Here is a 144,179-nt window from a genome sequence, read left to right on the forward strand (position 1 = left end):
ACAAAAATGGATGTTGGACATCACTAGGTTGGCGAGGTTTAAAATAATGACCTTGCCGCTCCTGGTATATCAGTTAAGGCTTCACTTTTGAAATACCCTGCACATTTCTCCATTTTAAGTAGTTTTCTCTGGTAACAGAATTTCCCTAGAACAGATTTAGCAAAATATTTGAAATCCACATAGGTTGGTCTTTTGGCAGTGGCTTACATTACATCTCATCACAGAGCTGCCCATTTAGTGACATTCACCAAGTGGTAGTATGACACACAAAGTGACCCAGCTTTTGCATCTGGACTTCAATAACACCCACACTATGGTGGAGGAATTAATCACTCACTGCCACAGCCATCCAATTGATATTCAAAATTTAGAAAGATACAAGCACTAATTTGGTACAGAGGCAAAAAGTTTACAAAACCTCCACTGTCGTTCGAAGACAGACACTACCATGAGACAAAATAGCCATCACCAGGCTGTGAGATGTAGTGTCAGGTAGTGATGAAATAATTTGTAGATTTGCAAGAATAATGGCCTTCATTGGAGTCCATTCTTCTGCTACCATCAACTCTGCCAGGCGTTTACACCTTATGCAACCGAGCTGGCGAACTCGCACATTTATCACTTCCTAGTTATAAATAAAGCTCTCTGTTGTGCGTTTTTACAGGAAAATAGAAAATCTATTTCCCACCTGTATTTATTTCTAAAAGCGGAAAAACAGACTATTGTGTTTGTGAGAGACTCTCCATGATGTCATTCACAAACTCCAGACCAACTGCTAAGCAGCTAGACACCTTGGGGAGTTAAAAACAGCATGAAATTCTCTTAAACGCAAACATGTTAATATATATCTGTATATAATGCTAATATTTACCTGTGGATGTAGTGTAAAACGTGACAGGCAAAGTACAAGTGCACGTTGATCAATTAAATAAATGTGGAAATCTATCATTTTACAACTGCCTTTAGTCTCAAGCCGCAAAATAAATATGGATAAATGCCAAATAAATGACTAAAAAGTAAATAGGGATAAATACAGACAAATGTTAAGAATAATATAAATACCATAGAACCAGGAGCCTTAGTTATAAAGACCCCAGACTCTTCTGAGCAGCTGTGATGCAATTGTGAACATGAACTGAATGGAGGCACTGGCCTCCTCAGAGATGACCACTGCATCACAATTTTGAAATATACAATTAAAGTATTTGCAGTGCACTTAATTCACTCAAGACAGGCTGTGGAAGTTTGGTGCAATAATCATCTCCATTATAAGTTGCAAATCACACACTGGGAATCCAATCCACTTAGTACTGAGTTGCTGGTTAATTGAACTATTCGGGAAGGCAGGAGGATTTCTCTTTGAGAAGAGTGTTGAGTTGGAGACTGCCTTCAGACCTCAAGATTACCATAATACAAATTAATGTTGATCTAGACCAAAAATGAAAGACAAAATTACATTTATGTGGCTGAACTCCTCACTGGCAAAAAAAGAAACTGGAAGGAGATGGTCCCTCTCCCGCCAACACACACCTAGCCGATGTTATGGCAATGAGACTGTCTTTAATGTCAGAAGTCTCATGGGACAACTGCAGAGGCTCAAAAGGATGCACATCAAGAATACAAGGACTAAATTTAAGCCCCACTACGGCATCAAAAGGGTTTTGGACACCTTTCAAGAACTCAGTCACAACTGATGAAAAGATTGAGCTAGGGTTCACTGCATTGCTGGAAGAAGGTCTGTGCCACCTCCGGGTATAAATGGCATTCGTGATTTGCTAGGCACTGGCAGCTGGGTCCATCCGCCCTTGTATTTAAAAATCTTGCCAGATGGTTCACTACCATGGAACTCCCTTGGTGGAGTTGCAGCTTCAAGAAGAGCAAGGCTGTCTGGCATACGTTCCAAAACCAGATTTTCTCTGATGGTGGGTAAGAAAGCATTAAATGCCAAGGGAAGCACTCAATTCCAACAAGTAGATGTGGAGTCTAACTTCCCCCAAAGACAAATCCTCGGATCTCCAATCTCCCATATGGCCTCTTCAACACAGTAGAGATGCACCTTGTGACCAGTATCAGCTCTGGGCAGGATAACAAGAGTGACATGTCACTAACTCAATTGCTGTGGAGTAAGTGCACATTTTCCCTGCTGACCTCATGGTGTCTGGGAACTGCAGCCTCCGTGACAAAACAAAAGGGCTGAAAAGGTAGGGTGGAGGAGTCTGGTGTGGACCGACCGAAAAACCTCTACTGTAGCAATGAAGAGGTTGAAATTACTGGTGGAATTACCTAGTGGGAGCAGACTGACACAAGGAATACACCATAGCTCTGCTCTTTATAGCACCCCAGTCAGCCTTATTCCCAAAAAGGCAGCATTAGTCGAAGGGCATATTGATTAAGTATTCCTGGATGTCCCCAGAGTAACCTGTGGATCTCAAATACATGACGAAAGCAAGCCTCGCTGGTGCCAAAGCATTCAGTTATGTGCGAGAGAAGTCCTAAGGTAGCCTGGAACAGGCGGTAAAACCTAAGCCACCATATACCAAAATGAGAATAATGGCCAAGAAGACAGCTGTTTGAGCAATTTAAGAGCAAGGGTGGCGGTGAATATCTTTTTGCCAGAAGTCTTATTTGTTTAGACTGAAGGAGTGAAAGGGATTGCGTTTGGATTAACCAATGGTAGAAACGTGTCCACCGGGCTCTCAAGAATGGGATGTTGCGTTAGGAAGGCAGGGTCATCAGGTGCTGGTGCAGGGCTATGGTGACAGCCGGCACAGAGCTTGGCACAAAACAGGTGTCAGTAAGTGCTTAGTTGACAGCAACAGTGGTTTAATGGGAGCGTGACCAAGTTACAGTTCTTCAGTTAATATATTACCTTGAACTTCCACGGTTGGCAGTTGTATGGCTGGTACATCAGATGCCCTTTGCATCACAGAGAAAGAAGCACTTTCTTCTGTAGCAAGACCTAGGGGGAGATACAGAGGGAGTGATATCTCCCTTGCACACTGGATAATTTGTGAGGAAAACTCTGGTCAAAAGACCATGGAGAAGGTCCAGACCCATGCCTAAAACTGTGGAAAGAAATGAACTGACCGTGCACATTGGTGGTGCTTTTCTGCACCTCAGCTTGTCACTTCCATTAAAACAAAGCATCAGTGCAATATCACCGACCAGCATGCAGAGCTACTGCTGAAAGGTTTCCGGATCCAGCCTCTCACCTGGGAGAGTATGCACAAGATGAAGAATCTGTAGTTAGTATCCATAAGAAATTGTATTTAAAGTTGGTCCTAAAAATTGCACTATAATTTAGATTGTTCAGGCACATGGTTTACATTCAAAATAAAAATTACCAAACCTGCTTCCATTCTTCTGCGTGTATTTGCATAAAAAGCAATATTCTGGGAGCATTATAAAATGCTACAAAGTAAGACTTGCCAAAAAAGTGTAATTGTCTTTTTAAATCAGAACCAGTGTAAGATAATTAACTTCTTATAATGCACTCCCTAATATTAAAAGACTCTGTATTAATTAATGATAAATACATATATATACACACACAGATATATAGATAGAGATATATATATATATATAGAGAGAGCGATATCTATCTATCTATCTGTTTTCAACACCTACATGTGGCTGAATAGCTTGCCTTTACGTAATCTATGCAGGCTACTTGTCCTTGACCCAGGGTTGTAACATGGGTCCTTTACAGAGGGATTGTGCTGTAACCTGCAAGATGTTGCATTGTCCCATTGAGGGGCATTCTAATGGAGGGAGATCAGAGCGACCTCATGCACACAATGCCAATGCTTCCTAAATGCTCGTAATGTACTCTCCGTTAACAACAATTCATGAACTTGGGCTGATGAAATCATGTTTTACTGAATATTTTGCTTCATGTTTCATTGAAACGGACATTTGTTATAAAACCAATCTAGTACCCCGTCAGCGTTAAACGGCTGAAATTAGAATGGGGGCTTTGGGAAATCTTTGGTACCAAAACACAATCATAAGGGCCCCAACAGGACTGAAACTAAACAGAATTCCCAGGAGAGAGACTGGCTCAACCTCCAAATGGAAGGCCAATCAACCTAACCAACATTTGGCCCAAGGAGTCTATCAAACTCCATGTTAAATACACATTTGTTTGCAACCATGTTCCGAAAATCAGTAACTTACCTCGAAATGAAGACCCATCATTAAAAAGTTTATTAATAATCTCAATTATATAAATGAGATTTAACATAAGATCTTTATATTACAAATGGACTAACGTCTACACAAAACAGACACCTGACAACGAATATAGGAAGTTAAATATTGGTTTAAAAAAATAAGGCATCCGCTTATTTACAAATCCTGCCAACAAAAGGCCTGGCTCGTCCTTAAGGCTTGGCAGTGTACACGGGAGGTAGCACACGGCGGGAATTTGCTTTGACCCACGGGTGTTCAAGAACACTTTTCAATGGTAATCGCTGGGCAGGATTGTGGCGCAACAGTCTGGATATCAAATCTTTAGCACCTTCTGAAACGAAGGATGGGAAATTAAGATCCACCTGTGAAAATATAGAAGGGTGAGAAAATTAAGCAATGATTACAGTCATCTACTACTAATATTTGTACAGCAAGTAAGATGGGTAGTCCACAGTCCTTACAATAGTGCTAGCGGCATAATACGCTTTACATTTGACCAGCACAATATAGGCAATAACTATGTATAATCTATGCAGACAAAAACTGGCATCTAATCTTCCACACTAATTTTTTTCCTTAAAATAAAAAAATAAAAAATGACTACAGCAGTACAGCACACCACTGCCCCTCCAAAAAAACCTTTTGTTTTGGTCTTTCTTTGCTTAAGAAGGGGCTTCCATACCATCTGTGTCCACTTTGGCTTTATAATCAATGATTGCACTGCCTGTGCATTTCTCCCACATACACCTGCCATTCTGGTACTGACCACCTTGGGTTGCCTGTTCACCAATACACCTCCAATTCTGTATTGACTCTGCATTTGTTCCTTGATTGTTTTCTGCTCCACTCTGTGTGCTTTCCTTCAATCCCTGCTGCTACATCACCCCCACCCCTCCAATAACCAGCCTCTCAATTTACTCCACATTTCAACGTGCAAGGCTAGGAAGCATGCAAAACAAAAACCACAAATTTAGCCCCTGCTTTTCAGTACATTTTTAAATTGGACAGCACATTAGCAGAAGCACAATTCCAACCTTTTGATAACACAAATGCAGGATCCCTATAATTTTAAAGGCAGGTTTATTACCATGAACTGGAAAAGAACGTTGGCCAAAAATGTTATAAATCACTACCGTACAAAGCCAAAAAAAAAAAAGAAAGAAACCGGCAAGGTGAAGAAGTATTGCTCAATTGTAAAGCATGAATGCTTGCAGAAAAGTGGTGTCATAAATTCAAATGTATCAAGCATGGAGAAAGGATAGATATGAATGGGAACAAAGGTAAATGGAAAGGGGCATTTTTAATGCACAAGGATGCACAACCCCCATAAAAAAAAATATATTTATATATTATTTTAATAACACGCTGGCCATACTCATTTTGAATTTTTTAGAATTCTTTTGAGCTGGTAAGGCCCACGGAGCACTTTGTTTGTCAATTTATTTTTAGAATTATTTAGGGAGAAGAGGAACTCTCCACACTGGACTGTTCTTGTAGGGGGACTTTAATGTGCACCTCTGTGACAGTGGGTGTAGGGTGTGAAATGATCTGGACGTGGTCCGTGTTGGAGGAGGGCATTTTGAACACTCCCCCACAGAGGATGTTGCTAGGTGAACTCTGACAGCTCATGTAATATTGGTGAGGAGGGTTATTTCTGTCACTTAACGGGTTTTGGGAGGGGGGGGAAGGAGAGGTCAGTTTTAGAGCCCTCAAACTGAGACACTGCCCCCCATGACCAAGCCCGCAGGCTAAAGTGGGCTAAGACTGTTCTTGAGCAGTTACTTAAGAGCCTATTCACCACATGTGGTGTAAAGGTATCTGTCTGTCTAGATAAAGATAAAGACGCTTTAGGGGTAGATCTTATGAGTACTTTTTTAGCGATTTATCTGCATGTTGCAGCTAGCCTTACAAGGCCATCAGGCAGTTCACAAAAAGGAGAGGAAAGATGGTTTGATTGAGTGTGTTCTGCACCGCACAGATTGCTGTTGGGAGCCCAGAGAGATAAATATTGTAGCCCAGAGATAATGAGCTCACCATGGCAGCCCGTAACAAGGAAATAAAAAAATAAATAAAAAAAAACACAACAAAAAAAAAAAAAAAGTACCTGGTCGGAGCTTTTGGATAAGGAAGAAGAAGAAAAAAAAAAAAAATAAGCTCGACTTTAGGAAGTTGTGAATTGACCTCTTTTCAGGGGTGTCCAACTCCCCATTGTTTGCACTATTTCTTATAAGACCTGGGTGACTCATTTTAAGGGTAAGTATGACTCTCCAGTAGCTGATCAAACTGGTCAGTCTTACACAAGATTGAAAGGTTACGCAGACCTAACTTTCATGGGGTGGGGCGTTGAGTCCTTCTCGCTAGTTTATCACTGTCTAAAGGCAAGGTGCCTAGCCAAGGTAGGGTTTCGGAGGACCTGTATAGATCTAATCCCCAGAGCCTCCTTGGGCAAACATTTTAATTTACGTTTTTAATGAAGTCTCCAAAACTGGGTTTCCTTCATCCTGGGTGCAATTTATTATTCTGTCAGTATTTAACATTTAGGTGCTACAGGTCTCTTTCCCTTACTGACTCAACAGTGAAGGTGCTTGAGAGAGTAGTTTTAGCTAGACTGACTGGGCAGAGCAACATAATATAATCTGAAATCTCCAATATGGATTCGGGGCAGGGAAAGGAACCACTGGTCAGTGTTTTATCCTCCACTTCCTGATTGAAATATGTACAGTAGTGAAGGGTAGGACCCTGCACCTAGCCTTTATGGATCTAATGGCCACGTTTGAATGAGTTAAAAGGCCTAAACTGTGGTCCCTTATTGCTATGTGGGTGGAGCACTGCCTAGTTAACTTTCTCAATGACCTACATCTGAACCAGAGTGCAATGGTAAGATAGAATTCTAACGGGCGTCTATCCTCAGCATTCAGTGTTGAGCTGGGATTAAGGCAAGGCTGAATTCTATGCCCCTTATTATTTACTCTTTATGTCAATGTGGGTCTCATACGGAGTACTACGTGCAGGGATGTCCCAAGGGTAGGTGATCAGTACATACCAGTGCTCCTGTATGCAGACAACGCTGTCCTGCTGGCTAGGACTGCTGTCGGTCTGCAATGCTTAGTCAAGGGGTACATAGAGTTTATGGAATTGCTGGACCTGAGTACTAAGTTTGTTAAGTCTCACACAATGGCCCTGGGCACTAGACAAAGAACTTGGGGAAAAAAAAAAACACAACGAGAAAGTGGGAGTTCCAAGTTTTTCTTACCTGGGTGTCATGTTCGGTGAGAAGGGGTCTTGGGTTCCTCTTCAGAAAGAGAAAGGGTATGTCCTGACTAGAGCTGAAGGGGCAGTTTTTGATTTAGCAAAAAGGTTGGGGACAAAACCAATGCAGGCATTGTTAAAAGTATATAAAGCTAAGTGTGTTACCATTGCATGTTACGGCAGTGAGATATGGGGATATAAGGACTGCAGGGCCATATGAACTGTTGAAAACTAATTTCTGCGCCAGCTATTATCCATACCTTAATCTGTAGCTGCATACAAAGTGCACGAGGAGCTCAGGAAGGGGTATCTCTCAGATCAGGTGGCTATAGCTCCTTTGGCGCTCTGGATTAGGATCTGGACAAATCTTGCGCTTGATTTAAATCATAAGATTGGGGAGGATTGTTTGGCCCTGGAGAAGGTGAACAGTATTGGCTGGTTGAAATATATAAAACTGCTGTAACTGAAGTTGGGACACTCAGATGTTAGAGTCTCCGACTGAGCTCACAAAAAAGGATCTTAAATAAGTGCAATGGCAATTCACGCTAGTTGCAAACATGGACCGTGAAGCCAGGGAGTTAGCCAATCCCTCTGTGCGGACTTATATCTCGCTTAAAACTGTTTTTACAATTGAGCCTTACCTAGTTGAGACAGAAAACTCTATCATAGATTTCTCTCGACTAGGTTCAGGTTAGATGTTCTGCACTGGCTGACAGCCAGCCCTCCGGGGATTTACAATTTGGTGGAGGTGGGTCCATGCTTGTGCGACAACCAGTCGGTGCAAGACACCCTTCATTTTGTTTTGTAGGCAATTTTGGGCTCTATGCCAACAGTCTGGTGCCACTCTAAAAGGGGAAGGGGGTTGCTCAGGCAAGACCAGCACTGATTTATACTACCTAGGAGTTGTAGGTATGGGAAATTTGGCACAATGCCAGTTATTTAGTGGCCATGATAAGATGCATGAGGGGGCCAGGTTTTCAGTAATATCCTCAAGAGAGTTGTTGTGGGTACCATTATTTTAACCCAATTATTTTTTTGGCATGGTACAGGCTGTTGCTCTATTTATTTGAAGGATAATGCAGTTTTTTTTTTTTAATGTATTTTAACTTTTTCTTTGTATTAATGTGTATTGGTTTTTCGCTTGTATGGATTCAAGTAATCGAATAAAGCTGATATGACTGACTGATTACGGAAAAAGGTGGTAGATGTGGAAAAAAAAAAAGGTTTTAGACCAATGAAGCAACTTGCATTTTTACGTCTCAAACTGAACAGTCAACAATTCTACAACAGTTGATTGGGCAGGGAGAAGAACTTCCAAATATGTACTGGAACAAATGAGCCCCAGCATATGGCTGTATAAACAAGAAAGGTTCTAAGATTAATTTAAAATATATGTTTTGGCCATCTATTCAAAATGGTAGTATGGTGAAACTCATCTGTACCACTTTATACCTAGAGCCTCTGACCCCTGGACAACAAGGAGCTTGAAGAGCTTGGTGTGTGGCCAGGGAGCTGCAGGAAGTTAGTATGGTGGCTTCTAAAGCCAGGGGCCAATATGGCAGCCATGATCCTCTGGGGCCTTGTGACATGGCAGCATTTAGAGGCCTGAAAAGGCTGGAAGATTGGGAACACTTGGTAAAGGATCAGTGGGACGAGCAGGCCCAAGATATTCGCCCTACCCACAGGCAGAACCATAGCTAAAGAAATGGATACTATAAGAAGGGGGACAGAAGGGAACCACAGCAGAGGGGGCAGAACCGGGCCCTGTGGCTTGAAAAGTCCAGATGTAGTGGGAAGATCTAGATTCCTCTTGGTTAAACATCCGATGCATGTTGCAGCAAGAATATGCCAGGGAAAACAGCAACTGTATGGGGTTGGCTCTTCCTCATACACAACAATCAGGAGACCTCTGACTTGGAACCAGGATTGCTGCAGCATAGGATCTTCGCCCGAGTGTTTAGGTAAGACTGCCCATACATAGGGAGTAAATAGGCTCTGGACCACTGAAGCAATACTGGTAAAAAGGTGGAGCAGGGAGCCTCACAGGAGGACCCCATTGTTGGGGATGGGGAATGCCAGGGACATCAACTGAAAGGAAAAATGACTCCCTTTAAAGTAACTAGCACTCAAGTGATTTTTAAAGAGCAGCCAAGTAGTACAGTTTAAGGGTCTGTTCCAGATATGGAAATGGCATGCTGCCTTGCAACCTGTGGGGACAAAAGTATTACTGTATGAGCATTGAGCTGTATGAACAGGGCCACTCTAATTAGGAGATTCTGGAGCTGCCACGTTTTCTGCATAATTATGGATCTGCTGCAACTGCCCAATAACCCATCAGCTAGTACATTGTTTGCAGATTTTAACAAAACTATTCTAGCACAAACAATTTGCCTTTTCTAGCCACAACAGTGAACCTTCCACATGATTCCTGGGGCCCTGGGTATGAGAGGGTCCCTGGATACTGATATGCATCATATTCAAGGGATGCACCAGCAGGAGTGAAGTATGCCCCCATTTCTTGAATGGAGGGGCAGGGTCTAAAAGAAGAGGCCAGGTATGCTTAAATCTTGCAAAAAGAAAGCAGTGACGTAAAAAGCATCCACAAACACAGTGAGGACAGGCAAGACAATGTGTACTTGCATGAAAGAAGACTTGAGAGCATGTCTGGCCAAGTGCAAGTTAGGTTTTAAAAAGTAGCTGGCTCAGGGACCGGCCTCACTGTGGAAGACTTGTAACGAGATATGGCAGACATCAAATTGAACATGCCATCACTCATCCAACGAACAAAATCAGACGAAATCCAGTTATAGCTTATTCACATCTCCGTCTGCCATGTCCAATCCTAAACTAAGCACAAACGAACAAAAGTGAAGACTTAGAAAATAGGTCAGGCAGGGATAACGTTTGACCCCGTAATCTAAAAAGGGCCATTAATTACAACCTAGGTGAGAGTTTCAGAAGTATTATAAATTGGGAACCAGATCTACAAATAGTAACTGTTGCAGTGCAGACTCACCACTCAGTGAAACTAAGAGACATTGTCTGAAAGTGGTTTGATTATACACTGAAGGAGAAACTCATGTGACACCTCAAACAGATGGAATGTCCAACATGGGGACAGCTGAAAACCGCTCCTTCAACATGTTTCTTCAGCTACCGTACAATGCTAGACAGTCCCCCACCAGATAACTTAGGAGTTGGTTAAACAGATTCCACTGAGGTGGATTATTCCTACTGAATTACTATTCCTGTGGCAAGGAAAAGAACTAACATTTCTGACTTGGACGAAAGACAAGTTGGTGAGCGCACCCCTCCCATGGAAGAGATATAGTAACACAGGCATCTGAGAAACAGAGGGGATGGGGTGGGGCAAAGGACTAAAGCAGACAAAGGGGCAGGCTCAACAGGGGAAGGAAGACCACTCAGCAGAAAACTCACTCGGGAAAATGATCAAGGGATCATGGAAGAGTTTGACTGTAAGGAAATGCCTCCTAGGCATGGTTACCCCCAGACTTTTTGCTTTTGCTGATGCTATGTTTTGAATTGAAAGTGTGCTGAGGCCTGCTAACCAGGCCCCAGCACCAGTGTTCTTTCCCTAACCTGTACTTTTGTTTTCACAATTGGCACACCCTGGCATCCAGGTAAGTCCCTTGCAACTGGTACCCCTGGTACCAACGGCCCTGATGCCAGGGAAGGTCTCTAAGGGCTGCAGCATATCTTATGCCACCCTGGGGACCCCTCACTCAGCACAGAGACACTGCTTGCCAGCTTGTGTGTGCTGGTGAGGACAAAACAAGTAAGGCGACATGGCACGCCCCTCAGGGTGCCATGCCAGCCTCACACTGCCTATGCAGTATAGATAAGTCACCCCTCTAGCAGGCCTTACAGCCCTAAGGCAGGGTGCACTATACCATAGGTGAGGGCATCAGTGCATGAGCACTGTGCCCCTACAGTGTCTAAGCCAAACCTTAGACATTGTAAGTGCAGGGAAGCCATAAGAGTAAATGGTCTGGGAGTCTGTCAAACACGAACTCCACAGCACCATAATGGCTACACTGAAAACTGGGAAGTTTGGTATCAAACTTCTCAGCACAATAAATGCACACTGATGCCAGTGTACATTTTATTGTAAAATACACCCCAGAGGGCACCTTAGAGGTGCCCCCTGAAACCTTAACCAACTACCTGTGTAGGCTGACTGGTTTTAGCAGCCTGCCACACTCGAGACATGTTGCTGGCCACATGGGGAGAGTGCCTTTGTCACTCTGTGGCCAGTAACAAAGCCTGCACTGGGTGGAGGTGCTATCACCTACCCCAGGCAGGAGCTGTAACACCTGGCGGTGAGCCTCAAAGGCTCACCCCCTTTGTTCCAGCACCACAGGGCACTCCAGCTAGTGGAGTTGCCCGCCCCCTCCGGCCACGGCCCCACTTTTGGCGGCAAGGCCGAGGGAGATAATGAGAACAACAAGGAGGAGTCACTGGCCAGTCAGGACAGCCCCTAAGGTGTCCTGAGCTGAGGTGACTAACTTTTAGAAATCCTCTATCTTGCTGATGGAGGATTCCCCCAATAGGGATAGGACTGTGACCTATCCAGGTGTAACCACCCTCAGGGCTAGTAGCCATTGGCTACTAACCCCCCAGACCTAAACACGCCCTTAAATTGAGTATTTAAGGGCTCCCCTGAACCTCAGAATTTAGATTCCTGCAACTTACGAAGAAGAGGACTGCTGAGCTTGAAAAACCCCTGCAGAGAAGACGGAGACACCAACTGCTTTGGCCCCAGCCCTACCGGCCTGTCTCCCTCCTTCAGAAGAAAACTGCTCCAGCGACGCTTTCCCCAGGACCAGCGACCTCTGAATCCTCAGAGGACTGCCCTGCTTCCAAAAGACCAAGAAACTCCCGAGAACAGCGGCCCTGTTCAACAAAGACTGCAACTTTGTTTCCAGAGGAGCAGATTTAAAGACCCCTGCAATCCCCGCAAGAAGCGTGAGACTTGCAACACTGCACCCGGCAACCCCGACTCGACTGGTGGAGAAACAACGCTACAGGGAGGACCCCCCGGCGACTCCGAGACTGAGTAACCAAAGTTGTCCCCCCTGAGCCCCCACAGCGACGCCTGCAGAGGGAATCCCGAGGCTCCCCCGGACCACGACTGTCTGAATCCAAAATCCCGATGCCTGGAAAAGACCCTGCACCCGCAGCCCCCAGGACCTGAAGGATCGGAACTCCAGTGCAGGAGTGACCCCCAGGAGGCCCTCTCCCTTGCCCAGGTGGTGGCTACCCCGAGGAGCCCCCCCTCACCCCCCCTTGCCTGCATCGCTGAAGAGACCCCTTGGTCTCCCATTGAAACCTATTGAAAACCAGACGCGTGTTTGCACACTGCACCCGGCCGCCCCAGTGCTGCTGAGGGTGTACTTTCTGTGCTGACTTGTGTCCCCCCCAGGTGCCCTACAAAACCCCCCTGCTCTGCCCTCCGAAGACGCGGGTACTTACCTGCTGGCAGACTGGAACCGGGGCACCCCCTTCTCCATTGAAGCCTGTGTGTTTTGGGCACCACTTTGAACTCTGCACCTGACCGGCCCTGAGCTGCTGGTGTGGTGACTTTGGGGTTGCTCTGAACCCCCAACGGTGGGCTACCTTGGACCCCAATCTGAACCCCGTAGGTGGTTTACTTACCTGCAAGAACTAACAATAACTTACCTCCCCAGGAACTGTTGAAAATTGCACTGTGTCCACTTTTAAAATAGCTATATGTGTTTTATGTAAAAAGTATATATGCTATTGTGATTATTCAAAGTTCCTAAAGTACTTACCTGCAATACCTTTTAAATGAGATATTACATGTAGAATTTGAACCTGTGGTTCTTAAAATAAACTAAGAAAATATATTTTTCTATACAAAAACCTATTGGCCTGAAATTGTCTCTGAGTGTGTGTTCCTCATTTATTGCCTGTGTGTATGTACAACAAATGCTTAACACTACTCCTTTGATAAGCCTACTGCTCGACCACACTACCACAAAATAGAGCATTAGTATTATCTCTTTTTGCCACTATCTTACCTCTAAGGGGAACCCTTGGACTCTGTGCATGCTATTCCTTACTTTGAAATAGCACATACAGAGCCAACTTCCTACATTGACCAATATGGAATTCTCAACTAACAGGCTCACGGCAGGGGCTCTAAACAAAATCAGTTTCAAAGAGGTTGTCTGGGTCTGGGGAATACTTGGTGTACACTATTACGAGGGATATAAGATTAGTTCCAACTCACACTTCGATTATGTACTCATGGCACAGAGGTTACTCTACTCACTCAATCTGCAACGGCAGATTTAATATTTCACATCATAATCTAGTTGTTAAATGTGAGATCCCACTGGGTTGCTGGCAGCTCAATATCCTGGTGGAGGCCATTGTGAGACACTGCGAAAATGCGCATTGGCACACGAGGGGGGATTGTTTATAATCAATAGAGATTTTAATTCTTTTTACCCATCAAAACTGGAATGGCATGTGTTGCTGCAGATACCACAGCTAAAAGGAGATTTGATAGAAAAATAGCTAACAATGGAATTAAAAGGCCTAAACATTGTGGACAAACAGGTCAGCGTACAGCTCCAATCCCAAGATTACAATATTCAAAGGATAATTACATGCCCTACAAACTAACAGCACAGCTGACTTTGCTGAAACAGAGGAAAACCTTTTGTGAGGAAAGGGGGGGGTGAAAACTGCAATTTCTGCAAGCCACAGTACACAGGTTGGATGGGAACTGCTACATGGGCAACAAAGGAAAGTGAGCTGTAGAAGACTTTCCCTGAGTGTTTAACAATTATTTTGGCCCATGGACTAAGAGGGAGCAGCAGCTCATGTGACAGATACGGATAGGCCAACCGTCCCTTCTAGTAACCGAGAGCAATCAGAGAACCCCATTGAGGTTTCTGAAGACTGAAGAACAGAAATAGATAAATGTTAAAACTCGGGGCTCACTACTGCTCACTAAGTTGTTTTAAAAGACCATCCACCTTCAGTTGGAGAAGAATTCCCTGTTCATCACTTTTACACAGCCAGGTGTCCTTTTCTGCTCTATGCAGGAAGAGGGCATCGCCTTGATACACACTAGGGAAGAACGCAGACAACTGCACCTCATGCAGGCAGGCGGCACTCCTGAGCAACATTTCGTTTTTTACGAAGTCCTGGCAAACAGACTACAAAGCCTGAAGCCCTACTTGGTGGATGCAGCACAGGAACTCCTAAAGCAAATAAGATAATCTGAGGAGGGTAATTTTTTTTGTATATTTTTGCGCAGGCTGAGTGGACAGGCAGTAAGTGCAAAGGGTGTGTGTGTGTGGGGGGGGGGGGGGGGGGGGGGAGAGACACTATGGAAGTTTTTTTTTTTTTTTTAAAGGAAGGGTTTTTTTGGGGGGGGGGGGGGGGGGGGGGGAGGGGGGGTGTTGGGGGGTGACTGAGGGAGTAGGTTCACTTGCCCCAACATTGTAAAGTACCACAAAGCGGTACACCCTCCACGTTGCAGTACAATGGGCAATGACAAAGTTTGAAAAAAAATGGCTCATCAGAAGGTGCTGAGGATTGTAGGAGGCAGGAGAGTTATGCCATTGAAGGACTTGGTGTGGCTGGCAAAATCCCCAGAAACATATACAGGAGCCCTCCCTAGAGAGCCAACTAACCAAAAAAAAAAAAATTAATGGCATATCAAGCTTGAGAGGATGCACCTTAACCATCCCATGTGATCAGATATTTGCTAGCAAAGTGAAAATACAAGCGGCACATATGGTGGTGCCTATGTGATTAAAGACTTCATTCCAGAAGTCAGATATCGAAAGGGTTTTGGGACACTTATCATTCAGTTGTTGGGAGTTGGTACAGCAGTCTTTGGAATGAATTAGTGTCACAAAGACACCGGTTTGACAAATGGCAGGAGATGCATAGATACTCATCGCCTTGCACTCGAAGGAAAACAGCCATCTGTGCATAGCAGAGCTGTTTCATAAACTGAAGCAACTAGTTGTAAAAGGTAAGAATGCGTGATCTGAGAAGAAATGAATGAGGATCTGGAGCGCCTTCACACGTCACGCACCAAGTACCAAGTACCTAACTTTCACTGCCTAGAATGCGAACAAAGACGAATCCTACAATGAAGTTGGCATATACAAGGCATCCCAGACAAGTTCACTTAATTTCAGAACAAGTTATATGAATGTTTGCTGAAGTTCGTGACTGATTGACTATTGGCATAAATTACTGAAACTTGGAGCCAGCTATTCAAATTCCATTTATAAATTAATGACATCTTTAAGTGTACATTACGTAATCCCCTAATACTACAAATATTTAAAATTGTAAGGAGAAAAAAACTGCTTTGCTAGACCTTTGATCAATATTGTAATTTCTGTTCATTTGATTTGCTTTAACTATTAAGCCACTATCAACTAACATTTTAGGCAAACATTCCTGGTTTGACTCATTTGACAATGACCACGCAGAACACTTTGTCACAAAGTTTTTCTTTTAGTTTGGGAAAACAAGGCTCAGAACACCCAGCCTCAGTTGGCTGATTGATATTCACACACACGATCTAACAGGCAACATGCCTACAGGCCTGTAATGCCCTCTGGTAGACTTATGAAGTGTAACAAACTGAATAGTTTTACATATTACGTTTAAGAAAACTAAATTGGGATATTTGATTAAGGATACAATAAAGAACAAGCACTTTTGGTTTGCAGATGAACACGTGCGATTGTGAAGGAGTAGAATTACAGAGGGGGGGTCAAAATAAAATCCCCACTCACCTGTAATTCAGTTGCAAAATGTAAAGGGGACAAAACTGCACTATACATACTTTCAAAATCGCTTTAAACCAGTTTCAGGTTTATGGCCAATGAAATGTATTTAAGATGAAAATTAATTCTGTCTTCATCACGCACAGATTTTTGGTGGTAAGGATGAACAAGCAGTAGACTGCTTGGAATATAATTAACTTCGGATGAGGTCTTGCATTAGACTTTTCTCTGCAACCCATTCCAAAGCTTAAAGTGGGAAATATACCAATAAGCAAACCAATTGCCCATTTTTTTTTTGCCCCCCCACCTTTCCCCAAAAAACTATAGTGTGCCTCCAACTGTAATCAGTCTGTTACGTATGTTTGTATAGGAGAGCACTAAAATTTCATTTGGGAGAGTGTAAAGTATGCCAATAATCTCCAGTAGATTCCAAAAGAAACGGATCTTAATAATTTTGAGAGTTTAGTGCATCATGGACCACAGTAGTTTTTTGTGGATGTATTTGTGCTGGTAGCAAAAAGAATTGTGGGTAAGAGACTATCAATGTATTCTCAATTGAAGCATCAACGGTACTTGTTTACACTACATGGCCAAGGCTAAAGAAAAATGTTTAACCTGGTTGCCTTTTTGAGGTCCAGGATATTAACTAGACAAAAATATCCAGCAACCCAACAAATTGTGTGTTTTGGATAAATTAACCTAAGAACATTTGCTCTTATGTCCTGTTTATGTTATTAAAAATACCGGCCAGTTAGTTCTGGGTTTTAAGGCAACTGTGTTCTCTTAAGCATGCAGTACTTTAACACATGCATCATTATTGATTTCAGTTTTAACAAGCGTCCTCAATTTATTGACTTGCATTACGATTTGTTAAAAAGATAATATTGACAGTTTATATTTGTGTACCTTATGAGTAACTGTGCTTAAAGTAATTGTCAGACACACTCCTAATATGTTTAGTTTTTGTATTCAAGGACCCCCCCCCCCCCCCCCCGAGTGTTTATTTGTTGCATGTTTCAATAACAATATTGTATGCAATTTAACTCATTTTCTGTCCAGGTGAACTATTTGCAATACAAGTCCTGGATGATCGTTAGCTGATAAAAAGATAGACATAACATCATTTCCAGCCACATACAGTAGAATGTTGAGGCTCAAAAAATGGCTAATCTCTCCACCAGAACAAATGTAGCACTAACAGAGGCCTGAACTTTACATTCTAAAACTTCAAGCTTATTACAGACAGGATAATTTGCTTGAATTACCTGCTGTTTGGCACAATTGACACACTAAAGTTAATGAGTGTGTCTGTTTACATCCTTTGAGCCAGTCACAATTTTTCGTTTCAATTTTTTTTTCTTTTTTACACGAAGAATGTACTTTAGTTATACTTAAATAGCCCATCATACACCTAAAAAGGCTCCAAAGTGCTTATGGTGGACAAGTAGACTAGTGCACAGGATGTGCTTGGTTGCCACAGTGCTTACAGTGTAGTAGTTGTGGACAGTACATTTCTCACATCCCAAAGCAATTGTCAGCATCTGCTACTGCTACTCAGCATTTTGGACCACTAAAGAGAAGCAATCAAACAATCTGTGACCTGCAACTGGTAACACAGAGCAGAAAAGAAATACAAACTTTTTGAAAGACCCTGCCTATGTACATGGTAATAGGTCAGCTGACTCAGTCATTGCAGCCACCATGAAGAGGGCCAACTTTCTAGGGCAGAGGTCTTCAAATGGTGGGGCGTAAGTGGCTCTGCAATTACAAATGAGAGTCTGGAAGTGTAAAAGACACGTTTCTAGGCTGTATTCATTACATACAGCATTTAGAGTCCATAAAAAGTGTGAGGATGGTACTACTGAGTGGCATGGTCTGACTGTTAAAGACATAGCTTAAAGGAAGGAAAAAAATTAATGAATTGTATCGCTTTTTCCCCCCACCTTTGGGTAACTGCATATAAAATCACGTCAAATGAAAAATAAATTCAAGTTAAACTAATCAAAAGGGAAGTATACCATTTTACCTTATGAAACCTCAGTTCGCTAACGTGATCACTACAGATGCCTTCATGTGTGACCAAAGAGCAGGGCCACTGGAATTATGGAACATCCGAGGGCCAAAAAATGTTGAAGAGTTGAGTAAATTATTTGGCAAGGAAAGGCAAATAATGCAGCATAATGCGGCACATTTTGTCATAGTATTGCTTCATTTTTTCAGCATTTTCAAACTTGGCAACACGGAGCATGAATTACATGTCATTAGCACCATTGTAAAACCCAAATGTAGCAATAAGCAACAACAAGGTGACAAGTTCAACTTTGCTAAGGGTGTTTCACTGCATGGCACAATGCACTGCTGCATTTTCTATTAACTTTTGAACTGTTTGAGCTAGAAACAATTTTTTGTTAACATCTGCAGATTACGCAGCAGATGGATTCTGTGGCAGATACAGCAAATCTATAATTATGAAAAAATTACAGTGGCTGCACAATTGCACAATTTCAGTGGCCCTGCCAAAGAGTCACAGAATAAAATTTAGATTTTGGTGCAGGGAAAATAGTGCTATGAGAGCCCCAGTCTGAAAGAAAGCACTGCTACTGACATTATTTTAAAATTGCACCACACTGTACGAAACCAGCTTCTGCAAAATATTGCTTCAGATAAAAGCTTTAAAAGTATACCTTTTGGCAATAACCACTCAGACTACATCTAGTGTAAATATATGTATATCTGCCCATGTAAAGGGGTGCACTGCTTTTAATAGACACATTCCCTCTAAAAAAATAATGAATATTAGTCATCTTGAAGACGAGTGACTCCAATTAACACCCACTCTGGCTCCAAAGCAGCCTTTATATTTGGTGATTAACCATTGCACAGGATTACATTTCTTTCAGGTAGCGGGCACTTTAGTGATAAGGTGTATTTCTTCTTTAGTTCTCTATCTGCTTTACAGCACAGCAGCCCAACCCCACCCTCTGCGAGTAGGAAATGGACCCCAGTTATGGTGTTTTTACTATGAAAAACAAACATGGGGTGCATTTTCCTTCCTAGCATTAGGGCCCAGGTCACCATTGTTGCACACAGAACATGGTCCAAGCAACAGAGGAAGGGGGAGCGCTAAATGTGCTTTTAAAAAACAATTTTAACACACAAAGCAACAGAATGCCTGCTTTGGGCATTGGGCCTAGAAGTAATGGCACTGTTGAGTGGGCAGAATAGACAGCCTGCTTTGCAGAGCTTTAGGTATCATTGGTGATGTAGCTGCATTAGATGCATAGGGCATTCTTCCTGTGCAGTGTTTCTGCAAGCCTTGGAGCAACGGCCCAACGGAAGGGAAAATGAAGTAAATGAGACAACTTGATTTGGGCATCAGAGGGATGAGAGAATAGACGGTTGATGCAAGATGGGAGGCCATGTTGTTAATGGTCAGAGGCGACAGCAAGGCAGTAGCTATCAGTGAAACAGGAGCAGGCACACGTTTGCTTAGGAGCCCACTGTATCCAATTAGGAATGTTTTACAATAAAAAGTGGGCATTAGGGCTCATCTTCCTGGCTAACATTAGGACAGATGTCGCCTTAGGTGCCAAAAAAAAAAAAACACAAAGGAAAAAATAAGAATAAAAAGGGGGGATGATCAGCATGCAGGTCACCCGTCACACCCCCCCCCCCCCCCCACAGCCCCCCCACCTCCCTCCCCAATCATTTTGGTTAGGGGGGCTTGGAGCACAAATGTTTGAAGACCTCTGATCTGGCATCACCAGGAAGGCCCTGGAAAAGGAGAGCAAAAGAATTGAAATGGTGAGATGAAACTTTAAAAGATGAACTGCAATAGAATGGCGTATCACCAACATTTTGAACAGAGATGCCCATCAGCATTGCAAAGAAGGGAGTTATAAAATACCTCCCAAAGCAAAAACACACACATATATATATATATATATATATATATATATATATATATATATATATATATATATATATATATATATATATATATATATATATATATATATATATATAAAAATAAAAAAAATAGCTAGGTAGCTAGTACAGGGGAGAAAAATAGCCAACATGTGCCGAAAGTCTGCACTACAAGCCACAGACATAGCAAGTAGACATGTGATGACGTGGACAACCCTAAAAGGGTGGCTGCGAGTCTTAGGGCTTAAAGACAAGGTGCAGACTAACAAACATCGCCTTCAGTGGAGAACAACTATTCGGCACTGCAATGGATGACACGGCAACAATTAATAAAAAAAGACAACCCTGTTAAACCATACGGCTGGAGCTGCTTCTGTACCCACACTGAAAAAGTATAAATATGGGCCTTAGTGTCTTTCTGGGGAACTCTGCACACCTTGCAGCTTTCAGTGCTATATCTCTCAGCAAGCAGAGATTGTAGCCCTGGTGGTTTTCTTTCTGGACAAACTTATGGTGGCACTTGGGACAGAATCTGAAGGGCGTGTTCTACATTTCCCCTCAATGGATTCTGCTCTCTATGGGTCGATCTGCTGACTGCGTGGTCGCCCTCCCACGTGGGGGGGCCTACTTTTCGGTGAGCTGCTTTTCTCTCCACAGATGTCCTTCGAGGTGTGTATTTCTGCACATCTTCGTGCAAGCCAACATCAGCCCTCCTCTTTTCTGGTGTTCGTGGAGCTTTGGCTGATGCTTTCAGACCCAACAGTGGAAAAAATAATCTGAACAATTTGGGCATCTAGGTTTTCTTTCCACACCACAGGCAACAATGAAAAGTAGACACTGTCTGGTTATGTCTTGTGTGGTGCTGGGGTTCTTCCCCTCGTAATGGATGTTAACTATCTCCTGAAAGTCTCCATCACCCCAAAGCCAGAGTCTTCCAGCAGGACTACTGCTGAGTCTGGTCATTCTTCATGTTGGTACTGATCCTATCACTGTAGGATTCCAGAATGTTGAACTGTTATTCCCGCATTTGGGGCAAATAAATGGGACACAATGTGGCATTCTGGGGATTCCATAGGGCTGATGGTTCTGTGGCTGGAAATGTGTGTGTGGAGTCTTGGGAAATGTAGTGAGCATTTAATGTTTTTTGATTGGCTGCTGAAAATAAGTGAAGAAAGAAGCATAATCCTAGTCTGTGTCCTTAACAGAATTCAAAATTATTATTGCAAAAGCTAGAAAATATTTTATTCTGGACACAACCACTAGAGGACTAATTAATGCACAGCTTGTGATCCAGAAATACTTCAAGATGCAAAGCTAATCCTACCAGTAAGTAACCCTTTCTTTATGCTCTTGGATCTTTTTCCTGATACAAGGGATGTGATTAAGACTTTAGCAATTGCATGTTTGATATAAATGATTGGATTTTTTTGCTTTTTTTCCTAGTTCATAATGTTAACTTAGTGTTAGAAGTGTTTTTTTGTTGAAATTGTGTATCTTGTTTTATAGATTTTTACTACCAAGTCTTAACTAGTTATCTTTCAACTAGGCCAGTATTCTGAAGTGGCTGCAAGAAGAAATAGGGCATTCAGTACCTTTGTTATACGCTTGTAGGTCTCAGTGTGGTTTGCACTTTCAAATGGCGGATGTCCCACAAGGAACTCATAACAGAGTACGCCGATGCACCAAAGGTCCACTTTCTCATCGTGCGTCTTCCCTTCAATCATCTCAGGGGGCAGATAGTCCAATGTTCCACACATAGTCTTCCTCCTAAGTAAACAATTAAAAAGTAGCGTGAGGCAAAGTTGGGTACATATTGCCCAAAAAGATTGTTTAGCATCTAAGAATAATAAAACCCAATGAAATACAAATTGCCATCTAGCCCATACTACAATCTAAAACACTAGTAAGAGACAGATGTGCAACCACAACTTAAATAAGACTGCGTAAGGTAAATGATGGATTTTTAATTAAGCCTAATAGAAGGAAGAGTCCTATCTGTAAAAAGGATTCAGTGGAGTGCATCCAACTTTAATTATAACTAATGAAACTGTATGTAAACCCTTAATATTCATTAAAGTAAATCCTCCATTTAGATTCACAATCCAAGGCAAACTAAAACGAGCACCACTATGACTAAACTTAAAAAAAAAAAAATCCAAGTGGGACTCGGGCGCTTCCTGCGACTTACATTCTCCTGAGAAGGCACAGGAGTGTTGTGACGGCTCAATGTTGGTCAACACCAGAGCCCATTCCGCAACTTGTTCCAGCACAACCTGAATTTCCAGAGTAGTCTATGACAGAAAGGCAGATTAACGAGTTCAGCAAGGCCATCTTCCAACTCTTTGCATCTTTACCAACTACCTCCTAGGTGCCTCTTGGCCCAAGGAGTCAAGAGGCCCTCCATCTGGAAAACTGCTGGTGGGTTTGCCGTCAGCTCCAGTTAGACCCTCCAAATCCATCACTGGGCCTCCCTCAACTCCTTTATAGACTCCAGTACCAGGCTGGCTCCTAAAGCCTATTCGCTGACGTAGACTCCATAGATGCCGAAGGATTGGCACTGCCATGGCACCCAGGCCCCACCACCAGCTGGGGCATACATCTGAGCCCTCTTACCTTTCAATGAAGCACTTACTCTTAGCAGTGCAGGCCAGATCTTGCTCTGGCCTCTGTCAGATGTCAAATTGAAAGATGCCACTGCATTTTAGTCTCCGCACCCCTCCTCTGAAAACCTGATGGTGCAGCTGTCTACCAGTCGTACAAACCTGAATACCTTTCCGACTACTCTCCATGATAGGCAATCCATACAATGGGAGACCTCTGGAAAGAGGGTATTTTCTTCCACAAATTTGGCCCTCCGGTGTGAATTCCAGCTGGTTGCTGGGCCACTATTCTCATGTGTGGGAAAGTTGCTCTTTTGGCATGGTTACCCCCCACTTTTCGCCTATCAATGTGTTTGACTGTGTTCACTGTGATCCTGCTAACCAGGACCCCATCGATTGTACTCGCTCATCTAAATTTGGTTGCCTTGGTACCCTTTTTACACCCCACAACTGGCATACTAGTGTACCCCGCAAATCCCTAGAATATGGTATAGGTACCCAGGGCTTTGGGTAAACCAGTTCTCACCCCCCTCCCCCCAAAAAATGGTCTGCAGCATATATTATGCCACCCATGGGAGCCCATGCTAACTATGTCTGCAGGCCTGCCATGCAGCCTACGTGAAAAGGTGCGTGCATCCTGGAAAGATAACTTGGAAACGCTCAGCAGTTTTTTTTTTTTTTTTTTTAAATCAGTCAGTTTACATGCGCATATGAGGGCATGTGAATACGAATTAAAAAAATGTCCTAGGTGTCCAGTTTTCAGGTCTAATTCTGGAAATTCTGCAAAGATGTAAATTTGCATCAGCGTACAAACAGCCAGACAACCACATGGGATGCACTTTTGCAATGTTAAGACTTAGGCCCTTAATCTAGGTCTATTGTTAGTTAAACCTTGGATTTTGTCACACACACACAGACCCCACTCTCCACCCCCCTCTCTTTTAGGTCAGCCCCCTCTGCAGTTGGTCTGAGCACACTGGAGAAGGTATTGGTTCAAAGGCTCTCTGAATGAAGGTCTTTTCTGAGCATAGGTGCATATACATAAGACAAACAGTGCGCTTCACTGTCAGGATTGGTTGGCCAGCCAGCCCTTTCTTTTATCACTCAACTTTCAGTTGTTTGGCCTATTTTAGTTTTATTTTTACATGAGAATACTACAGCTCCCCAAGCAGAGTCTAACTGGTATCTTGCTTGCCACTCATTTCATTTATAGTAAACCGTATCCCATGTGGCCACTTCCTATAAACCAAGCAACCGTCACAGAGTCCTAATTTTAATGAGCACTTAGTCAGTGAAGACCATATCATGAAGAAGAACAGAGCAGAATGGAGTTCCAGTGGTCCATTAATTTGAGGTGTTTTTTATATTCAGAGAAGCAGTCATGGGATTGAATGTTCACACCATAGCTTGTTGATCCCAAGGGCATGCTTCTGTTTTGTGCTTAGCCCACAGCTGTATGCCTCTAAAGACACTGAGTATCCACGACTGCGAAAAGACTTAGCGGGACTGTTTTTTGAGCAGAGGGTTGGTAGTTTTTTTTTGTTGGGGGGGGGGTGTTTAATTCTCTGTTGTATTTCGGTACACCTGAAAGTAGCCCCTTATAAACACTGTCCAGAATTATATTGTAATGGCATGCCTGTCTCTACAACTCCACTTTCGGGTCTGGATCACCACCCTCCACTCACAGGACTGCATGCAATACATTTTCATCCCTCATCTTGTTGTGCGCATTGCTAATTGCTAAAGAAGGGGCATCCACGTGGATTCCATTTAATGCTCGGAGCCAAACTTTAAGGGAGAACATTAAAAAATATGCATATGCTGATTGTCATTTCAATGTTTGCATTATTTACTCTTTTTTTTTTTACACATGTTACAAAATCATGAGGCTACTGCTTTTTCAAGCAATGCCTAAAATCTTGATATTTCCCACTATATGAAAACAGTCATAACTTTAAACTAACCACTACGCTTGCTGAAGCGGTAGTGCAGTGGTGTTTGAGCAATGAACAGTGTTCATTTGACTCCAGTGCCAAATCAAAAGTATCAAACAGAGTGCCTATGTCACACAAACAATTTATTTCTACAGTGCTGCATCGTCCAATTGTATGCTATCTGAAAAACACTTCTACATTCCTAAAACCGCACATGAAAACCGACCTTTACTCTAAACTTCTGTTTGTCACCTTTTTTCATTCCCTCAGTAACACTTTCCTGCTTACATATTTGCACACCTTCTTTCACTGAACACAGCCTACTCTGTCTCGTGTTGGACTTAATCTCCAATATTGCATTTCTACAATTTATTGCCACCTTTCAAAAATCAAAGTAATGCCCCTAAATCCCTTCTATCCCATTTATTAATCCCACCAACCATCTACATTAGCTGACATTGCCCCTACTAATGAACACAGTCAAGGAATTAATTTCATTTGTCACAAAGAAACATAAGAAAATGCATGGAATGGATTCCTTGAAAGTACAATATAAATTCTAGTAACACAAAATAACCAACACTGGACTAACCACCAACCTTGGGTTCCAGAACAGTGTGCTGCTTGGTGTAAAGCATTTCAACATCTCGAAAGGGGGAGGAAATGCTATATAAAAATACAAGCACAATTATCTAGTTATGGTGACCTACAAAACTAGAACTACAGGTCTTTTGAAGAACATTTGAAATGAAAAGACCGACAAATTATCTGAAAAATCATTAGACTTTTAATTTAGCAACCAAAGCAGGGGCATTTACAAAAGTAATATTTAAAGGATAGTTAGACTGACCATTAACAGGTGTTCTTGCACATACAAAGTTGTCAAGAAATAAAGCATGTGGTGTCTCCACAAGGTGGCCTAGTAGTTGAAGGCCCCAAAGTTATTAGTTAATGAAGGCTTTAAAACCATATAAAAAAAATGTAAAAAAATAAATAAATACGAGGAGTTTCTCCAAAAGATTGATAATAAAATTTCTGAAATGCCATCATATGCCCAGCACTTAAAAAATTGCAAACTATCTTCAAAAAAGTAAAACGGCTACTGCAGATTCATTCCCATTTCAAATCAAAATTCCAATTAAGTCATCCTACCACTGATTAAGAAGCAATATTAATAGAGGGAGTTCTTGTGCTACTGTAGCTCATTCCAAACATGCTTCAATTGCGAACAGACAAGCAGTTATGGTTGTGTAGCCTATCGTGACTGACAAATGTCTCCATTTTGTATATTCAGGCTAGTATCTATTTTGGCCTTTCAATTGAAGTTTTTCCAGATGATCCTTTCTGCATCATTGGGAGCTTCAGCATACTAGTATTTACCTCGCCAAGTTTTTTAATGCTGTAATGATATCTAGTTTACTACTCTTTAGTACCTGCCCCTTCCTTAGCAGCAGTACGTACCTTCATCAATGTCTTTTACTTGCTGCCCGCTTCGGCATAGCACACCAAGTACTGGCCACAGAGTGTGGCCTTCCATTATGTGATTTGTCCTTTCATAGCTGTGGGTAATAGCCACTGGACGCAACCAAGACCACCCCTAAGACTCACCTCCACCACAGTAGTGGTGGACCACTGTACTGTGCAATTATTTTGTGCTCACTTGTTACTAACTCCCTAAGGAAACGTTAACAAAAAACAAATTCACCATTTGGGACTCTTTCCAGCTCTTTATGTTCCTCCATACTTATCCTGTGTGCATTTAACTTTAAGATCAACACTACTACAAGCCACCCACTCCCAAGAATTTCATGCAGATGTGTGTCACACTGCCAAAGCTATAAACAGATTTGTTTTTCTATAGCTATATGCAATATCAACAAGTGCCAACCAATGCAAAATACATATTTCTATATAAAATTCACATACCTGAAGGATTCAGGTCTTGAGTAAAGCTTAACCGCAGGAACAAATATTTAATTAACCAGCAGACAGCCAGGTCTTCAATTTATTTTGAAAGGCTAGGTAGCCAGGATGCAGCAAAGAGGAGCAGAACATTTCAGGTTTTCCTGCCTGTATGCAGAACGCCCAACCAAAGTTTAAACCATGGAAGACCGACCTTAAGAGATTCAATTCTGTACAGGACAGCTGTGTCAATATTTACAGTTCAAAAAGCATGGAATTTGCACCCTGGCCTTGTATCCTACACTAAGCCTTGGCTTGAGTGTTATTCTGAAATAGTAGCACATAAAGCTAGACAAGCATAAATGATCATAAAAAAAGTTTAGGACTAGTTCACTAGCTGCAAACTATGATGGTAGCGTAGCATGGTCTTAGCTAAGCCCAGAGGAAATGCTGCAGTTAAACTTATAGGGCCATGAGCCCAGAAGGGTACATCAAAGCATAAAATATAGATGAACCATTGTTCAACCATTTTTTGTAATTGGTACACCATTTATATGTCCACCTAAAGAATTGTTTTTGCAATATGCTCGCTTGGAACAGCCTTGGTGACTGAATTTTTCCAAGTTTCAACTCCTCTCCCACAAACTGAGAGAACTAGGTACAACATGCGGGCAAGGCATGGGCTCAGTTCAGAAAGGCAGAGTTCTACAGAAATAATGATCTGTTTTAACTAGTATCTTGGAGACTACATGAAAGAGTGCTAAAAGTAGGAGTGAACTGTTGTTTGAACTTCTTTAGACTGACCCTTATCTACTTATGGTTGTTTTCCAATCTGTTCATTAGGCAGAAACTTGGAACTTTCTACCCCAGGATACAGACTCGAAAAATGCAGGGTGGTCTTGGGCCTCGGAAAATTAGAAAACTAAATTAGCTACAAGTAACAGGTTTATTGGAAAGACGCATAACTGTTAAAACTGATGCTTTGAAGCGATGGACCTTGCAGCTGGATGTAGTAGATGATTCAGTCCTTTTTATACATGAGTTTCTACATTACAATACATTAAAAGATAGGATGCAACCCCACTGAAATGAAACTCTTGGCAGTTAGTCACTGCATATTGCAGCTCGAGCAAATAAACTCTGCTCTTTAATTTTGCATACCATATCCGCATGCTGACAATGCTCACAAAGTGTGTATGTACAAAGTGGTGCCGAAACTTAGGAGACACGAGTGGAGATCCTTAAAAAATTGTGTTCTGCAGTCCAGGGCCTAGGGAAAATGGCTGTCTCAGGAACCTCCCTGTTTGACTGGACAGGTTTCTAGCAGTTCAGACAAAGGAATTCCCCGGGAACAACCAGACACGAGATTCCACCAACAGCAAATGACGGGGTTCACGAAGGGGAACTGGGCTCTGCTTTGAATGTTTTTCAAACTGACTTTACAGAGGAGACTGAAGATTAAAGTCCCCAGTCTGTGGTGGGGTTTAAGTCCCTACCTCGAATAGGGTTAGAGTCCCTATTCGTTTCCTGGGAGGGGTTGAAGTCCCCCAGGTATTAAAGGGTGAATCTAGTTCCAACACCCCAGAAACAGGCACAGGCTGCCAACTAGATCTAGCTAAACTTGAAACTGCAGTATCAAACAATTGTTGTTACACTACAATGGGTTATTTTTGTAAAATGTTTATTATATGTTTAAGTGTTTTAACAAGAGTAAATGATTTGAGGAGACTGTACTACCACCAGAGCCAGATACCCCAGCATGGTACGTAGTCAAAAAGAAGTTACCACATGACTATGTTTTTAGACAATTGGGTTTATATCCCATGCAAAGACCCACATAGACAATGGCCAAACTGCGGGTCACTTGAGGAAATTAGAATAGACTATTTAGAAGATTGTTTGAGTGAATGTGACAAGAAAGGGAAGAAGATAAAGTTATTACAGTGGGAGGCTATACGTAGAAAGAATATGCAAGAGGGAGACAGTGGACGGAATGAAGAGATACTATCGGGAAAGCAATGAAATATAAATGGGAGACGATGGAAGGGGGACATGATACAGCCTGTCGAAAAGAGGACCTGGCAGTAGAGAGATTTTTGTTAAAAAAGGGACACAATACAAAGGCAATAGTACCCCCTGTTAGAAGATACAAGAGGAGAATTCAAGGAACAGGTATTACTACACTGCCCAAGTCCACCACCTCACTCAGAAATTTAAGTAGTACATTTGTCGAAACAACAAGAACAGTTAACAGAAAGACAGGGAGAACAAGATACTAATCAGAATGCAGAAGGTGCAGACATATTTTTCCAATGCACCAGACAACAGGATTGGATAAGAACTGATGTTGAGATCAGCTAAGCAATTATTGCTTCACATAGGTTCCTTAGAGGTAAATTAACAGTTTGGAAGGGAAAAGGGGGGGGGAGCAAAAAAAAACAAAAAAAACAACAACAAAAAACGTACATGTTAATGAGGCATGCACTGATGCAGTACATAAAATAAATGATTTGTTATTGCCCATCATTAAAGAACGGTGCACAGATGCTGTAAGTGTACTGAATTTCTTTGCTGTCAAGGGACACATGGAGTGTCCTGTTCAGATACAATTTGTTCAACAAGAGTTTCTACTTGGGACACCTTTCGTCAATGGGGCAGAGACAATGAGACACAGAACATAAAAAATGTATTTTTGCTATGCCACCTCTAAATAGACCAACAGGTTCGCACATTTTAGGAATGGCTGGCTACTGCAACCATTGGATTTCAAATTTTCACTACTGGCAAAGCCATTATTGGACTTTACCCACAAAGGCACACTTAAGCCATTGTCTTGGACAGCAGACCATGAACGTAGCTTCACTGCCATCTGGCAAGTTTTAAGTGAATCTCTTGCTTCAGGATTTGACAATGTAGGAAGTTGGCTCTGTATGTGCTATTTCAAAGTAAGGAATAGCATGCACAGAGTCCAAGGGTTCCCCTTAGAGGTAAAATAGTGGTAAAAATAGATAATACTAATGCTCTATTTTGTGGTAGTGTGGTCGAGCAGTAGGCTTATCCAAGGAGTAGTGTTAAGCATTTGTTGTACCTACACATAGACAATAAATGAGGTACACACACTCAGAGACAAATCCAGCCAATAGGTTTTTATATAGAAAAATATCTTTTCTTAGTTTATTTTAAGAACCACAGGTTCAAATTCTACATGTAATATCTCATTCGAAAGGTATTGCAGGTAAGTACTTTAGGAACTTCAAATCATCAAAATTGCATGTATACTTTTCAAGTTATTCACAAATAGCTGTTTTAAAAGTGGACACTTAGTGCAATTTTCACAGTTCCTAGGGGAGGTAAGTATTTGTTAGTTTTACCAGGTAAGTAAGACACTTACAGGGTTCAGTTCTTGGTCCAAGGTAGCCCACCGTTGGGGGTTCGGAGCAACCCCAAAGTCACCACACCAGCAGCTCAGGGCCGGTCAGGTGCAGAGTTCAAAGTGGTGCCCAAAACACATAGGCTAGAATGGAGAGAAGGGGGTGCCCCGGTTCCGGTCTGCTTGCAGGTAAGTACCCGCGTCTTCGGAGGACAGACCAGGGGGGTTTTGTAGGGCACCGGGGGGGACACAAGTCCACACAGAAATTTCACCCTCAGCAGCGCGGGGGCGGCCGGGTGCAGTGTAGAAACGAGCGTCGGGTTCGCAATGTTAGTCTATGAGAGATCTCGGGATCTCTTCAGCGCTGCAGGCAGGCAAGGGGGGGATTCCTCGGGGAAACCTCCACTTGGGCGAGGGAGAGGGACTCCTGGGGGTCGCTTCTCCAGTGAAAGTCCGGTCCTTCAGGTCCTGGGGGCTGCGGGTGCAGGGTCTCTCCCAGGCGTCGGGACTTTAGGTTCAAAGAGTCGCGGTCAGGGGAAGCCTCGGGATTCCCTCTGCAGGCGGCGCTGTGGGGGCTCAGGGGGGACAGGTTTTGGTACTCACAGTATCAGAGTAGTCCTGGGGTCCCTCCTGAGGCGTCGGATCTCCACCAGCCGAGTCGGGGTCGCCGGGTGCAGTGTTGCAAGTCTCACGCTTCTTGCGGGGAGCTTGCAGGGTTCTTTAAAGCTGCTGGAAACAAAGTTGCAGCTTTTCTTGGAGCAGGTCCGCTGTCCTCGGGAGTTTCTTGTCTTTTCGAAGCAGGGGCAGTCCTCAGAGGATGTCGAGGTCGCTGGTCCCTTTGGAAGGCGTCGCTGGAGCAGGATCTTTGGAAGGCAGGAGACAGGCCGGTGAGTTTCTGGAGCCAAGGCAGTTGTCGTCTTCTGGTCTTCCTCTGCAGGGGTTTTTCAGCTAGGCAGTCCTTCTTCTTGTAGTTGCAGGAATCTACTTTTCTAGGGTTCAGGGTAGCCCTTAAATACTAAATTTAAGGGCGTGTTTAGGTCTGGGGGGTTAGTAGCCAATGGCTACTAGCCCTGAGGGTGGGTACACCCTCTTTGTGCCTCCTCCCAAGGGGAGGGGGTCACAATCCTAACCCTATTGGGGGAATCCTCCATCTGCAAGATGGAGGATTTCTAAAAGTTAGAGTCACCTCAGCTCAGGACACCTTAGGGGCTGTCCTGACTGGCCAGTGACTCCTCCTTGTTATTCTCATTATTTTCTCCGGCCTTGCCGCCAAAAGTGGGGCCTGGCCGGAGGGGGCGGGCAACTCCACTAGCTGGAGTGTCCTGCTGGGTTGGCACAAAGGAGGTGAGCCTTTGAGGCTCACCGCCAGGTGTGACAATTCCTGCCTGGGAGAGGTGTTAGCATCTCCACCCAGTGCAGGCTTTGTTACTGGCCTCAGAGTGACAAAGGCACTCTCCCCATGGGGCCAGCAACATGTCTCGGTTTGTGGCAGGCTGCTAAAACTAGTCAGCCTACACAGATAGTCGGTTAAGTTTCAGGGGGCACCTCTAAGGTGCCCTCTGTGGTGTATTTTACAATAAAATGTACACTGGCATCAGTGTGCATTTATTGTGCTGAGAAGTTTGATACCAAACTTCCCAGTTTTCAGTGTAGCCATTATGGTGCTGTGGGGTTCGTGTTTGACAGACTCCCAGACCATATACTCTTATGGCTACCCTGCACTTACAATGTCTAAGGTTTTATTTAGACACTGTAGGGGTATCATGCTCATGCACTGGTACCCTCACCTATGGTATAGTGCACCCTGCCTTAGGGCTGTAAGGCCTGCTAGAGGGGTGTCTTACCTATACTGCATAGGCAGTGAGAGGCTGGCATGGCACCCTGAGGGGAGTGCCATGTCGACTTACTCGTTTTGTCCTCACTAGCACACACAAGCTGGCAAGCAGTGTGTCTGTGCTGAGTGAGAGGTCTCCAGGGTGGCATAAGACATGCTGCAGCCCTTAGAGACCTTCCTTGGCATCAGGGCCCTTGGTACTTGAAGTACCAGTTACAAGGGACTTATCTGGATGCCAGGGTCTGCCAATTGTGGATACAAAAGTACAGGTTAGGGAAAGAACACTGGTGCTGGGGCCTGGTTAGCAGGCCTCAGCACACTTTCAATTGTAAACATAGCATCAGCAAAGGCAAAAAGTCAGGGGGCAACCATGCCAAGGAGGCATTTCCTTACACAACCCCCCCCCAAACGAAAGAGGATGAGACTAACCTTTCCCAAGAGAGTCTTCATTTTCTAAGTGGAAGAACCTGGAAAGGCCATCTGCATTGGCATGGGCAGTCCCAGGTCTGTGTTCCACTATAAAGTCCATTCCCTGTAGGGAGATGGACCACCTCAACAGTTTAGGATTTTCACCTTTCATTTGCATCAGCCATTTGAGAGGTCTGTGGTCAGTTTGAACTAGGAAGTGAGTCCCAAAGAGGTATGGTCTCAGCTTCTTCAGGGACCAGACCACAGCAAAGGCCTCCCTCTCAATGGCACTCCAACGCTGCTCCCTGGGGAGTAACCTCCTGCTAATGAAAGCAACAGGCTGGTCAAGGCCATCATCATTTGTTTGGGACAAAACTGCCCCTATCCCATGTTCAGAGGCATCAGTCTGCACAATGAACTGCTTAGAATAATCTGGAGCTTTGAGAACTGGTGCTGAGCACATTGCCTGTTTCAGGGTGTCAAAGGCCTGTTGGCAGTCCACAGTCCAGTTCACTTTCTTGGGCATTTTCTTGGAGGTGAGCTCAGTGAGGGCTGTCACAATGGATCCATACCCCTTCACAAACCTCCTGTAGTACCCAGTCAAGCCAAGGAATGCCCTGACTTGAGTCTGGGTTTTTGGAGCTACCCAGTCTAGAATAGTCTGGATCTTGGGTTGGAGTGGCTGAACTTGGCCTCCACCTACAAGGTGTCCCAAGTAAACCACAGTTCCCTGCCCTATCTGGCATTTGGATGCCTTGATAGAGAGGCCTGCAGATTGCAGAGCCTTCAAAACCTTCCTCAGGTGGACCAGGTGATCCTGCCAGGTGGAGCTAAAGACAGCAATATCATCAAGATAAGCTGTGCTAAAGGACTCCAAGCCAGCAAGGACTTGATTCACCAACCTTTGGAAGGTGGCAGGGGCATTCTTTAAACCAAAGGGCATAACAGTAAACTGATAATGCCCATCAGGTGTGGAGAATGCTGTCTTTTCTTTTGCTCCAGGTGCCATTTTTATTTGCCAGTACCCTGCTGTCAAGTCAAAGGTACTTAGAAATTTGGCAGCACCTAATTTATCAATGAGCTCATCAGCTCTTGGAATTGGATGAGCATCTGTCTTGGTGACAGAATTGAGCCCTCTGTAGTCCACACAAAACCTCATCTCTTTCTTTCCATCTGTGGTGTGAGGTTTGGGGACTAAGACCACTGGGCTAGCCCAGGGGCTGTCAGAGCGCTCAATGACTCCCAATTCCAGCATCTTGTGGACTTCCACCTTGATGCTTTCCTTAACATGGTCAGACTGTCTAAAGATTTTGTTTTTGACAGGCATGCTGTCTCCTGTGTCCACATCATGGGTACACAGGTGTGTCTGACCAGGGGTTAAGGAGAAGAGTTCAGGAAACTGTTGTAGGACTCTCCTACAATCAGCTTGCTGTTGGCCAGAGAGGGTGTCTGAGTAGATCACTCCATCTACTGTACCATCTTTTGGGTCTGATGACAGAAGATCAGGGAGAGGTTCACTCTCTGCCTCCTGATCCTCATCTGTTACCATCAACAGATTGACATCAGCCCTGTCGTGGAAGAGCTTAAGGCGGTTTACATGGATCACCCTCTTGGGGCTCCTGCTTGTGCCCAGGTCCACCAGGTAGGTGACCTGACTCTTCCTCTCTAGCACTGGGTAAGGGCCACTCCATTTGTCCTGGAGTGCCCTGGGAGCCACAGGCTCCAGAACCCAGACTTTCTGCCCTGGTTGGAACTCAACCAGTGCAGCCTTTTGGTCATACCAAAACTTCTGGAGCTGTTGGCTGGCCTCAAGGTTTTTGGTTGCCTTTTCCATGTACTCTGCCATTCTAGAGCGAAGGCCAAGTACATAGTCCACTATGTCCTGTTTAGGCTCATGGAGAGGTCTCTCCCAGCCTTCTTTAACAAGGGCAAGTGGTCCCCTTACAGGATGACCAAACAGAAGTTCAAAGGGTGAGAACCCTACTCCCTTCTGTGGTACCTCCCTGTAAGCGAAAAGCAGACATGGCAGGAGGACATCCCATCTCCTTTTGAGTTTTTCTGGGAGCCCCATGATCATGCCCTTTAATGTCTTGTTGAATCTCTCAACTAAGCCATTAGTTTGGGGATGGTAAGGTGTAGTGAATTTATAAGTCACTCCACACTCATTCCACATGTGCTTTAGGTATGCTGACATGAAGTTGGTACCTCTGTCAGACACCACCTCCTTAGGGAAACCCACTCTGGTAAAGATACCAATGAGGGCCTTGGCTACTGCAGGGGCAGTAGTCGACCTAAGGGGAATAGCTTCAGGATACCTGGTAGCATGATCCACTACTACCAGGATATACATATTTCCTGAGGCTGTGGGAGGTTCCAGTGGACCAACTATGTCCACACCCACTCTTTCAAAGGGCACCCCCACCACTGGAAGTGGAATGAGGGGGGCCTTTGGGTGCCCACCTGTCTTACCACTGGCTTGACAGGTGGGGCAGGAGAGGCAAAACTCCTTAACCATGTTGGACATATTGGGCCAGTAGAAGTGGTTGACTAACCTCTCCCACGTCTTGGTTTGTCCCAAATGTCCAGCAAGGGGAATGTCATGGGCCAATGTTAGGATGAACTCTCTGAACAGCTGAGGCACTACCATTCTCCTAGTGGCACCAGGTTTGGGGTCTCTGGCCTCAGTGTACAGGAGCCCATCTTCCCAATAGACCCTATGTGTTCCATTTTTCTTGCCTTTGGACTCTTCAGCAGCTTGCTGCCTAAGGCCTTCAAGAGAGGGACAGGTTTCTTGTCCCTTACACAGCTCCTCCCTTGAGGGTCCCCCTGGGCCTAAGAGCTCAACCTGATAAGGTTCAAGCTCCAAAGGCTCAGTTCCCTCAGAGGGCAGAACTTCTTCCTGAGAAGAGAGGTTCCCTTTCTTTTGCTGTGTTGCAGTTGGTTTCCCAACTGACTTTCCTGTTCTCTTGGTAGGCTGGGCCATTTTTCCAGACTCCAGCTCTACTTTTTCACCCTGTGCCTTGCACTGTGCTCTTGTTTTCACACACACCAGTTCAGGGATACCCAGCATTGCTGCATGGGTTTTTAGCTCTACCTCAGCCCATGCTGAGGACTCCAGGTCATTTCCAAGCAGACAGTCCACTGGGATATTTGAGGAGACCACCACCTGCTTCAGGCCATTGACCCCTCCCCATTCTAAAGTAACCATTGCCATGGGATGTACTTTTCTCTGATTGTCAGCGTTGGTGACTGTGTAAGTTTTTCCAGTCAGGTATTGGCCAGGGGAAACCAGTTTCTCTGTCACCATGGTGACACTGGCACCTGTATCCCTCAGGCCCTCTATTCTAGTCCCATTAATTAAGAGTTGCTGTCTGTATTTTTGCATGTTAGGCGGCCAGACAGCTAGTGTGGCTAAATCCACCCCACCCTCAGAAACTAGAGTAGCTTCAGTGTGGACCCTGATTTGCTCTGGGCACACTGTTGATCCCACTTGGAGACTAGCCATACCAGTGTTACCTGGATGGGAGTTTGGAGTGGAACCTTTCTTGGGACAGGCCTTGTCTCCAGTTTGGTGTCCATGCTGTTTACAGCTATGACACCAGGCCTTTTTGGGATCAAAGTTTTTACCCTTGTACCCATTGTTTTGTGAAGAGGCTCTGGGCCCACCCTCCTGTGCAGGTTTTTGGGGGCCTGTAGAAGACTCTTTACTATTTTTAGTTTTGGTTGTCTCATCACCCTTCTGCTGGGGAGTCTTTGTGACCCCTTTCTTTTGGTCACCCCCTGTTGAAGTCTTGGACACCCTTGTCTTGACCCAATGGTCCGCCTTCTTTCCCAATTCTTGGGGAGAAATTGGTCCTAGGTCTACCAGATGCTGATGCAGTTTATCATTGAAACAATTACTTAACAGGTGTTCTTTCACAAATAAATTGTACAGCCCATCATAATTACTTACACCACTGCCTTGAATCCAACCATCTAGTGTTTTCACTGAGTAGTCAACAAAGTCAACCCAGGTCTGGCTCGAGGATTTTTGAGCCCCCCTGAACCTAATCCTGTACTCCTCAGTGGAGAATCCAAAGCCCTCAATCAGGGTACCCTTCATGAGGTCATAAGATTCTGCATCTTGTCCAGAGAGTGTGAGGAGTCTATCCCTACACTTTCCTGTGAACATTTCCCAAAGGAGAGCACCCCAGTGAGATCTGTTCACTTTTCTGGTTACACAAGCCCTCTCAAAAGCTGTGAACCATTTGGTGATGTCATCACCATCTTCATATTTAGTTACAATCCCTTTGGGGATTTTCAACATGTCAGGAGAATCTCTGACCCTATTTATGTTGCTGCCACCATTGATGGGTCCTAGGCCCATCTCTTGTCTTTCCCTCTCTATGGCTAGGATCTGTCTTTCCAAAGCCAATCTTTTGGCCATCCTGGCTAACTGGATGTCCTCTTCACTGGAGTTATCCTCAGTGATTTCAGAGTTGTTGGTCCCTCCTGTGAGGGAACCAGCATCTCTGACTATTATTTGTGGAGTCAGGGCTTGAGAAGCCCTGCTCTCCCTAAGTAGGACTGGAGGGGGGGAATTTCCCTCCAAGTCACTATCTTCATCCTCTGAGTTGCCATCCTCAGAGGGGTTGGCCTTTTCAAACTCTGCCAAAAGCTCCTGGAGCTGTACTTTGGTAGGTTTGGGGCCCATTGCTATTTTCTTTAGTTTACAGAGTGACCTTAGCTCTCTCATCTGTAGATGGAGGTAAGGTGTGGTGTCGAGTTCCACCACATTCACATCTGTGCTAGACATTATGCTTCTAAAAGTTGGAATACTTTTTAAGAAACTAAAACTGGTTCTAGAATCTAATTCACTTTTACCAAACTTTTAAACTCTAAAAGAAATGCTAAACAGGATCTAACACAAGGCCCTAGCAGGTCTTTTAAGAATTTAGAAAACTTTTCAAATTGCAAAAATCAATTTCTAATGACAATTTTGGAATTTGTCGTGTGATCAGGTATTGGCTGAGTAGTCCAGCAAATGCAAAGTCTTGTACCCCACCGCTGATCCACCAATGTAGGAAGTTGGCTCTGTATGTGCTATTTCAAAGTAAGGAATAGCATGCACAGAGTCCAAGGGTTCCCCTTAGAGGTAAAATAGTGGTAAAAATAGATAATACTAATGCTCTATTTTGTGGTAGTGTGGTCGAGCAGTAGGCTTATCCAAGGAGTAGTGTTAAGCATTTGTTGTACCTACACATAGACAATAAATGAGGTACACACACTCAGAGACAAATCCAGCCAATAGGTTTTTATATAGAAAAATATCTTTTCTTAGTTTATTTTAAGAACCACAGGTTCAAATTCTACATGTAATATCTCATTCGAAAGGTATTGCAGGTAAGTACTTTAGGAACTTCAAATCATCAAAATTGCATGTATACTTTTCAAGTTATTCACAAATAGCTGTTTTAAAAGTGGACACTTAGTGCAATTTTCACAGTTCCTAGGGGAGGTAAGTATTTGTTAGTTTTACCAGGTAAGTAAGACACTTACAGGGTTCAGTTCTTGGTCCAAGGTAGCCCACCGTTGGGGGTTCGGAGCAACCCCAAAGTCACCACACCAGCAGCTCAGGGCCGGTCAGGTGCAGAGTTCAAAGTGGTGCCCAAAACACATAGGCTAGAATGGAGAGAAGGGGGTGCCCCGGTTCCGGTCTGCTTGCAGGTAAGTACCCGCGTCTTCGGAGGACAGACCAGGGGGGTTTTGTAGGGCACCGGGGGGGACACAAGTCCACACAGAAATTTCACCCTCAGCAGCGCGGGGGCGGCCGGGTGCAGTGTAGAAACGAGCGTCGGGTTCGCAATGTTAGTCTATGAGAGATCTCGGGATCTCTTCAGCGCTGCAGGCAGGCAAGGGGGGGATTCCTCGGGGAAACCTCCACTTGGGCGAGGGAGAGGGACTCCTGGGGGTCGCTTCTCCAGTGAAAGTCCGGTCCTTCAGGTCCTGGGGGCTGCGGGTGCAGGGTCTCTCCCAGGCGTCGGGACTTTAGGTTCAAAGAGTCGCGGTCAGGGGAAGCCTCGGGATTCCCTCTGCAGGCGGCGCTGTGGGGGCTCAGGGGGGACAGGTTTTGGTACTCACAGTATCAGAGTAGTCCTGGGGTCCCTCCTGAGGCGTCGGATCTCCACCAGCCGAGTCGGGGTCGCCGGGTGCAGTGTTGCAAGTCTCACGCTTCTTGCGGGGAGCTTGCAGGGTTCTTTAAAGCTGCTGGAAACAAAGTTGCAGCTTTTCTTGGAGCAGGTCCGCTGTCCTCGGGAGTTTCTTGTCTTTTCGAAGCAGGGGCAGTCCTCAGAGGATGTCGAGGTCGCTGGTCCCTTTGGAAGGCGTCGCTGGAGCAGGATCTTTGGAAGGCAGGAGACAGGCCGGTGAGTTTCTGGAGCCAAGGCAGTTGTCGTCTTCTGGTCTTCCTCTGCAGGGGTTTTTCAGCTAGGCAGTCCTTCTTCTTGTAGTTGCAGGAATCTACTTTTCTAGGGTTCAGGGTAGCCCTTAAATACTAAATTTAAGGGCGTGTTTAGGTCTGGGGGGTTAGTAGCCAATGGCTACTAGCCCTGAGGGTGGGTACACCCTCTTTGTGCCTCCTCCCAAGGGGAGGGGGTCACAATCCTAACCCTATTGGGGGAATCCTCCATCTGCAAGATGGAGGATTTCTAAAAGTTAGAGTCACCTCAGCTCAGGACACCTTAGGGGCTGTCCTGACTGGCCAGTGACTCCTCCTTGTTATTCTCATTATTTTCTCCGGCCTTGCCGCCAAAAGTGGGGCCTGGCCGGAGGGGGCGGGCAACTCCACTAGCTGGAGTGTCCTGCTGGGTTGGCACAAAGGAGGTGAGCCTTTGAGGCTCACCGCCAGGTGTGACAATTCCTGCCTGGGAGAGGTGTTAGCATCTCCACCCAGTGCAGGCTTTGTTACTGGCCTCAGAGTGACAAAGGCACTCTCCCCATGGGGCCAGCAACATGTCTCGGTTTGTGGCAGGCTGCTAAAACTAGTCAGCCTACACAGATAGTCGGTTAAGTTTCAGGGGGCACCTCTAAGGTGCCCTCTGTGGTGTATTTTACAATAAAATGTACACTGGCATCAGTGTGCATTTATTGTGCTGAGAAGTTTGATACCAAACTTCCCAGTTTTCAGTGTAGCCATTATGGTGCTGTGGGGTTCGTGTTTGACAGACTCCCAGACCATATACTCTTATGGCTACCCTGCACTTACAATGTCTAAGGTTTTATTTAGACACTGTAGGGGTATCATGCTCATGCACTGGTACCCTCACCTATGGTATAGTGCACCCTGCCTTAGGGCTGTAAGGCCTGCTAGAGGGGTGTCTTACCTATACTGCATAGGCAGTGAGAGGCTGGCATGGCACCCTGAGGGGAGTGCCATGTCGACTTACTCGTTTTGTCCTCACTAGCACACACAAGCTGGCAAGCAGTGTGTCTGTGCTGAGTGAGAGGTCTCCAGGGTGGCATAAGACATGCTGCAGCCCTTAGAGACCTTCCTTGGCATCAGGGCCCTTGGTACTTGAAGTACCAGTTACAAGGGACTTATCTGGATGCCAGGGTCTGCCAATTGTGGATACAAAAGTACAGGTTAGGGAAAGAACACTGGTGCTGGGGCCTGGTTAGCAGGCCTCAGCACACTTTCAATTGTAAACATAGCATCAGCAAAGGCAAAAAGTCAGGGGGCAACCATGCCAAGGAGGCATTTCCTTACACACAATTATCTGCAGGACTACTCTAAAGACTAATTTTTGTTCAGGAGTCCGAAAGGGTGTGCTCTTGTGGTAGTCATCCATCAGCAGGATGCAGTTACACTACTACCTTCTGTTGAATGTGCAAAGCAACCTTTTGATAAATCAGAACAGAGATGTACAGAAAGGGCAGAATAGATGTGAAGGATACGCTATCCGATGATGCTGAAGGGGAGTTATGTCATGGATGGATGGATGAATGCTTGTGCATGTAAAACACTGGAATGGTTTAAATAGTGTGCACAGAGACCATATTTCTCAAATCATAAAAAAGGTAAATTTCAGGGACTGGTATGTAATGTGCAGGTCTGGATAACATATAATCATCAAATAGTTCAGGTCAGAGTACATTCCAGCTTGGAAAGGGAAGACAACTGACATGTTTCACAGGGCTGATATTACAGAGTTGTGTTTGAGAAATACTCTGTGCTACCGGAAACTACATAATGTATTACTTTTTGTAGGTCTTTACTCAATTTACTTATATGAATTTGTAGGCAATGCAGATTTATTTTTCCTAACATTTTCTACCATGAACAATTGGGTATTTATGAGATAGGAATGTATAACAGACAGTTTTTGGTAGGCTTTTTATTCCTTTCAGATCACAATTTCCTGAAACAAGCCAAGAGAATGCTTCTTAATTATGAACACATGCAAAATGTTTCTTGCTCACAAAAATAAAATTTAACGCTTTCATCATTTACATCTATGTGTCTGCCAGTTTTTTTTTTATAAATGTAATTGTGATAAGATCTAAATTTGCACTCAGGGTGGCAAAGTTAAAACAGATGCATTTACAGTGGTACAGTATCTGCCATGAGCATAGAGGAAGAGCCATCAGAAGATGAAAGGAGGTGTCTGAATTCTTAGGTGCAGATTTCTGAACTTTTATATGTGACTTCATAAAGTGAAAACTGGTTTTGAAACGAATTCAAACAGTAACCTAAATGACCCAAGGTGTAAACATAACCGATTGCAAGTTCATTTAGAGGAATAAACTTGCTGGTAATGTATCCTAATTCATAGGTTTCCCATTCCACGATTTACCAGACTCATCAAGCAACAGAAAATAGTGGTGTCATATTTGCATTGATTCAAGGATCTCATTACATGGAGGAGGGAAGAGTCTGTTGAAAGGGTTAGGGAGATCATAGTAGCAGGAGGGGTTTTGGATGAGTAAAAAGGTGAGATAAATGAGGCAGAATTTAGTAGAGTTGTTTGGGAAATCATGGTAGTAAACGGAGTTGTGGGTGAGTTAGATGTGGAAGAGGATGGAAGAGCTTAGGCAGTGTTATTTAGGAGATGAATAGTAGAATGGATTTGGGATGAGTCAGAGTGACAATGGTGGCTACATTAATAGACATGACATGGTGATGGGTAGACAAAGTAAAGCTTACAAGAGTAAAAATATAATATTTTTTATTTATAATTATACATAAAAAATGTGTGTATCATTATTTTTGTTTAATTTATTCTTTATTATGGTTTCTTTTGGTAGATTTATTTATAATTTTAATATTTATAGATTTTATTTTATTTAATTTTTTTCTCTAGTACTGTAGGACTAGAATAATAGATATGTAAATACATAGAAAGGGAATGCATGTCCAAGGACTGTAATAATGGGTATAATATGAGAAGAAAAGTAGTATTGTTTAAACACAGACTTTCAAGATTTGTAATATTTGAAGTTAATTAATAAGTGTACTTTTCTAACATGTATTTATCTTTACTAAATGTTTGAATAGCCACATGCCTAAGATAATAAACATTTGAGCAGTGTGAAATAAAATGTGAGCAGGGATTCATAAGTATCTAACATAACTTATCATTGGAAGGTATACAAGAAATATACGACTGAAGAAGGACTAAAATAATGGTCTGTGCTGGCACATTTTAATGGGAGCTGGATGGAGAAAACAGGAATAAGGTACAGGCTGGCAGACCGGTATCTTTATCCAAACACAGCAACATGGCACATCCCTGCACACATAAGTAGAAATGACTGAACTGTATGACCACGTTATGAGTTAATAAGAACATTAAGAGATATGCAAAGGTATGCCACAGTTGTATGGTGTGTAAAGCTCTAAAGATGAGCTAACATTACACTGGGTTTATCACCCAGAAGCGGTGGGAAGGAAGACTGACATGATCAAAATTGAAACATTGCAAAGTATGTGCAGAAACTTAACATTGATGAACACTCTGCTGGTTGCACTTATGAGCATGAGAAACTTCCCTGATGCAAAACCAAAACTGAGCCCTATGGAATAGTTACTGGAAGACCAGTGACAGCTTGGGGGAGTTCCAGAACGAGAGGACAGCTGACATGTCACAAACTGGTGAGACACTTGTTTTGCGAGAGACTAAATGCTTTGCTTTTATTAGGGCCTTGCTAGAGCCTTGGCAATTTAGTGGGTACCCCTTCCAGAGATCCAACTGTCTCCAGCCCCAGTGGAAGAGACAACTATGTCCTGTTGGCCACATAAACTGCTGTCAAATGTACCAACAACAAGAATAAGATTCATGTACGTTACCTGAAGAGTGAGTCATCGCAAGCAGCACTGCCACTATTTACCACTACCGCAGCAGACGAATTTCAGGAACACTCCAAACCCCTCAGCACCATAACAGCACATACAACCTGAGAACGACTAAAAGGCTTTGGGGCAATATTTGGGCTGACAAGGGGAAGAACAATCAGCAGAAGGCGCAGCCACAACCAAGCCAACACCGAAGGCGCAGCCCCAACCAAGCCAACACTGGAAATAACAATCTACTCCTACAACAGACCGGTCTGTACCTGTTTTACAATTACTGCTACTGGAATAAAGACAGTAAACATTGAGGAACACGACCAACGGGCACAGAGTGATACTGGACACACTAGAGATAAGCACAGACCCCCCCCCCCCCACCCCCCAGTACAAGACAAAATAAGAGTGAATGCTGCTGAAAGTCCATCTTCGTTGTTCAATCAACGGTGTGGTATTGCCCCGAACTACAAGTTGGTAAGTGCTTGAACCTCTGCCAACCATGGTGACAGTGAAGAAAATGTAGTCTCTTTCTGACCCCTTCAAACCAGTCATTTACAGATGTCTTAGCTGCTAAAAGTCACTTGTTAAAGATGTGTGAGAAATGATACTTTGTTACTCTGTCCATATTTCTGATTGATTTGTCGGCATTCTGTGCTCTGTAAATAGCTGAAATAACACTGGTGAAAGGGAAGCTTGTATATGATATAGAAAAACTGGTAACAGAATAGCAATGGCCCACGTAACATTAATAGATTAGAATGCCCATCTTCATGAGCACAATGATTTTGAGAAAGTACTGCATGTATGCATGCCTGCTTGAGTAAATGTGCCCCTGTGATGTATAGTTCCACTACTAGACATTACAAGTTAACAGGGAAGCCATCTTAAGGTACGTACTGGGCACTGTCATTACGACTCAACCAGCTAGATAATGCCTTTACTGAAACCTATGGTGTTTGGTATCCAATACCTAAACTCAATAAATCCATACTAATGCCAGTGTCTGATTTATTGTAACATGCACCCAGATAACACCTTAGAGGTGCCCCCTGAATCTTACTAGTCCTGTAGTAGGCTGTATGAGTGGTATTGATGAGCCTGCCATCACAGTCACGTTTCTGACCTTCCTGGAGATGAGAGCCCAAGCTCCGTGACCAGAAACAATGCCTGCTCCGGAGTAAGGTGTTCACAACTTCAGCAGGAAAGCTAGTGCAGCCCCTGCCGCTTTTGATATGTGACCCCAGCTTCCCCCAGACCTGGGAGATGCCACCCCCTGCCCGGAGGCCCTTTTGGCACCAGGACAGGCAGGAAATTAGCTATGCAAGTAGGCGTGTTGAACTACCAGAATATTCGCACACCTAAGGTGAACTGTCTTATGTGCTCCATGAAAGAAGGGTTGCAGTGTCTTGTTTTTGGTGGAACTAGAACTCTTTCACAGCGTTATGCCCACTACCCCACAGTAAATAGACATATAGAGTTTGTAGTCATCCCTTTGTAAGTAGCTCATCAGCTACTACCCTATAGGGCCCTCAACACCCCTAAATTCTGTATTTAGTTGGCCCCCAGGTACCACAAACTCAGATTAGGCTGACCAAAGAAGAAGGACAAAGGAGTGTCGGCCAACGCAAAACTATGGACTGGCTGTGGACTCTGGTGCCAAATGCTGCCTACATGTTCCTGTACCAAAAAAAAAAAAAAAAAAAAATATATAGATCACAAAGACCTAACTCTTCCTGCAGATGTGCATCCTACAAAAGCCTTGGAGGGCTACCAACACTTTGCCAACCGGCCAGCATCTCCCTTGGAGTGCAGTAGTCACTTCCCTGCAGCCACCAACTGCAACTGTCTGGTTCTCTGCTTTTGCGGACCATCGGGTATACCGAGGAACCAACTGGCCAGGAAGAAGATCCCAAGTGCCCAGGAGTGCAGCACTGTTGACCTATCCAGTTTTCGTAACAAGCCTCCGTGCATCAATACCTGGTGTACCACCAAGGCATGTTTGTGTTCAGTCAGAGTACTATCGCCACCAAAACTTAACTGCACGTCAAGAAACGTCAGAGACCAGCTCCATGCCAGAAGTTGTTCTGCTACATTTTACACTCTTCTGCCGGCACGGTCTAGGAAATGTGAAAGCCTCTATCACCAAGTGGCCCACCAGCACCTGAGCCCCTTAGCCCAGGCACGTTGTCTGCCTGTGTCCCCTTGGCCCAGGGGTGTACCCCCCCCCCCACCCCTTTTTGGGCTCCTCCAGACTTATCCCCAAGTCCCCCTTGCAGACCTTGTTTGACAGGTCCATTTAAAAACTTTGACAGCTCAACCACAGAGAGTATGAACCAAAGCAACCAGCACCTCTGCACCACGACTTCCCAGGATCCTGACTACCCGAACTCCTGGTGGTTTCTTTAACCCTTGGACCTAAGCACCTTAGACCATCTACAACGGTATGCAAGTATACCTATGGTGTGACTATTTCTCCCATAGAATAACATTACCTCGTTTGATGTCCATGCCTTCAAATCCGATAAATTTTCTACTGTTTAACTATACAAGCCTAAAAACATCTAAAGTATTTTCCTGATTCAGAGGATCTGGTGTCTCAAACATAAAATATGGTATTTTTCCAAATTATCTCAGCTGTCCTTAATGACTAACAGTGAAAATCACTTCGAGAAAAAACAAAAAAATAATAATCTTTTCACTCTCCTCAGTGTCAAATGAACTCCGGCAAGAGTGGCAAAAATCAAGGCGCAGAGAAAACAAATAACCTAAGTGTTGTGGTAACGATGCAGATGATCTGCATATGTTTTTCAACTGCCTGACGATCCACACATACTTGCAAAATGTTGGTAAGACGGTATCAGAACTTCTGGAGCAGAAGATAGTGAGAAGGCCGAATCTTATAATCTTTGGGCTACTCAGTAAAGCAAAGAAAGAGGGCATGAACTTGTCACTGATTAAAGGTAAACTTCTGTTCACATATTTCTTCCTGAAGAGAAATCTGTAAGAACTGGGTTAAGGCAAAGGCACTTTAACATATTCGAGCCATTCTTTATGTAAAATATATAGGCACACTGGGCAGGCAATGATCTAACAAACAGGACACAAATGTGGTCACTCATGAATAACTGGTTAAACAATTCATAAAAATAAATGAACATCCGAATCCAATGAGAACACCAAAAGCAAGGAGCTCAATATGCATCGCTACCCAGGTAAAAGTTAATTTCTGAATGAATTTAGATATGTGGCTGACTTGGGCTGTTCTTATTTAAGTACTAAACCAGGCAAAACTAACTGCCACTGGATGTACAATAGTGTGTTATTAGGACTTTTAAATAAAATAAATAAAAAGATCCCACTAACATTTACCTCACCAAACATTGTTGAGCATATTACAGTCAATCTGTGGATAACAAAAGTAAGAAGTACTAGACTCCAAGAATTCAGGTTACCTAAGTGAAGGTGCATGGACCGACCAGCCAAAATCTGCAATCTTCAACTCGCCCTTGTAACCCATCAGAAGGTTTTCTGGTTTTATGTCTCTGTGAATGACTTTCTTGTTGTGACAGTATATTAGGGCATCTGCAAGTTCCTCCATGTACTTAAAAAAATAAAAAATAAAAGACAAGTAGAAAGCACCGCCTTAACAGGTTTCTGATATCACATTCTACTATAAAACATTGCTTTACTTCCACACGAACACAGCCATTTCGAATCTAAACTCTATACAAATTGCTCTACTAAACTACACACCATCCGAAACTTACAAAACAAAGTCCCTTCAATCAGGTGCATGGCTTTCCCAGACCCACACAAAAAGATGTTCAAAATAAACAAGCAAGCATCCATTACTAAAGCAAAAGGACCTGGTCAGATTCTGCCATACATTGATGAATTATATCTTTCAGTCAACAAATTGATTTCTTTGTACTTTTGCGAAATTATATTAAATAATGCGCCAATCTACATTATACTCTGGATCATTCATCAAATGTTCTGATTTTCTGTTATAATAATGTACTCCTTTTCTGTCCAGCAAAGATCTGAGTTCCTGGTATCACAGGGTCCCCTAAATACTCAATTTAGGGGGCATTAAATGGAGCGAAGGGCAGTAGCCAATGGGCTACTTATGCTGAGGGGGGGGGGGGGGGGGGGGGTGTCATGTAAACCCCCCCCCTTAGAGAGCACTTCTTTTGGGGAGTGGGCACCACCCTGTCCCAGAATTCCTAACCCCAACACACAAGATGCCAGCATTCCTGAGGCTGTGTTCAATTCAGGCTTGTCACCATAGGGATGTGTCCAGCTTGGAAAAGCAACACACCTCCTGCATAGCTAATCATGTTTGTCCAGGTGCCAGATTGGGGAAGGGGCTCCTGCACCTCCCTTTGAGGGAGGCCAGTTCTGCATACCAAAGGCATTGAACTTCTTTGACGCTTCCTGCTTTGGAACACAGATTTGCAGGTCATCCTGTTGGGAGGGGTGCGTAAACACCTCTCCCAGAGCAGGCACCAGGCCTGCTCTGCACTATGGAGCAGACCTCCAGAGAGCATAGGCTCTCATCCTTTTTTGAGACCTCGAAGGTGCATGGATTAATAAATCCATCACTGGATTCAGTGAGGGTTCATTAACACAAAATGTTCGGAGCCATCATGTAGCTGGGAAACTCGTATTGACCAGTGCCCAGCACATGTACTTAAACTGGCTGCCCTGTTCACTATGTCTAAGAATTGACATAAACATAGCAGGGGCATATCTGCTCTTCCAGATAGGTCTACACGTATAATATAATGCACCATGCAATAGGACTGTAAAGACTGCTGTAGGGGTGAGACTTACAAATATTACATGCAGTATTCAGGGGCCATGCTGTGTTTTCACTTTTAGGGAGCACCTTGTCGCTCAGCCTGCAATGACAGTCTGCATGAGGTTGGGTCTGGGTCCCTTAGAGTGGCACAAGTTGTACCGCAGATCTTAGGGGCCCCTCTTTAGTACCTATGCCCCAGGTACCATTTACTAAGGACTTACAGCGGTGCTAAGGGGCCTGGCCACTGGGGAAGAGGGGGGGAAATTTAGCAAATGACCAGGTGACTTGTTTTGTGGAACAAACACTGCCACCAACAACCTGGTTAGCAGGAAGAAAGTGCACTTCAAAGTTGCATAAAAAAAAAAAAGTGGGGGATACTGCAACCAGGAGGAGAATTTTGTTATTGATCTTCCATATCTTGTGCCAGTCTGAAGATGTACATTTAAGATTCGGACCATTAATGTGAATATTCTTTCCATTGCTCTTTTGTCAGTACTTAAAAGGGTCTACCCTTCCAACAACCACCTCTGTATAAACATACACTCACTCACACATAAGGACAGATTGCGATTCCCACCTAAAAACAAGACTTCAAAATTCCAATAAGCAGGAGAAAACTAAATAGGTTAAGAAGGAAACGAATCCAGCACAAGACAGTATCCGGAATCTCATGCAAAGCAGACTAATTTACAACACTTACTGTGGCACTCCTTTGTTCATCAAACCGGCCACACCTCTGTAGCTCTTTGTACAGCTCACCCCGGGCCGCAAACTCCAACATCAAGTAGATACGCTTCTTGTCATGGAAATAATTATAGAACTGAAGAATATTTGGGTGTCTGTAAAGTTAGTTTGCAGAATGTTAATTCATCTTGAATTAAAAAGGCTTGCACTTATAAACAAGAGTAGAGCCATCAACATTTTGATGTAGTATTACTTTAGGAGAGGACGAATATTTAAGAACTATCCCACGGCCAACACAAAGGCAAACTTGAAATGGCTTGGCACAACATGGTGCGCAATGGTAAGGTAAAGGGTGTGAATAGTGCTTTTTAAACTGTTTGCACAGGGACCCACGCTTTAATCCTTTCATCTGACTACTTTAACCTACCTACTTCTTTGCAGATGTGTCAATAAGGGGATGACGACAAGTAGAGGCATGGACTCCCCCACCCAACCCCCCCCATCTCAAAATTGATACCACTCCATAGTTTATTTGTACCCCCGGACTTGTGGTAACATACCGGAGGTGCGACTGAATTTCTATCTCACGCCGAAGCTGGTGCTCCACACCTTCCTTTTCCAGCTGAGACTTGAAGAGCACTTTTAGAGCCAGGATGTAATGGTTCTCTCGAAGACGTGCCAGGTAAACATTCCCGAACTTCCCTTTTCCTAGAGGGCGGCCAATGTCAAAGTCCTCAATTTTAAATTTTTTGCTGATTTAAAAAAAATAAATAAAAAAAAAAAAAAAAAAATTTGTATTAGCATTATGATTCTTCCAACAAAAATTTTACAAAATAGCAACAGTGATAAGGCATTTTCACACATGCAACGTTATGCCACACAATTATTTTGAAGCTGTTTATGACAATCGGAGCTAAAGTTAATATCCCCATAAATGTGCCTTTAGATTGGCCACCCCTTGATTGAGAAATGCATTTGAACCCATATTAAGTTCTTCATGTATCTCAGCAACCCTTAAACCCAGTCCCCCTCTGCCCTATAAGACAAGACTTAAACATAATAAAATTACATAAAAACCTGAAAGCACATTCCCCTCTCTTTGGGGGAAAGAGTACCTTGGTAAAGGTTCTGCCTCTAGAGTGTTGCAACTGGGATCCACTGGAACCCTTCCTGGAACCGCTAAATGGAACGGAGGGGTTAAAAAAAAAAAAAAAAAAAAAAAAAAAAAAAAAACACATTAAAAGGGTGGAAAAAACCTCTAAGCCACAGAGAACACACTCAGTTTAAAAAAATAAATTAAACAAATACACTGAGAGAGATTTTTTGGACATGCAAGCTCAATGACTACACCAGGGAATTGGCACTGTCTGGTACTCTCACTGGAGCATGGAGAACAACTGACATATCCCAACCATTCTTGTTATCTCATTTATTTTTGCAACTCTTGACTCATTCAGAGAAAATAAATGGTGTATTTCAGATTAATATTGGGGAGTGTGCTTTTTCAGTCCTGGACCGTGGAATTGCTTCCGCATTCATTACCTGTTCCTTTCACAGCCTTCAGCCAAGGTTTGCAGTCACTCTTCCAATGTGTTCTGAATAGGGCATTGTGGGTAGTAAAGTGGTGAAGGGTGCATGTGAAGCACACCACCCTGGACTCACCCAGATGTCTTGTTTTCAGATAGGTCTCGTAGATTTTTCTACATGGCAACGTCCCAAAGTCCAAAAAGTGCAGCCCTCACCATTTCAAGTGGGACGATTGAGAGTACTCAAGGCCCAAATGTAAAAGCAAAACACAAAAACATCAAATGTCCTCATGCTTGCCATGGGGATAAGACCTTTTAGTGTATTGGGGGGGGGGGGTTTTAAAGACTGTTACCCCTTTAGTTGGGGTGGGAGTATAACCGTGTCCATACTGGTTGGTAGCCAACACCCCACTTTTTTATTTTTGTATTTATTCATTCATTCCCTGGCACCTGCCCCCCACCCCCGGGGAGTGGAATGGAGGATAATTGCCCCCATCTGCACACCAGTGGGAAGAACAACTTTTTCCCCATTTGAGGTGGGGGGTATGGCCATACTCCCCCACCCTGTTTTGGAAAGAAAATCTTCCCTGGTCTCTGCTGGGCTTTCGGTCCCCCTTGGGGGCAGATGGGCCTTACACAAACAGGCCGATCTGCCCCAATTGGCGGCAGAAATGGCCAACAGTAATGTGCCCACCAGGGGAGCAACCCTTGTCTAGGGGGTCACTCCCCATATGAAAAACACAAAAAAGTCCTGGTGGTTTCTGACCCATTTGGGAGCAGATCAGCCTCCAAGGGGTGCAGAAATGGCCCAAAATAAATTTGTCCCCCCAGTGGAGCAACCGTTGCCTAAGGGTTCGCTTCCCTTACGTGAAATTGGCGGGAAAAGAAAAAAAAAAAAAAAAGAAGAAGCCTGGTGTCTAGTGGTTTCTGCCCCTCTGGGGGCTGATTGGCCTAAGAAAAATAGGCCAATCTGCCCCCCGAACCCCCACAAGGTGGGCAGAAATGGCCTAAAATATAATTGCCCCCATGGGGAGAGGCTCTTGCCTAAGGGGTCGCTATATATATATATTTTCCTGGTGCTTAGTGGTTTCTGCCTTCCTTGGGGGTAGATCGGCCTAAGAAAAATAGGCCAATCTGCCCTAAAGGTGGGCAGAAATGGACTTAAATTTTAAAAGACCTTTAAAAAAACAAAAACATTTTTTTTAAATGCCCCCCCCCCCCCCCCCTCTCTCCTTCCAGGGAAGCAACCCTTGCTCAAGGGGCCGCTCCCCTTCATATAATAAAAAAATAAACTCTGGTGTCCAATGTCCTCTACCTCCGCCCACCCCCCAATCGTTAGAGAAATGTGGGGGGTGGAAGGTTGGGAAAGAGAAGAGCGATTCCCCTTCCTTCCCTGCCGATGGGCCGGGTGCAGAATGAGCTGGTCTCGTCCTCGGCACACGGCAAGCATGGCTGAGGGCTAGAACAGCTCGTCCAGGGCACTTGAGGGGTTAATATTAATGTATAGGGGGATATGACTAGTGGGGGCAGTACCCAGATATATTTAGGAAACCCCGCCTCCCGCCAAAAAAACACAAAAATTAAAGCACTATACGGCTAGAGGGGTCAATAACAGAAAGCCCCCAGATTGGGCACTCAGGGACACCTTGCCCCCTTGCCTTCAACGAGAAAAACAGCAGCACGTCGTATCCCAGAGGCAGGTCAAAAAACAGCAGATTATAGACGGAACGGGTGTCAGGACTCGCTTTATCTGCCCACTCACACAGTCAGCAACGCAAGAGAAAATGGGTACAGTAAAGTGTGGTACACCCCGTCATATAGTACAACTCCTGTTTGTTAAGGGCTGCCGAATGCGAGTCAGGAAATACGCACAGTGCCCCATAGCATCCGGTAGACCTCTCTGCGCAGCATGCAGTGAAATTAACAGGGGAAAGCGGCTGCGGCAGAGGGAATGAGCGCTCCCGATGCAGTGTTTAAAAATAAATAAAAAGGGGGGGGGGGGGGGGGGGGGGGGGTCTGGATAGAAATCTGCATTAACCATCAAAAGCACCACAGTAATCCCTGCACAAGACAATACAAAGAAGTATGTCAAAAACAGTTAGACCCAAATTGACAAAGAAAAGGACCCAACGGTCAGACGAAATTTAACTGAGCTGCCGCACCTTATACCAACATTTATAAAGCCAACTGGTTAAACTGTTTTGCTCTTTTTCACAGTGTCTCCTGGGAAATGTAGTTAGTGTTATACTGTTTATGATAATGGTTGCTGGCAATAAAAGTGAATAAAAGAACAGACTAATCCTCACCTCTGTGTCTTTAACAGAACTGAAGCTTTTTCATTGTAGCTAAAAAGTTATTTTATTCCTCTGAAAGCATTATAGCCCCCCTTCCATTTTTACGAAGTGGTTTAGATCCCAGTCCCACTTTCTTTGCACGGTTCATAACATCTCATTTACTGGCCCAGGTCCAGTAACGGTCTGCAGTTTTTGTATCAGTCCTCTAGCAATCTCAATTTCTTTTGTTCCTCTCGCTACTCCTCAGCCTTCTTTTGTGCCTTGCTTGAGCTGTATTTCCACTTCTGAAGATTGTAGCATGTATTCAGTGGCAGTACATCAGATGCCTTTATTGAAATTGTGACATGGATTTGAATTATCTTATTGATTCACAAACGTATTCTGTTGTAGCTTTTCAACTATAAGATGTAATAAATGTATTTGTCTTGTGCAGCGTGGTGAATAGACCATCTTTAGAAATAGAAAAATAGCATTTGGTACAAAAAGGTGAGGGAAAAAAAAAAAAAACTGATGGTTCCACCTCAAAGTTCTGACAATTTTCTTTCTGAGATGCAAAATCATGAAGCAGCAGTTGTTACATACAAATTGCAAAATGACAATTTTTAAAATAGGAAGAAAAAAGAAAAAAAGAACACAGGTGGCGTGCTGTTCGAAGCCTTTAACCCTAAAAGGGAATAATAAACTTTTGAGCACTAGACAAGATTTTGATTTTTCTACAGGTGTATTTCATGGAGAAACGATACCAGGAAGTGATCAGACTCATCAATAGGTATTGGTCTTTAAAATTGAGAAATTCTCTTCTGGGGAGGACCAAACCAAGTTGTAGAGCTTGTGGTCAAAAAGGCAAGATAAGCAACTTGACTATTAAGCATAGTTCGCTGTAACATGAGCGGGTGTTGGCACATGGCCTCTCTAGCGAGCGCACACATACACTTGCAAAGTACGCACATCACCAAGAGACCATTCCTCAGCCACATAACATGATAAGCAGTGCAAAAACGGACTATCAGTTTCTTGGTGAAGTGAGAGGAGCACTGGCAGCACTTTTGCAAGGCAGGGAATAAGCAGCTATAGTTCTACAGCGATGCTGGCTATGAGGCAGATTACAGAGCTCGCAGCTTCTGTATCTGCCACTTGCTCTTAACATCAGGGTCCTACTAAGGTTTTACAGAGGCAGAGCAGTGATGTGGTCTCTGGAACAGGGAAACTGTTAGACGCCTTGAAAAGCTTCAAAATTGCCTTCATATCATCAACTGATTTCCATTTAATAATGGAGCAATTGGTCCAGCTTGTCTGTATTTAACCTGATGGCTCTGGCTGGGTGAGGGTAATCTGAAAGACTTGAAATATAAAAACCTAACCCAAACTCTCAAACTGCACTGTGCATAAACAACTTTCCCTACTCTACTAGTAAGACTGGTGGGGGGCGGTGGGTTAAACCAGGAGATTTAACGCTTAATGGAAACTGTTGCCACATACATACTGTGATTCTGGTCAAATCACTTAATCACTCTGTGCCTTAGAGAAATACACACATTATATATATATTTTTTTTTTTTAAGTTGTTTGTGTATTAAGTGTTTTGTGTAATACAACTGGTACTCATCTAAAGTGCTCCAATGCCCTTGGGACGCATTTGGCTATATAAAACTGAAAAGAAAAAAAATTAGAAGGAGCATTTGGGGCACTACATAGGAATGACTATTGTACACAAAACTTATGTACTGATTGATTGTAAGGGAATTGGCCTGCATTTCATCCACAGTATGAATAGCTGTTTCTGTTATGTGATTGGCTATTTCTCAGTTCATGTTTAAAACCACCCACTTTTAATAATTTCCAAATATTCTCAGGTATTAATGGAATTTATTCTGCATGTTAAAGAACTACATTTTCTTGAAGATTGAAGGCAACCTTATACTCTAACATGGTTGTTCAAGAATTTACTTTACAAATATTTTCAAGGCTCACTTCTAATAAATAAAAATACGACCCTTTGTAAGTCACACAGTTTACATATGGATCTGTTAGAAATTGGGGAGGCATATGAGTGAATGGCTTCGTAAAGCTGTTATACTGTGGGTGCAGATTTTAAAACTAAATGCATTTTTTTAGCCAATTCACCTTGCACCCACTTCAAAGATGTGGCCTCAGAAAGGGTGCGCAGTCATTAAGAAAGAAGTAATGAAAACCTGGTTGTCAACTTAAAATATACTTTTTTTTTTAATTCTGTTGCACAGAAATGGGCAACAAGGACAAATGTGACTGTAAATAAAGAGAGTAAATAGGTTGCATAGAGGGTTAAACTATATCATGCCTATCACAAATTTTAATTTTTTGGGAGATAGGTAAGCAAGTTTTTGATTTTGACACTGATCCTTTATTACCTGGAAGTCATAAATTACTATTATTACAGTATAGCACGGTGAGCTATCAACCAGCATCATCAGGTTACTCGCAAACTGCAAGGCATCAGTTTATATCCCTATTGCTTTCTTTCTCAATTTGTCGTATAAGGCTGCTAAAAAAGGTTCCTTTGCACAGTGGTAGAGTCTTATAAATACGGACAACGTCACCACTGAACTACTTTTTAAATCCTGACTTTTTTTTTTTACTCCCAGCTATGCACTGTTAGTATGCCTTCATTTTTGCAGTACATGCATACAGCTTATATACAAGAGGTAAACAAAGTCAAGAACCCGCCTCAAGTGTTACATGGGGTCAAATTTCTGCACACTTGACTGGGTCCAGTCTGGATCCCAGGTTCCATCTCAAAAGTAGCTGCTTTATTCTTCTGACTGCTTACATCAAGCCTACTGGTCAGTAAACTCTTATAATGGTACAACCTTCTGAGTCATGTTCTTTGGCACGGTAATTGGCACAGATTTGTATTGGTGAGCACAACACCTGCACGCATGATCAGTTCCTTGGTGCACATAGCCTTGGTCTCGTGCACAGAGATATTGCCACTTCTTCACACAGAGGGAAAGAAGTAGAAGGAACACTGCCAAAGAGTCCTAAGATTCTCCCTGAGCATTAAAGTCACATGTGAAAAACAGAGCTGAATACTATGCCGATTCACCCCTATCATTATTGAGCTCAGCAAAATAAAAGTTGAGCTGCCCCCTGTAGACGACCCCTGCCCTTACAAGGGTGAATTTACGGTTTGATTTCCAGAAGCAAGCACTGGAAGAACGAATGTCAACTAGTAGGTTTTTGAAGTGAACCAAACGTGTGTAAATGCCTCCAGTGCCACAACCAGTCCTGCCGACCTGATCTCGCCAAAACGTAAATCAGTAAGAACGGATCAGTAAGAAGGGATCAGTGAAGCCATAGTACTGTATGATGTATAATTCAAAACAAGTTTCAGTGAAGACTAGGAGTTAAAAGATTAAGAAAACCAAATTTTAGCAACTTCCAATCAGTTTTGTGGGCAATCTCCAGTTCTGTTAAAATGAAAATTAAAACAAATTCACACACTGAAATGAGGTTGGCTGACTTAGTAAATAAGGGAATAACAGGCTCAGCAGAATAAGATTACAGATTTTGTAAAACTAACAGGCAAGTTGTTAGCGATGTTCTATTTACAGAAACAGTAGTGATGGATGCAGTATAATAGGGACTGGTGAATTTACCTACAGAGGAGGGGTTTTAGTAGGCATAACCATCAAGGCGGTTACTTATGCCATCAATGGAAAGATGGAAACTCATTCAGCACAGCTAAGGGAGTTGGTGCTAGTAGGGTGCAACATCCACAGAAAGCACTTCATCACTCTGGATTCCTCTTCCTGAAAGTGAATCCAGCATTCCGTATTAAGTCATCCACGCTGTATACTGGACCCCAGTATAAGGTCTATTTATTCGGCAGTGAACCAGAAACCTATTTATTTCATGCACAATCCCACATGCAACTTGCCCAATTTCCCGAATTAAAGCCCCTAGAAACTCCTTCAGTATGCACTCTTCACATCCTCTAACACAAAAGAATGATGGACGGAGTGCTGAAACTTTTCAAACACTCAGCCCAAGTAAACGATCTAGGGTTAATCCATTGACCTTTTGCTCACCACCCCACCCCAGTTCGGGTCCAGCCATATGCAAATCAGTCTTGACACCTGCTCCTCATGGGAACAGTCCAGCTCAAACTGCAAGGCCAGGCCCTCCCTTGACTGGAAACAAGCAGCCTGGGACAGGTGTCAGGGTATCACCCCTCATCAGCCAGGCTAGCTCGAATATAGTAACACAGTGAGCACAGGACCCACGTCTGGGAATACCCTTCCCACTTAGGGAAACTTTATCAACTGATCCTGTGCATTTAGCAGTGATTGCTTTTTCCCAATCTGTAAAGTCCATCTACCTTAAACTGGGACAAATTGAAACATTCTCCAATATTCAACCACGCTATATATTTAGATGGTTTATCTTAAACCACTTACATTCACAAATGCCTTGCACTGAAAACCATTACCAATTCTCTTTTTTCAGCCAGTTCAAACATATGAGCCAATTCTACAACTACCACCCACAAATTGTTAATTTTCTGCAAAACTAAGTTTTCTTTCATACTCAAGTAAAATGATCATTTCCTGACACAATTTGTACACTTTCTTGGCTGTAGACTCTAAAACGTGTCAAAATAGCATACTGCTACCACAATCAGACCATTTTCCTGTCAATACTTTCACTACTCATGCCACCATTTCTCTTTCAATATGCCGCCACTACTACCAGGCTGCACCTTTTACACATTCTTTGGCAATAAACAGACTACCCATTTTAGTGACTGGAATTAGAAGTCGTCTGTTCAAATTTAGATCCTGCCATAACCCACATTTCCCCTCTCATACATTAAGCTAGAAACGTGACAATAAAAAAAATGCACCAAGCACACAAGGACCAGCAGTAAATTTAACGAATGCCTGCCTCTCCCAAAACAGGGTAGCCTATCAAAAGTGTACACACGCACAGGTTGACGGTGCATGTACACTGTGCCAGTCCTGTCTTTCAAGTACAGCCCAAGTCTGAAACTAGGTAGAGCCAATTATCCAAATGATGTTCACACACTCCACCTGAATCAATAGGTTCTTACTACAAACACTATAAATTATGCCTCGCTTTATTCATCTCAATAGCATTTGCCGCTTTTCTGTCCAAGACATAAGAAGGAAAAAAAAAAAGAAAAGAAAAAAAACTGTTTATGTTTTAGACATGTCTGTTATGGGGGCAACAGCAGGGACACAAAGGCTTTGCATAACCTTCCACCTTGGTGCACCTCTTTTTAGGTGAGTCTTGAGCTTCCAGGGATCTAAATTGCGTTACTGTGCCTCATCTAAAAAATATTAAGGAATGACCTGTGACTGAGAAAACAGAAAAAAAAAATAAAGTACTTCGCCCATCTACTTAGCCAAAAGCAGATGCTCTTAGCGTGCACAGTCTGAGCAGAGCCAGAGTGTCAACTATTCTCTGTCTTCCTTTCTTTACCACCAGCTCTCAGAATTTAGTGTGTCCGGAATTAGCTAAGAGCAGGGCTTAGTAGATGAAAATGCAGCATACTGGTCAAAGTGCACTGCACGAACCGTGAACACCAATAACCGACTAAAGACCAAAAGGGTCATGTTCGTTAAAGCTTACAAAGTAGTTCCATTTAGAGGTACCAACGCCCCCTGCGTGCCTTAATATTTCCTTTCATTCTACACACCATAAGATGCCCTTCCCAAATCAAGTTGATGTTTCCATAAAAAATTAAGACCCACAGAAAAGTCTTCGCTAGTTCATCACCACTGTGAAGATAACCGGAGAACATCAAGAACTGAAGAGGCTATGAAGACCGTCATACACCACTGCTTTCCAAACTTATACGAGATTCGACCCTTTGTCAAGGTTTAATGTCGCAAACATCTCCTCAATCATGTTCCTTTGTAAATATGTATATTTATGATAAATAGAATGCAATGCGTCGTTCTGGTGCTCAATCACCATTCTACAAGTCCAGTCCTCTCTATCCTAACCACCCAGACAAAATCACGACTTGCATCCCTTTCTCAGACATTGGCAATAACATTTTGATTGAACAGTAATCACCGAAGCTGAAAGAGCCCACGTTTTGACCACTTAAACAAAAGCATACATATATAAATAAGTGAGCAAGTAAAAAGGGGGTCGGCTCCAAATGTCCTTACCTACAAATTTAAAAGAACATGTTATAGCGCCCGCACATCAGAAGTATCCAAAAGAGCAGCATATTACTTAAAACAGTACTTCGAAAAGGGGTTCCTCACCAGAAATCTGACTTCCTGCGGTTGCAACTCTGCTTGCACTGGCCATTGCTCTCTGCGCCAGGATGGGCTCCGAGGGAGTTGAGAACATAGAAACGAAAGGCTCCTTACGAAGGACGCGTTGGGGACCCGATTGACTCAGGGGGGTGCAAGACGCTAGGATCTAATCAGAAAAGTAAATAAAAATAGAGTACAAATACTAAATGAACTCAGGATCAACAACTGATGTACCTCTGCTATAAACAGCCATTCCATGACAAGATTTGCGACCCTTTGAAATAATTATTTTCCAGATGTCCATACCTGGAAGCAATTAACTGGAGTCACACTCCTGTTTAATTTACCTGTATATTACCTGTAAGGCAGAGTTTCAAACTTGGAGGTTTGTCCCACGTGGGGAAAGGTAGTTATTTAGAGAAAAAACAGGAGCAGCAACAAGCCAGTCCGTAATGGGCTATCACCAAAGTAATTTATATCCTGCCTCGGAGTAAGTTGGAGCGTGGAAGGAACTGCAAATATTCTCCAACATCCCTTCCCCCCCCCCCCCCCCCCCCGGCACGATCATCACACTATGGACGCTTTTACACAATAAGAAGCCCTGGCTGACTAGAAAAGTATGTTTGGCAATCTTGTATATGCCTGCATTTTTAAAAAGGAGTACCAGAATGCAAATGCAACGTTTAATATTGCCAATTCAACATAAAAAAAAAAACACACACACACACAAGGGGATCACTGCATTAAGAACCTTCAAGACCACTGCTGTAAGCTATACTTCCATTTGAGGCTTACCTTGGAACTGTTGCTAGGAATAGCGGGGTTCAAGTTCTCCTTTGAAGACATACTGTGAAATAGATACAATAAAAGGTATTTACAATGAGGACTCCCTGCGGCTGGTCACTGTGACCATGCAAGGAAAATAAATCAGAAACAGGCAACCAGCTGGTGCACCATACTACAGTAGAGCAAAGGAGGATCATACTTTCACTGCTGGAAACACGACCACAGTTCTAAGTCACATAGTCCCTCAGCCGCAATTTAGCCGTCACCCACTTTATATTTCATGCGCCCAACTGCCAAAACCTAAAGCACTGTACCGCATCGATATGCTTATCCAAAACGTCCTTACGCTTCCTACCGCCACCCCCCTCAACAAGAATGAATTATCACTGCCCACAAAGGGGGGGCAACAACTTAAGGGAGAAACCACAGCTCGAATACCATAAAAGCGTCGCAGAACATAGAACAATGTCTCGGCACACCCTCCCTAAGCGACTCCAGCGCCCGCAAAGAGACGAGTTAATCCGGGACCGCGGCCCACAAATTTTTCACCAAAGGCAGAACGAAGGATCGAGCTGGATTCCTTCCATGAAGTGAATCTAGATAGTATAACACACACGATGTACACTTCTTACCCGATATTCACACGTTTTCTGTTTTTTTAATACGACCAGCAGTGGATGACCTAAGAAGCTAAAATCCGCTCCCCACTGAAGCACTGTTTTCAAACTTCGCTGATTTGAGACCCGATTGGCCAAGGCAAAGAAAGCGCAACTCAGCTCTACGTGGTGACGTCATGTCGGCGGTGCCCGTTTACGCCTAAAAAAAAAAAAAAACAATAAACACAGACGAAAGATTGTAAAATTGTTTAGCGGCCGTATCGGAATACACGTTTGATTACCAGAATCAGATCAGTTCGCGAAAGGACGGGGCAAATTCGCGTGTATTATAAATTTGACCGACTTCGTTGTGATCTCATGACACTCTTCGTATTTTTTTATTAAATATTTTAACTCTCACTGCTTATGTGCCTCTTTCTGAAAGCTGTAAAGCAAACTTTAGTACCACTGAGGTGGATGGACTCAGCTGCGGGCTGGTACACAAAGGAGGGCTCCGAGAAATCCCAACTATATTCACCAGCAATCAACGTCTCAAATATGAAGCATCAAGCGGGCTCCGTGCTTTCTCTTTGCAAGTTTCCTGTCTGTGCAGGTTCCCTGTAGAGTTCAGCTGGACTCGTTCTAGTGTTTCTGCCAACCACTCTGCTGAGGGCTGGTCTTACATGTGCACCCCACACCCACCCAACACAGGAGTCACCAGTCAGGTGACCCTGCCAATAAAAGGGGCTGGGCGCAGGTGCCTGAGGCCAGTTTGTAGTACCACAATACTGTGTCTGCGCCTATGGTTTCCGTAGCATGAGGGCCTAGGCCCCCAACACTACAGTTCCCTACCACTCAAGAGCTTCGCTCTGTCAGGCAGTGGGTCAAGAAAAGCATTTTACTTAAGCGCCCAAGGTGCCGGTATTTTTTCTATATTCCCAGAGAGAAAACAGTTCCAAAATGAAAACTTTCCCCTGATACTTTATGGTAAATTATGTTTTTCTTGAATACTTCCAATTTTAGCAGAAGCACAGACGTGCACGAGCTTTCGGGAGGCAAGTCCAGACAGACAACTTGGAGGCTGGGCTCTAGGTTAACTTCTCTTCGCCATTCTGATTCCTCGCATAGGCACGGGAAAGTGCCAGGTCGTCTAGTGTCAAGCTGCCTATGCAGTATTACAGTTTCTTTCTTTGCTGTCAAACTGTCTTGCTTTAGAATGACATATTATTCGGTCTGACTAGACAGAGCAGCTGTGTGTTGGGGCTCGTGTAATGCCTAAAAATTGTTTGGAATAAGTAGGCCGAAACCAAGCTTGTGCTCACATCTGGGGTGGCTTGGCTGGCACTGGCAGGTCGACTGTGCCTGTTGGCTCAGGACCAAAATTGATTTGTATATGGCTGTTCTTTATCTAGAGTGGTATAATGGGGTAAAAATTATAGACAACGGAGCCTGACTCATATTCAGTGGATGAGATTATTGAAGCATTACCTTCATCACTTTGTTGTTGGTTGCCGTAGCCTCCCTTCTGTGTTGAAATGTGTTATGTCTTTTAGTTCGTCTCACTTACAATATAGCCCTATAGCCCACCATAGTGGGCTTTACCAGCCAAAAACCCACTGCAGCTTTGAAGGCCTGTGCTGAATGCAAAGGAAAGGGATCGGGCCATTAATGGCCGTTATAGCCTAGCTATGGCAGGCTATAAGGCTATTACAAAATTCCATCCCTAAAGGGCAGAATGTTCTAATTAGTAAAACAAAGCCCTCATGGAGCCCTAGGGCATTTAAACCCCTCAGGCTCCATGAGGCCTTTGTTCTTAACAACAGCTGTGAAAGACACACATTGGAGTTTTGGAGCTTCAGGTTTCTAGCAGTAAAAGCCTGGAGCTACTCCATTGTCTCCAGTGAAGTGCTCAACATTCCAGTGTTCTAATCTGTTTTCTGTGCTGTGCTGAAATGTTGACTCTTTTGACGACAGACTTTGCAGGAGAGAGTGCGGCTCGAGGGCTGTGTTTTACAAGATCAGCCTTTGTATTACTTGCTTAGTTGTCCTTTTATTCCTGTTGCTTAAATAAACATATTTTGCCAGAAGCAGGAGGATTTCTTGGGCTTTCATTAATGCCTGCAACAGTAGCAACAAAGGATGGGATTCTTTTCCGTAGTGATAAAGTGATTGCCGCATTCATACTCCAAACAAGATTGGTTGAAATAAATCATGAGGGATGTTTGGGTATGACTATCAATAGGAAGAGGTTGCGTGAGAGTTATTGGGGGCCTGCAATGGATTGAGAGGTGGAAAGGTGGGTCGAGAGGTGTGATATGTTTGTAAATAATAAGAGTTTATGATCCAGGTTTCGTCAGTGGCTGAGACTGGATGTCCTGAAGCTGTACGGAATAGAATGTATATAGATTTCTTGGGTCCCTTTCATGCCCTACCTCAGTGTCCAAATTATACAATTGTTCTGGTCAACTACATGTCAAAATGGGTGGAGGTAAGATTTGTCATGGAACTTGACACTTGCAATGTATTGCATTTTCTTACTGATGTGTTTACTACAGAAGGTTCTCCTGCTGAACTTTATTCAGATAATGGAGTACAATTTGTTTCAGGAGAGTTGAAGGAGTTTTTGGATGGTGCAGGAATCAAGCACAAGAGGTTCAGTCTGTACCATCCCAAGAGTAATGAATTGGTGAAAAGACTGAGTAGAGTGGTGAAGGAATGTTTCATGGGTGCTGTTGCTGTGAGACTTAGGCCCTCATTATGACATTGGCAGTAAGTCCCGCTGACCGCCATGCCGACTGCCGCAAAACCTACCGCATCGGTATACCGCTACCCATATTATGACCCACACATAGCAATCCGTCACTATACGGACACAAACACAAGTCCGCCATCCCAAAGATCAGTGAAAAAATGGCAGTAGCAAAACCCACACCGTTACGCCAACAGAACTACGCCCACAGCATTATGACCCACGAATCACCTCAGCGGACATTCAACCGCAGTAAACCATTGGCAGTACATACCGCCGCGCTCAAAATACACATACACATACAAAACAACACTATGTTGGACAATTCAAACTACACACACGTGAGACTCATACACACACCACACCCACACCGCTATAAAACACACACCCACACTACCCACATCCCTTTATGACTCAAAGAAATTGACAACTGAGAGGGATACAACAAGAGCACCCATAGAGCCAGAGCCACAGAACACCATCACCCATACACCATCCACACACCTCACAGCACACACCCCAACACATCACCCCACACACCCTCACAAACACCACACACACTACACCTGTGGCACCACAAAGACACCCCAGGTTCTCAGAGGAGGAGCTAAGGGTCATGGTGGAGGAAATCATCCAGGTAGAGCCACAGCTATTCAGATCACAGGTGCAGCAGACATCCATTGCATGGAAGATGGCGCTATGGCGGAGAATCGTGGACAGGGTCAATGCCTTGGGGCAGCTCCCCAGAACAAGGGATGACATCAGGAAGTGGTGGAACGACCTAAGGGGAAGGTGCGTTCCGTGGTAGCAAGATACCAGATAGCTATACAGAGGACTGGTGATGGACCCCCACCTCCTCCCCCACAACTAACAACATGGGAGGAGCAAGTCTTGGCAATACTGCATCCTGAGGACCTGGCAGGAGTAGCAGGAGGACTGGGTCTGGTAATTCAAATCTTTACTACTTTCACCCCCCTACCTGCATGCTATCACATACCCACATCCTCATTCCCATCACTCCACCACCTCCCACACACCCCTCCATCACAACCCACCCATCCCAGTACCCAGCATTGCCTGCACCACCAATGCATGGACACCACTCATAGCCCTGCATGGACACCCATCACCACAGCATGCACACTAGAGAGAATCACCTAGCCCACAAAATAACTACTCACACGAGGCAAAGCTGACAGGGCACTCACAACCATAGAGGCCAACAAACACATGCACAAGATGTCACAAGCAGAAACAATAACACTGCATATACATCCCCACAGGTCCCCCACGCAACGTCACCGGAGAGGAGGTGCCAGCAACATCCAGTCCCCCCACAGAAGAGGCCCACAGTGATGACAGCACCTCTGCTCACCTGGATCAGGATGACCAACCTAGCCCATCAGGGACCTCCGGACAGTCGGTTACCCAGGCACAGTCCCATACCACCACAGAGCCTCCCCCTCAGGAAACACCAGCACAGCAACCACCCAGCGGGCCCATCCCTCTGTCCCCAGCACATGTCAATCAGCAGTGTGTCCACCACTACAGGGACCCCTGGCAACCCTACAAACACAGGACGACCAGGGACCTGGGGTCAGTGGCAGTGGGCACACAGATCAGGGGACAGAGGCACAGGACAACAGGGAAGCTGGGAGGACTGCTGTGCGACAGGGGGAGGACAGGCCCATGGAACTGACTCTCCACGAGGCACTCACCAACATCCTGTGAGCATACCACCATTCCTAGGAGACGATGGGCCAGATGCTGGCCAAGTTGCAGGAGACCCAGCGGCTGCAGGAGGGACAGTACCTGGGGATCAGGGAGGACCTGAGGGACATCCACACCACCCTGGTCACCATTGCAGGGGTGCTGGCAGACATGGGCAACGCCATGAGAGAGAGAGTGGCACAGCAACGGGCCCCTGACACTAGCCACACCGATGAACAGCCCTCCAACTCCGCTGACGCTAGTGGACAGGAGGCCCCGCCACAGAACCAACAGGCCACCAGCACCCCTCCCCTGCATAAGGAGAACAGCCCCGCAAACGGTCCCTGCGATCCAGGCAGAAGCCAGAGAACATTGCCAAGACTCCCGCCAGGAAATAAGACTCTTCTGATTGTCACCCTTGTATCCCACTCTGTCACCCTGTCCACCTTGAACTGCCATTCCTCCACTTCCTATGCCTCCTTGGACAATGCACCTGTGATACACAGAGACTGGACTCTATCCTGGACTCTCCTCCACAATCACCCAAGCCCACTGCACATCCCCATTACATTTTCAGCAATTAAATAAACACCCTTTTAAAAAATACAAGTATGTAGTATGTCAAATGATTTAAGTATGTATTCCTTTAACAATCTATAGACATTGCAAGTAGTCTGTACAGTAATGTATACATAGGTATGATCCTGTATTGTGCTGCAGTCAATACACCAGGAGCCAGAGTAGGGCACAAATATCTGTGAATATACATGTCAAAGGATACAGTAAGTGGCCATAGTAGTGGGAACCGGAGCCTGCCAGTGAAAATTGCACAAAACTGCAATGGAAGTTTAAGTTACAGTGTCTTATCTGTGTGTCACTGGAAGTACTGTCGAATGATAGATGTTCTGTTGTCCATATCCTTATCCTCTGCCTCCTCTTCGTCACTGTCCACAGGCTCCACCGCTGCCACACGCCCATCTCCAGCCTCATCCTCCTGCAGTAAAGGCACCTGGCGTCTCAAGGCAAGGTTGTGCAACATGCAACATGCCACGATGATCTGGCACACCTTTTTGGGTGAGTAGCACAGGGATCCACCTGTTAGATGGAGGCACCGAAACCTGGCCTTCAGGAGGCCAAAAGTTTGCTCTATAATTCGTCTTGTTCATCCATGTGCCTTATTGTAACGATCCTCTGCCCTTGTCTTAGTATTCCTCACAGGGGTCAGTAGCCATGAGAAGTTGGGGTAACCATAGTCACCTGTAAATACTGAGGAATTCCTGTTAGCCAGACACTCACCCTTAGGGCCAACCCCACACTCATATACCAACATACACTGGGTGGGGAACCATGGGCTCACCTATTAGCCACACCCTGTGCCTCTGGAGTTGAGCCATCACATATGGGATGCTGCTATTCCTCAGGAAATAGGCATTAGGCACGGACCCAGGATACTTTGCATTGACATGGGAGATGTACTAGTCCGCCAGGCACACTATCTGCACATTCATGGAGTGAAAGCTCTTTCGATTTCTGAACAGCTGTTCATTTCTCCTGGGGGGGACAAAGGCAATATGTGTACCGTCAGTTGCCTGAACAATGTTGGGGATATGTCCCATTGCATAGACGCCAGCTTCCACTGTGGCCAAATCTTCCACCTGGGGGAAAACAATGTAGCTGCGCATGTGTTTCATCAGGGCAGAAACTCTGGTCAACACGTTTGAGAACATTGGCTGGACATTCCTGCTGCCATGGCCACTGTCACTTGGAAGGAGCCACATGCCAGAAATGGAGCACACATAGGACTTGCAGAAGAAGGGGGATCCCAGTGGGCTGACGGATAGCTGAAAACAGGTCTGGCTCCAATTGGGCACACAGCTCTTGGATTGTGCCCCTATCAAGTCTGTAGGTGAGGATAATGTGCCTGTCCTCCATTGTTGCCAAGTCCACCAGGGGCCTGTACTCGGGGGATGTCTCCATCTCCTATTCATCCTCAGCGGTTGTACTCTAGGGGGCAAAACAATGAGCATCTGATCAGTTTTCAACATTTCCCCAATGTACAATGAATTGCATGTTGTGACAGAAACAGTATGTTTATGTTTATTCCCAAAATGTGCTTATATCGGCTGTGACGGAGTTAGGTGCCATGGCCTTCTCCCCCCCCGAAATGGCGGACGCCTGTCCTGTGTGGAGGGACAGGTGGAAATGAGGTAATGCCGCTGACGTTGTGCGCCCTTGCGGGAGGCGGTCGAGTACCGCTGTGCAACTCCTCATTGGTTATCATTGGGCCCTCTGGTTTACAGCAGCCAATGGTGATGTACGCCGGCGGTGACGGTACGCACCGCCGCAGACACGACTGCCATTTTCTATCTGTTCACTCACTTGCTACCTTACCTTCAACAGGAGAGAACCTACACTGCAAGTGCTGCTGTGATCTGTGTCTGTAAGCGACCATGGCTCGAGCCACTGGGGAAATGGCCCCTGCCTTCTCCGCTGTGGAGTTGGAGAAACTGGTGGATGGGGTCCTACCCTAGTACCGATTGCTTTATGGGCCTCCAGACCAACAGGTGAGTACCCTGTAGGCACGATGCATGGGGCATGAATGCATGGTGTGATGTGTGTGAAGGCTTCATGTAAGGGGGGGTGGTGGAGGGGTCCTGGACAGTGTGCAGCATGTATGGTAGGCAATGTATGTGCATAAGGGGATGGGAGGGATATGGTGATCCATGGGTGTAACAGGCCGGACGGTATGACTGATCACTTTTTCCGTTTTCATTTTTCTGGAGGTCAGCGCCCATCAGAAAAAGGGTATATAGCGTGCAATCGCCAAGGATGTGCGGACCCTGGGGATCTACGGTAGGCAGAGCACCCACTGTCACAAATGGTTGGAGGACCTGAGAAGCTGGGCAAGGAAGACGGCGGAGGCCCAGCTGGGGATGGCCTCCCAACGAGGAAGGGGTGCCTGTCGAACCCTGACCCGCCTGATGTTCCGCATACTGGTGGTGGCCTATCCGGAGCTGGATGGGCACTTGAGGGCATCACAGCAACCACAAGGGGGTGAGTAGTTTACAGATCTGCAAATTGCGCATGGTGGGGTTGTCTCTGGGTGGGGGATGTGGGCCTGTGGGTGCCCCTAGGCCAGGCCGGACATTGCAGGGTAGGTTGAGCAGGGGCTGATGCACTCCACCCCCAAACATGCTTGTGGGCTTCTACTACTGGGCAGGGATTTGTGGGTCTCAGGTATGCTGCAACTGGCGTTAGGTATTACTGTCCATGTCCTGGTGACTAGCATTGTGAGTGGTAGTGCTTCGCCTAGTGCGTAGGGCTGTCCCCTGTGGGTTGTATACGCCAACAGTGGTGTTGTTGCTGGCATTGACCAAGTGTATCCTCTGTCTCTCCCCCCCCCTTTTTGTTTTGTCACCCTGTCCTTATGTGTATTAGCATCATCTGGCGAAGAAGCAGAGGCACCAGCAACGGAGGGAGCTGCATCCCACATGGCCCTGGAGGCCAAATCCACTGACAGTAGGGGCACCAGTGGGACGGAGGGTGAAGGGAGCACCACGGCGGAGACAAGAGAAGATAGTTATGACAGTGATACCTCCTCCGATGGAAGCTCCCTGCTGGTGGTGGACACCTCTGTGGCCACCCCACTACAGGTACAGCCGCCTCCCCCATACCAGCACCACCCTCCCAGGAGCCCCTCAGCGAGTTTCCCATGCCCGCTCACCCAGGAGGGAGCACATCTCCTTCACCCCAGGCACCTCAGGCCCTGCCCCAGTTAGCCCTGCTGCCCTGAGTGAGGAGGCTATTGACCTCCTGCGATCCATCTCTGTTGGGCAGTCAACCATAGTGAATGCCATCCGGGGTCTGGCAGGGCATTTGCAACATACAAATGCATTCCTGGAGGGCATTCACTCTGGTGTGGCAGCCCAACATAGATCATTCCAGGCTCTGGCCTCCTCCCTGATGGCAGCCTCCCCCCTCCAACTTCTTCTACCCTGTCCCATTCCCCTGAATCCCAACCTATCCCAAGCACACAATGAGACCAGCATGTAACCAAGACAACACACAGGAGTGGCTCAGGCAAACACAAGCACCACACATCATCCCACAGGCACTCACACAAACACCATCCAGAAGTAGACACACCAGCGTCCACTGCCTCCACTGTGTCCCCCTCCTCCTCGTCCACCTCCCTCCCAGTAGCGTCTCCACTCATACCTGCATGCACTACATCCTCATCCACTACCTCCATCACCGTCACGCCTATCACTACATGCCCCTCACTGGCAGTCACCACCCCCACATCCATGCACATGTTCCCTGTGCCCTCTCCCACTGTGTCTGTGCCCCCTCCTCCCAAAGTACACAAAGGCAAGCACTCAGACACCCAACAGCCATCCACCTCATAACAGCATCCAGCCCATGCACCTGCACCCAAATACAGCAGACAGACACCTCCTACAACCACTCCCTCTTCCTCCACTCCCGAATCTTCACCCTCTTCACGCCCCAGTGTCCCTAAGAAGCTTTTCCCCTCCACCCTTGACTTCTTCCCTACCCCCCGTCCTTCACTTCGGGCCAGGGTGGGCAGAACCCAGGCCAGCACCTCAGCCACCCAGTCCACGGCCACTGTAGTTTTGGCAGCTACTGCAGGTGTGAGGGGCTCCAAGGAGACACCCATTAGCACTGGCAGTGTGCCTGCAGCAGCTGCCAAGGGCAAGGCCAAGGAACAACCACCAGCTGCCAAGGGCAAGACGGGACCACCAGCTGCCAAGGCCAAGATGCACCACCAGCTGCCAAGGGCAAGAAGGCACAACCAGCTGCCAAGGGCAAGGAGGCACCACCAGCCGCAAGGGCAAAGGGCCTGCCCCTGCAGGCAGGAGGGACAGGAGGCCTTGTGCTGTGACAGGATCTGAGCCACCACCACCAACCATGCCACTTCAGCCGTCCAAGGCTGCAGGGGAAGGGCTGGAGCCTCCCCCCACCACTGGCAGCACTGCCACCAGCACCACTGGCAGCAGCAGCAGCCCCAGTGGGCAGCTGTCCGAGGCTGCAGGGGAAGGGCTGGAACCTCCCCCCACCACTGGCAGCACCGATACCAGCACAGGCACTGCCACCACTGTACAGCCATTGCCGCCGGCAGATGCATTGTAGTCCTGCCAACATGGAGTGTCATGCATCCTGCCCACAGCAAATCTCGAGAATCTGACACCCAGGTGAGAGACTGTGACCTTGCACTCCCCATGTGCTACATCACAGGGCACACAGCCCCCTCCAAAACCAGTGGAAGAAGGCATCCACTCACCCCACCCCTGCCAGGATGAAGCACAGTGGGCACAAAGCCCCCTCCAGAAACAGTGGAAGAAGGCATCCACTCACTCCCTCCCTGCCAGGATGAAGCACAGTGGGCACAAAGCCCCCTCCAGCACCAGTGGAGAAGGCATCCACTCACCCCCTCCTTGCCAGGATGACACACACTGGGCACAAGGCCCCCTCCAGAACCAGTGGAGAAGCCATCCACTAGAGAGACTGTGGCTTTGCACCCCCAGGACCAAGCAGTGGGCAAACTACCCACATGAGAGACTGTGGCCTTGCACTCCCCAGAACCAAGCAGTGGGCAAACCAACCACTTGAGAGACTGTGGCTTTGCACTTCCCAAGACCAAGCAGTGGGCAAACCACACATTGGAGAGACTGTGGCCTTGCACTCCCCAGGACCAAGCAGTGGGCAAACCAACAACTTGAGAGACTGTGGCGTTACACTCCCCAGGACCAAGCAGTGGGCAAACCATCCACTTGAGAGACTGTGGCTTTGCGCTTCCCAGGACCAAGCAGTGGAAAAACCACCCACCTGAGAGACTGTGGCTTTGCACTCCCCAGGAGCAAGCAGTGGGCAAACCACCCACTTGAGAGACTGTGGCCTTGCACTCCCCAGGCCCTCAGAGGGCATGTAGCCCCCTCCAGGAGCAGTGGCTTTGTACCATCTTCTGGCTGAGGTGCCCCCCCCTTCTCCTTCCCCCTGAGGTGCCTGTGTATTTTCGACCTGATGCCCCAACAGTGTTCTCTCCATATTGAGGCAGGAGTCAAGTGGGGCCTTGGCCTATGTAATATGGCCCTGTGACCCACCAACATTATGGACTGGGCAGTGTCCCTTCATTTGTATATCTATAAATACTGTTTTGATTTTTGAGGACATCTTTCTACTTATTTATCTTATTGCACTCACTTTCTTCAAATCATTTTGTCCTTGCATTATTCCTGAGGGGTAGGGGGTGAATATGTAATGATGTTGCATCGGTTTGTGGGTATGGTGTTGGGGGTGGCGGTGGGGGTGTTGCGTATGTGTATCACTCTCTTTTTCCTCACCCCTTCCCTATGTGCTAGGTGGCAGTACTCACCGTGGTCGTCATCGCCGGCATTGGTATTCCTTTTGTAGGAGGAGGTAGACCAGCATGGTGAACACCTGCAGTTCGGGCTCCATGGCATTGTGGTTCTTCCTTGTGTCTCCAGAGGTGAGTCCTTTGCCTTCTGTGTACTGTTTCCGCCGTGCTTTTGATGGCGTTGGTACCGGCCCAAAAAAGGTGGCGGATAGGCCAGTTGTAATATTGTGGCCGGTACATTGTCTTGTGCCTGGCTGTTGGCGGTTACCGCCATGGTGCTTGTTGCTACCGCTGTAGCTGTCGGTGTGTTAAAGTGGCTGTATGTGTTGGCGGTTTCCGCCATGGTCATAATTCTATTTTTTTTACCGCCGGCCTGTTGGCGATAATACCGCCGCTTTATCACCGTCCGCCAAGGTAGTAATGAGGGCCTTAATATGGTGAATTCCCTTAGGTCCATGCTGTGGGTCTACTGCAACATCCCACATAGCATCACAGTAGTTTACCCATTAAAAGCCCTTAAGGAAAGGACTGCACGTGATTTTTTTGTGTTTAGTTTGGTTAAACAAGTTCAGTGATAATCCGGGAGTACTGGATGTAGAAAGAGGAATGAAGACAGGGGAGAGGAAGTAGAAGAAACTTTGAGGCAGGATATGGGGAACTCGGATGCTGGAGGCAGCATGATACGGAGACAAAAGGACTGTAAAACAGAGGGGATGAAGAAAGGAAAAGGGGTGGGCAGTGTTGAGATTCTAAACTATTGTCGAGGGATGGTGTCGGCCTCAACCCATGCACAAAGCAAGGTTCCAGGTTAATATTCTTATACAGGGAGTACCGTTTTGTCCAATTTTATTGTGGATTAGTAAACAACCTAGGCGGGATTGACTCTCAGAACAGACTATAGAACTCTGGCCCTGCTCAGTTACTTTCTTACTGTATCCTTGGGAGCCGAGACAATCTCACTAGGGTGGATAAAAGATCAGTTACGTTCTCACAGAAAAAGTAGAAGCTAACAATCTTAGATCAAACATGATCAAGTTTGATCTAGAACCTCATTCCGATGTGAGACAGGGCCACTAGGGCCGTCCAAGTGAGCTGATACGTGTTAGATTACCACGTGAATGATAAATGCCTCCTGAGACCTGGCTTTCTGTGTGGTCATGGTCATTGCTGTCATAAGTAGATTGATTTAGACCCATTAACTCCCAGATCCTGGGGATGGCCTACATAGTGTCACACAATGTCTGGACCTTCTTATATGCCAGGGTAGGGCTCTTGACCATGTTAATATGGTTTTAGTATAGATCCCCAAATTCTTGGATCCGAAAGATCAGATGAAGGCACTTTTATGTAGTAACATGTTGTAATGTAGTTATGGGAACCTGCTTAGGGACCTTCCTACACTTTCCTGCAGTTTTTCTTCAGAAACCCGGGTTCAGGATGTAATCGTTCTCCTTTTATAGAACATGAAATATAGCGCCAAAGATGTGCCCAGCAACACTGACTGACAGCCACAGTTGGATGGGTGACAAGTATGGTGAAAGGCAATTGCATAACCACCTAAACAGCTCATCTTGCTGTTACTGAGAGGTGGATCTATTCTGTGTAGGACCAACTCTTCAAGATGTGCCAATGCTTTATCCTTTGAAGAGCTTGGCGGCAGAGAAGCCTTCTCACGAGGCCCAGAAGTGCATTCCCAAAATGTATTGACAGGTGACAAGGAGACAGGAGGCTCAAAAACCCAAACACTCTGGTGTGCTGCCCATTTTAGTGCTGCTGTCACTATAAAAAATAAGCAAAAGCACTACCTAAATGCATTTCAGTGAAAGGGACTTGTTATGTCTAACTTAAATGCATACCTGGAATTAGAAGGTTATATTGTCATGTACAATGTAATGAGGTAATAGGGAAGGTTGCTGGGTGGTTAGAATGTGATGGGTTGAAGGGAAGTTTGATGCCAGAGGGAGCAGATGTGTTGGCCTTTACTTGATGCTTACTACACTTAATAAAGAAGATTAAGACAACTCTTCACGTGAATTTATTCAACATGCTTTGGCGACGAGTTTAAGGAGATTACAGTGACAGCAGTGACGCATGTTATGTAATTCATGTGGCGGTCATCTAGGAAACATAGCAATTCTTTTGATAAAGTTTGTATTCAGGCTGTGCATACTTCTCAATCTGTGGCCAACACATATTGCAGTTTGGGCATGCTGTATTGCTAAAGCGCTGATGTCGGTTGTGCCGTGTGTGGTTTAAGGAGCGCGAATACCGGTTGTACAGCAATAAAGGAGAATGTAGATTTTCCTAGTAACCTATGACGGAAAGTCTTAATTTTTTTAAAGACACGGAGGCAAGTATTATGCTTCTCTAACTTGCTTTATTTCAAACAGCAGTAGTCATGAACAAACTACAGTTCCCAAGGGGCTAAGGGGGGCAGAAGCCAATGGGAAGAAAAAATGTATTGGAAGATGAACCAATGGGAACAGAAAACATGATATAATCACTATACTTGACTGCAACCAGCCCTCTTTCTTGGTGCGAGAAGGCTAGTCTGTGTGGGAGAACAGGGGAAATATAACAAAAACGATGGCAACTGCCAACATCAGAGAACAAAGTTCTTGAAAATAGTTCATCCAAGACTGGAGGAGTGGGGAGATCTAAGGTGCAGGAGGAGGATCCTATTGACAACAAGGAAAATCATTGGATGAGGTTGGTGTTGCTGGAGAGACCGTTTGACGTTCAGGTTGAGCTCTGAGGTTGATTAGACGATACTGTAGGGAGGGAAAAGTCAACAAAACAATTGTTAAAGAGACTCTGAGGAGGGATAATACTCGCCTCCGAGTCTTTAATAATATTAAGACTTTCCGTCATAGGTTACCAGGAAAATCTACATTTCATGGTAAGACCGGAGGTTCCTATTATGCTTGTTTAAAGCATGTTAATAATGACAGAGGTTGCTGTATGAACTGGCTTACAGTAGAAGGTTCTAAAGACATTATCATTAGACCAATCAGTCAATCTCAGAATGTCCTCTAGTCTCGAACCCACCCAAAAAGCTTTGGAAGCCATAGCTCCTCTGGAAGAGTAAGCGCCAAAAACTGAGGTGTCGATACCTGCTAAGGACACGACCCAACGAACCCATCTAGCTAGGGTAGCCGAGGATACTGGCTTGTGATGTTTGCGAAATGAAATAAGGAGCTGGGAAAAACAAGGACGTTCTGAGATTGGCTGTGCGATCTTCATACACCTTAAGACATTGACCTGCACATAGTTTAGGTTAGTTAGGGAAATAAGGGTAAAACACGGAACGGAGGTTGGTTTTGGTACGTTTGTTGATGGAAAATATAACACCTGTAGGTTTGAATTGACGAGAGGAAATATCTAAAGCTTTCACATCTGATAAACGTTTAATAGAAACTAAACAGAGTAACATAGTAAGCTTGGCTGAAAGCATTTTCAACAATAGATCAGAATTATCCTGCCAGGAGAGAAACAATTTTAAAACAATATTAACATCCCATAGTTTCGAATACTTGGGTAAAGGAGGGAGAAAAAACTTTACTCCCTTTAGGAGACGATAGAGCAGAGGATGTTCACCGATAGGTTTTCCGTTGCTGTAGGTATGCTGTAAGGAAATAGATGATCTATACAGGTTGATTGTTCTGTAAGACTTACCTGCACTAGCTTAGGCAGCTAGGAAATTAATTATGTAATTTATATCGGCTGAAAGGGGATCGAGGTCCCTTTCCACACACCAGCTTGTCCAAAGAGACCAGACGGAACTGTAGGGTTTCCTAGTGCCAGGAGACCAGGCTTTATTAATGAAGTCTGAAGCCTCTGCCGAAATAGGAATGAAAGATTGGAAAGACCTGATACCTTCCAGGCCGAAAGTGTGAGAGTATTGTTGAGAATGAGGGGATGTGGATAATCTAAGGAACTCCGTAGGAGGGAAGGAAAGATAGGGAGGAGGACCGGGAAATCGATTGTCAGCTCGAGGAGGGGAGGGAACCAAACTTGAGATTGCCAAAAGGGGACTACGATTATTAACATCGCTTTTTGGCGCCTGACTTGGGCGAGTACTCTGGTAATCATTATGAACGGGGGAAAAGCGTAATTGAGAGAAGAGGACCAAGCCTGAAGAAAAGCATCAGAAGCTAGAGCTGAAGGATCCGGACGCCAGCTGAAGAACAGTGGAAGCGGTGTGTTTAGATGAGAGTCAAAAAGGTCTATTTTGAAGGGTCCCCATTTATGGAGAAGAGAGTGGAAAACCGAGGAATGGAGCTTCCAGACGCTGGAATCTTTGAGGAAGCGAGAATGCCAATCCACAATCTCGTTGAAAGAACCTGGTAGATATTCTGCAGAGAGTGAGATTTTTTTGCAAAGACAATATTCCCAAACGCTTTTTGCCAGGTCTGCTAGAGGTTTTGAACTGGTGCCCCCTCAGTGGTTTATGTTGCGGACAGCAGATACATTGTCCATACGGAGGAGGATGGTACATTGAACCCGTTTTTTTTGCGAGGCTTTTGATTGCAAAGGAGCCCGCAAGCCTCTCTAAATACTTGATATGCAATTTGGACTCCTCTAAAGACCAGGAACCTCCAGTCGAGATTGAGCCACAGCCGGCACCCCAGCCCATTTAGGCTTGCATCTCATTCTAACATAAGATCTGGGGCTGATGCAAATATAGTCCTGCCATTCCAGGCATCTAAATGGCCTATACATCATTGAAGCTCTGATCGGGACTCTTGGTCCAGATAAATTGTCTCCGAGTATGACAGACCTTTTCTGAGATGACAAATTTTTAGTCTTTAAAGAGCCCAGTAATGGAGAGGACCGGGAAATATGGCCTGAATTGAAGAGGCGAGAAGACCCACGATTCTGGCTAGGGATCTGAGAGAAATTTGGGAACCGTGGAGAAGTTTCAAAATCTCTGATTTTATGGATTTTACTTTTTGCTGAGGAAGATGCAGAGTAGCGGAAGAGGAGTCGATTATGAACCCCAGGAATTCTATTTTTTGGGAAGGAGTTGTGATGGATTTCTCCTTGTTGATGAGGAAACCTAATTGAGTGAGTAGGGAGCATGTGGTCTGGAGATGAGATTGAAGGGAAAGGCAGTTCTGGTGCATTAGGAGGATGTCGTCACGGTAGATTAATAATCTGATGCCTAGTGATCTGATATGAGCTGTTACCGGTTTTATTCTTTTCGTGAAGCAACAAGGTGCTGACGAAAGGCCTAACGGAAGGGACGAAAACTGGTAAGTTTGGTCCTGCCACTGGAATTGCAGGTATTTTCTGTGATCCACGTGGATCGGGATGGATAGGTATGCGTCCTGTAGATCTAGGCAAACCATGTAATCGTAAGGAAGAAAAATATCTCTTAAATGGACGATAGTTTCCATTTTGAAATGTCTGTACACGACGAAGCGATTGAAAACTCTGAGATTGATAACCAGTCTTAATTTCTTGTTCTTTTTCTGGACTAAAAAGAGAGTGCTTATAAAACCTGAAGGATCCGGCCGGGAAACTTGTATGGCTTGTTTGGAAAGAAGGGACTGAGGGGGTCATTCTGACACTGGCGGTCCAAGACCGCCAGGGCCACGAATGACGGAAGCACCGCCAACAGGCTGGCGGTGCTTCCAAGCCCATTCTGAACGTGGCGGTAAAGCCGCGGTCAGAAAATCGGGACCGGCGGTTTCCCGCCGGTTTTCCCCCGGCTGGGCGAATCCGCCAGGGCAGCGCTGCAAGCAGCGCTGCCCTGGGGATTCTGACCCCCTTCCCGCCAGCCTGTTTCTGGCGGTTTTCACCGCCAGGAAGAGGCTGGCGGGAACGGGTGTCCTGGGGCCCCTGGGGGCCCCTGCACTGCTCATGCCACTGGCATGGGCAGTGCAGGGGTCCCCTAACAGGGCCCAGGGCGGCTTTTCACTGTCTGCCTAGCAGACAGTGAAAAGCGCGACGGGTGCAACTGCACCCGTCGCACGCCCGCAACACCGCCGGCTCCATTCGGAGCTGGCTTCTGTGTTGCAGGCCTCCTTCCCGCTGGGCCGGTGGGCGCTAACATGGTTAGCGCCCGCTGGCCCAGCGGGAAGGTCGGAATGCCGGCAGCGGTCTTTAGACCGCGTGGCGGCTGATTGGCGGTTCCCGCATGGCGGGCGGCGCCAGCCGCCCGCCAGTGTTGGAATGACCACCTCAATCTCTTCCCAGATGAGAGAGGACATTTCTGCAGAGAAACGTAAAGGAGGGGGGCGGAATGTTTGGTGAGGGGTTGAATAAAGTTCTATTGAATAACCTTAAATTGTGTTGTGAACCTATGGATTGGTTGTGATAGTGTGCCATTTTGCTGCAAACAAACGAAGATGACCTCCTACAGGAGGAGGGCCAGAAGTGGGGTTTACCTTGTTGATAGTTGTGTCTGGAACCATGTTGTCCACGGCCCCGGTAGCCTCTGCCATGTTGGGGGTAGAACTGGGGTTTGAAGGATTGTGTCTCATAAGCCGAGTTGAAGGAGCCTCTGGATCCTTGTGATCGAAATGAACGGCCGGTAAAGCGGCTCCTGCCTGTACCGGCCCTTGCAAAAACCTGTTGGGTAAAGACTTTTTTGATAGATTGTTGTGCCTTGTCTATGGAGGGAAAGGTAGAGAAAATTTTTCCCAAGTCTTTGATAAACAAATCACCAAAAAGGAGTCCATCTGCTTTAATACCCGGATCAATAGAGGCGAGGTTAGCCAGTTTTGGGTCCAGTTTTAGCAATGGGCCCTTTCTCGTCTCATGAGTAATAGCGGCATTTGCGTTGCCTAATAGGCAAAAAGCTCTCTGAATCCATAAAGAGAGTTCTGAAGGATCAATATCCAAGTTGTCTATTTTTGCCATTTCCGCCATATCAAAAATACAGGCCAACGTACCCACCAAGTCCAAGAGTTTGTCCTGGCAGTTCGACCAGGCCTTGTCTACTCCCTTGCGGGGATCCTTGCCAAATTTTGAAAAGAAAGTAAGAAGGGGTTGGTCCATAGAGGGAGTGGAGGTAATGTTAGAACAAAGGGATGGTCTGGGACATGCTGATCTCAATTTAGCCCTAGTGGGCTTGTGTAGAGGCAGTCTCAGTCTGGAAGCAATGTAATCCCCTACATGGGAGGAGGGAAACCATTCGGTGGAATTGGGATGGTGAAGGACGGAAGGGTCAAACATGGGATTACCATCAGAATCTAGAATCAATTTAGCCGCAAAAGGATTGGAATGGTCTATTTTTGTTTTTTTAGGAGGAGGAGAGGACTGAGACTGGGAGCCCCATATATCTGGATCGTCGTCCTAATCGTCCATGTCACCCATATCATCGTCAGTGTCAGAAATGTGAGATATCACAATCTTCTTTGGCGCACTGGAAATATGTTTAGTTTTGGCAGTACATTTTTCATGGGAGGTCTTTAATTTCCCCTCCTTCAAAGGAGGCCTGGGAGGAGACTCGTCTTCAACCTGGGGTGAAGAAACTTCACCAGTCAGCTCAGCGCCATCAGGGGTGACTTTAACGTGGGCTTTTTGGGCAGACAAATCCTTAATTTTACATTTTCTGCTTTCCCCCGCAGAATGGGCCAGTAAGGATTTTGAAACCATAGTTTTTACAGAGGATTCAAGGTTTCTTGTCATTTTGCCAATAGAAACTGAAATGGCCTTTGCTACAGCCTCATTAATAATATTTTCGAAATCGTGACTAAAAACATCATCCTGATTAATGGAGTGGTCAGGGGAATTATTATCCATTGTAACTCAGGAAAAAACAGTGTGGGAGAGAAAGGGTTAAGGAATGAGGGAGTGCTTATGAGAAAAGGTAATACATGCCCAATGGGGCGTTACCAAAGCGAAGAAGGCGGAGAAAATGCGATGTCCGGAGAGGTCTGTTCGGCGAATGCCAGTAGGAGGTGTGGCAGCCTGAAAATGCACACAAAAAGGAGAAAACTAACTGGCTCCGCGACCGTTGTAGTGGATGCAAGCCTGTCGATAGAACTCGCGCAACGGTGAGGAGTCAGAATGCCGTTAGAGTGAGAGAGGTGAGCAAACGCCGCGGGCGCTCGTGCGCCGTGAGGAGAGGCGTGGGATAAACACTGAGGTTGAGGAAACGCGGTGAAGCGGGCACAAACTAGAAAGGGCGCGTGCGGCGGCAAGGAAAAAACAATATATAACAACTGTCAGACAAATGAGAATAATTAAGTTAGACAAACACTGTAAATTATGTGAAACTATAGAAGAAAACTGAACACTTATCTTGACTGCGAGCAGCAAGAAAGAGGGCTGGTCGCAGTCAAGTATAGTGATTATATCATGTTTCCTGTTCCCATTGGTTCATCTCCAGATATGTTTTTCTTCCCATTGGCTTCTGTCCCCCTTAGCCTCATGGGCATTGTAGTTTTTCTTGACTGCTGCTGTTTGAAATAAAACTAGTTAGAGAAGCATAATAGGAGCCTCCGGTCTTGCCATAAAATAAAAAAAGGCCCTCATATGCTTATTCAGAACAAGCTGGTTATCTACAAGCAAGGGCATGTTCATGAACAGCGGAAGCCACTCGGCTGACTGGCAACGGTGAACACATGCAACAAAGCTTACACACTCTGTTCTTACTTACGGTCGTGTTCGAGTTAGGAGGAGAGCAGTCCTCATTTACGGTTGTGTTTGAGTCAGGAGGAGAGTGTCAATGACCACTAAAGTGCAATTGGTTTCGTAGAAATGTAACACCTGTTTTCAGGTCCAATTCCCATAGAAACTAACAGGGACTGTTAGACATCAGCGATCCTAAATCCCGTAAAACCAAATGTGATTAGCACAACGTGAAGCAGCCATTTTGAAGTGTGGGGAAACACTCAATAAACATAGCAGATTTTCACGCATTATGAGGATTGCAAAGTAACAGGATCTGTTGTATGGAGTTTGTTGCCAATAGGCACACCCCTTGGTGAACATTTCAGAACTTTGTGCCTACACTGAATTTATTCGGTGACATATAAACCCTATTATATTTTAATTCTCAGTGCATACATTACATTTACCCAATTACCGGCACACCGTGTTACAGACAGCAAAATGGAGCCAAGCAACATATTGGAGTTTTCGAGTAATCTTTTCTCTGTTCATTAAAGACACATAGGGCCTAATTACGAGTCTGGCGGTCCTTGCACCGCCAGACTCGTGGTGGCGGTCGGAACACCGTCAATGTTGCTGTCCAACAGCCACAATATGACCGTGGCGAAAGCGCCACAATCTGACCGCCTGCACTACCACTTTTTCGATGGTCAATGGCCTGGCAGTCTTAATCCGCCAGGGGATTATGACTCCTGTGTCAGATAGCCGTGCTAGGGCTGCCCATGCATTGCACTGAATTACAGGCACTGAAAAGCGCAACGGGTGCTATCACACCCAACACACCGCAACATTGCCGCCAGCTCGATTACGAGTCAGTGTCAATTTTGTGGGTAGTTTCCCGCTGGCCCAGCAGAAAAAAACATAATAGGGCCAGTGGGCGTAAGACCGAACTGGCGGTTTTCCGACCTAATGAGTTTGGCAGGCGGCCTCCGACACCAGCCAAACTCATAATGAGGCCCATAATGCCTAGATTACATTAGTAAACCGTTCATGAGTAAATCAGTGTCATCTGAAATGTAAAAAAATTTAGTAAGGTTTTTAGTGGTTTTGTAATCCATATTAGATTACAAAGATTTGTACACTTGTGCAGTAGTCAAAATGTGTGCATCACAGACATTTTCACTAACTCCACCACAGCCTTTCTTAACTTTAGCAGGAGAACCTTCTATTAAGTGGCATGAATGGAAGAATTGTTTACTGAATTACATGGATACAATTGAAGATGAAGATTTAACACCATTTAAGAAAAATAAAATTATTTTGCATTGCTTGCGACCCCAAGGTCTTAAAGTTTATAATTCTATGGAAAAGAAGGTTCAACAGGTAGATGATTCAAATGTATTCTTGCATGCATTAGAGGATTTAGACAAGTACTATACCACTTCTGTGTGTATTTCTATTGATAGGTATGATTTTCTTCAGGAGGAAGCAAGGGAAAATGGAAACAATTGAAGAGTATGCCTCAGATCTAAAAAAACTTGCATTAACATGTAGATTTGGACCATTACATGATGAACTTATACGTGATCAGAACATAATGCATGTAAATAATGAACACATACAAGAAAGGTTATGGGTGCATGGAGATTCTCAATTAGAAGAAGTTATAGCTTTAGTTAAAAAACAGAAATTTCAAATAAGTGTGCCAAAGCTGTCACAAGTGAAGTAAAAGAAGTTCATAAAGATATTGTTAGAAAAATTAAACATAACAAAACAAGAGACACAAATAGACATGACGACTTTATAAAAGACAAAAATAATGTGAAAACATTGGATTTATTTTTTTATAGATGTGGGAGTAAGTAGTACCTTGCTTACAGTAAACATGTCCTGCAAAAAAAAATAAGTGTGGTGAATGCAGCATTAAGGGCCATTTCGGTAAGGTATGTAGGAGAGATAAGACAGTTGCCATGATTAATGATGACTCCAACTCAAACTCAGAATCCGAAGCATCGGTGGGAGAAGGTAATTCAAAATAACATGATTGTGTGTTAGGTATCAAAGTTTTGGATGATATTAGAGAGGTTATAGAAACTAAACTTAAAAAAAAAACCTTAGTGTTAAAGATCTTAGTATACAATCCAGAAACAAAGTAGTTTGTAAATTACGTTTAGGAGGAGTAGAAATACTCATTGTAGCTGACTCTGGCTCCCCTTTTACAATAATTGATAGGATATTATGGAAAGAAAAATTTGTAGGTGTAATAGGTACATCCGTGAATCCCACAGATGTGTCTCTTGAAAGTTGTACTGGAGAATCCATACCCATGATTGGTTACAGGAAGTCACCTTTGAATTTAAAAAGAGAAAAGCAATTGGTAAATTGTATGTGGCTAGAGAAGGTCTGGCTGTACTAGGATGGATGGATCAAAGAACATTGAACATTATACCTGATCCCAATAGTGAAGAACAAGTACTAGTGGTGAGTCAAAGTGAGAGAAATGGTGCCAAATTAAGAATGGCTTTTCCAGAAGCGTTTTCTGGGAAAATTGGTACTCTCAAGAGTTAATCCCATAAAATTGTTTTGAAAAGCAATGCTGTACCTAAAGTACACAAATCTAGAGACATACCTTGTGTGCTGAGAGAGGAAGTAAAAAAATAATTGGAAACTCTTTTAGAAAGAGTAATCATTGAGGAAGTAGAGGCAACTGAGTGGATTTACCTCTGGTGGTAGTCTGCAGGCCCAACTGGAAAATCCGTTTATGTGTTGATTTGATGGAGTTGAATAACAGCATTGTGGTGGGTGGAGAAATTTCCCCTACCAAAAATCATTAAAATGCTTGCTATGACGAAGGGTATGAAATGGTTCTGTCGATTTATTATCTGCATATCGTCAGATAAAGTACCATGATGATAGTAAAGATCTAATGACATTTATGACTTCACTGGGGTGTTATCAGTATGTACGTATACCGTTTGGTCTTGCCTCGGCAGCAGCTGTTTTTAAAAAACTAATGCATACACATTTCTAGGATATGACAGGCATAATTTATTTCCAAGATGATACTTTAATCATGGGGGAGAATAAAGAACAACATGATATAAGGGTAGAAAATGTATTAACTAAATTATGTGAGAGTGGTCTGACAGCAGGGTATTAAAAATACAAGTTTGGTGTGCAAGTTTTAAGTTACTTGGGGCATGAAATAACAGCAGACGGGATAAAACCAAAAAAAGAACTGACGTCAGCAATAAGCGATGCTCCAGTGCCTTGTAACAAAGATGAGTTGAGATCATTTCTTGGGTTAGTGGTATTTTATGCTAAATTTGTAAGACGTTTTTATGAAAAAAACATTTAATATGAGACAATTAATAAAAGATAAATGCAAATTTGTTTGGATAGAAATTTTACAGGATGATTTCGAGAATATGAAGGTTGAGATATGTAAAGCGGAAACTTTACCTGGTTTGGACCCTGAACTTTCTTGCGTCTTAACCACTGATGCAAGTAACAAAGGTACTGGTGCTGTTTTAGGTCAAACACATTTACAAGGCAAGGAGAAAATGATGGCATTTGCTTCTAGAGCATTATCACCTCCAGAGGAAAGGTATTCAGTGATAGAAAAATAAACCCCTTCGGTAGTTTGGGGGCATGAACATTTCAGAAACTTTTTGTGAGGTCTCGATGTAGAAGTCAGGTGTGATCAAAAACCTTTATTAAAATTATTGTCCACAGAAGGTCTAATAGAAGCTACCCCCAGGATTGCAAGGATGTCTGTAAGACTTTTGGAATTTAGGTATAAGCTGGTGTATTTACCTGGAGTAAAAATCAATTGACAGATTATTTCAGTAGAATGCAGTTGCCACTGGAAGAGAACTATGAGGAATGAACAATTGACGGATGTTATGTGGAAAATGGAGGAGTTCGAGAATAGACAGAGAAGAAACAACCTTAGATTTCTGGGCATACCGGAAGGGCTAGAAGGAAGTAATATACGGACTTATATGGTCAACCTCTTACGTGGGGCCTTCCCGGAGCTGGGGAATTGGGATTGGAAGAACGAGCTGCAGCGGGTTCACAGATTCCCGTTAACCCGGTGGGAGGGGGGCCAACGGACAGACTCTAAATACCCTAGAGCTATCCTAGTCTATTTTGGAAATTATTTACTACGATAGGAAATTTCTGTCAAGGCTCGCCCTAATACTCCATGCACGGTGGATGGGGTTACCTTCTTCACTCGCCCTGATTTCTGCCATGCCACTGTTGAGCGGAGATGGCGGCTTAAACAACTCATCAAACCATTTTCAGATAAAGGAGGGGAGGCATACCTGTTGGCCCCTGCTCGACTTAAAACAGTTATGAATGGGAAATTAAAAGTATTTACGTCAGAAATTAAAGCAAAGGAATATCTGATGGGGATTCAGTAATAGAGTATAGAGATATATGGAAGACAAAGGGGCTTGGGAGACTGGTGGGTGAGTGGGCCCACTTATACACAACAGGGTAGGTGGGCCCACTTATACACGACACCAACATCCAGGCCATTATTGGTCTGATTGCTCAACAGGATGGGGGGCCAGCCCATGGGGGGGGGGGGATGAGAGCTTGGAAGGGGGATGGAGGGGACTGGTCTGGGGTGGAGGAGGGGGGAAGGGAATGGGGGAGGGAATGGGGAGGAGGAGGGGAGGGTAAGGGGGGAAGGGACAGGAAAATGTGGGAGTAAAAAGGAAAGGAATGGACCAAGGGAAGTATCAGAAATGGAAAAAATAGAAGGAGAGGAACAAAGGGAGAAGAAAACTCGAGAGAGAGAGACGCTAGATCCCAAAGATTTGGGGGGGAGCAGAAGGAGAATTGGGGGGGGGGAAATGAAATAAAAAATAGTAAATGGTTAGGCTCCGAATTGCTTCAATAAATATATGCGGACTTAATGACCCTCGTAAAAGAAGGAGAGTGGCTGAGGAATTAAAAACCTTCAAGGCAGATATCTATTGTCTACAGGAGACACATGTGGAATATAATAATATTGGATTTCTTGGCTCACTTGGTATGAAAGTGATAGTTAGATCAGCACAAGAGGCCAGAACTAAAGGGGTGGCAATACTAGACCGGACACATAGATTAAATTTCATAAGGCAGAAGGCGGACTGGGGAGGGAGATGGGTAATTGTAGAGTGTAGCTATGGGCATAGTAGTTTCACACTATGCTCTTTATATGGGGCAGTAACGGACAACCCAGTTGTTTTAGATACCCTCGCTATTGAGCTAGCAGGATGGGCCCCTCCCTATATTCTATGTGGTGATTTTAATTTTAACGGCTCCTGGGAGGGACTACACAATGTACTTGCGCCCACAACAAAGAAGTATCAGGGGCGTAAACCTCGGGTATATAAGGCAATGGTCGCCATCCAGAAAGAACTAGGACTAGCGGATGCTTGGGCGAGATTATGTAATCCAGACCCCGGGTATACTTATTATTCGGCTCCTCATATGAAATTAGCACAACTCGATTATTTCTTGACCTCTCCCATATTGTTAAATCAGGGGAGGATGGAATTATATCCACGGGTTGTATCAGATCATAATCCCCTAGTATTGGATGTGGAACCGGACGGGTTAGAATCAAGGGCTAGGGGATGGACATTTGAAAGGGGACTCCTTAAGGACCCGGAATATTGCAAGTATATGAGTAACTGGTTAGCTGAATTTCTGGGGTTCAATCAAGGGTCAGCCCCAGTGGAGATAGTTTGGGATACCTTAAAGGCAGGAATACGAGGTGAAACATTGAGTTTTAGTATCAAAAAGCAGAAAAATGCCCAAAGCAGAATACGGGATCTCCAAACGAAGTTAAGGGCATTAGAAAGACAATTGGTCATTGCAATAGAAACTGGAGGTGACATAAAAAAGGCTCAGGAGGAAGTCGTAAGCTATCTGAAAGGGATATTCTATATATGGGAGAACAGATAGATATTTCAGAAATTGATAACGCATTGAGTGATCTCGCCACTGGAAAAGCTGCAGGCCCTGACTTGATTCCCTTAGAGTTTTATAAAACTTTTAAAGCAGTACTGCTCCCGGTAATGATAGAACTATTTATTCAGGTCCAGAATGGAGGGTTAACCCCTCCATCATGGGATATGGCCAACATAGTAATGTTTCTGAAGAAAGGGAAATCCTCATTAAATCCGGCATCATACCGGCCGATTACATTAATCAATAGCGATGTCAAAATATATTCAAAGATACTGGCTGCTCGATTATCCGTGGTGATTAGGAAACTAGTCTCCCCCAGACAGCATGGGTTCGTACCAGGAAGGGATACTACTGATCATATTCGAAGAGTCATCGCACTCTTTGATGCTACGGCAGTAGCAGAGGAACCTATGGCAGTCGCATTATTAGATGCAGAAAAAGCGTTTGACCGGGTAAACTGGAAGTATTTGAGGTTTGTAATGGAGTATTACGGGTTAGGGAAGAAATTTATTTTAGCAGTAAGGGCTCTATACAGACTTCCGACAGTGAAAATACAACTAATGGGGGGACAATCTGAGAGTGTACAGGTTAGGAGAGGTACTAGACAGGGATGTCCATGCTCTCCCCTTCTGTTTGCTCTATATATAGACCCCCTGCTTAGACAGCTGGAAGAAAATAGTAAGATCCCACCGATTCATAGGCAGGGATGGGATACAAAAGTGTTGGCATATGCAGACGACATAGCTATATTAACCCCTGCCCCTGACTCGGCATTGAGAGAGGTTGAAGAGGTGTCAATGAAATTTGGAAGATTTTCCGGATATCTCCTAAACAGAGCTAAAACGCAGCTATTGACTAACTCATATACAATCACCCAGGACACTCGAAGGGTGGATCAGGCAGTATATCTGGGTATAAATATTACACCAAAAATAGGAGAAATTGTTAACCTGAATTTGGATCCCATACTTGCCAAAGCCAGGAAAGATATGTGTAGATGGAATAATCTACATCTGACTATTATGGGGAGGTGTAATATGGTAGAAATGATCTTCCTCTCTAAGCTGTTATATCTGTTCCGTGCTATACCACTGAACTTTACTAATTCTAGATTTAAAGAGATAGAAAGAGTGGTCATGAGATTTATTTGGGCATATGGTAAGTGTAGAAGAGCAAGTAAATTCATGTCTCTCCCTCGAGAAAGGGGGGGTTGGTCATTACCAAATATAAAATTATACCAAATGGCAGCAGCCTTCCAGTATATGCGTCCATTTTGGGGTCCTAAGGAAGAAGGGAAAGCTGAAGCAGACTGCCCTAATATTTACGAGCTCCAGATAGGAGCAGCAGCCAATGGGTGCTTGGTAACATTTCATGAGCCCTGGTATTATAAGAAAACTCGATATAAGGTATTGGAAGCAGCCTATAAGTGTTGGCAGTCATGGTATAAAAAGAAAGGATTTGGCAGATATGACTGGTACACCATGATTGAGAAGAATCCATCACTCCCCGAAATATTTAAGGATAGATATATGGCAAGCTGGATTTCTTTAGGTATAGTGAGGCTAGGGAACTTCTTCGACAAGTCTGAGCTCAAGGCGTTTTGTGATCTACAGGAGCAGTACGGGTTAGAGTGTAGGGATTTCTTTAAATACCTACAGATACAAGATTTCCTTGTGAGGAAAACAGGGGGTGTGTATGGTTTTAGAAGCGACCAACTGTTGAATGAGATCTTGGCCAATTCCCAATATATCCATCAGGTCAATCTATCCATTATTGCTGGCAGAACAGCCTGACGATCTAGAGAAGAACAAGGAAAGGTGGAGGGAGAAGCTGGTAGATGGGAGCAATAACTTTTTAAGGTCATTAGAGTTGGGACACACTATCCTATTCTCTTCTTCCCTGCAAGTGCAACACTATAAGACTATGTTTGATCTGTATCATACCCCACCTCATCTTGTCAAATGGGGTAGTTTATCAGGAACAAATTGCCCAAGATGCGGGATGTACGGAACAGACATTGTACACATGATGGCTACATGTGGAGAATTAAGGGTTTTGAGGGAGGGTATTCAAAAAGTCCTGAGAGAGGCTTTGGGATGTGATTTGGTTCTTACCCCTGAGATTATGATTCTAGGGGTAGCAGGAGAAGAGGGCGGCCCATATAGAGCATTTATCTTTGTAGCTATGGCAGTGTATCGAATATGTATATCTTCTGCGTGGCTGAATGCACAACCTCCGTCCTGGCAGCAATGGCTGGCTAGATTGCTGGCTGTATATTATTTGGAGAAGGCATTGTACGAACGCAAGGGGAAGCACGCCAGGAGGAAAGGGAAGGCAATATGGGGGTCATTCCAGGACTGGATTCTTGCTCATAACGACTAATGTTCAAACTAATCAGATTATTTACCCACTGTAATTAATTTTTTGTCGGCCAAAATCTGTGTCTCTTTTACTCAATGTAAACTGATGTTAGAGTATATTGGTATATTTGTTGTATGATTCCTTTCCATAAAAACAAAAGAAAAAAAAAGGAAGAGAACTATGAAAAGTGGGAAAAGGTAAGTGCAGCATGGGCTGGAAGTAAGGGAAGCTATGCAATTGGTAGTGAAGAATGGATGGAGGCTAATTTAAAAGACCGAATGTTAACAGCTCTAAGAAATTATATTGAGACTGGATGGTCAGATAAAAGAACAATTAAATTGGAACTGAGAAATCTTTTCGAGGTACACAATGAGTTGTCTGTAATGGAAAATAATATCTTAAGAGGTGATAAGATCATTCCACCCAGAAGTGGAGAGAATCCATTATTAAAATATGCCATGAGGGTAATTTAGGTATAGTTAAGACTAAGGAGAGAATTAAGGAAAGTTATTGGTGTCCGGGAATTGATGTGGAAATCGAAAGGATAATTAGGCAATGTGACTTATGTATGAATGCTGACAAATCATAAATTACCGTCAAACCAACATTACATCCTATTCCATGTCCAGAAATGGCATGGGAAATGACTGGAGTTGATATTATGAGACCTATTGTTGAAGAAAATAAAGTATGGTGTGTAATTGTGGCTATGAATTATTTCTGTAAGTGGCCAGAAATCAAATTTGTTAATAAGGCCAGTGCTGAAAATGTGTTTTTGTTTATGGATGAATTATTTCAAAGAGAAGGGTTATAAAAAAAAGTGATTACTGACAATGGAGTGAAGTTTAAAGGTGAAGAAGTAGAGAATGTTTTGAAACAGAATGGTAAAGAACATAAATTGATTTCAGTTTACCATCCCAGTGGAAAGGGAGAAGTAGAAAGATTGAATTGTGTCATTAAGGACTCATTGCAATTGGCAAAGTACAAACATGTAAATTGGAGATCTGGTGTCAAGAAAATGATATGGATGTATCGCACCACACCAACTATCACTATATACAGTCCATTTACCATTATGAGGGAAAGAGTTCCCTTCACTAAGGACAATCAGAGGTGCTTAGTTAATACAAGGTTAAAGAATTGGTCATCTTCTGAAGTAAAAATTGTTTTTCAGAAAACACAAAATTCATATAAAGACTATGCAACACAAAGAAAAGATCTAAAAAAGATTAAACTAAAGAAAGGTGAAGTGGTGTGTGTCAAGTTGCCAGTTAAATTAAAGAAGGGTGAAAGCAAATATTGTGATCCAAGGGTAGTTGCTGATGTTTACAATAATTATGCTAAGTTGAGTGATGGACGTGTATGGCACATGAGCCGTTTTGCTAAATGTACGGATAGTAAATGGAAAATTCCAGAAGATATAGAAAAGAAAAAAATACTTCTTTTTGGATTCCAGTCAAAATAATGAAAGTGACATGTTTACTAGGGAATTTACGGGGCGAGTCAGGAAGAGGAAATTCCAATGCAAGAAAATCTAACTAGTTAAGAGGGAAGCCAAAATCCAGATAGGACGGATATATCGTATAACAGTAAATATGGTAGAGTAATCAAACGACCCATGTATTTGCAAGATTGTATAACAAGTTAATGTGTTTACATTGTTTACATTATTTCCATGACCAACGCATTAGATGTTGTATTGTTAAGAAAAAAAGTTTTACGTAAATATATTCTTCTTATCTACCTTCTTATGTTTATTTTATTCATTTAAGAGAGGAGATGTGTTATCTCTAACTTAAATGCATACCTGGAAATAGAAGGTTATAGTGTAATGTAGAATGTAATGAGGTATTAGAGAAGGTTGCTGGGTTGTTAGAATGTGATGAGTTGAAGGGAAGTTCGTTGCCAGAGAGAGCAGATGTGTTGGCCTTTACTTGATGCTTACTTCACTTAATAGAGAAGATTAAGACAAGTCTCCATGTAAATTTCTTCAACAGGGCTTCTTATAAAAGCAATGTTGATGGCCATGAGTACAAGCAGGTATGCAAAAGTTAGGTCAGAGAGGGCAACTCCTGCCGAAATGAGCTTCTCCACCCACGTGATATTTTAACAAGCACTGCCAAAGCAAATAGGTCTACCTCTTTTCTAAATAAATGCCTTTCTTCATTGATTGGTATGTAGGTTTTGCGATTTGAGTATGAGAATGAGTCATTGGCTGGATGAATGAGTGAGTTTATGGATACATGAATGAGTACCTGACTGTATGGTTAATTGATTAGTAAGTGACAGCATGGATGGTAGAATGGGTCAGTGCGTCAATTAATTGTTTAATAATAGTGCATGGATGAATTGGACGACTGTGTGAGTGACAATATGGATAAATACAGACAGGTTACACCCATTTTAGATTCAGATGTCTTGAGTCACAAGTAGTTATAATGTTATATTAATGTCAAGAGTTACTACTACTAGTAACAGGTATATAGCACACATTATCTGCAAGTGCATCTTGGTACAGGGCATTTGTTAACTGGAAGCATTACATACAAGAAGCCTTCAAGAATTTCAAGAACATCCAGTTCAGTGCCTAATTTGTAAATAATGAGTGCTGTTGCCCAAAGCACTGCTCAGAGGCCTGTGACTGCTCCTATTAAATGTTCACCCCACCAATAACAAGGATGCATAGTTCTAAACTATCTGTGGCCTCCTTTAATTTTAATGTATCGGACACAAATGGTCCCCAAGGGGGAAGTGTTACCCTTGGCTTCCACGGTTACTCTATTAAATATATAGTTTGTAGAAGGAAAGAAAGGGAAATATACAATTTTATTCAGTATAAAAAAAAACTAGAATGATATAAAAATAATAATGTAAAAATAAGGTGCGCCCGTATAGTGACGGCGCAGTACAAAGTGACAAAGTGAAAAAGTGCACTGGTGTTATATATATATACATATATATGTGACTAGCAAAAATGATAACAATGTTGTCCTGGGAAATCTATCCTTTAGATACCCACATAACATCAATTTGAAATCCAGTCCACAGTTATGTATTCTGTTGACGTTTCGACCTTATATCCAGATTAATCAGTGCAGGGTCATCATCAGGACGATAGAATTCAGTGGAGACACCAAAAATCTTCCTTATTGATCTCCTCCAATGGTCCGCACGGGGTCCAGGAGTAGTGGCATTCTTATTATTCCACAAGGTATCAACAGAAACACAGGTGTCACCACTCAATTTTATTGTCTTGATTATGACCCTGCACTGATTAATATGGATATAGGGTCGAAACGTTGACAGAATACAGAACCGTGGACTGTCTTTCAAATTGATGATATGTGGATCTGGCTATCTAAAGGATAAATATCCCAGGACAGCAATATTATTATTTTTCCAGTCACATGTATATATGTATATAACACCAGTGCACTTTTACACTTTGCACTGCGCCATCACCATACAGGAGCACCTTATTTTTATATTATTTTAATTTTCATTCTAAGTTTTTTTGATACTGAATACATTTGTATATTTCCCTTTCTTTCGTTCTACACACTCTGGCCCTCATTATGACTTTGGTGGTCTCAAAGCGAGACCGCCAAAGCCACGGGCACCAGAAGACTCCCAGTGCTGGCAGTCTTCCGCCCACCATAATATGGATACTGCCAGATTTCCGCCATATTTAGGGCAGAAATCCAGCAGTAGCCATGCTGGTGGATGAGGTGCCTGGGTGGTGCTACCACCTGCACCGCCCCACCAGCCATATTTTGACCATACAGATGGGCTGGTGGTTTCCTGCTGGTGGGCGCTGGTGGCGGTAGCAGCTCCCCTTCCCATTCCCTGCCGGACGACCTCCTCACCAGACAAGGTAAGTCAGGCATCACACAGGGAGGTGGGAGGAGCTGTGTGTGTTGTGTGTGAGTGTATTGTGTCTGCATGCGTGTATAAATGGGTGTGTGCATATGTGTATGCGTCTGTGAGTGTAGTGGTGTATTTGTGGTTGTATGCATTTGAGTGAATGCGTTTATGAATGTTACAGTGAGTGTGTGTATGCTTGTGAGTATGTGTGAATGAGTGCATGTATGGATGAGTGTGAGTGAATGCGTGTATGGGAGTGGTGGTGCATGGCTGTATGCGTGGTGCTTGTAGGTGTGTGTGTGCATGATTATGGGTAGGGGTGGGGGTTGGGAGTTGGGGGGCTCTATGATTCTAGGGTGGTGGGGGAGTTAGGTGATTGCTGGGGGGTAGGGGAACCTTCTACTGGTGACAGGGAAGGAATGTTTTTTGTTGCGGTGGTACCGCTGCGGAAAGCTTGGCGGTAGGCCAGCTCATAATACTGCTGCCAGTCATGTACATCTCCGGCCCGGCAGTTCATACCGGCATGGCGGTATGAGTGGAGATGTGGCGGGTTGGCTGCGGCCAACCCGCCAAACTCATAATGTGGTGGTATACACCGCCAGCCTGTTGGCGGTGATACGCCACACTAACCCTGGTGGTCAAAAGACTGCCAGAGTTAAAATGAGGGCCTATATATTTAATAGAGTAACCATGGAAGTCAAGGGTAACACTTCCCTCTTGGGGACCATTTGTGTCCGATACATTGTATACCCGGGTCCCTGGGTTACGGGTTATTTCCCTGTCTTCTAGACACAACTCTTTAATCCACTGCCAAACCCTCCCTGTCTCTTTATCTCACTCAAGCAGGTTCCTGCTTTCTCCTTTGGTGATTGTTTTTCAGTCTTTCTCTTCCTTCTTTCCAGTTTGTGTGTTTTCCCTCTCTTACTCTCAGGAAATGTCTGATGAGGAAAAATGAGTGAGTGCCAGTCACCCCACTGGCTAAAATTCAGCATTAAGGACATCTGTTACCTGAAAGTACTTTTACAAACAGAAATCCTTAGGGGACTTTTTAAAACCAGCCACGTAGGAAGAATTAAGGAGCACCTAAGGGAGAGAGTTCCGCCTATCACTGCCTATTGTCAGAGTAAAACAAAAAAGGGATGGGTGAAAGGCTTAAATTAATCTCAGCCACCGGTAATTACCCTGGGCCACATTCCACTTCCTCATTGTTGACCACTGTGCCACTCCTAACAAGAACCCCTCTCATTCAAATCAGACTAGGCTTGGAGCCAAAAAGTTGAAAACTGGTCTGGGTTTGCTTTGCATAGTGGAACTATATACAGTCATAGTAAAGTTTATAGCATCTTGTCCGTGACTGTAAAATATACTCAAAGTTCCTAGTCCTAGCAGGAAGGCTAGCAAAAGTAATACAATAACTGTGTACAAACCTAGCTTTGTGCCCAGTTAGCTATCACAACAGCCCCATAGTTTCGATCCACCTATAGTAGGGGCAGACCACTATCAGATACTGATAGTTAGCACATTGATCACATCAATGTAGTCAATGTGTAATGCTCTGAAAGGCCATGTTGGTCTAGGGATGGCCGACGACACGACCTTGAGAGTGGATTTGGGGTAGAACCATTGGCAGATGGAACATTCCTTTAAACGCATAGTCACCTTTCTGTAAGATTGGGAGTAAACCAGTCCCTCTGAAGTTCTGCTATCAACAAAAATTGGGCTCTAACATTGCTAGACAGCGCAGCAGAGGTCACAATAGTTTGCCGGAATCTTCTAGAGCATCTGGAGGTGAAAGCAACTGATGACTTTATACAAGTAGAAACAGCCGACATGCGTGTCTTCAAGCCTGATAGGGTGTACAAAGTAACGCTGCAATTAGAAGGAGACATTGAACGCACAATAGACGCAATCTTTTGGGATCGCATAGTAAAAGTGTATGATGTCTTGTTGGCCGAACAAGATTGGCCGCCTGTCTTTGTCCGTACCTGCCCATATGGAGAAGATGTCACTAAGCCTTCCTTCTCGCCCCTTGTTCCAGAGGAACTAGCTGAATCCTATTCCATTTAATGAGCTCTAGCACAAGCACCTGCATTATACAGAAATCACGTAGGATGGGATAAAGACTCCCCCTACCATGTAATTCCCATTAAAAGTGAACCTCAGCCACAACCGCAGTATCCTATAAAACATGAAGCAAAAGCATCAATGAGAGAAATACTCACGCTATTAGAGTACCAGGGTGTGATTGAACCCTGTGTCTCGCCAATGAATAACCCTTTATTCCCCGTAGCTAAACCGGACCATTCATACAGAATAGTCTTAGACTACAGACATCTAAACAGTCATACATGCACCTATGCTGTACAAAATTCACACAGCACTGCACTAATGAGCAACATAGTGTGTAAAAAATATAAAACAACAGACATTTCCAATGGGTTTTTCTGCCAGAATATAGCGCCTGAAAGCAGAGACTTAACAAGCTTTAGCGCACTAGGCTCTCAGAAAAAATTATGTAGTTTACATCAGGGGTATAAGAACAACACAGAACTGTTTGCGGCTTGTGTCACTGCCATCTTACACGAGATCGACCCTGAAGCATTGCCCTATGTAGATGATATATATCTCATGGCTGATGAGTTACTACAACATTTAAGACGGGTAGCCCGCATTGTTGTAGGGTTTGCTGAATTTAGCTACAAATTTAACTAAAAAAAAACAAAAATTGCCCTCCTCAGCATCCTGTTTCTAGGATATGAGCTGCCAAGTGAAGGGACGAGCCTAGAGCCACAATTCTTAGAAAAATACGCACAGTTACAACCACCAAATACGATTAAAAAACTCCAATCATTATTGGGTTTCTTAAACTTTGGCTGAACCTACATTCCAGATTTTGCTACGCGCATAAAACCTTTATATGACTTAATACATCCCGATTTTTCAAGTAAATTCTGGACAACTGAACATACACGCATTCTTAGAGAATTGCAGACAGACATGCTTGCATCACACAATTTACACACAAGGGACAACAAAACACATTTAATTATCAGGGTAATAGCTGGGGCCATCGGTTTCACATATGTGACATTTAATGAAGGTGAGACAGTCCCGATTGAACACAAATCACATTTGTATTCAGCAGCTGAAAAACGCTTTGCTCCCACAGAGAAAATTCTCACTGCTGTACAGATGGCTGTTATTAAAGAAAGACCTCTTGCCCAAGGAAAACGCATTATTGTTGTTTCTCCAATCCCAGCCCTAGAGGCTGTTACAAAAGCTAGCGTTCCGAACGCAAAAGCACTACATCCACGTTGGATACAATGGGCTACGTCTCTAACAGCCACTGATGTAGACTACATTTTTGACCCACAGTTACAAACTCAGGAATTCCTACAATATGAAGTAGAATATCCAGTCCCAGCAAATACCTTGCCTATTGATCAGTATCATAGAGTCATGTACATCGATGGCTCTGCACAACCTGCACTTGGAACTAAACATCAATATTCTGCTGCTTGCACAGTCGTAAGTGGCTATATGGAAGGGGATACATTTTGTCCTCTACATACCTTTACACAAACCCTAGGGGATTGTACAGCACAATTGGCTGAGCTAAAAGCTCTGCTGATGGCACTGGAACACATGGATCCAGCACAGCCCACGCTGATTTTTTGTGATTCATATTATTGTGTCCAGTCCTTTGATGAATACCTGCATTATTGGCGCCAGAATGGGTTCAGAGACTCCAAAGGCAACACCATTAAACACAGACTACTGTGGGGGTAAGTAGCTGACCTGAAAGAGACGCTACCGAATGTCCATGTTGTACATACACTTGGACACCAGCGCGTTGGAATACACGTTGCTGGAAATACGTTGGCTGATGAAGCCGCAAAGTCAGCAGTGGCAGTAGCCACTGTAGCTGCAGTGACTCGGTCGAGTTCTAAACCAGACACAGACATTTGGGCTGCCATGAAAGCTACGGCTGATGGTACGCCCCATCCTAAAGGATTTCCTAACAAATATCATTATCATACGGGAAGTATGCTGAACGCTGAAGTTAAGATACCAGGCGTAGGCATACGAGACATCCCTAACAATGATATATAAGACCACAATTGATTAAAGCAGCGCATGAGGGGGTGGCATCTGCACATGCTGGTGTGGCGGCTATAATTTCAATCTTACAGGCCCGTTATTGCTGGCCAGGTCTCTACAAAGAGACTAAGCAGTATGTCCTTTGTTGTGACACCTGTCAACAAATCAAGGTCTCCACGGCCAAGCGCCTGCTGCAGACGCCCCTCTTAATTTCAAACAAACCGTTACAGTGTGTGTACTTGGACCACTGCGGTCCCCTATCACCTGATAGTTCATACAAATATATATTAGTCGCTGTTGATTCATGCTCCAGATTTGTATGGGTGTGGCCACAACGCTCGGCTGACGCTCAGACTGTTATTAAAGATTTGCAAGTCTTTATCGGTACATATGCAGTTGTGGCCTTCCATTCGGACCAGGGCGCTGCTTTCGCCTCAAGGGCATTCAGGGACACCATGGCTTTGTTGGGGGTCCAACTACAGTACACGTCTCCATTTCATCCCAAGGGAAATAATGTTGTAGATCGATTAAACCGCAATTTAAAGCAATCCTTAACAGCCAGAGTCTTAGGTACGGGTCATAGTTGGCTTAATCACCTGTATGGAGTCCAGAGAGCACTAAATAACCTGCCTAGAAGGTCCCTTGGGGGGGTCCTACTTCATATGAGTGCCTTTTTGGAACCCAAATGTATGTTCCGGATCTTGATGGTCCTGACGTGGAGGCAGCAGAAACACCTTTTGACATAAATGAACGTGTCACTGTCTTACAGGAATTGCAACAGTTCTGTGATGATAATTCTTCCAAAAGTGCCGCCTCCACAGGAATTAAGGCTGTGCCAGTAACATCTACCAGCTGGATTTCCAGAATTGGGGATCTTGTATGTGAAAAAGTCGCAGTGAAAAAGGAATTTGTCCCTTCTTATCGAGCACCAGTCTCTGTACTGGGGATACACGGTACCAGAACTGTTATTCTACCACCGTTGGCAGGTGCCAAAGAAAATAGTTTTGTCTCAATTGACAATGTCAAATTACACCATGTGGCTGATCCTGCACAGCCGACCAAGAGGAACATCCAGTAGTTCCCGAATCTCTTTCACTACTGGCGAAGAAGTTCCACTATAAGTTGTTTATACCAACACTGATACCTCTCCAAGCTTGGGGAGGGTGGAAGATGATCTTGCATTAGTTCCACTAACATTACCTAACTTAGAAACTTTTGACCAAGTCAACTCGACTACAAGCCAAACGGATGGTGCTGTCTATAGTGTACCACCACAGGAAACACCAACTCCACCACTGACAACGGCTATGCCATTTGCACAAACTGCCTCTGGTTATTTTGCCGACTTCAATGATGATTTCTCTGACATATTCGCCTCTTCGACAGCTGATTTGTCAAGTGCACGTAAGCTAACAAACTGGCTTAAAGACACATATTTCATTTTTCCATGGAACTATAAATGGCTTTCTCTGACTGTTTTAGCCTTTCTACTTTGGATTGGTTTTGTTATTACCTTTTTCTCATTGATACATGGTCATTTTCTTCCTGAAAGATCAACAGTTGAACAGGTGGAGGAGGTTTTGAAACCACATTTTTCGTCACACAAACTCCGAAGAGATTTGTCGTTTGTGACCATTTCTGCAGTGCCAAACCCTGAGGGATTGTTTGGGACCAAGTAATGTTTGATATATATTGTCCCACGGACATTATTCAAATACTGCATGTGTTCAAATCATCAATGAATGATATAGTAATACCAGGCATTGTATCTGATGATAGGGATGTGAAAACAGTTGATTCTATGATGACAGAATTGCAATATTATACTGTCTTTGAAAACGAAGGTGTTTACCAATTCAAAGAAAATTATGGTGAAATGTTTTGCTATAATTATTATGGGCACCACTTCATACATAGAGCGAACAGTTCCAAAATGGTATTTAATTACACGCAAAGGGAACATTGTTCAACTCCACCGCAAGGGAGTTCTAAAACATATTCTGAAAAGTTTGCATATTTTTCTGGGCACAATCTAAAGAATGCTGAGTCGTATTACTTTAAGGTACCACCTACTAAGGATATACACATGTTATTGACTAATATGAAATTTATTTATTCGGAATCCTTTTTTACCCTGTTATCAATAGAAGGCTATGAATATTGGTCCAAATCAATGTAGGAAAGTACCATCTTGCCTGGCATGTTACCCCCATATTTCACTGTATATATGTTGTTTTAGTTGTATGTGTCACTGGGACCCTGCCAGCCAGGGCCCCAGTGCTCATAAGTGTGCCCTGTATGTGTTACCTGTGTTATGACTAACTGTCTCACTGAGGCTCTGCTATCCAGAACCTCAGTGGTTATGTTCTCTCATTTCTTTCCAAATTGTCACTAACAGGCTAGTGACCAATTTCACCAATTTACATTGGCATACTGGAACACCCTTGTAATTCCCTAGTATATGGTACTGAGGTACCCAGGGTATTGGGGTTCCAGGAGATCCCTATGGGCTGCAGCATTTATTTTGCCACCCATAGGGAGCTCTGACAATTCTTACACAGGCCTGCCCTTGGAGCCTGAGTGAAATAACGTCCACGTTATTTCACAGCCATTTACCACTGCACTTAAGTAACTTATAAGTTACCTATATGTCTAACCTTTACCTGGTAAAGGTTGGGTGCTAAGTTACTTAGTGTGTGGGCACCCTGGCACTAGCCAATGTGCCCCCACATTGTTCAGGGCAAATTCCCCAGACTTTGTGAGTGCGGGGACACCATTACACTCCCCTGACCTGCACCTCCCCTGGGAGGTGCCCAGAGCTCCTCCAGTGTGCTCCAGATCTCTGCCATCTTGGAAACAGAGGTGCTGCTGGCACACTGGACTGCTCTGAGTGGCCAGTGCCAGCAGGTGACGTCAGAGACTCCTTCTGATAGGCTCCTCCAGGTGTTGCTAGCCTATCCTCTCTCCTAAGTAGCCAAACCTCCTTTTCTGGCTATTTAGGGTCTCTGCTTTGGGGAATTCTATATATAACGAATGCAAGAGCTCATCAGAGTTCCTCTGCATCTCTCTCTTCACCTTCTGCCAAGGAATCGACCGCTGACTGCTCTGGAAGCCTGCAAAACTGCAACAAAGTAGCAAAGACGACTACTGCGACCTTGTAACGCTGATCCGGCCGCCTTCTCAACTGTTTTCCTGATAGTGCATGCTGTGGGGGCAGTCTGCCTCCTCTCTGCACTAGAAGCTCCGAAGAAATCTCCTGTGGGTCGACGGAATCTTCCCCCTGCAACCGCAGGCACCAAAAGACTGCATCACCGGTCCTCTGGGTCTCCTCTCAGCACGACGAGCGAGGTCCCTTGAACTCAGCAACTCTGTCCAAGTGACTCCACAGTCCAGTGACTCTTCAGTCCAAGTTTGGTGGAGGTAAGTCCTTGCCTCTCCACGCTAGACTGCATTGCTGGGAACCGCGTGTTTTGCAGCTGCTCCGGCTCCTGTGCACTCTTCCAGGATTTCCTTTGTGCACAGCCAAGCCTGGGTCCCCGGCACTCTAACCTGCAGTGCACGACCTCCTGAGTTGTCCTCCGGCGTCGTGGGACCTTCCTTTGTGACTTCGGGTGAGCACCGTTTCACTCCACTTTGTAGTGCCTGTTCCGGCACTTCTGCGGGTGCTGCTTGCTTCTGAGAGGGCTCCTTGTCTTGCTGGATGCCCCCTCTGTCTCCTCACGCAATTGGCGACATCCTGGTCCCTCCTGGGCCACAGCAGCATCCAAAAACCCTAACCGTGACCCTTGCAGCTAGCAAGGCTTGTTTGCGGTCTTTCTGCATGGAAACACCTCTGCAAGTCTCTTCACAACGTGGGACATCCATCCTCCAAAGGGTAAATTTCTAGCCCTTGTCGTTCTTGCAGAATCCACAGCTTCTACCATCCGGTGGCAGCTTCTTTGCACCCACAGCTGGCATATCCTGGGCATCTGCCCACTCCCGACTTGATTGTGACTTTTGGACTTGGTCTCCTTGTTCCACAGGTACTCTTGTCAGGAAATCCATTGTTGTTGCATTGCTGGTGTTGGTCTTCCTTGCAGAATTCCCCTATCACGACTTCTGTGCTCTCTGGGGAACTTAGGTGCACTTTGCACCCACTTTTCAGGGTCTTGGGGTGGGCTATTTTTCTAACCCTCACTGTTTTCTTACAGTCCCAGCGACCCTCTACAAGGTCACATAGGTTTGGGGTCCATTTGTGGCTCGCATTCCACTTCTAGAGTATATAGTTTGTGTTGCCCCTATCCCTATGTGCCCCCATTGCATTCTATTGTGACTATACATTGTTTGCACTGTTTTCTATTGCTATTACTGCATATTTTGGTATTGTGTACATATATCTTGTGTATATTTGCTATCCTCATACTGAGGGTACACACTGAGATACTTTGGCATATTGTCATAAAAATAAAGTACCTTTATTTTTAGTATATCTGTGTATTGTGTTTTCTTATGATATTGTGCATATGACACCAGTGGTATAGTAGGAGCTTTACATGCCTCCTAGTTCAGCCTAAGCTGCTCTGCTAAGCTACCTTTTCTATCAGCCTAAGCTGCTAGACACCCCTCTACACTAATAAGGGATACCTGGACCTGGTGCAAGGTGTAAGTACCCCTTGGTACCCACTACAAGCCAGGCCAGCCTCCTACAATCAATTGATCTGAAAAGTGTCTGGGGAACAAAACATTGGAAATTAAGGGTAAAGGAACATTGTTTAGAGCATGTCTTATTCCTATTCAGATGATCTTCTTAAATGAAACTGTGCAATAAACAAGTTGTTTAGGCTTAGCAACAATGAGAGAATTAAACTTGCCCAGTATACCTGCCCTTGCAAAATTTGACAAATGGCAAAAATACATGAAGGCAACTAAAGACGAGCTTAATGAGTGGGTCCAGAATGGTACGATTAATGCTTCACTGACACGTCCAGGCGGGTGGTTATTGTGGCCAATAGATACCAATGGGTGTCATCAATGTTTTATTAACTCCTTGGGGGGTTTTAGGATGAGTAGGCCAGACCCTCGCTATATATCTCCAGAACATGCAGATATCATTACAACATATAGGGGGTCATTCCGACCTTGGCGGGCGGCTACCGCCGCCAATGCAGCCACACTCACGCGGCCCCCATTCCGACATTCCCGCCGGCCCAGTGGGAATGAGGCCGCAACACAGGAGCCGGCTCCTAATGGAGCCGGCGGTGTTGCGGCCGTGCGACGGGTGCAGTTGCACCCGTCGCGCTTTTCACTGTCTGCTATGCAGACAGTGAAAAGCTGTCCGGGGCCCTGTTAGGGGGCCCCTGCACTGCCCATGCCAGTGGCATGGGCAGTGCAGGGGCCCCCAGGGTCTCCAGGACACCCCTTACCGTCACCCTCTTCCTGGCGGTGCAAACCGCCAGAAACAGGCTGGCGGTAAGGGGGTCATAATCCCCAGGGCAGCGCTGCTTGCAGCGCTGCCCTGGCGGATTATCACCGCCGGGGCATAAATGGCGGGAAACCGCCGGCCTCGGCGGTGCGACCGCGGCAGTACCGCTGCGGTCAGAATAGGGAAGAAAGCACCGCCAGCCTGTTGGCGGTGCTTTCGTCATTTTTGCCCTGGCGGTCTCGGACCGCCAGGGTCAGAATGACCCCCATAGTGTATGGAAATTATGCCAACAGTGGCTAAAATCATCCTCACTAAACGCGGTTAAAGAACACCTAAATCTCTTGTCTAATACCACTGACTTACAAGATTTCTTGTCAGGCCCCAGAACACCACGTAGGAAGCGTTTCTTATATGCAATATACAATGAAATATGGAAACTTTCCCAACAAGATGCTGCTCCCCGGTTAAGGCAAATAGATCAGGAAAATCTAAAAAAGGCATTAGCTTTTGTGGAAAATGGGATTAACACCTTGTCCGACCGGATCTATACAATTAACAACATTGTCTCTTCTGCTGTAGACATTATACAATCTGATATGTCTTCTTTATACCATGGACAGAGTCAGCTCAGGTCCATTATGCAGTTGGGTTGGACGCTTCAAACATTGAAGGCGGGTCGCGTTCCATGGCAGCACGTCAGTGTAAAGGAGATATTTTCTTCTTGTAATCTAATGCAACAACAACAACTAATGGCTAAGAAAGAAGTGACTTATGTCATGCTTAACATCGAGAAATTAGAAAAGTTGCCTTTTACCGTGGCCAAAATGCCATCGGCAGAGTGGTTAATACATGGGTTTATTAAACTGCCTATTTCAACACTACAATTCACGTCCTATTTGAAACACATTCCGGTAGGCAGACATGAAAAGCTGGGAGATAGTTACATCCATGAGGTGTGGGAGCTTCCCTTCTCGTACAAATGCTTCAGTGGCATGAAAGAGGTCTTTCTTAGCGGTAGTGAATACAAGACTTCTTTCAGCCATTCGATGATTTGTAAACATCTGTCCTTGCATGGGGCCTCAGCTGCAAACTTGTCTTTAAATACGAACTTTCCGAGACACTTTGGTGAACTCGTGGGACGAATATTTAATACGTCCAGCACGACTGGAATAGCACATTTTTTCAAAGCTGTTGGATCTGGTTTTGTTCACACCTTCTCCTCCATATTCAGTTTGATACCTTCAGTTATCCACTCAATTTTCAGTAGTATTTTTGGGGGATTTCTGATAACTTTGGCTTTATTAGCTGGTATCCTGCTGTTGCTGTTGTTTATGCGCCAAATCTGTCCCGCCACAACAAGGGCAAATGATGGCGCTCCCATCAGTGCAGCTGTGTCGTGAACGTATGATGCAGCATTTTGGAGCAACACTCCTGGAGCACTTGGAGTGTGACTGGTCTTTGTCATTCAGACCGGTTTTGTACTGTGTGCAGCCCGTGTTCCGATGCCTTTGGTGCTCTTTTGAACATGCACTGGAAGTTTGTCTTTCACAGCAGCACCCCCCAGCAATAGATGGTGATCTGTTGATGTTCTCGCTGAGGGTTCATTACCAGACATGTGCACTGAGGCTGCGTTTGCTACGTGACGGTAATTATGAGTTACCCTTCCTAGAGGAAGTTGCCATCAACTCATCAATGGGCACTCCACGGGATGCCACCTTGGTTGATACTGGGGCTATGGAACACACTTGCTACTCAATCATTTTTGGCGCGGACTTTCTGGTTCTGTCACCTGCTGAAGTGGAAGATCTCCTACTTTCCATGACTCGTACTTAATTTGGAACTTTTCTAAATTGAGATTTTCATTGAATTCGGTTATAAGTCACATGCTCAACTTTTAAATTGCAAGTAGTGTGCTTGTGTGTCCTTTTAACTTGTCAAATTGAGTAGGGTTTTATATATATCTTAGGTTGAGAAATTTTAGTTTTGGCTTGAACCACTTTCTACTGACAAGGAGAGGGTGTTGTGTAGCCATTTTAGTTATAGCTCCATGCACGTTAGTTTAATACATTAGGCCACTGTGCACCTTGACCTAGATATATTTTATTCAGCTTTGCATTGTTATTTTTACAATAACCAGTTTCACGGTCTTGTTTTAATTTCTTCTATCTAATTGTTTTGCTTAGCCCAGCACTGTGTTCTCAATCAACAGATTTTTGATCACTCTGTGCTTCAGTCAAGGCTACAGTTTGGGACATTGCTGGTGAACGTGGTAGAAGTTTAGTCTCCAACATTCATAGAAAATACACATCCTTACTCAGGGACATTTTCGTAGAACATCAGCTGTGCTTCGCTGCAGATGCTAACGGAAACTACAGGCCTTTGCTCAGGTATGAGGGTTGAAGTCCTCCTGGGGGAGCCTGAAAGGCAGGATTAGAGATTAACCTGCCGTGCTAAAAATATGATTTAGATAGAAAATAGTCCATCGATTCTAGTGGCAATATGGTAGCATTATTCTTATGCTTCACTCTCATCGTCACCATTTTAATATTGTGTTGTGTCGTTCTGGTTATTACAGCTCACGCTTTGCTATCTAAAATGCAGTTGTTTTATTAAACAATCTTTAAAACTTGTACTGCTTTTATTGTCATTTAAATATGAGACCGAATTGTGAATGAGAGAACCGGATGCGACCTGAGTGACCACGATTTCCCTGAGAAGTATGATATGTCATACGCTCGGCTGCCCAATAATCTCTACCTTTTGGGAGAGATGAGGCACTGCTAGTTAGCCAGAGCAAAACCCGGATGTGGAGCAACAGGTGTCACCCACCTTGGGTCAGACTCAGTCTCCCACACTGTGGACGATCTTGCTGCTCAAAATCCAGTAGTCTCATTAGAATAATGAGATCCTACGTGACAACACATGTAGGCAGGGTCAGCACGTTGATTAGTAACTCTAGAAGATCCCAATGTGCGACTGATGTGCCGTCTTACTTCAGAAACCCTCACCTTTTCCACTTTCCTATACTGGAGTGTTCCGTGGTGGTAACATAGGCTGAGTCAGAATAAATTGTCACCATCTTACCCAAGCTTTGGGTGAGGGCTTCACTTAGTGCTGCCAGTTCTGCCACTTGTGCTGAGAGGTGAGGGAGGAGAGTTAGTTGCAGTTTTTCTGAGGGTGCGTGGCTGTGAGCTTTTACTACCGCTAACCTCATGTCACTCCAGTCTCATGATAGATCATGGAGGAGCCATGGATGAACATTGCTGCACTATCTAGGATGGGATCCTTCTCTGACTGTCTGAACCCCTTGGGTGGGGAGTTGTCACGCTGTCATGGGTTTCCTCCCTCTCCTGAACCTCATGGGGTCGGAAGGTGGCCGGGTTTACTAGGAGGCACCATACTACCTTTACTGATGGTCTGGAGAGTATAAGTTCGTAGCTAAAGCCCGCTGTATAGCCAGTGTGCTCTTGCTCTTTTGGATAACAACGAACACTGAATGTTCTGCATGTAGTGTCAGCAGTGCACCCATCACAATGGAGGTGTGTTGGACCTGGTCCTTTTTGCAGGGTTATTCACAAACTTTTTTTCCTTCTTCCTCCTATTTTTTCTGACTTGTTTAGTTGGCTGTAGGACTCTGGGCACTTTACCACTGCTAATCAGTGCTAAAGTGCATATGCTTTCTGTCTAAAATGTATTCGTGATTGGTTGATGCATGATTGGCATATTTGATTTACTATTAAATCCCTAGTGTAGTGCACCAGGTGTGCCCAGGGTCTGCAAATCACATGCTGCTAGTGGGTCTGCTGCACTGATTGTGCCACCCACATGAGTAGCCCTGCAAACAAGTCTCAGGCCTGCCATTGCAGTGCCTGTGTGTGCAGTTGTACACTGCCATGTCGACCTGCGAAGTGCACTCACTTTCCAGGCCCAAACCTTCCCTTTTACTACATGTAAGTCACCCCTAAAGTAGGCCCAAGGCAGCCCCATGGGCAGGGTGCAGTGGATTTAAAGGGTAGGACATGTACTGGTGTGTTTTACATGTCCTGATACTGAAATACTGATAAATTCAGTTTCCATTATTGCAAGGCCTATCTCTCCCATCGGGCAACATGGGGATTGGCTTGAAATATCTTTTAAGTGTAATTTACCATTGGGGGCAGGTAGAGATGGGAAGTTTGGGGTCTCTGATCTCACAATTTAAAATACATCTTTTGGTGAACTTGGTTTTTAAATTGTAAGTTTGAAAATACCACTTTTAGAAAGTGGGCATTTTCTTGCTTATCCATTCTGTGCCTCTGCCTGTCTGCTGAATATACGTCTGGGTCAGGATGACAGTTGGGTGGTTTATGTATTCAGTCTAGACAGTCACACAAAGGGAGCTGATTTGTGCCCTCATATCTTGATGGCCTATCACCAGGCTGATGGGTCTTCCTTAGCTCAAGTGGTGGGAGGAGCTGATGCCTGCACCTCAATTGGGCTGTGCCTGTCCTCACGCAAAGCAGTCTCCAACCCCCAAGAGTATGTCTGGGGCCAGGGCAGGGAAGGCAGGGTCTTGTTCACTACAAAGACTTCTCTTTGAAGTTTGCTACTTCAAAGACAGAAATGGGTATAAGTACTGAGCTTCAGGCACCACATAGTTAGAACCCTTCTGGACTGAGGACATTCTGCCAGGAAGAAGAGCTGGATGCTGTAGGAGGGACTGCCACTCTGCCTGTTGCTTTCTTGTGCTGGCCCTCTGCTTGCTGCTTCTGTCCTGGGAGGGAAAGGACTGAACTTGGCTTTCTACATCCTGCCTCCAAAGGTTCTCCAAGAGCTTTGACTGAGCTTGCCTCCTGTTAAGAAGTCCCAGGGACATTAAATACCTCATCTGCAAGCACCTGGGCTCTCTTGCTGAGAGCCCTGACTTGCCAAGTGGTGCCAAATCCAATTCCTGAGCCCTTGGGAGTGAGTTCTTCCAAACCGGCGCCACTCTCCGACTCCACTTAGATGCCTGCACCGGAGCCATGGTCCCCGCTGAGTGCAACAACTGCAACCGACGCCACAGGCTTGATACCGCTGCAGTACCTATGAAGTCCAGCCACAGTGCATGTCCCAAATGCCGTGTCACTGATGTCCGTGGCATATGATTCCAACTCTGCTGCAGCACCTGTGACCCCTTGTTGTGATCGCGACACAGCGAAGTCTCGCTTCTTGACCTGGATCCATCGACCCCACCAGATCATAAGGAACCGACGCCTTGCCATCCATGCCGCATTAGCTCCCTTGCAACTATAAGAAACTGAGCTTCACCTCCCCTGCCTCACAGTAAGGAACTGACACCTCACCTCCCAGATAGCAATGAGGAACCGACCGCACCGGCTCCAATGACGCCTCACCTCCCTGCTCCACGCAACATCTTTGTTTTCTCATCGTTTCCAAAGGTACTGTACCTGGGATCCGTGCAACTCCGTGCCCAGCCCGCACTCCCTTGCGAGTGGCGTCGGACTGCTGGGAACGACTCCGTCAAGATGTAGTGACAGCCCCCTGTTGGAGCTATTGTGTTTCTAAGCGCTTTATTGAGATTTAGGCCCTCATTATGACTTTGGTGGTCTTTACTGAAGACCACCGTGGAGATGGCCACCAAAAGACCGCCACCTAGGCAGCAATCCGCCCACCAGATTGTGACTCACAAACACAAAACCGCCAGAAAGCTGCCAAAACTACAATCCAGTCAGCCCCAAAGAAGGCGAGAAACAGTCAGTTCCATCACCCTTCCCGCCATGCCTGCAACACACCGCCCTCCAAATAATGACCCACGAATAACCACAGCGGTCATTCAGTGGCGGTTAGCCACTGACAATGTGGACCTCCGTGGTCGATTTTGCCACTCCACACCAACAGAAGCCAACATTGGCAAGATTGAAAAACCCACACCTGACACATATACATACACCCACCAACAGCACTATAAAATACCCCCCCCCACAACCCCCAATTCTTTGCAAATGCGAAAACCGAGCTTCACGTTGCCAGCCCAAACATTTCTAGAACTGCACACACAAACCACAACCAACTATACACCCATCACGCATAACACACCACACACCATAACTCCACACCTTACACATGACAACACTGGACACGATCACTACTTCATGGAATCCCACTTACTCACACACCCTGCACCCCGACCAAACATTCCACCCTCTGCACAACACACACAATACACTCACTACACAATAGGCATGTCTCCACAAAAGAACCCCTGGTTCACTGATGAGGAGTTGCGGGTCATGGTACAAGAAATCGTAAGGGTAGAGACACAGCTGTTCGGTGCACAGGTCCAGCAGATCTCCTTTGCCAGGAATATAGAGCTATGACAGACAGAGAATCGTGAACAAGGTGAACTCCATGGAAACCTATCCATGCACTAGGGATGACATTAGAAAGAGGTGGAACGACCTACAGGGGAAGGTGCGTGCAATGGCATCCGGGTACCACATTGCCATCATGAAGAGTGCCGGTGGACCCCATCTCCTCCCACACAGTTGACAACATGGGAAGAGAAAGTCTTGGGTATCCTGCACCCAGAGGGCCTCCCTGGAATCACTGGAGGGTTGGACACTGGTAAGTCACCATTACATCACCACCACCACCAACACTTGCATGGCATGTCTCCCCATCACCCTAACTCCCTTCACCCCACTCCATTCCAAACAGAGAACCACCCCCATAACCACCCTCAACAATGTACCCCTGCATGCCCTACCCACTGCAAGCACACCCCTCCAAAGTCAGCATGCACACACATCAGTAATGCATAGGCAGCATGTAGCACTAGCAATCCCACAATGCATCTCCATACACAAACCAAAGGTGGAAAAACCACACCCATCCCACAGGGAAACCCAGAAATGCTGAATATGTATCTGAGAATGAATGTAACAAATATCATATATGTCCACAGGTACCCTAGCCAATGTCAGCTGGCAGCATGCGCTACATCAACCCAATCCTCCACCAAAAGAAGGCCCCAGTGATGACAGCAACTCTGGATGTCTGGATTTGGTTCATCACCCTGGCTCATCTGGTACCACTGGTCAGTCGAACACCACAGGCAACACCCAGTCCACCCCAGAGCAGCCCACATCAGACTCCGCTACCACAGCAGCCATCCAAAATCCCCAAACCTCTGTCCCCGGGACATGTCAGTCAAAGGTGCCCGCCTGTACAGGGACCAGAGTGGACACCACACAGGCAAGAAGATAAAGGTCCTGGTATCAGTGGGAGCGGGCACACAGTTCAGGGGACACAGGCACAGGGGGCCAGGGCCAGTGGGAGGATATCTGTGTGCCAAAGGGTGGGCCAACCCAGGGAGCTGACTGCCCAGGAGGCACTGTCACATATCCTGGGAGCATATCAGAAATCCAAGGACAGGATGGGCCAGGTACTTACCATCTTGCAGGAGAACCAGAGGCTGCAGGGGGAACACAACCAGGAGGTCCTGCAGCAGTTGCAGGCCTTAAATGCCAACATGGCCTCCATTGCAGGGGTGCTGAGTGATATGGCTACCATCATGCATGAGTACACAACACACCAGCAGGCCCCTTCCACTTGCCAGCGTACTAACCAGCCCTCCACATCCGCTGCAGCTAGTGGACAGGAGGGCCTGCCACAGGACTCACAGACCACCAGCACCCCTCTGCAGCAGAAGAACCACCCTGCAAATGTTCCCTGCGACCCAGACAGCCACCAGAGAGTGTAGCCAAGACCCAAACCACTGCCAGGAAGTGAGCCTCTCCTACATGTCTCCCTTGTGTGCCACTGAGACATCTTGTTGTACTTTGGACTGCCATTGCTTCTTTTCCTATGGCCCCATGGAGACTGGACCTGTGCTACAAACCAACTGGGCCACTACACTGAAGATTTCGTCCACCATCACCCCACTCTATTACACTATCCCTTCCTTTCTGTCAATTCAATAAACACACTTAAACACAACTGAAGGATTTGTGCTTTAATTTCAACAATATGCAATGCTTTGACCTTTATTGTCCTGTGCAAATGTAACGTAGTGTAGCCATCCAATGGACAGTCAGCTTGGGGTACACATAACCAGTGTAAGAGTATGCCACAAGTCACCATCCGCCAAACTGTGTGAAAGCAGTCTGTAGGCATGAGTACACAGTAGTAACCACTCCAACATATGTAAAAAGGGAAAACCATTAGTAACATTGAAATGAGAAATTAATGAAGTAGAGCAACATGAGCCCCTGCAACACAACAGCCTACATGCTATATATATATATATATACACTCATATATACTCAGAAATCTGTACTGCAATTGAGTCCACACAGCAGCAGGGAGGAGAAGCAACTCATTTCAGGCCCTCACACAAGATACCACAGTATTAGCTATGCCATATTGTCAGTATGTCAGCATCTCCTCTGGACCACCTAATCTAGCCTAAACTGTCAGGGACACTGAAGTCACAGAGCGGTTGTGTAAGCACATTGTAACTCATATAACATTCTCAGCAACAAATGCTAAGTACTGTATAGAATGAGGACACAGTTTGATGTAGGCATGTATTTGAAAATGCAAAACAGCTGATACATTGCATGGGCTGAATAAGCTTTATCGCTATCATCATAACACTGGCACGACTGACCGCAGATGGAACAGTGTCAGGTTACATTATGCACACATTTGTGCATGGTACATCATAGTTGCCACACAGCTCTTAATTGTAATGGTGGTGTGAACAGCAGCACCGGCCTGGAGAGGAGCAAAGCCCTATGATTAAGCATGTCACCGGCAGGTGAGTGAGGGCTTTTTGCTTCGAATAAATTGATTTCTATCCAATACAGAACCTTTAGTTTGAAAGAAACCCTCTAGTGTTTCGGAACTGTGTGTATACTGTTTTGATGTGTTAACTACTGGGAGCCATACACACAGGACCAGGAGTTTTGTCTCCGAATCTCCCACTTATGCCCCTCCCTGTTGTTGTTGTTTGGTGTGAACAGAAGTACAGTCTTACCTGGGTGCCATTGGAAGTACTGCTATATCAGATGTGTCCTGTTGTCCCCATCCTCCTCCTCCCCATCTTCATCACTGCCTTCAGTGTCCTCTCACGCACAGGTGCATTGTCTCCTCCCTCCTCCTGCAGGAACGGCACATGCCATCTGAGGGCCAAATTGTGAAGCATGCAGCAGGCCACCACTATCTGGCAGACCTTCCCAGGGGTATGGAGTAGGATTCCACCAGAAATATGGAGGCACCTGAACCTGGCTTTCAGTAGCCCAAAAGTCCTTTCAATGACTCTACTGGTCCGTCCATGTGCCTCCTTGTAACGATTCTCTGCCCCTGTCCTCGGATTCCTCACTGGTGTCAACAGCCAGGATAGGTTTGGGTAGCCGGAGTCACCTAAAAATAGTGAGACACACACATTACTTATGTAAAATAGCACAAAGGACAACTCCACGTGTCATACAATGACATACATTGTGTGAAACATCAAGCTCACCTATGAGCCAGACTCTCTTTCTCTGTAGTTGTGCCATCATCTGTGGGACCCTGCTGTTCCTCCACACGTAGGCATCATGCACAGATCCTGAAAACATGACAGTAACGTGGGAAACATACTGATCAGCAAGGCACACCATCTGCACATTTATAGAATGGTAATTCTTCCTAGTTGTGTACACCTGCTTGTTTGTCCTGAGAGGGACCAAAGCAATATGGGTCCCATCAGTGGCCCCAATCACATGTGGAATGTGTCACATTGTGTAGAATGCAGCCTTCACAATGGGAAAATCATCACTGTGGGTGAATGAGATATAGCTGCTCATGTGTTTCAGCAAGGCAGTCAAACCTCTACTCAGCACATGAGAAAACACTAGCTGTGACATACCTGCAGCCAAGCCCCCAGTCACCTGAAATGATCCACTGGCCAGGAAGTGGAGCACTGACGGCACCTGTACTGTAGTGGGTATTGCTGTATGACTACGAATAGCAGGAATGAGATCTAGCCCCAATTGTGCACACAGTTCAGTGATTGTGGCCCTGTCCAGACAATAGGTGAGTATGATATTACTTTCCTCCATTGTAGCCAAGTTGACTAGGGGTCTGTACACGGGTGCATGCCTCCTCCGCAGTGGTTGGTATCTAATCAAACCAAACATCAAAAGTGTGTGGCAGCAGGAAGGATGGACACACTACATCACAGTAGACAAAGCTGTTTCATACAATTCATGCAACCAGTGATTGAAATCTGCACTGGTGTACTCTAAATGCAAACTGACTTCTTAAACCATACATACTATTCATTTGCCATAGTGTCTCACAGATGTAGTCGGAGTTGTGTGACGTGATTCGTAGCATCACATTTTACATGTTCTGTCAACTACTCATCTGCAAGCTGTGCACTGGTATGAGATCTAATTTAAGAGCCAGAGTCTACAACCAAACCAAAATATGTAGACGGCTTGGAATTGCCTTGGTGTGTACCATCCGTACCTACAACCCACATTAAATTGACTGCCATGAGTACCATCATCAGGAAATAGCATCCGCCTGCCCTGCATGCAGAGACAGGTGGAAGTTACCTCACTCTGCCAGCATTTGGCGTCATGGTGGAAAGTGGCCTGAACCGCTGTGCAGCTCCTCATAAGTTAACATAGAAGTCTATGGAGCACAGCGGCACCAATAATGATCACCACCGGCGGGGACGGCGTTCACTGGCGCGGACGTGACCACCATTTTCAGGAGTCCATTTCACTTGACTCCTGACTCTCACTCTATTAACACCTCCACTGCGTGTGCTGCTGTGTCCTGTGTCTGGAACCCACAATGGCCAGTGCTACAGGGGATAGGGCCCCAGCTTTCACATCTGAAGAACTGGAGAAGCTTGTAGATGGGGTCCTACCCTGGTATGGACAGTTGCATGGGCCCCCAGATCAACAGGTGAGCACCTTTTGGGTATTTTGGATGCAACATGGCTATATGTAAATGTATGTGTGTGCAGGCAGTGTGTCCTTTTGCAATGTGTACGCAGAGGTACGAGTTCTGTGTTAGTTGAATGTGGGATCAATGCAGTATGTAGTTCATTGCTGGAACAGAATGTAGTGTGTAGTTCATGGTGTCCTTCTGTCTGTGTTTCCTATGCAGGTCAGCGCCCATCAGAAGAAAGGGTTATGGTGTGCCATCGCCAAGGACGTGCGGACCCTGGGGGTCCATAGCTGGCGGAGCACCCATGGCAGAAAGAGGTGGGAGGACCAGCAATGCTGGACCCAGAAGACTGCGGAGTCCCAGCAGGGGCCGCCCTGCCAACAAGGGAGGGGTGCCCGTTGGGCTCTGACCCCCCCTAATGGCCCACATACTGGCAGTGGCCATCCCGGAGTTGGATGGGTGCTTGAGGGCAGCACAGCAGCCACAAGGGGATGAGTACACACTGTGTGAAATTGACTCCTGATGCCTACCATGGTGTTTGGCTGCAAGGTTCTTGTCAGTGTATGCGTCAATATGCCCCTGTAGCTAATCTTGACAAGTTCTGCATAGCAATGGTGAGTGGTATGTACAATTGGTATTGGTAATTTGCTGGTATTCCAGCTTCAGTAAGGGCCTACCCCCTGACTCACTGGTGTTGGAGTGATGCTCTGATGTCCACTGCCTAGGTGGTGTGACCTGGCAATTGCACGTTGTGCAGTCACTTTGTCGGAGTAGTGTAGCTGTGCCTTTGTCAACAGGCAGACATGGATTAGTGAGTCCCAGTAGTTGTGCCGATGGTTGTGTCTGCTGAGTTCTTTACAGCTGTTGTTCCCAGGCAATGTTTTGGTATTGTAGTTGTTACTGAATAGTGTAAGTACCAGTGAGTCATTGTGATGTGTTTGTCATATGTGCTGTTATTGCTGTCATTGACCCCACCCTCCCTCCTTTTCTTCTCCTGTCCTTGTGTGCATTAGCATCATCTGGCGAAGAAGCAGGGGCACCGGCGAGTGGGGGAGCTGCAGCCCACAGGACCCAGGAGGCAGTGCCAACCGACGTTGAGGGCACCAATGGGTTGGAGGGTAAGGGGAGCACCACAGTGGAGACAGGAGCTACAACAACAGACTCTGATTCGTCCTCCGATGGAAGCTCCCTGGTGGTGGCAGACTCCTCTGGGACCACCCCAGCATCGTCATCTTCCACCACCCCATACCAGCACCACCCTCCCAGTAGCCCCCACCCAGTTGCCCGTGCCCGCTCACCCAGGAGGGTGGGTCTCCTTTGCCGCAGGCACCTCAGCCCCTGCCCCAGTCAGCCCTGCTGCCCTCACTGAGGAGGCTATTGACCTCCTGAAATCCATCTCTGTAGTGCAGTCAACCACAGTGAATGCCATCCAGGGGCTGGCATTCCAGATGAAGCAATGCAATGCCTACTTGGAGGGTATTCACGGTGGTTTGGCTACCCTACAGAGATCGTTTAAGGCTCTGGCCTCCTCTTTGACAGCAGCCAGTGTCCTTAGTTCTTCTGTCCTCCCTCCAACTACCTGTTCCCAGCCCCAGAGCCCTCTCCCCCCACCCATCCCAAGCACACAATCATAAGAGCATGCACCCAAGACAACAGACGGGACTCGGAAAGACAAGCACAAGCACCACAGATCACACCACAGGCACACACACAGCCAAATCCCAGGAGCACACACAACAACAGCCACTGCTTCCACTGTCTCCCCCTCCACCTCCTTCCTCACAGTCACATCAGTACTCACAACTGCATCCTCAGTCCCAGATCCTGTCACCTGTTCAGCCTTGCCCACAGTCACCACAACAGACATGCAGATTAGCACCCGATTTATTACATGCACAGTCACCACCATCACAACCACATGCAGCACACCCACCTCACCTGCAGACACCACCCTAGCATACATGCATACAGCCTGTTTGTCCTCTCCCTCTCTGCCTCCTCCCAAAACAAAGAAACTCTCCCACTCAGCCATCCACCGCACACACACACACTGTACATGCACCTACAACCCAGTCCAGCACACCTATACCTCCTACAACCACACACTCTACCTCCAATCCCAAACCTCCTCCCACAATCCGCCCCACTGTACCTAAAAAACATTTCCTTGACCACTTCCCTACTCCTGTCCCACCCTGTGTTGTCCCAAAACATAAGGTCCCGCTCCCCAAGCCCAGTCCCTCCAGCTCCCAATCCTCTCATGGCCCCCTAGTGTTGCAAATGTCTCTCCCCCGCTAAAATATCACCCACTGCGAGGCACAGGGCAGCCACTCCGACCCCCTGCTCAAAGCCCACTCCTCCGCCCCCTCAACAGAGGAGCAAAAGCCAGCCCCCCAAAATCCAAAGACCCCCCTTCTATGAAAAAAACACCCCTCTCGAGGTGCCTGCCTTACACATTGATGTTCCTGTTCAGTGGAGTCTCTTGGGCTGTCAGGAATCAAGTTGGGCCTCACACGTTGCCTAGTGTAGTGGCATGGACATATTTAGACTGGCCAATGGCCCTTTGCGTATATAGTTCCCTTTGTTTGATATGGTCGCTATTCCCACCAGAATGCAGTGGTTGGACCAAAGGTATTTGTCCTGGCTTTCTTTTCTTCTGGCTTATGATGCTGTTGGATTTTTCAGTGGATTGTTCTCTCTGTGTGTGGTATGTGTGTATAGTGTGTTATGTGCAAGTGGGTATGTCACTCTCCCCTCCATCCCCTGTGTGCTAGGCGGCTGTACTTACCGTCATTGTCATCATCTACGTTGCTGCTCCTGGACTCCCATCGCGTGGTACAGCATTGACAGGACTTCCAGTTCTGGTTCCATGGCAGCTGTGGACTCCTCTGTGTCCCTGGAGGTGGGTGTCTCCATTATATAGGTTGGTTCCACCAGGCTTTTTGGGGCGGTGGTCCCGCCCCGGAAATCCTGCCGGTCTGCTATGTCGTAATATGGTGGGCGGTGTATGGTGTTCTGCCGACCTGAAGACGGCAACTGCCGTGGTCTGTGGCTGGACCGCACTGGCGGTTAAAGTGGTACATTGGTTGTGTATGGGAGGGATCACTGCCGTGGTCATTATATGGTAGCCTACACTGCCAGCCTGGCAGCGGTACTACCGCCATCACCGGCGTGGTGGTCAGCTGACTGCCAAAATCATAATGAGGGCCTAAATCTTTAAAAATGTGTATCTTTGCTTGTGTATGTTGGATGTTTTTCGTTCTGGTCTTGTTTTACTCAGATAAATATTGGCTAATATTGTAAACTGGTGTGGAGTGCTTTTGTGATTTTTTCACTGTGTTACTACGTGTCTGTGTACAAATACTTTACACATTGCCCCTGAGATAAGCCTGAGTGCTCATGCCAAGCTACCAAGTGGGTGAGAAGGGGTTTATCTTAGCTGCATGACTACCTTACCCTGACTAGAGTGAGGGGCCCCACTTTGACAGGGTGCAAACCACTGCCTGCTAGAGACCCCATTTCTAAGAAGGTGCTTTTGTCGCCAGCGTCTGCTCACATGGGAAATGTCCCTGCATGTCTAAGAACCCATTGTAGTACGCGGTGGCATAGCCATGATGGTATCCACGCACTCCTGTGTGATCCGCAGAGCGGCCTCCGATATCAGCTGACCCAGATAGCTGACCTCCTGCTGTACATACCTCATCTTCCTCTTTGCTATTTTGTACCCTCTCTTGGCAAGTGCCTATAGGAGGGCTATTGTGTCCTGGTGACATAGGTCCTCGAAGAGACTGCAGTAGGTGGCTGGCCTGGTTTGTAGTGGGTACCTATGGTACTTACACCTTGTACCAGGTCTAGTTATCCCTTATTAGTGAAATGTAGGCAGTGTCTAGAAGCCAGGCTCTCTAGAGGTATCTGTAGCTGAGCAGCCAAGGATTATCTAGGAGACATGCAAAGCTCATGCAATACCACTGTAGTCACACAGAACTCACACACATGAAAAAACCCACTCAGGGGGTCATTACAACATTGGCGGTAAAATGCGCTTACCGCTGTGCAGAAGACCGCCAATACACCGCTGCCGCCGCGGAATTCCGCCACAGCTATTATGACCCACATCTCGGAATCCGCCGAAATTCAGACACCCACACAACACCGCCACACCAAAGGTCAGTGATAAACTGCCGAAAACAAAACCTCCACCTCCACGCCAACAGAAACTAGCCCATGCTATTACGACCCACGAATCCATCAAAAATACACACACATCTCCAAAACACCGCCGCATTGGACAATTCAAAATACACACACCTGATACACATACAAACAACACTCCCACACACCCAACACAATATAAAACACACACCCACATCACCCACAAACCCCTACGACCAGAAATTCTGAAGGAAGGCCAGAGAGACAGCACTGATTAGACAACACCACCATACAGAGTCACACAACACCATCACCCAACACACATCCACGCACAAAACACCACACACCACTACACATCACCACACACATCAACACTCACACCGCCCCACACATCACACACACCACCCCATGTCACGCCAAAGACACCCCCGCTTCTCTGAGGAGGAGCTCCGGGTCATGATGGAGGAAATCATCCGGATAGAGCCACAGCTATTTGGCTTACAGGTACAGCACACATCAATAGCCAGGAAGATGGAGCTATGGCGAAGAATCGTGGACAGGGTCAACGCAGTGGGACAGCAGCCAAGAAATAGGGAGGACATCAGGAAGAGGTGGAACGACCTACGGGGGAAGGTGCGTTCAACAGTCTCCAGGCACAACATCGCAGTTCAGCGGACTGGCGGCGGACCCCCACCTCCTCCCCCACAACTAACAACATGGGAGGAGCAAGTCTTGACCATCATGCATCCTGAGGGCCTCGCAGGAGTCGGTGGAGGATGGGACACTGGTAAGTCAAATCTTAACTATCATATCCCCCACCCTACCTGCATGCTAACACACACACCCACCCTCACTCCCTCACCTATCACCCCAAATCCTCACTAATGTACTAATAACACAAACCACTCATCCCAACACCAAGCCCTGCATGACAGAACTAAGCATGGACACCCAGCACTAAAGCATGCCCACTGCACACACCCATACAACCCCATAAACCACCATCACACAAGCTCCCCACAGGAATGCTTGCACTGGGGTACACGCTCACCCACCCATTGCACACCATTACACACACACACATGCAATAATCATGCTGTTATGCCCCTGCAGGAACCCGAAGGACCGTCATCACACCAGAGGGTCCAGACAACACCACTCCACCCCCAGAAGAGGCCCACAGTGACGATAGCAGCTCTGCCCTACTGGATGCTGATGACCAGCCCGGACCATCATGGGCCTCGGGACAGTCGGTTCCTCTTGAACTGGCACAGCCCAACACCGACCTTCCACCCTCTGGTAACACCAGCACAGCACCCACCCAGTGGGCCAAAACCACCCTACCCAGGACAGGTCAATCAGCGGTGTGTCCACCACTACAGGGAACCCAGGATAACCCACTACCCCAACAACAACAGGGACCTGGGGGCAGTGGTAGTGGGCACACGGTCCAGGGGACGGAGGAACAGGAACACAGGGGAACTGGGAGGGCTGCTGTGCGACAGGGGGCGGTCAGGCCAAGGGAACCCACTCTCCACGAGGCCCTATCCTCCATCATGGGAGCATACCACCACTCCCAGGAGACGATGGCGACGGTCCTGGACAAGTTGCAGGAGACCCTGCGCCTGCAGGACGAACTGTATTTGGGGTTCAGGGAGGAGCTCAGGACCATCAGCTCCGCCTTGGGCACCATCGTAGGGGTGCTGAAGGACATACAGCAGACCTTGAGGGACACTGTGGCACTCCAAGGGGCCCCTGACACTAGCCTGGACAATGAACTGCCCACCACCTCCGCCTGCACTAGTGGACAGGACGCCCCGCCACAGGACCACCACACCAGCACCCCACCCCCTGCAGACGGACAACCACCACACAAGCGGTCCCTGAGATCCAGGAACAGGACAGAGCAAGATGGCAATACCCCCGCCAGGAAATGAGACCACCCTGTTTGTCCTCCCACTGTCCCACCTTCTTACCCTGTCCATACTTAAACTGCCCCAGCTCCACTTCCTATGCCCAGATGGGCAGTGCACCTGTGAGACTAATAGACTGGACTCTGCCATGGACATTCCTCCACCATCACCCCTCACCATTTTACCACCCCCTCCAATAATTAGCACTTCAATAAACACCCTTGAAACACAAAACAATCTGGAGTCAGTCTGTGATATAGTAAATATGTATTATCAATGACTGTGTCATAATGTGTTTCCTATTGTAAAGCTAACATACCTATGTCACACATCACAAGTCCTTGAAGGATGCAGGCAGATGACACGTTGGTAACCACACCTGTGAAACAGTAATCGAAAGGTACAACTCAGTTACCAAATAGTGGTTGAAATCGACAGACAGGAAGAGGTAGACCTGTGAAAGTTAATGTAATGTTAAACATGAAAATGTTCTCACCTGTGTGTCACTGGAAATATTGCTGTCTGACTGACTCCCTGTTGTTGTTGTCTTCTTCCTCAGCTTCCTCCTCATCACTGTCCACAGGCTCCACAGCTGCTACAACACCGTCATCTGGATCATCCTCCTGCAGAAAAGGCACCTGGCGTCGCAAAGCCAAATTATAAAGCATGGAGCAGACGATGATGATCTGGCACACCTTCTTCGGTGAGTAGAATAGGGATCCACCTGTCATATGGAGGCACCTGAACCTGGCCTTCAGGAGGCCGAATGTGCGTTCGATCACCCTCCTAGTCCACCCATGGGCGTCATTGTAGCGTTCCTCTGCCCTGGTCCTGGGATTCCTCACTGGGGTCAATAGCCAGGAAAGGTTGGGGTAACCAGAGTCCCCCAATAGACATACACGGTGCCTCTGGAGTTCACCCATCATATCAGGGATGCTGCTATTCCGCAGGATGTAGGCGTCATGCACAGAGCCAGGGAACATTGCATTTACTTGCGAGATGTACTGGTCTGCCAAACAGACCATCTGAACATTTATAGAATGATAACACTTCCTGTTCCTGTACACTTGTTCACTCCTGTGGGGGGGGGGGGGACCAGAGCTACATGGGTCCCATCAATGGCACCTATGACATTGGGGATATGTCCAAGGGCATAGAAGTCACCTTTCACTGTAGGCAAATCTGCCACCTCAGGGAAAATGATGTATCTCCTTACGAGTTTCAGCAGGGCAGACAACACTCTGGACAGCACGTTGGAAAACATAGGCTGCGACATCCCTGATGCCATGGCCACTGTTGTCTGAAAAGACCCACTTGCAAGGAAATGGAGCACTGACAGCACCTGCATGTCAGGGGGAATTCCAGTCGGATGGCGGATTGGGGACATGGCTCCAACTGAGTACATAGTTCCTGGATTTTGGCACGGTCAAACCGGTAGGTGACGATGACATGTCGCTCTTCCATTGTCAACAGGTCCACCAGCGGTCGGTACACCGGAGCATTCCTCCATCTTCTCACATGTCCCAGCTGACGGTGCCTACGAAGGACAACAGTGACGAATCAGTCATTATTCCTCCAGGTATGTACCCACAGTTACACACAAGACTACACCACTCACAAATCCCTTCCTGTATGTGTGTTGAGTGTAGGCCTAGCTATGTGTGACGCAGAGGTAAATCAAGCCATGTGGGCTCCTGAAATGGCGGCTGCCTGACCTCTAAACTGGGACAATGGGATTGTGGGGTAACTGCGCTGGCGTTGCACACCGTCGCGGTAGGCGGTCGTAGACCGTGGCGCAATGCTGCATTGGTTAACATTGGACCCTATGGGTCCTAGGAGCCAATGAACAGGTGCGCCGGTGGTGATGATGCGCACCGCCGCGGACGTCACTGCCGCGGACGTGACCGCCGTTTTCTATCTGTTCAATCACTAGATACCTGACCTTCGACAGGAGAGGACCTACACTGCAAGTGCTGCTGTGACCTCGGTCTGGAAGCGACAATGGCTGCTGCGTATGGGGAAAGGGCCCCTGCCTTCACTGCACAGGAGTTGGAGAAACTGGTAGAAGGGGTCCTCCCCCAGTACACGCTACTCTACGGTCCTCCAGACCAACAGGTTAGTACACAGGTAGCACGTTGTATGGGCTAGGCCTGGGTGAAGCGGGCTGGTTGGATGAGGGAAGGGGGCAGAGTTCATAGAACATTAATGCATGGGAATGAATGGGCCACATGGCCAGAGTAGGGAGGGGGCCACTCACGTCGACGCTGCAGTTGGTAATGACTGTTCCTCTTTCCTTGTGCATGTCATGTAGGTCAGCGCCCACTAGAAGAGGGACATTTGGCGTGCCATCGCCAAGGACGTCCGGACCCTGGGGGCCCACCAGAGACGGGGCACCCACAGCTGGAAAAGATGGGAGGACATTCGCCGCTGCAGCAAGAAGACGGCCGAGGCTCAGCTGGGGATGGCCTCCCAACGTGGGAGGGGTGCCCGTCGCACCATGACCCCCCTGATGTTCCGGATCCTGGCGGTGGCCTACCCGGAGTTGGATGGGTGCTTGAGGGCATCACAGCAGACACAAGGGGGTGAGTACTCTCTCATTCTGTGGACTTTGCGCGCAGTGGAGGGGTCTGGGTGGGGGAGGAGGCCTGTGGGTGTACCTAGGCTAGGGCGAGTTCCGTAGGCTAGGCCCCTCCGTAATGCAGGCCATGTGGCACTCTATCCCACTTCAGCAGAGTGCCAAGTACAGGTATAGTTGCCCCTGTGGCATCCATGTGTGCAGATGTCCACCATAGCCATGTAGGCCATAGCCCAGATATTGCATGTGCAGAGGGCAGGAGCATGGCGTAATGCAGGGGGCTGCTGTGTCTGTCTTGTCCGCCAACGGTAGCGGTATGCCATGCACTAAAACTCTCTTTCTTCTGTCACCCCCCTTTTTCTGCTCTCCCTGTCCTTTTGTACATCAGCATCATCAGGCAGAGGTACAGTGGCACCGGAGCACGAGGGAGCTGCATCCCACATGGCCATGGAGGGCCACACCAAGGACTCAGAATGCACCAGTGGGACGGAGGGCGAGGGGAGCTTCACGTCAGCCACCGGATCACCAAGCAGCGACACAGACTCGTTCGCCGATGGGGGCTCCCTTGTGGTGGCGGCACCATCTGTGTGCCCCACTTCTACAGGTACAGCCGCCATCTCCCCTACCAGCACCGCCCTCCCAGCAGCCCCTCAGTGTTCGCCCCGTGCCCGCTCACCCAGGAGGGTGGGCATCACCTTCGCCCCAGGCACCTCAGCCCCTGCCCGTGTCACCCCAACTGCCCTCAGTGAGGAGGCCACTGACCTCCTCAGGTCACTCACTGTTGGGCAGTCTACCATTGTGAATGCCATCCAGGGTGTAGAATGAGAGTTGCAACATTGTAATGCATTCCTGGAGGGCATTCATTCTGGTCAGGCTGTCCTTCAGCGAACCCTGCAATCTCTGGCCTCAGCACTGATGGCAGCCATTGTCCCTGTGTCCAGCCTCCTCCCTCCAACCTCCTCCACCCAGACCCAATCTCCTGTACCCCAGCCCATCCCAAGCACACCTACAGACCAGCATGCACACAAGTCAGCACACACAAGTAGCTCAAGCAAACATAAGCACCACACAACCCACAGGCACTCACGCAAGCCTCACCCACGTACAGACACAGCAGCATCCACTGCCTCCACTTTGTCCCCCTCCTCCTCTTCTCCCTCCTCCCTCCCAGTCTCGTCTACACACACTCCTGCATGCACCACATCTACAGGCACCATGAATCGCACAAGGAGACCCAGCACCACGAGCCGCTCACCTGCACTCACCACCTCCACTGCCATTTACATGTCCCCTGTGTCCTCTCCCAATGTGTCTGTGACGCCCCCTGCCAAAGTACACAAACGCGGGCACCCACACACCCAACATCCATCCACCTCACGACAGCCTCCAGTACCTGCACCTGCACCCAAAACACCTAAAGTGACACCTCCGACAACCACCTCCTCTTCCTCCACTCCCAGGCCCCCTCCAACTACCCATCCCAGTGTACGTCAGAAACTGTCCCTCTGCAAAGTTGACCTTTTTGCTCCCACCCCCCCTTCCAATTCATCAGTCCCGTCGTAGCGCCTTAGCCAAAAAGCCTCCAATACCAGTGGTGCCTGTTCAAGGTTTGTGGAGTGCACCGGCCACCAGGGCAGGCAGTGTGACCCGGAGCCAAGACACTGGCAGCCCACCCCCTGTAAAGTCTCTAAAATTGGAGATTGGACGACGGGACCTTGTGAAGCCTCCTGGTGGGAGAACAACTCACATGGGTTCCAAGGGGATTGGAGAGTCAGCTGTGACTCCACCAAAGGTGGGGAAGGGCCAGAGGAAGTCTGCCCAGCCTGTTGTGAGTGTCACGGCGGAGAAGGGCACCATCATTCAGGCGGTCGAGACCCAACCGCCAGCACCGTCGTCACTGGTCAGGAGACCACCGCCAGAGTCATTGCCCAGGAGGGCCCAAGTATCGTCACTGGTCAGGAGACCACCGCCGGAGTCACAGCCCAGGAGGGCCCAAGTATCGTCACTGGTCAGGAGACCACCGCCGGAGTCACAACCCAGGAGGGCCCAAGTATCATCACTGGTCAGGAGACCACCGCCACCACCGGAGTCAGTGCCCAGGAGGGCCACGGCTGCCACAGCCCAGGTGGGCTATGATGGAACGTAATGCCACACACCAATGCCCAGTGTAGGGAACGTCATGCCACACACCAATGTTCGTTCCAGAACCGCCATGTCAAAGCACCGCTGAACAGGGCAAAGACCGCCATGGTGAAGACCGCTGAACAGGACAAAGACCGCCATGGCAAAGCACTGCTGAACAGGGCAAAGACCGCCATGGTGAAGACCGCTGAACAGGGCAAAGACCGCCATAGCAAAGCACCGCTGAACAAGGCAAAGACCGCCATGGTGAAGACCGCTGAACAGGGCAAAGACCGCCATGGTGAAGACCGCTGAACAGGGCAAAGACCGCCATGGCAAAGCACCACTGAACAGGGCAAAGACCGCCATGGTGAAGACCGCTGAACAGGGCAAAGACCGCCATGGCAAAGCACCGCTGAACAGGGCAAAGACCGCCATGGTGAAGACCACTGAACAGGGCAAAGACCGCTGAACAGGGCAAAGACCGCCATGGCAAAGCACCGCTGAACAGGGCAAAGACCGCCATGGTGAAGACCGCTGAACAGGGCAAAGACCGCCATGGCAATGCACTGCTGAACAGGGCAAAGACCGCCATGGTGAAGACCGCTGAACAGGGCAAAGACCGCCATGGCAAAGCACCACTGAACAGGGCATGCACCAGGTAGGAATGAATAGACCGCCACATCAGGCATCCTTATCCCATGTGCAGCTGGGACAGTGACAGGACAGGAACTTTCACGGGGAGACTCATCCAGTCTGGGCACCAGTCCCCCCCAGAACCAGTGGAGAATTTTTCGACTTGTGAGACTGTGGCTTTGCACTCCCCAGGATGGCACGGTGGGCAACCCACCCACTGTATAGACTTGAGAGACTGTGGCTTTGCACTCCCCAGGATGGCACAGTGGGCAACCCACCCACTGAAGAGACTTGTGAGACTGTGGCTTTGCACTCCCCAGGATGGCACAGTGGGCAAACCACCCACTGTATAGACTTGAGAGACTGTGGCTTTGCACTCCCCAGGATGGCACAGTGGGCAACCCACCCACTGTAGAGACTTGTGAGACTGTGGCTTTGCACTCCTCAGGATGGCACAGTGGGCAAACCACCCACTGTTGAGACTTGAGAGACTGTGGCTTTGCACTCCCCAGGATGGCACAGTGGGTAAACCACCAACTGTAGAGACTTGTGAGATTGTGGCTTTGCACTCCCCAGGATACATCAATGGGCATGGAGCCCCATCGTGGATCTGGCTTTGCAGTCATCCGGCTGAGGTGCCCCCCCCTTCCCTTCCCCCTGTGGTGCCTGTAGTATTTCTATCTGATGCCCCGGCAGTGTTCTCTCCGATTGTGGTCAGGTATCTTTTGTGGGCCCCGCCCATGCAATTTTGGGCTGTTGGTGCACGGACATTGTTATGTACATATCTGCACTACTTCTCGTAATGTATATATTTCTGACTGAATTTCGTATATATCTGTATATTTTTGTTAGACATGTATATTGCTACATTACAATGTTTGAACGGATTTCGCTTTGTCTTTTCATTCTTCCGGGGGTATTGTGGGTTGTTACTGTGATTTTTGTGGATGCATTGGTGTGTATGTTGTATTATGCGAGGTTGGGGGTGGGTGTGTTTGGTGGGTGTCCCCCTAACTTTTGCCTCCCCCATGTTGTAGGTGTAGTACTCACCGTTGTCTTCAGCGCCTACGTATATGATGGTCGTAGAGGAGCAGAAAGACAAGGGCAGGGAGTATTTGGAGTTCCGGGTCCATGGAGTCCTCGTGGGATGTGTTGAGGTGAGCGTTTTCCCATTGCAGAAACTGTTTCCACTGTGTTTTTATCCACGGTGAATCTGCCCCGGAAAAGGTGGCGGATTGGCGGGTTGTGATACTATGGGCGGTACATTGTCTTCCGCCTGTCTGTTGGCGGTGACCGCCGCGCTGCTTGTCTGTACCGCCATGGCGGGCGGTGGGTTAAAGTGGCTGTCTTTGTTGGCGGTTTCCGCCAGGGTCATAATTCCATTTTTTTATCCGCCGCACTGTTTGCAGTATTACCGCAGCTTTAACACCGTCCGCCAGGGTTGTAATGACCCCCTCAGTGTTACAAAAATAAAGGTACTTTATTTTGGTGACACAAATACCAAAAATACCATAGAGACTATACTCCCTTGGGAGGTAAGTAATACACAAATTATATACACTAGTATGCAGAAATAGGCATAAAAACTGTTAGAAAACAGTGCAACTAGTGAAAATCACAATAGTTAGAAATAGGCCTAGGGGGAACACAAACCATATACTAAGAAAGTGGAATGTGAATGTCGGTTTCTCACCCAGGCAAGTGTAGTGTGTAGAGGGGCGCTGGGAGTACTAGAAAACACCAAAGGTAAGTACTACAACCAACCCCAGTGCCCCGGAAGGCAGGAATAAAACAAAGTAACTTTCCCAGAACACACAGAAACACGAGAAAGAAGATTATGCAAGAACCAGAAGAGACTGAAAGACACCAATAGAGGGTTCCTGGACCTGAGGACCTGTAGAATAAGGGGACCAAGTCCAAGAAGCACAGAAGAGCCCAGGGAGAACAGGAGCTCCTGCTAACCCGGATGGGTGCAAAAGAAGAACCACCGGTGAAGAAGAATAGTCAGTACTGCACCCAAGAAGACCGATCCTGGTTGGTGTACATGATTTCCCACACCGGATGGTCACTCGCTTGCGTCACTGTAATCCACCAACAAGCCTTGGCACATGCAAAGCTCGTGGTTAGTGGAAAATGGCTCTGACTGAGACCAGAAGGAACCTGGTGGACTCTACCAAGGAGAGGGAGTCAGAGGGAGCTCAGAGAGCCCACAGAAGACCAGCCAGCGTACACAGGAGTCCCACAGCACGGAGACAAAGGAGGTGCAAGAAGAGGCCCATGCAGCACTACGACAAAGGCTCCCACACCGCGGGAGAACCACTCAGGAAGATGTGCGTCGCCGGATAGAGGGCTGGGAGATGGAGCCTCAAGATGCATGAAGAAATTCATGGAAGGATGCCAACAAGCCTTGGCAGCTGCAAAACACTCGGTGCACGGGGGTACTGTCAAAGTTGGACAGTAGGACGTCAAGACCACTTCAGTCCACCACCCATGATGCAGGATCCTCGCAGCTCAGCAGGAGAGGGGATCCACACAGCCGGTCGTTGTTGCAGCAGGAGAGTGACTCCTTCACCCCACAGGACATTCCTTCGCTCTTCTGGTGCAGGCTGAAGACAGGCTGTCCTCTGAGGATGCACGACTGGGAAACAGTTGCAGTTCCAGGCAGGAGCAGAAGATACTATGTTGCAGAAGGCATCTTTGCTTCTTTGTTGCAGTTTGTAGTGTTCCTGAAGGGTCCAGATACAGTTTTGTTTTGGTGACAAGTTGAAGTGGAGGATGCAGAGGATTCCTGCTGGAGTCTTGCAATCTGAATCTGAAGAACCACTCTAAGGGAGAGACCATAAATAGCCCTGAAAGGGGGATTGGCCACCTAAACAAGTAAGTACCTATTAGGGAAGGGCTCTGAGGTCACCTGCTGGCATTGGCCACTCAGATGCTCCCAGAGTTCCCTGCCAACCTTGAATCCAAGATGGCAAAACCCAGGGACCTTCTAGAGGAGCTCTGAGCATCACCCTGGGGTGGTGTTGGACAGAGGAGAGGTCACTCCCCTTTCCTTTGTCCAGCTTCACGGCAAAGCAGGGACTGGGGGTTCCTGAACCGGTGCAGACTGGATTATGCAAGGAGGGCACCAGATGTGCCCTTTAAAGCATTTCCAGTAGCTTGGGGAGGCTACCCATAGCTTTTCAAGCCACAGGCGGGCAGAAGCCTGTCTGTGAGGTGGTAGCAGCTGGGGCTGCCTGGAAAGCCTCGGAAGACTGTAATGGCAATACTGGGGGTCATCTAAGGAGCCCCCACAGTGCATGGAATCTACAACCAATGCTTGCAAAAGCCTTGGGGTATGATTCCAACATGTTTGATATCAAACATGCCTATGTTCGGAGTTAAGATTGTGTAGCTGGACATGGGTAATGACCTATGCCCAGAACATGCATAAAATGCATCCCCGCACTGACGAGGTCTAAGAAAATGGTCCTGGAGGTCGTGGGGGCACCTCTGCTTGTGCAGGGGTGCCCTCACACACAGGTACCTTGGACCCTGTCCTCAGGGCTGGAGGGCCTGCTATAGGGGTCACTTTTAAGTGACCTGGTGCAGTGCAAATGGCAGTGAAAGGGTGCATGCATCTTTTGACAAAGGCTGCAATGGCAATCCTGCAGAAGCCTTTGCATGGGCTCCCTATGGGTGGCAAAATATATGCTGCAGCCCATAGGGATCCCCTGGAGCCCCAATGCCCTGGGTACCTAGGTACCATATACTAGGGACTTCTGAGGGGGCACCAGTATGCCACTTGTGGGTGAAATACTGAGTTAACAGTATGCAACAAACATAATTTAAGGGAGAGAGCATAACTACTGGGGTCCTGATTAGCAGGATCCAAGTAGACACAGTCAAACACACTGACAACCAGGCCAAAAGTGGGGGTAACCAAGCTAGAAAGAGGCTACTTTCCTACACAACCCCTCCCCCAAACGAAGGACAATAAGGCTAACCTTGGCCAGCTGAGACTTCTTTGTCTACATGGTGATAAGTGGAGAGTAGCTCTGCAATAGAGTGGTTACTCCCTTTATCGTCCACTATGTGGTCCCTTCCCTGTGGGGAGGTGAACCACCCTGTTTGGTTACTTTTAGCTAAAGAACAGTGAAACTGTGGACCCTGAGATTCCCTATGTTTAAGGTTAGGAAAAAGATTTAAGGTGGGGCAGGGTGACAGTCCCTGGGACCATATGTCTGGACAGGGTTGCTGTCCTAATGGTTGTAATGCCAGACAGGGATGCTGTATTGGCAAGGCTAGGGCAGGGCAAAAAGTTTGTCCCCATGGCTCTAAAGGAGGACAGGGCTGCTGTCCTTCTTAGGGTAGAGCAGGATAGGATTGCTGTCCCAAGGGCTCTACATAAGGACACAATTGCTGTCCCATGGTTTTAGAAGTAGTGCAGGGGTGCTGCACAAAGGTTTCTCTGGAAGGGCTGGAGGGTTGCTCCAATTTTCTAAGACAGGGCAAGGTTGCTGTTTTGTCTTAGGTGTCCCACACAGAGGTACTTTTACCTCTGGGAGTTCAGCTGTGGTAGCTTTTGACTCCCTTGATACAGGCCCCACCATGGTGGTGGTATCTCCCCTCACAGGAATTATATCCTTAGTGGTAGGGTGGGCAGGGGATACTTTGATATCCTGCATGCCTCTGTTTGTAGGAGTTTCCTGGGCCATTATTTTAGGCTCCAGGGCTCCTTCCCTTCTTTGGTTTTTAATCTCTCTTGAGATTAAAGGAAACAGTTCTTGGGTAATACCCAGCATGGATGCATGGGTCATAAACTCTACTTCAGCCTAACCTGAGGCTTCTAGGTCATTCCCTAGGATACAGTCTACAGGTAAGCTAGGTGAGGCTACCACCTGTTTAGGGCCAGTAACTCCACCCCTTATTAAGGGGACAAGCAGCTAAGGTGGCAAGGCCAGTGCCACCTGGTGAGACAGAAACTGTCTTGGGGGTTTCTACACCTACACCAGTTTCTATTATGGACCCAAATGTGAACCCAACTACACCTTTGCTTTGACTATTACCAGTAGTCCCACCATTATTACTATTACTACTAGGGGCACTAGAAGTGGATGTGGAGTTAGTAGTGGTGGTAGGCTGAGGGGTTTTACCTGGACAGGATTTGTCCCCTGGCATATGGCCTTCATTTCGGCACACATAGCACTAATGCTTTTTAGTGTGTGCAGAAGGAGAATTTTATGGACCTGATGCGGAGTCTCTACTTTTGTCTTTGTCCCCATCCTTGTCCTGAGGCTTACCACCTTCTTTCTTCTTGTCCTTGTCACCCCCTGTTTGAGCTTTTCTGCTCACCCTTGTTCTGCCCCAAGTTTCTGCCTTCTTTCCCAATTCTTGAGGAGAGGTCAGATCTGAGTCTTCCAAGTACTGGTGCAACAAGTCAGACACACAGTTATTTAAAATATGCTCTCTCAACAACAGATTGTACAAGCCCCCATATTCAGACACTTTGGTGCCATGTAACCAGCCTTCTAAAGCTTTAACAGAACAGTCCACAAAGTCAACCCAATCCTATGAGGCCTCTTTTCTGGTCTCCCTGAACTGTATCCTGTATTATTCAGTGGTGAGACCAAAACCTTCCAAAAGAGGTGTTTTTAAAATGCTGTAGTTGTCTGCATCCTCTTCTCTGACAGTGAGAAGTCTATCCCTCCCCTTGTCACAGAAGGACGACCAAAGAATAGCAGCCCACTGCCTTTGAGAGACCCTCTGAACTTTACAGGCCCTCTCAAGTGCAGCAAACCACTTGTTTATATCATCCCCTACTTTGTATGAGGGAACACGTTTGTGCAAGTTTCTGGAATCAATGGAGTCCTCCCTGACACTATAATCGCTGAAACTGCTGCTGCTGTGTGAGAGGCTGGCCTAGTTTGTAGTGGGTACCTAAGGTACTTACACCTTATACCAGGTCCAGTTATCCCTAAATAGTGAAATGTAGACAGTGTCTAGAAACCAGGCTCTCTAGGGGTAGTGTGGATGAGCAGCCAAGGCCTAGCTAGGAGACATGCAAAGCTCATGCAATACCACTGTAGTCACACAGTAATCACACACATGAAAGGAAATACTCAGTGTTACACAAATAAAGATACTTTATTTTGGTGACACAAATGACAAAAATACCTTAGAGACTATGGGGGTCATTCTGACCCTGGCGGTCGGTGATAAAGCGGCGGCCAACCCGCCAACAGGCTGGCGGTTCAAAAAATGGAATTCTGACCCTGGCGGGAACCGCCAACAGAGCCCGCCACTTTAACTCTCCGACCGCCACGGCGGGACAGACAAACAGCGCGGCGGTCACCGCCAACAGGCAGGCGGCAGAAAATGTACCGCCCACCCTATCACGACTCACCAATCCGCCACCTTTTCCGGGGCGGGAGGCCCGCCGATAAAAACACAGCGGAAACAGACTACGAACGGGAAAACGCTCACCTCTACACACTCTACGAGGAAGGAGGACAGCATGGAACCCGAATTACACATCCTACCCGCTCTCGTCTACCTGCTCATCTACCACGAGTACGAACTCCGGCGCAGACAACAACGGTGAGTACCGCACCTACGACACAGGGGAGGGGGGGAGGAGGAAGGGTTACGGGCACACACATACGCATCACACCCACCCTCCAACTATCTACACACCAATGCAGAGCACCAAGTCAAAGTGACCCCACCCAAACCCCCCGGAATAACGAAAAGATATGATTAAAGTGAGAAACAACATTTATGTAAAAAATAGGTTCATTGAAGACATGGTAAAATAGGAAAATGAAGCAAAAAATGTCAAATGTAAACATTGCGTGACCGAGAAATAGAGGCAGAAAGTCCCGCACAGTCACAGAAATTGCAAATGTCCGTGGGCCAAAGTGTATCAACACAAGGGCAAAGCCCACACAGGAGACCTGAGTCCGTTGGAGAGAACACTGCAGGGGCATCAGATGACAAAACTACAGGCACCTCAGGGGGAAGGGAAGGGGGGGCACCACAGCCACATGAGTCCACGACGCCAGATCCAAGAAGGGGCCACCATGCCCACTGTTCAATCCTGGGGAGTGCAAAGCCACAGTCTCTCAAGTCTCTACAGTGGGTGGCTTGCCCACTGTCATATCCTGGGGAGTGCAAAGCCACAGTCTCTCAGGTCTCTACAGTGGGTGGCTTGCCCACTGTCATATCCAGGGGAGTGCAAAGTCACAGTCCATCAAGTGGATAACAGTCTCCACAGGCAATGGGGGAGGCAGGGTGGCCCGAGTGCAGCGTGAACATTAGCACGACACAGAACCGGCACAGTCATTGGGCCAGCGGTGCATGAGACGGCGGGGCCCAGCGGAGCGGTGCTTGAGACGGCGGGGTCCAGCGGAGCGGTGTTTGACAGGAAGGGCCCAGCGGAGCGGTGCTTGACAGGAAGGGCCCAGCGGAGCGGTGCTTGAGACGGCGGGGCCCAGCGGAGCGGTGCTTGACAGGAAGGGCCCAGCGGAGCGGTGCTTGACAGGAAGGGCCCAGCGGAGCGGTGCTTGAGACGGCGGGGCCCAGCGGAGCGGTGCTTGACAGGAAGGGCCCAGCGGAGCGGTGCTTGACAGGAAGGGCCCAGCGGAGCGGTGCTTGAGACGGCGGGGCCCAGCGGAGCGGTGCTTGACAGGAAGGGCCCAGCGGAGTGGGGCCTGTCTTGGCGGGGCCCTCTTCAGCGGTGCCTTCCTGCACGGCGGGGCCCTCTTCAGCGGTGCCTTCCTGCACGGCGGGGCCCTCTTCAGCGGTGCCTTCCTGCACGGCGGGGCCCTCTTCAGCAGTGCTTGTCCTGTGATTCCAGGGAGTCAGACCTGGGCAGGACTCTCTGCTCAGTCGCCCTCCGACCGTGCAGTTGCTGGACCCTTCGGTGACGGTGTCCTGGGCCCTTGGGTGTCCTCCCTCACAGCCGGGATGGGGCTTGTAGGGCCCTCCTGTTCCGCGCTCCTGCTGCCTGACTTCTCCGCCCTGCTGCCCTTGCCCTCCTTCGCTGTGGCTCTCTGGGCCTTGCCTCCCCTGGATGTTGTGGCAGGTGAAGCGTCCGAACTTTGGTCCTTGGGGGCAGCCGTGGCACTCCTCCCGCGGCGGCCCCTCACTTTTCGGGTCCTCTTACCAGGGGGGGGGGGCTGGCTGTCCCCTTGCTGCTGACCGATGTCTCACTGCTGGCAAAGGGGGGACTCCAAAATCCATGGACTACGCTGACACGTGAACCCGGGCTGGTGGTGGCTGAGGTGCTCTTGGGACTCTTAGCAGATGGAGGGGGTGGGTCAGGTGAGGGAAAGAGGTCAAGATTGGAGAGGTAAAACTTTTTAGGACCAAGGTAAACGGTAGGTGCAGTGGTTATGGGAGTGGAGGAAGAGGAGGTGGTTGTAGGAGAGTCAGGTGTGCTGTCCTTGGGTGAAGGTGCATGGGCTGCAGGCTGTCGTGAGGTGGTTGGCTGTTGGGTGGGTGGCTGCATGCGTTTGTGTGTCTTGGAAGAGGGGGTGACAGACACAGTGGGAGAGGACACAGGGGACGTGTAAATGGCAGTGGGGGTGGTGACTGTATGTGTGCGGACTGTACTGGAGGGTGTGCTGGTGATGGGTGTACTGGCTGTTGGTGGTGTGCATGCAGGTGTGAGTGTAGACGTCACAGGGAGGGAGGAGGGAGACGAGGAGGTGGGGGACACAGAGGTGGTAGTGGCTGTTGGCATGTCTGCATCTGGGTGTTGCTTGGGTGAATGTTTGTGTGATCTGTGGTGCTTATGTCTGGATGAGCTGCCCTTGGGTGTTGAGGTGTGTGCAGGCTGGTCTGATGGTGTGGATGGGATAGGCAGAGGAACAGGAGACAGAGACAGGCTGGAGGCAGTTAGAAGAGGGAGGCTGGAAACAGGGACAATGGCTGCCGTCAGTGCTGAGGCCAGAGAATTGAACGATCGTTGATGGGCAGACTGACCTGAATGAATTCCCTCCAGGTATGCATTGCTACGATGCACCTCCCTCTCTACCCCCTGGATGGCATTCAAAAGGGTAGTCTGCCCAACAATGATGGTCCTCAGGAGGTCATTGACCTCCTCACTGAGGGCAGCAGGGGTAACAGGGGCAGGGGCTGAGGTGCCTGGGGCGAAGGAGATGCCCGCCTTCTTGGGCGAGCGGGCACGGAGCGTAGGCTGCGGGGCTGCTGGGAGGGCGGAGCTGGTGCGCTGGGTGGCAGCTGTACCTGTAGAGGCGGGGGGCACGGATGTTGCCGCCACCGCTAGGGAGCTCCCATCCGAGGACGTGTCGGTGTCGCTGGTTTCACCACGGCTCCCCGTTGTGAAGCTCCCCTCGCCCTCCGTATCACTGGTGGCCTCGGTGTCTGTGCCATGGCCCACCGGGGCCTTGTGAGTCGCAGCTCCCTCGTGCTCCGGTGCCAAGTCTCCTCCGCCTGATGATGCTGAAGCACACATGCACAAGAAGATAAAGAAAAAGGGTGGGGGGAGACATAATAAAAGGTTGAGTACATGCATTGTCAACACCGTTGGCGGAGAGGACAGACACAGGAGCCTCATGCACTAAGCCGCGCAATCGGGGTACACTACTGAGTACTTGTGACTGGGCCAACAGGTCTAGGGACAACAAACGCGCACATGAGTGATGCAGGACCATGGCTAGCTGTACCTGTCTCCGTACAGAGGTGGGGGGCGGGGTCACAGGGACATGGCTAAAGGAGAGGAATACAATACAGAAAGCGCCCTGGCCTAATGTCACCCACAGCCCTCCTCCCCCACCCAGGCACCTCCACTGCGCGTAAAGATAGCTGAATGTGCTGGTACTCACCCCCTTGTGTCTGCTGTGATGTTGTCACGCGCCCATCCAAATCGGGGTAGGCCACCGCCAGGATCCGGGACATCAGGGGGGTCAGGGTACGACTGGCACCCCTCCTAGGTTGGGAGGTGCATCCCCAGCAGTGACTCTGCGGTCTTCCTGGTCCCGCAGCGGATGTCCTCCCACCTCTTGCGGCAGTGGGTGCCCCGTCTGTTGTGGACCCCCAGGGTCCGGACTTCCTTGGCGATGGCACGCCAAATGTCGATCTTCTGATGGGTGCTGACCTATTTGACATGTACAGGGTGGAAATTGAAATATCATCAATTTTCCGCATGATAGATGCGATTGTCCCCCCCTCCCCAACCTTGCCATGTGGCGCATGCTCTCATCTGTCGTGTCTTGCACTCGTCATTGTCCCCCCACCCCACCATCTTACATCCACCATACACAACCCAGGCATAGCCCATTCAACGTGCACACAGTGTACTTACCTGTTGGTCTGGAGGACTGTAGAGTCGCGCATACTGGGGCAGGACCCCATCCACAAGTTTCTCCAACTCTTCTGTAGTGAAGGCAGGGGCCCTTTCCCCAGTCGCAGCAGCCATTGTATCTCCCAGACCAAGGTCACAGCAGCACTTGCAGTATAGGTCCTCTCCTGTGGATGATCAGGTCTCGAGTGCTTAACCAGATAGAAAATGGCGGTCACGGCCGCTGCGGCGCGTACCGCCGCGGTGCGTTCCGCGACCGCCGGCGCAGCTAGTCTTTGGCTCGTGAAACCCATAGGGCTCGATGTTAACCAATGCGGCTTTGCGCCGCGGTCTTCGACCGCCTACCGCCACGGTGTGTCACGCCAGCGCATTGACCTCACATCCCACTGTCACACTTCTCAGGTCAGGCAGCCGCCATTACAAGGGACCACAGGGCTTAATTACTACTGCGTCACACAGGCCTAGGCCTTGCATTGCCACTCATACAAGCCATTCAATGCATTGACAATCGTGTACTGTGCAAGCTGTAGTTACGTACCTGTGGGTTGCTTGACTCTGTGCTCCATGTTGTCCTTTGTAGGCACCGTCCGCTGGGACTTGCGAGGAGAAGGATGAATCCTCCTGTGTACCGACCGCTGGTGGACCTGTCGACAATGGAGGAACGTCATATAATACTTCACTACCGACTTGACAGAGCCACTATACATGAACTGTGTGCCCAGCTGGAGCCAGCACTGATGTCCCCCATCCGCCAACCCACAGGAATTCCTCCTCTGGTGCAGGTTCTGTCAGTCCTCCATTTTTTGGCAAGTGGGTCTTTTCAGACAACAGTGGCCATGTCATCAGGGATGTCTCAGCCTATGTTTTCTAAGATTTTGTCCAGAGTGTTGTCTGCCCTGACGAAATACATGCGGAGCTACATTATTTTCCCTGAGGAGGGTGATTTGGCCACCGTGAAGGCTGACTTCTATGCCCTTGGACATATCCCCAACATCATTGGTGCCATTGATGGGACCCATGTGGCCTTAGTACCCCCAAAAGACGATGAGCAGGTGTACAGAAACAGGAAAAGTTACCATTCGATGAATGTCCAGGTGGTCTGTTTGGCTGACCAGTACATCTCCCATGTAAATGCCATGTTCCCTGGGTCAGTGCATGACGCGTATGTTATGCGAAATAGCAGCATCCCCTATGTGATGGAACAGCTACAGAGACACCGTGTGTGGCTAATAGGTGACTCTGGTTACCCCAACCTGCCTTGGCTACTGACCCCAGTGAGGAATCCCCGGACCAGGGCAGAGGAACGGTACAATGAGGCCCATGGGCGATCTAGGAGGATCATAGAAAGGACCTTCGGCCTCCTGAAGGCCAGGTTTAGGTGCCTGCATATGACAGGGGGATCCCTAATGTACTCACCCAAGAAGGTGTGCCAGATCATCGTGGCCTGCTGTATGCGTCACAATCTTGCATTGCGACGCCAGGTGCCTTTTCTGCAGGAGGATGGTCCAGATGGTGGTGTTGTAGCAGCTGTGGAGCCTGTGGAGAGTGAAGAGGAGGAAGACGACGGGGACGACACGGACAACAGGGACACGGTCATACAACAGTATTTTCAGTAGCACCCAGGTAAGAATCCCCCACGGCATTTTACATTTACTTCTGTCCTCCTGCATCTCTACTTTCTGTGTTTACCCCCAGTTCATTTCAACTGAATTGTGACTTTCCCTTGGCTTTTCAGAGCTGTATGACCCACTGCGTGACTTCTGGTTTGTTCGGCCATGGAGTAAAGCAAATTGACATTGGTATGTTGTCATCACAATGTAACTGTACATTTTTTAACCGTTATGTGTAATACATTTGTTAAGAATACAAGCGAACTTCTGAGTGTTTTAAGTGCAATAAGTGATTTATTTAAAGTGCTACATATAAGTCCATGATAGTAAAACGGTGATGGGTGGGGGTGGAGTGATGTCCACGGCAGAGTCCAGTTCTCGGTCGCACAGGTGCATTGTCCATATGCCTGTGGAAGGATGGAGCAGGGGCAGTTCAAGGTTGGACAGGGTGACGATGTGGGACAGTGGAATGACATCCGGGGGGATCTTAGGCTGGCGGGGGTCTTGGCATCCTACTCTGTCTTCCTTTGTGATCTCAGGCTCCTCTTGCGGGGTGGTTGATCTTCAGCAGGAGGTGGGGTTCTGGTGGCCCGTCGTTGTGTGGGGGCCTCCTGTCCACTAGCACCGGCGGAGGTGGTAGGCTATTCCTGATCCGGGCTGGTGACAGGGGCCCTTTGGGGTGCCACATGGTCCCGCAATGTGGTGACTATTAGGTTCAGGGCCTGGACGATGTTCCTGAGCTCCTCTCTGTACCCCATGTACCGTTCCTCCTGCTGTGCCTGGATCTCCTGGAACCTGGCCATTACCGTTGCCATCGTCTCCTGGGAGCGGCGGTATGCTCCCATGATGGTGGTGAGGGCCTCTTGGAGAGTCGGTTCCCTGGGCCTGTCCTCCCCCCCCTGTCACACTGCAGCCCTCCCAGTTGCCCTGTTTCCCCGGGCCTCTGTCCCCTGGACGGTGTGCCCACTACCACTGCCCCCAGGTCCCTGTTGTTGTTGGGGTGTTGGGTCAGCCTGGGTGCCCTGTAGTGGCGGACACACTGCTGATTGACCTGTCCTGGAGACAGAGGCATGGGCCCGCTGGGTGGGAGCGGTGCTGATATTCCCAGAGGGGGTTAGGTCTGCTGTGGCCTGTGTCTGTGTGTGGGGAACCGACTGTCCAGAGGTCCCCGATGGTCAGGGCTGGTCATCAGGTTTCAGGTCGACAGAGCTGCTGTCCTCACTGCGGGCCTGTTCTGGGGGTGGGATGGACATATCTGGACCCTCCTGGCCGGTGTGTTGGCGTTCGGGCCCTGCAGGGGTGAAAGAGTATGGTTATTGCTTCTGTGTGTTCCATGGTGTGCGATTTGTCGGTGCCCTTGTCCCCCAGTGCTGGCATTCCCTTGTGGCAGGAGTTGTGAGGGTGGTTTGTGGGGGGGATGGGTATGTGCAGTGGTCATGCATAGGTGATGGGTGTCCATGGTTTGTGTTGGCATTCAGGGTTTGGTTTTGGGTTGTGTGGGTTGTGCTGGTGAGACATTGGCAGGGAGGCTGTGTGTTGGGGGGTTGGGGGTGAGGGTGGGGGTGTGGGTTGGCATGCTGGTGGTTGGGGGGGGGGAGTAGTTGAGACTAGACTTACCAGAGTCCATTTCTCCGCCTACTCCAGCGAGGCCCGCAGGATGCAGGATGTTAAGGACCTCTTGCTCCCATGCTGTGAATTCTGGAGGGGTGGGTGGTGGTCCGCCGCCAGTCCTCTGCACAGCGATGTTGTGTCTGGAGACCATCGACCGTACCTTCCCCCGTAGGTCGTTCCAGCGCTTTCTGATGTCTTCACGGTTTCTGGGATGCTGTCCCACAGCGTTGACCCTGTCGACAATCCTCTGCCATAGCTCCGCCTTCCTGGCTATTGTGGTGTGTTGCACCTGTGTGCCGAAGAGCTGGGGCTCTACCCTTATGATTTCCTCCACCATGACCCGGAGTTCTTGGTCCGAAAACCTGGGGTGTCTTTGGGGTGCCATGGGGTGGTGTGGATGAGGTGTGGGGTGGTGTTTGCGGTGATGTGAGTGGTGGTGTGTGGTGATGTGTGCGTAGATGTGGTGTGGTTGATGATGTTGGGTTCCTGTGTGTGTTGGGGTTTTCGATTGCTGTGCTCGCTCGCTCTCTCTCTCTCGCCTTCTCTCCGATTTCCAACTAGTGGGGGTTTGTGGGTGATGTGGGTGTGTGTTTTATAGTTGCTTGGATGTGTGGGGGTGTTGTTTGTATGTGTATCAGGTGTGTGTATTTCAAATTGTCCAATGTGGCTGGGTTTTGGAGCTGGGTGTGTATTTTGACCGCGTTGAATGACCGCCGCGTGGATTCATGGGTCGTAATGGCATGGGCGTGTTTGTGTTGGCGTGGCGATGGAGGTTTGGTCATCTCCAGTTTATCGCTGCCCGCTGATGAGGCGGCCTTCCGTGGATGTCGGGTTTTTGGCGGCTTGGCAGTTGTTGGTCAGAATGACCGTGGCGGGTTACCGCGGCCGCGGCGGTAGAATGGCGGTCTTCTGACCGGCGGTAAGAGCCTTTTACCGCCGAGGTCAGAATGACCCCCTATACTCCTTTAGGAGGTAAGTAATATACACAGTATATACACTAGAATGCAGAAATAGCTGTAAAAAAAAAAAACAGTGCAAATAGTGAAAATCACAATAGTTAGAAATGGGCCTAAGGGGAACACAAACCATATGCTAAGAAAGTGGAATGCGAAAGTCGGTTTCCCACCTAGGCAAGTGTAGTATGTAGAGGGACGCTGGGAGTGTAAGAAAACACCAAAGGTAAGTAATAGAACCAACACCAGAGCCCAGGAAAGCAGGACTAAACTACAGTAACTTTCGTAGAACACACAAGAACATGTGCTAGAAGATTTTGCAAGAACCAGAAGAGACTGCAAGACACCAACAATGGATTCCTGGACCTGAAGACCTGTGGAAGAAGGGGACCAAGTTGAAGATGCTCTAAAGAGTCTAGGGAGACCAGGAGCCTCTGCTAACCCGGATAAATGTGCAAAAGAAGAACCACTGGTGAAGAACAGTCAGTACTGCACCCAAGAAGATGGATGCGGGTTCTTGGTTGGTGCAGATGATGCCCCACGCCGGATGGATGATTGCAGTCTGGTTTGCGTCGCTGGATTCCGCCACCAAGCCTTGGCACACGTAAAGCATGCGGTTACCGGAAAATGGCGCTGCCAGGGACCAGGAGGGACCTGGTGGCCTCTACCCAGGAGAGGGAGACAGAGGGGGCTCTCAGCAACTCAGAGAGCCCTCAGAAGACCAGGCAGCACACACAGGAGTCCCACAGCACGGGGACAAAGAAGGTGCAAAAGGAGGCCCATGCAGTACCACACAAAGGGATTCCATGCCGCCAGAGAACCACTCAGGAAGCTGTGCATCGCAGAATAGAGTTCTGGGGGTCGGAGCTGCATAGTGCACGAAGAACTTTGTGGAAGGATGCCAACAAGCCTTAGCAACTGCAAAACACGGGGTGCATGGGGGTACTGTCTTGCGTGGGGAGGCAAGCTCTTACCGCCACCAAAGTTGGACAGCTGGACTTCAGGACTGTCAGGACCACTTCAGTCCACCACCTGTGTTGCTGGATCCACGCACTTCTCCAGGGGAGGGAACCCAAGCCACCAGTCGTCGCTGCAGAGGGGTGCTTGCTGAAGTAGGGAAGTGACTCCTTCACTTCAAGGGAGATTTCTTCATTCTTCTGCTGTAGGCTGAAGACAGGCAGTCCTCAGAGGATGCACGATGTGGAGACAGTTGCAATTGCTGGCAGGAGCTGAAGATACAATGTTGCAGAAGTCGATCTTGCTTCTTTGTTGCACTTTGTAGAGTTCCTGGAGGGTCCAAATGCAGTTCTGTTGGTAGGAATGTGAAGTAAAGGATGCAGATGATTCCTGCTGGAGTCTTGCAATCAGAATCTGAGGAAATACCCAGAGGAGAGACCCTACATGGTCCTGACAGGGGGATTGGTCAGCTACACAGGTAAGCACTTATCAGGGGAGGGCTCTGACGTCACATGCTGGCACTGTCCACTCAGATGCTCCCAGAGTGCCCCACGACCTTGGAATCCAAGATGGCAAAACCTATTGGCACCCCCGGGGGTGGTGATGGTCAGGGGAGTGGTCACTTACCTTTGTCCAGTTTCCCACCAGAGCAGGGACTGGTGGTCTCTGAACCGGTGTAGACTGGATTACGCAAGGAGGGCACCATCTGTGCCCTTCAAAGCATTTCCAGAGGTTCTGGGAGGCTACCCCTCCCATGCCTGTAACACCTATTTCCAAAGGGAGGGGGTATAATACCCCTCTCCCAAAGGAAATGCTTTGTTCTGCCTTCCTGGACTCAAACTGCTTGAGCAACAGGAGGGCAGAAAACCGGTAACGAGGTGGCAGCAGCCGGGGCTGCCTGGAAAACCTCAGAGGCTGGTTTGCAGGTACTGGGGGTCCATTGTGTAGCCCCCAGAGTGCATGGGATTATACAACCAATGTTAGAATCAGCATTGGGGTATAATTCCAAGATGTTAGATACCTTACAGGGCCATATTCGGAGTTACCATTGTGAAACTGGATATAGGTATTGACCGATGTCCAGTCCACGCGTAAAATGGCATCCCCGCACTCACGAAGTATGGGAAAGTGGTCTTGGACGAGGTGGGGGCACCTCTGCTAGTGCAGGGGTGCCTTCACACACAGGTACTCTGCACCCAGCCTTCACGGTTGGAAGGCCTGGTATATGGGTGACTTATAAGTGACCTGGTGCAGTGTAAATGGCTGTGAAAGGGTGCATGCACCATTTCACACAGGCTGCAATGGCAGTCCTGTAGAAGCCTTTGCATGGGCTCCCTATGGGTGGCAAAAGTAATCCCCTGGAACCGTAGGGATCCCCTGGAACCACAATGCCCTGGGTACCTAAGTACCATATACTAGAGACTTATAAGGGGTGTCGAGTATGCCACTTTGGGATGAAAAACTGGGTTGCTAGTATGCAGTGACAACATTTAGAGGAGAGAGAGCATAAGCACTGGGGTCCTATTAGCAGGATCGCATTGACACAGTTAAACACACTGACATCAGGCAGAAATTGGACGTAACATACCAAAAAGAGGGTACTTTCCTACACAGCCCCCCCACACCCTCAAACAAGGGACAATAAGGCTAACCTTGCCCAGATGAGTCTTCATTGTCTAAGTGGAAATATCTGGAGAGTCCATCTGCATTGGAGTGGTTACTCCCAGGTCTATGTTGCACTGTAAAGTCCATCCCCTGTAGGGATATGGACCACTTCAAGAATTTAGGGTTTTCACCTTTTATTTGTTTTAACTATAAGAGAGGTTTGTGGTCTGTCTGAACTATGAAGTGAGTACAAAGAGGTATGGTCTCAGCTTCTTCAGGGCCCAGACCACAGCAAAGGCCTCCCTCTCTATGGCTGACCAACGCTTTTCTCTAGGGGTCAACCTCCTACTGATAAAGGCAACAGGTTGATCTTGTCCCTTTGAATTGAGTTGTGATAGCACAGCCCCAACCCCTATCTCTGAAGCATCTGTCTGGACAATAAACTTCTTTGAACAGTTTGGGCTTTTTAAAACAGGTGCAGTGCACCTAGCTTACTTAAACACCTCAAAAGCTTTCTGACAGCTAGCTGTCCATAATACCTTTTTAGGCATTTTCTTGGATGTGAGGTCATTCAAAGGGGCAACAATGGAGCCATAATTCTTAATAAACCTCCTGTAATACCCAGTGAGACCAAGAAAGGGTCTGTGTTGTAGGGGGAGACCAGTCTAAAATAGTTTGGATCTTCCCCTGCAGTGGTTCAATCTGTTCCCCACCAACTATGTGTCCTAGATAACCCCCCTTCCCCTTCCCTATCTGGCACTTTGAAGCCTTGATAGTGAGTTGCATGGCCTCCAAAACGTTTCAGAGGTGGACCAGGGGGTCATCCCAGGAGGAGCTGAATACAGCAATATCATCAAGATATGCTGCACTGAAAGCTTCCAGGCCTTGGAGGACTGTGTTCACCAGCCTCTGAAAAGTGGCAGGCGCATTCTTCAAACCAAAGGGCATAACAGTAAACTGATAATGCCCTCCAATGGTAGAGAAAGTTGTTTTTTGGTTTTGCATCTTCTGATAGCTCGATCTGCCAATACCTATAGTCAAGTCAAGAGTGCTGAGATACTTGGCAGATGCCAGTGCATCTATAAGCTCATCTTCCCTGGGTATAGGGTGAGCATCAGTCATTGTGACTGTATTGAGCCCTCTATATTCTACACAAAACCTCATCTGTTTTTTACCATTCTGAGAATGAGGCTTCGGTACTAGCACCACTGGGCTGGCCCAGGGGCTATCTGAGTGCTCAAGCACTCCTAAGTCCAACATTTTCTGAACCTCAGACTTAATGCAGTCCCTGACATGGTCAGGCTGTCTATAAATCTTACTTATGACAGGTAAACTGTCTCCAGTATCTATGGTGTGCTCACGCCAAGGTGTCCGACCAGGTGTCAGAGAGAAAAGTTCAGAGATTTGGCCTAGGAGGTTCCTGCAATCCTCCTTCTGCTCTTCAGAAAGACAATCTGCAAGAACAACTCCTTCTACTGAGCCATCAGCTGCAGTGTTGGAGAAGTGATGAGGGAGAGGGTCACTCTCATCTTCCACTCCCTCATCAGTGACCATGAGTAGGGTTAAGTCATCCCTATCATAGTAGGGTTTCAAGCGGTTCACATGAAGTACTCTAACAGGACTTCTGGGAGTGCCTAGATCCACTAAATAGGTGACCTCACCCTTCTTTTCCACTATGAGATGTGGGCCACTCCATTTGTCCTGGAGTGCTCTTGGTGCCACAGGCTCCAGTACCCACACCTTCCATCCTGGGTGGTATTCAGTCAGGACAGCCTTCTGGTCATGCCATTGTTTTTGCAACTCTTGGCTTGCCTGAAGGTTTTTAGTGGCCTTTTTCATGTACTCGGCCATTCTAGATCTTAGGCCAAGTACATAATCTACTATATCTTGGTTAGGGTGCTTCAAGGGTTGCTCCCACCCCTCTTTCACAAATGAACCCCTAACAGGGTGACCAAAAAGGAGTTCAAATGGGCTGTAGCCCACTCCCTTCTTCGGTACCTCCCTGTAGGCCAAAAGGAGGCATGGTAATAGGACTTCCCACCTCATTCTGAGCTTTTCAGATAGTCCCATAATCATACCTTTGAGAGTTTTGTTATATCTCTCAACCACCGCATTTGTCTGGGGATGGCAAGGTGTGGTGAACTTATAGGTTCCCCCATACTCTTTCCACATTGCTTTAAGGTATGCAGACAGGAAGTTACTACTTCTGTCTGACACCACCTCTTTTGGGAAACCCACCCTGGAAAAAATTCCCAGGAGGGCTTTTGCCACTGCAGGAGCTGTAGTTGTCCTCAGAGGAATTGCTTTTGGATATCTAGTGCCATGGTCCACTACCACCAGGATAAACCTATTGCCAGAAGCAGCAGGTGTGTCAAGGGAGCCAACTATGTCAACCCCTACCTTTTCAAAGGACACCCCAAGCACTGGCAGTGGGATCAAGGGGGCCTTTGGGGTGACACCAGTCTTACCACTGGCTTGGCAAGTGACACAAGAGCGACAGAACTCTTTTGTGTCTTTTGACATATGAGGCCAGTGAAAGTGAGGGACCAGTCTGTCCCAGGTCTTGCTTTGCCCCAAATGTCCAGCAAGGGTAATGTCATATGCTGGTGTCAGAAGAACCTCCCTATACTGCAAGGGAATGCCCAGTCTCCTGGTAGCACCAGGTTTTGGATCCCTTTCCTCTGTATAAAGGAGATTATCTTCCCAGTATACTCTGTGAGAGTCACTGACATCCCCTGATTCCTGCTTGACAGCTTGCTGCCTCAAACCCTCTAGTGTGGGACAGGTCTGCTGTGCCACACTCAGTTCCTCCCTGACAGGGCCCCCTGCACCCAAAAGCTCAGCTTCAAAAGCGGAATCTTCAGTGGAGGTAGGGATAGTGGATAAGGGTTTACCCTTTCAATCCCTAGTTTTTGGGAGCACTAGGTCCATTGTTCCAGGATCCAAGTTTCCCTGTCCTCTTTGCTTCTTGGTCTGAGCCCTTGTTAAAGCAAAGATATGCCCAGGAATGCCCAGCATCTAAGCATAGTCATTCTGAAAACATGAACAATCTAAGAATTAAGTTTAAAATGACTAAGTTTCAAGATGGCCGGATACCTGTAAGGGAATCAAGATGGATTAAATTAAAACTTTCTTATTCAAGTACTTTCCTTTACATGAGAATCAGAAAAACATTCTGACTAAATTTTAAACCAGTCATATAAATCCTTTTTTGAGAATGCATACTAGGACCATACAATAATCTTCTGTGTACTCTCAAAATGTTTCAACACAAAGTGCGCATATTGTAGATTTATATATATATATATATATAGTAAACACCATAAAAGGATTGTGCACCATGAATAACACAATATGGATTCAGGAAGAACAAATCACATAACTTGTCAACTCGAATATTACATGATAAATATCTTAGAATAGTGGCATACAATAAACAACATGAATTAAACTCGAGGAGAGAATAGTGCATCTTGCCGATTCGAGTGTCACCATGTAAAAAGCCAAGAAATGGTAGTACGCAATGAATATCAAAGTCAAATCATCATTAAACGAATTGCGCGTCTTGCCGATTCGTACACCATGATGTAAATTCCAAGAAATAACAGCTCACAATGAATAACAAGATCAAAGTACAATTAAACGAATCGCGCATCTTTTGCCGATTCTTAAGCCACCATGTAAATGTCAAGAAATGGTAGCGCGCAATGAACAACAAAGTTAAATCACCATAAAACGAATTGCGCGTTTTGCCGATTCTTAAGCCACCATGCAACTGTCAAGAAATGGTAGCGTGCAATGAATAACAAGATTAAATTATCATGAAACGAATCGCACGTCTTGCCGATTCGCAAGTCACCCTGCAAATGCCACAAACACTCAAGCGCATATTTCACACGCGCAAAGTACTTTGTCAAATCATAAAAGAAATAGACCCAAGAACATGAGAGTTCTCGATAACGGTGTCGGGAGGCCAGCCCAACCACCGTCTTACCGCCCAGAACAAGGATCTCCAAATGAAGAATGAAAGTCAAATGTCCGGAAGATCAAATAGGCCACCGGGACGGGAACTCAGGAAGTAGCTGCTGCTCTGCACCGGGACCTCTGAATAGTGAGCACTTGGAGCTGGGCTGGCTTCTTTTTATAAAGTCTTGGCCCAGCCCACAACCACAACCAGGCATGTTGCAGGGAAAGTCTCTA

The 144,179-nt window shown here is 46.6% G+C and overlaps 1 protein-coding gene across 2 annotated transcripts; it reads right to left on the reverse strand.

Annotated features, from left to right (window-relative positions):
• Positions 1–4,183: 4,183 nt before the first annotated feature.
• On the reverse strand, positions 4,184–59,666 carry LOC138261622 (aurora kinase B-A-like). 2 transcript variants are annotated; one of them, XM_069210748.1, is made up of 9 exons: positions 59,545–59,666; positions 58,922–58,973; positions 58,133–58,292; positions 49,150–49,204; positions 48,595–48,786; positions 48,051–48,189; positions 45,999–46,147; positions 21,767–21,941; positions 4,184–4,553 (listed from the first exon to the last, which is right to left on the reverse strand). In XM_069210748.1, exons 2-9 carry the CDS (start codon positions 58,970–58,972, stop codon positions 4,383–4,385), a joined length of 1,092 nt encoding a protein of 363 aa, XP_069066849.1. In that variant the 5' UTR covers position 58,973; positions 59,545–59,666; the 3' UTR covers positions 4,184–4,382. The 2 variants fall into 2 exon arrangements, with proteins under 2 accessions (XP_069066849.1, XP_069066848.1); XM_069210747.1 differs by having other exon boundaries at positions 49,150–49,213.
• Positions 59,667–144,179: the final 84,513 nt, after the last annotated feature.

This window comes from Pleurodeles waltl, chromosome 10 (assembly GCF_031143425.1).
Source record: "Pleurodeles waltl isolate 20211129_DDA chromosome 10, aPleWal1.hap1.20221129, whole genome shotgun sequence".
NCBI classification, from domain to species: Eukaryota; Metazoa; Chordata; class Amphibia; order Caudata; family Salamandridae; genus Pleurodeles; species Pleurodeles waltl.

Bases quoted from the DNA above. Each gene is read 5' to 3' on its own strand.
- LOC138261622 (XM_069210747.1), bottom strand. From the start codon at position 58,972: ATGTCTTCAAAGGAGAACTTGAACCCCGCTATTCCTAGCAACAGTTCC. The intron at 49,214-58,132 runs GTGAGGAACCCC...CGTTCCATTTAG, and splicing joins CGCAGGAAGTCAGATTTCTG to CGGTTCCAGGAAGGGTTCCA. The intron at 4,554-21,766 runs GTACTGAATGCC...ATATTTTCACAG, and splicing joins CCTACAAGCGTATAACAAAG to GTGGATCTTAATTTCCCATC.